Source organism: Phodopus roborovskii, unplaced genomic scaffold (genome assembly GCF_943737965.1).
Source record: "Phodopus roborovskii unplaced genomic scaffold, PHOROB, whole genome shotgun sequence".
Taxonomy (NCBI): domain Eukaryota; kingdom Metazoa; phylum Chordata; class Mammalia; order Rodentia; family Cricetidae; genus Phodopus; species Phodopus roborovskii.
Genome location: NW_026126416.1, coordinates 17,467,908 through 17,612,086, shown reverse-complemented (window position 1 = coordinate 17,612,086; position 144,179 = coordinate 17,467,908). Strand labels below are relative to the sequence as shown.

The window sequence follows — 144,179 nt, the reverse complement described above, 5'->3', positions numbered from 1 at the left end:
TCTGTTGGTCTGTGGCCTCATATAATTAAAATGCCTTTATGAAATATGTTTCTAATTAACCTAATTGTTTGGAAATATTTCTGCTGAATGATTTCTTGGCTGGCTAGTAAAATATTTTGAAGACATTTTGGTGTGATGTGGGAGCCAGAGTTGTGTCTGGTTGCCTTCATCACAGAGTAAAGGCTACACACCCACAACTATGCTCTAGATGACTTACCATTATGTTGACATGGCATTTGATCATTTGAGAAAACCAGATGCTGGGCTCTTGTGTTGCTTCTCCAATGTCTGTGAAGAACAGTGTCAGGAATAGTAATGAGTGCTTGGGGTCCATGCCAAAGAGTAGGAAGCATTATAGAGAAAGGCCTGGTGAGCTCTTAGGAACATGAGATGTCCATTAATTCCTCAGGAGCAATGGAGGTCTATGTGCCTCAGGAAGGACACATTTACAAATACTGCATTGTCATGAAAGCGAAAAACTACTCAAATGCAGAGCTAATGAGTTTGTGCTATAATCACTGTGTCCATGTTTTATAATATCTTTTAGTTTTTCAAATTATACTTACATCATTTTCCCCTTCCTTTTTCTCCCTCCAAACCCTCCCATATACCTCTCCTTGGTCTATTTCAAATTTGTGGCTTGTGTTCATTTAAAACTATTACATGTATGCATGCACAGAGCCCAGAGGCCCTTGAGTCAGAATTTAACTGAAAGCCTCCTCCCTGAGGACTAGCTTTCATAGTACCACAAGGTACCATGCAGGCTTCCAAAGGAGGGAAGCAACCAACAGTCCTACCCAACTATGATGCTTAGGAACCACAATGACCAGCATAGCACAATAACCCCAAAATGCAATAATGGTACACCTTCTTTTGGTAAAAACTGCTCTCTAACTGAACTTAAGACATTCAACAAGAAGGAAATCATGCCTGGTATTGGAAACCTAGCAACCTCCTAGGGTAAGTAAAGTCATGGATCTTGAAGGAAAAGCTACAATTTCACTTTACTACACCAGCATACTTCATGATTATATTATACCCACAGATAAGTGTAGTCTTCGGCCCTCAGCAAAGAAACTTCCCTTTTCAATATATGGAGACCACTACAGAAAACCAAAACCAATCAAAATTCTTTTTTCAGAAGGTGGAGTTAAGAGCAGACTGCTTCTTTAGCTTTTTCTTCTTTGGACTTGGGGAACTATCTTTCTTGTCTTTCCTGACCCTTCCTACCTGCGAACTTTTACTAATCATCTCTTAATCTTGCTATGGGAACACCTCCTCCCTCACTCTCAATTCATAGTCTGACTATACCACACAGGCTATCAGAGCACCTAATCTATCAAAGCACCTGCCACAGGCCTAGGGACCAAGCTCGTAACATCATATAAATCACTTGATTGGATCATACATGGTGCTACCCTTGAGGAACAGGCAATAGCCACGAGTCTGGGGACTTTACACAGGACCATTTGGGAATGGAAATGCTTTACAATGGTGTTAACAAAGCTGGGGATGTAAATTTCTAGTAGAAGAAGGTCATGTGAGAAACTGATTAAAACTGAGGCCAACATGAAGGAAAGTAGAGCAGAAGGAAAGTAGAAAGATAGTAACAGAAATACAGGACCCTTTAATGTCACATTGGTCCTAGATCTGGCCATACTTGAAGCTAGAGCTACCCCTTAACTGTGGTCCTTTCAGCCCCTGGATGTTAGTGAGTGTTAAACACGTTGGCTTGAGTTTCTGCCACTCATCATTTTAATGAACCTGACTAGTGTCTTGGGTGTTCTTTTTCCATTTAGCACAATGCTAAGTTCAAAGGTAATACACATCTGTTTCCCCTTTCCAACCTGGCAAAAATTCTTACAACTCTCAGTCATCATTTTCTCAGAAAACTTTCATAAAGAATTTGCCACATGCCAGGCATTGTCTACAATAATTTGGGGGAAATTTATAAGATACACACTTCAACAGATCAATGATTATTTTAATGTATCATGGATACAAAATGGAAAATACTCAACTACACAAAGTATGACAGACAATAAGATGAACCTGAAAGACATTATGTGGACTGAGATAAGACAGGCATAGAGAAATACGTGGCATCAGTAATACATAGTGAAATAAATGATGTAATACAAATAAATGGGAGAATAGTGGTAAGCAGAAGCTAGGGAGGAAAAAACAGGGGAAATGGAAAAAGTCTGGCTAGTTAGCTTCATGTTACAGTCCCGTGTTCCACAGCACAACAGCATGAGTACAGTTAATGGAGCATTTTGTACTTCAAATGCCTAGAAGAGAAAGTTTTGAATGTGCTCACCATATATTCATAAAATATGCCTACATGACTTAAATCATCACCTTTTAACCAATCAATATGTAAATTATAGGCTAATTGTGATAATTCAAATAATATTAGTAAGAAAATATAAACTTTACCATTAAAAGTTCAGAGTAAATATATATTCAAGTAAGTACATAAGTATCATAAGCCATTTTGTTTTCTCCAACATTTCAACTGAAAAGAAAATGAGATTCCAATTTCAAAATATATGTAACTATTACCCTTGTCACTTTGCAGCATATTGATACTTTAGCTTAGAATTAGAAATTGGCTTCTCAATCTCTTTTGTACCTTTAATATAATAATCTCCTCTCCACCTTAGAAAAACAACTTAAGCACTCTTATACCACCACCCCCCTTTTTTAATCTATAAAATAAGGGTAAGATCATGACATAGCACTGTCTTAACCTAAAATTTTTGCAAATTTACTCATCTATGATAATCTCCTTTCTTGTTTGAAAGCAATTTCTGATTCTGCCCTGTAGAAGCTTCCATAACACACATCTTCACTCCCTTACCCCAAGGAATCAAATGAGATTCTCAGAATTTAAGCACTGAGCATAGTGATGCCCACATTTTTATTCTAACAGATCTGAGTTTGAGGCCAGCCTGCTTTATGTAGCAAGATCCAGGCCAGCCATAGCTGCACAATAAGACCATGTCTTAATAAATAAATAAATAAATAAATAAATAAATAAATAGTGGCATGCCCTGATCCCATACATAATACCCATAATTCACCTTACACAATCAAACTGACCTTTCCAAAGACACTGTCCTCTAGTTCCCCCAGAACCTAGTAATATTCCAAAGATTGCCATACAGAGACTTGGTCTGACAACATCTTCCAGAACACTTTCCCTGAGATCTAATATTCTCCCTCATGTTACCAACGTCATCCAAAGACTTCTTTTGACACACAGCTTCCAAGCTGAAATTACATCCGGCTCTCACTCTTAACCCTGACTTAATTTGCGTCATCCCTAGCTCTTATCCAAAGTTCTTATATTGAAATTATAGTATATCGTGCTATGAGGACATTGTTATATAATTAACATTTAATTTAATATAATTTAATGTAAATTTCATTAGCATAGAGAGTAGCAGAGGCTCAGTTGGCTCTGTGGAATGAATGAGTAATTCTACTCCCCATAAGCCATCTGCTTGGCTTTGAGGTCCATAGAAGATATTCAAATTGGTTACAATTTCCCAGTTTAAGCATCATGTGCTCTAATGTATGGACAATTTTTCTATACAATTATAAGCAAGTTTAAGTTCTTAGAGAAAGATATGGCTCCTGTGAATTCTAACTAAATCTACCTAGTAGAATTATACCTTTCAGAAGGAATTGCATATGCTACATCCTTGTAGCTATATGAAAACTTGTATTCTTGCAAACTTCAACAGCAACATAGAGAAATAAATTTTGAAGAAAACCTTTGTGGGTTGATGGGAGATGCCATTATGTATATATGTTTCTCATACTGGTTAATGAATAAAGCACTGTTGGCCAATAGGAAAAGAAGATAGGAGGGACTAGGAGGCAAGGAAGAAAGAGGAAGTAGTAAAGAGGAGTCAAGATGGAGAGTTTGGAGAAGGCAGAACCGCCAGCCGCCTCTCGCTGGTAAGACCACGTAGAAATACATAGAAATGGGTTAATAATTAAGACAGAGCTAGCCGATAAGAAACTAGTACCTGGAATTCTATCAAATACAGAGTTTCTGTGCATTAATTGGGGCTGGCGCGGCGGCGGGACAAAACCAGGCGGCAGCAGGAAAAGCCTTACTCCTTACAGTGGGTAGCATGGCAAACACAATCCAGATGTCATGATACAGGCCCAGGTTTTAAACCCAAACTAGGTTCTTAATTGATTTTTCTGTTGTGTTGCCAAACTTATTTCGCTACTAGATTCTTGAGATATGGGTCAAGTGAAAATGGTCTATAGACAAGGTCATTCAGAAAATAGCCCGTGGAAACCATCTCAGATCTAATATACTGTCTAAATTAAGAACTCAAGGACAAAATCTGGGCCAAAGTCCTGGTAAACAACATAAATTAGGAGGCAAAACTAGTTATGTTTATTAAAAGATGATACAAATCTGTGAGAATGCTGATAATAGCACCAATTGTAATAGCAAAAAAAAAAAAAAAAAAAAAATTAATTCCCTCTACTAAAAAAACATGTTCCTGTATAGGTTGAGTGTACTTCTCATGTGTTCATTTGTTGAGACCTTCCTTAATTCCTCAGTGTATTCATATAAAAGGTGGGTAGAGGGTACTTAGGTTGTAGGACAGAACTCTCATGGCTGGATTAATGCCTTTCTCCCAAGAATAGGACATGGGGCCTCCTTCCTCACTTATGTTCTCTCTCCTTTGCCAAGCTACATCATGACATGAAGCAACACAGGAACTTCTTTAGATTGGCCAACTGATCTTGTACTTTCCAGCACACAGACCCTTGGTACCATAAGAAATAGACTGAAATAATTTCTATCAATAGTTGAATGTCTAAATTATATTTAATTCATGCTATAGGTTTTGATATAAAAACTGAGAATATGTGATCTATAAATGCCAGGTAACACAGACACATACAAAACTCCTGTTGAGAAAAACAAGTTAGGCAGCAGAATATAGAACACCTACTAAATAATTCTCTATGCAAGATTTTAAAACATGTAAAATCCATGGTGTATGGACTCAGGCATCTGAGGAGTTGATAATGGCCTATTTCTGCATTTAGGTCCCAGGTAGATAAATGTTAAATTCATGAAAGTTAATTCATGACTTACTTATAACATATTCATATTCCTATATAGGTTTTAGATCACAAATAGAAATTTACAAAAAGAATGCTTCTTATGTTTAAGGAATTTTAAGCCAAGAAAATTAAGAAAACTCTTTTATAACTCATAGGTTAATCTGCCAACTTTCAAATCCATGAGAAGAAAGTATTAAAAAGGAGTTGAATTTCCAAATGAATTCATAACAAATAACTTATTTTATTCTGACAGTATCACTCATTTTAAGTTCATCAAGAGAAAATGGCTAAAATGGCTTGTTTTTTAAAAATCTTAAGCTATTTTCTAAATCTCATATCTTCAATTTCTGGTCATTCACCAAAATCTGTATCCATATTTCCATACATGTCCTTATGTACAAATATGTATATGTACATTGTGGACATACACAAACACACACATATAAATGTATGAGATGGGGAAGCCCTATGATGAACAGACATCATTTTGTATCTTGCAGTTCAGTTGATACAGATATAAGAAAGGTCTATAACTTGAGTTTAGCTCAGTAACCTTAAAGCACAAAACAAATAATAAGACAGTAAATAATTACCAAGACAACATTCAGGGTAAGATAGAAAACTAGAGCTGAAACATTGTTGAGTGCCCCCTGGTCTGTGTAAAGGATGTAACAGAGAGGCTGAAGGGAAGCCCAGAGGACAAAGGTTGGAATCAGAGGCTCAATTTTAACACACAGCCTAGATTTGTCTGAGATTTATAGATGCATAAATCCCTAAAATGGATAAATTGCTAGTATGTGAGACACATGTCAGAAAAAAAGAAATTTATTACCTGAATTTCATCCTAACCTAAAACCACTTTCACAAAAGTTTTTGAAGCATAATACCTTTTATTAGAGGAAATCAGATCAAAATAAGAGAATGTAAAATGCTATTAAAATAATTACAAATACTTTAGATTAAAAAAATAAAATCATTGTCTCTACACCTAAAATACAAGCTATTAAATTTTTGTACAATAAAATAGAAATTAATGATTAAAATCAAAGAATTACAAAGAATTTTAAGGAATAAAATGAAATTTTAGAACTGAGAGACAACACAGTGGCAAAATGGGAGGAAGAGAGCATCTTCAACAAATGGTGCTGGCACAACTGGATGATGCTGTGTAGAAGATTGCATATAGACCCATGTCTATTGCCATACACAAAACTCAAGTCCAAATGGATCAAAGACCTCAACATAAATCCCACCACACTGAACTTCTTAAAAGAGAAAGTGGGAGGTTCCCTTGAACAAATTGGTACAGGAGACCACTTCATGAACATAACTCCAGGAGCACAGACACTGAGATCAACAATTAATAAATGATACCTCCTCAAACTGAGAAGCTTCTGTAAGGCAAAGGACACAGCTGACAAAACCAAATGGCAGTCCACAGATTGGGAAAAGATCTTCACCAATCCTACATCTGACAGAGGGCTGATCTCCAAAATATACAAAGAACTCAAGAAACTAGTCAACAAAACACCAAATAACCCTATTAAAAAAATAGAGGAAATCAAAAAGGCTGAAAGACACTTAAGAAAATGTTCAACATCCTTAGCTATCAGGGAAATGCAAATCAAAACAACTCTCAGATACCATATTACTCCTGCCAGAATGGCTAAAATTAGAAACATCAATGACAACTTTTGCTGGAGAGGATGTGAAGAAAAGGGAACACTCCTCCACTGCTGGTGGGAGTCAAACTGGTACAGCCATTTTGGAGATCAGAATGGCGGTTCCTCAGGAAAATGGGAATAAGTTTACCACAGGACCCGGCATATACCCAAATGATCCACATCCATGCAACAAAGACATCTGTTCAACTATGTTCGTGGCAGCACTATCTGTAATAGCAAAAACCTGGAAGCAACCTAGATGCCCCTCAACTGAAGAATGGAAAAAGAAGATGTGGCACATTTACACAATGGAATACTACTCTGTGGGGGGGAAAAAAAACAATGGAATCTTGAAATTCACAGACAAATGGATAGAATTTGAAGAAACCATCCTGAATGAGGTAACCCAGTAACAAAAAGAGAAACATGGTATGTACTCACTCATATATGGATTTTAGACCTAGAGCAAAGAAGGATCGCCAGTCTATAATTCACAACCTCAGAGAAACTAGGATACAAGGAGAATTCTAAGAGAATTATATAAGGTTCCTCACAGAAGGGGAAAGGGACAAAATCTCCAGAGCATATGGGGATGCAGTGAGTGGAGAGGGAGCTAGGAGAAAGAGAAGGGGAGAAGAGAAAAGCACATGGGACTATCAAGATTGAGTCAGAGGAGTAATAGATGAGAGAAAAGAGAGAGAGAGAGAGAACATAAAAGAGGGAACCATTATAGGTTTGAAGAGAAAATTGAACCTAGAGAAATGTCCAGAGACCTACAAGACTGACCCCACCTAACAACTTGAGCAACAGTGGAAAGGCTACCATAAATGCCCTTCCCTGATAATGAGATTGATGACTAACTTATCCACAATCATGGAGCCCTCATCTAGTAGCTGATGGAAACAGAAGCAAACACCCACAGCTAAACACTGAGCCAAACTGGAATTCAGATGCAGAGAGAAAGGACAAGATCAGGCTACAGAAACACATAGAGAAAGCTGGCCTGAACAAGTGGTAGCTAATGGGCCCCCAGACTGATAGCTGTGAATCCAGCATGGGACTGACTCAGACCCTCTGAACATGGGTCTCAGTTAGAAGGCCTGAGAAGTCTAAGGGACCTTGGACAGTGGAACCAGGATGTATCCCTGGTACACAAAAGGACTTTGGGAGCACACTTCCCATAGAGGGATACTCCCTTAACCTAGAGCTAGGAGACAAGGCCTAGTCCCTACTCCAAATGACTTGACAGATTTAGATGACCCCTTCCTGGAAGGCATCACCCTACATGTAGAGTGGGCAGGTGGGAGAAGAGGGTAGGGGGACATGGGAGAGTGGGAGAGAGCGAAAGAGGGAGGGAGGGAGAGGGGACTGGGATTAATATGTAAAATAAAATAAAGAAAAAACAAAACTGTATGTTAAAATCCCAACAACATATGAAACTAGCACACATTTTCAGGCTAGACTACCAGTGTTTTCCTGGAAAGTCACACAATAGTCCATTCATAAGACAATTTAACTCCTGGAAACATTGAGCTGCAGCCCAGACAATCTGACCTGAAAAACAAAGGTCCTAATCTCTGGTGTCTGCTAGTTTAGAGTTTATAACTCCCTGTTAGCTCAATTGGTCACCATCACATGACTTGTATAATACCACACATTATCCTGAGCCTTGGTGCTTTTACCTATGAAGCAGTCACTCATGATTATTCTGCTTCCAAAGATGATTTCAGTTTTAAAATGTCACCTCCTACCTACATTATTCTGTTTTCTTAACTTATGTAGTAGCTATGCATGTATGTGAAGTATTTGCTCTATAATTACTTTTAAAAATTCAACATAGATGCTTTATACAACCTCCTAAAGTAAGGTTTGACAGTAAGTTGGAAGAGAAAATCCTATCAAAGAAAGCCAGTCTAGTACCATTCTTGAATTCATAAATGTAGGTGTGAAAATTGAATGTTAGAGGCAAAAAGCCAAGAGCAGATTCAAGCTTGTAAAACTCTCGAACTATAAACCATTGCAGTGATAAGATAAAATCAAAGACTGTAGAGTGAATGGGAACTTGCAAAGTGAGTAGGGTTGTTAGAGACCTATAAAAATCCCCACAATGGTCCTTGGAGAAAATTGAGATCCAAAGGTGGTTATTTAACAGCTAAATTTCCTCTTAGCCAACTTTGTCCATGGACATGCATTATGTAACTTAGAAAGCATATTTTTAGGGGGTTATAATGTGGAACAACTTAATATTCTCCAAATAACTTGGATATAAAACTTTTTCTTTAGCATTACCTTAGGTCACAACAATATAAAGAAAACACTGCTTGTCTAATTCAAGGACTTTGCAGACTTAGCCATCTGTCATTTAGATTCAGTCCAAGTCTTTGCTTCTTCTGAAATCTCTGACTTCTTGAAGAATATTCTTCCTTCTCCATCCTCACTGGCCCTCTGATGGTCTCAGAAAGTTCCCATCTCATGGCCTCTGTATTGGCTAAACATGCTATCTGCCCATCTTTAGATGACAAGCTCTTTCTTATGATTCATATCTCAAATCAAACATCAGAAATGATTTTCTTGACCACCCTAATAAAAATAAAATTCTGCACTTTCTAGACAATATCTAACTCATTTTTCAAAAGCATACTTATCATTTATGGAAACACTTTGTGTTTGAAAGCATCTCTCAGTTTCTATTTGCCTTTAGTCTTCCTTCCCCCAATGGGAAGGAATTTCCATGGAAGGAGAGGCTTTAGTGACTCATCTGCTCTCACACATGGTGCCCAAATCAGAGCCTGGCACACAGCAGTTTATTAAGTGTGTTTAAATTTTATCATTTGTAAATCAAAAAATAATATGACAATTACCAAAAACATTTTCAAATAATTAATAAAGTTTTGTTTATAAGCTCTTGAGTATTATCAAAGACATAAAATCTTTGGGGACTTGGAAAGTGAAGAAAGAAGCCATGAATCCTCATTGTGTAAGTGCCTTTTGCATTACTTAGACTAAAGAAGGATTCCGAGAATGTTGTCAATAGTGGGATTGAGAAAGATGCATGGGGTTCTTCAAGGTGCACAATGACTGAAGGAACTCCAAAACTGTCTAATGATCAGTGAAAGGAAAAGCATGACATAAGATGCATAAAACATTACTAGAACACTGATGAACAGGAGGGGAATTTATGCAATGGCTAGGGGCAATGTAGACCTGACCCTGGAGGCAGCAGTATTAGAGACTAGAAATGCCAGTCTGATCACATGGTCATGAATGGACCTTTGTGGGTGGGGGCAATGAGCACTTGGAAGTTGTGAATGAAATTTATATGTGTGCAACAACTGGACATCATACTGCAGAGAAGAGAGAAAGAACTCATATCTTTTTTTAGTAAGGCTCTACATAAGAGAATTTAAAATTAAAATATAAACAGTGACAGAAAGCAAACGAAGTACCCGCAATGAACATAAATAACTACTAAAGAGGATGAAGCAGGAGAATTGCTGCAATTGGAAGCAAGGTTAACCTAGAAAAAGAAGTATTTGGGGTTTTTGTTGTTGTTTTTGAAGATGGTATCTTAATGAGTCACAATAAATTCCATGTTTATGCTTTGGGGAAATTTTTTTAGAGACAGGAGGGGGACAATATTCACCTGTAATTTGGGAAAAATTTGGACTAAATAATACAAAATAATGAGAGAAAGATAGAAAAGATAAAAATAGTAATATAAAAATATTAAAGAGGAAATGCAGGGAATTGTAAACTAGTATAAGAAAGAGAAAGAAAATTAGGGAATTGGTGTGCCCTGAGTGTTCCATGCCTTTGCGTCAAGAACTGTCCTTCTGTGGGATGTTCATCTAGGCTGAAAACATCTTCCCACAGCCCTATGAATGAAAGGTAATTCTTTGCTCACCATTGATACCCTGATGATATAATTTCCAAAATAGATTGAAGTTTAAAATATCAATCCATCCACCTTCATTTATAATAATGGTATAATAGTGAGGGTAGAAAGAGATCCAAATTGGAGGAGAATAAATTTTAGTGGAGAAACTGAAGAAAAAAAAAAAAGAAGGAGAATTAAGATGAAACATTAACAACAAGAAAACCAAGTGCAAGCAAGGCCCAGCCATGGTCATCTTCCATGAGACTCAATCAGGGGAATGCCTAGGTCAAGCAAGGACATTGGCCAGAGAAGACAGAAGGCAATAGAGTCAGATGGCCTGGTCCTTGAAGAAGCTTACTCACATCCACTTGAGGAGGAAGCTGGGTTTTGAGAATTGGCTTCCATTCAGCAGAAAGAAGTTGCAGGAGGCAGAAAGATGTCTGCCATCTGGAGAAAATGCAGGAAAGAGAATTGGAAGTCACAGATAAGGGCTGGGAAATGAGAAAAAACAAGAAAGGCTATTTGGCAAGGAGTCTTTTGGTGGGGTTAGATTCCCCCTTTTAATTTAGGATACAATTTGCCGAGTCTTCACAGCAAGGAATGCCAGCAAGGGGGAGAAAATTATTTCAGTTCCAACTCTTAGTAAATCTATCTACGGTTTTAAAATGACATTTAGGAAAGCTGCCTTTCAGTATGTAAATTTGCCTCATATTTAAAACAATAAAACTTCTAAAATCTTTTACAGTAGTTCTACAAAGTGCAATGGACTGATAATGTTCTTTAGAGGTAAAGAAAATGATGGTTGACCTCTTAAGATGTGGAATTTTGTATTGGAGAATGGAAATGAGCACTACTGAGCCAAGAAGGAAAAGCAAAAGTGAGTCAGGGCTTTGGGATAAGATCAGTAAGATTAGATCCTTCCTCCATCATTTATTAAGTTTATAGTTTGTGGGTGATTCCATATACTCTGCAAACATCAACTTCCTGTGATAGTAACTGGGAATTGTACCCATGTGAAAGCTATTATAGTGAATGAAAGTTAAAATAATTATGTTTACAAATGATCTAACTCAGTACTTGGCTACATTTTGAAAGCTGAGTACTATTATGTATTTATTGTATTACCATCATTCACGTTCTTAGTTTAGAGAAATTTCGTAATTATTCGTGGGCAGAATTGATTAGGATTGGCTTATCTCTTACCACCTTGCTGAGGGGATGGATACCACTTATTAATTTGGCTGCAAAGAGGGACAAAGTCTATAAGCACGTGGGATTTTGAGAATTTAGGTCATAGATACTGCTGTTATTGACACTGAGCTGGCAGATAGGAGCACATGGGTTCTTGTATCAAGTCTACAATACAGTCACTGTGAAGATGCATACACTACATTCCTTTTCTCAATCCCTTTCTTCATCAGTAAAGACAGGTGGATTGCAAAATCTCTGTGGTTTATATGAATTCTAACATGCCCCATTCTGCACCTACTGTTTCAAATGTGGCACTTGGCAGCTGTAAATGATGTAAACCCCCTTTGCCTGTGTTAGAATTCATTGTGAGTGCTGAATGTGCCCAGTGTGTGAGGATATGATCTTGCCCAGGCAGGAGACGGGTTGCCCTCCTCAGGCTGCTTGCTCAGAACAGCCATTTTGCTCTTCTCTTGGCTGGCTGCCTCTCCAGTAATTTTCTGCAGCAATTCTGTCTTTACCCAGCCAGCAAGAGGAAAATGAATTCACCCAGCAGTCCCAGCCATCCCTTAGGATGTTTCTGGAAGAGAGCACGCCAGGCATTTTGCTGTTAATTATCAGCAGCCTGGCTGCTATGGCCCCCTGCTGTGCCAGTTTGAGAGATGAAACTCTTTACAGTGCTTATTGAGCTCAGCTAAATAAATATTACCCAGCATTAGCATTGTCAAAGGTATAGTCTGAAATCCATTCCCTGGAGGGGCTGTGGGTACCTGAGTTTTTCAACATCAATTTTCCTGCCTATCCCCATCCCAGAACTTCTTATAACACCTGACAAGTAAATTCTTTCTCTGCCCCTTGAACATCAGGGCATTGAGGCAACAGAATACATTTGACTCCACTGCTTAAGGTTCTTATTATCATGCTACTGATTTTAAGGGCTCCAGATTAATGCATTTCCTAGACCTGTGGCATCAGAGTTCAGCTTTCTTGGCAATGTATTTTGAATTAGCAGCACCTCATCCCTCCTACCTAAACATTAGTTTCGAAAGACCTAAGTCATCTAGCTGTCGTAATTGGGTTAAAGGTGGAAACATGACCCTCTACAAGCCAATTATGGTCCAAAAGAATTAATCCCAATACTTCTTTAAGCTATTTGAAAAGCAATTATTTTCCTTTGTGACTGAATACTGAGCCATGAAGATGCAGCTCTAAAAGCAATAATTAGCTATTTTCAGCTATGAAGATAAAAACTAAATACTAAGAATGGAATCAAAACACATTAAGTGGGAAAAGAGATTTGAGAAAAGAAACTCAGATCTGGCAAAAGCATATGAAAGCCCAGCTTAAGCTGTTTTAAGAAGCCATGCCAATCTCTCAAATCAGTATACCTTTATTATCATTCCAGTTTGAATTTGGGATTCTCCTTCACTTACATTTAGGCAATTGTTGCATATGGTCCTCTTTCTATGCCAATTTTGTAAGTGCAGGTGAACTGTGCCTATGTGTTTTCCTATCTTAACACTGCACTATTCTCCAACCCAAATTCCAAGGCTCACTCTAGGAAATCTAGAGCAGCTGGGTGCTACCTAGCTTCGTGAGGCAACTCTTAACCAGAGAATGACAAGAGTTAGTAAACTAACACCTCAGATTCCTGTTCCTTTGGGATAAGTCTAATTTTTGTTGGCTGTTAGACGTTCCCAATAGGAAAGAGTCAAAGTGGTTTGATCTTAATTGTCTGCCTTCCTTTCTGTTTTAGTACATCACCATGTAACTAAGTTTAGTACATCATCATGTAACTAAGTTACTGCTGCAAATGGTCCTTGACTTAAAATGAGGTTATATCTTCATAAAAGCAACACCTGTAGTAGACACTATGGATGTTAAAGCTACCAAATTCCTAGCTTAGCCATACAACACTCCAGAGACTACTAGTTGTTCCTTTCATGATCTGATGGACATGAAGAGGGAGATGTAACTCACTGTTCATAATTACAAGACAGTAGCAGATTCCGTGTCACTAGACTGAGGGCAGGGGTGGGGAGTGTCTCACAGCATAATAATCTAAAAATATCTTATTTGTGTCCATAAGGACTTGATAAGAGAGATCTATTCATAATTTCTCACATGTCCCAACCCCATGCTTTGTTTACATACCATTCACTGTTCATACTCAAAGAAGTAATACATACATAGACCTGTTGTGTAGCTATCCCCTGGAAATTTAAACATTCCCATTCTGGAAGAAGGTTTGTTAAGACTCAGGGAGTTACAACTTGAAACATTTCATCCTAGACAGAGGCTCATTAAGTCATAGAAAATAAACAAGTCACTAGATTTAGGAAGTCCTTGAAACTTACTAGATTTATAAAGTCTCTCCTTCCCCATAGTTATTTAAGCAGTGAAGGCTGCTCAAAAGAGGAGACTCCAAACTGATGACCTGCCTACAAGTTATGCAAAAAGCAGCAGGGTTGTATTTTTCACAAGTCATCACCCATACTGAGGAACATTTTTCTTTAATGCAGCTAACTGCTTTTGAGTCATCCATGTTTCACTAAGTAACCCTTCACCCATACTCCTGTAAGCAATCAAATAAACTCACTGACTTGTCAAGTTTTGTAGAATTGTTCCTTTGGTCTACCATCCATGCTCTACCTAAGGTGATATGTTTTTCACATCTTTCCAGGAAAAGTCACACAACAAAGAGAAAAGCTACAGGTTGAAATCCCATTAAGATAATTCTCTCCTTTAATTACTAAGAGTTCAGAGGTGGGAAGGTTTTAGGAGAGGAAGAGAAGTAAAAGCATGAGCAAGCCTATGTGTAAAGCATGCTGGTTGATCAATCCTCAGATTTGCACAAGGACAATGTCCAGGTTGTTCCACTGAAAGAAATTTAGTGACACCAAGATTATAAATTTGGTGGTCCTGAAAGATGAGCTACATGACAGGTTTAACTTCTGGATTTGTTTTCTTCCTGTGATGCCTCCCTCCTAATCATCACATGTGCACACGTGTCTGTGTGCACATACTAGGTATGAAGCTCTGTTGGAAACACACACTTCAAATGTCAAGTGAAAAGCTCCTTTCTAAATAATGAATTCTCCCATTGAACTCTGTACTGGTATGTTATCTAAAGGTTATGTTAAAAGACTTGAAAACTGCAGGTGCCTTTATATTCTCTCTTTGTCTCTGTCTCTGTTTCTCTCTCTCTTTCCCTCTCCCTCTCTCTCTCTGTCTCTCTATCTCACTGCTGATGGTGGTAGATTTACATGTGTGGGTGTGAGCACACACATTTAGAGACCAGTAGTAGACTATATCATCCTCCAGTTTATTTCCTGGAGACAGTGACTATCCCTGAAACGTGGGCTAAGTTCATGGTCAGCAAGCCCCACTTATTCTCCTGTCTCTATCTCCCACACTGGTGAGGTGCTGAGAATACAAACACATGCAGCAGTATCCAGCCTTAAGATCCTGGGGACTCAAAATTAGGTCGGCATGCTTGCCCAGCAAGTGTACTTAACCATTAATCCATCTCCCCAGTTCTTATTGGGCATTTTAAGCAAACAACTTTAATATTAGAAGAGAAGGTCCATGTCTTTACTGCATTTTTTTTCTGCTTCACAGTCTAAAGTCTTTATCCAGAATATCCATGGCCAATAAGGCAAGTCGATCATACTCCTGTTAGATAGTGCAATCGTGGGATAGCATCTAGAAAGAGCATCTATCTCCTCATCTTAGCAGTAAGAGTAGAGAAGACACAAAAGTCTTAGAAGGTAAAATTGGATAGGACTTTAATAGTATCTGACACAATTCATCCTGTCACAGACCAAAGCATTGCATTTCTAATCCTAGTCAAAACTAAAGCTTAATTATCAACATTCCTCATTGCATAGCCACTTCATACTAGTCTTATCAACTTTGGTTTAATTTTATTTCATTTTGAGCTTACTTTTAAACCTATACATAATGTGATATAGATGTTTCTTCTTACAAAACCTAAGGTTATACCACTGGCCTTACCTAGATAGTTGAACTGGGAATAAATCCTTTCATATAATGAATTTTATCACATAAAAATATTTATGTTGTCTCTTCTCAAATTATACTGCAGTCCATTTGGTTTGATGCTTATCTATAATCCCAGGTTACTTCTGGGTTTTAGCCTGGGTTCTGGTGTAGCCAGGAAATTGCCAGGAGCCATATGGACTCCCCGGGTTATCTCCTGAATAAGGTTGGATGGGACACACTTAGGAATTGAATCTCTCCAAGAGATGGAACAGATGGTACTTCAGATATGAATATGCATGATGTAGCTCCTAAGGTTGTTAAATAAGTATGTATTTTTGGTGGATTCATGAAAATCAAGATTTTCATAAGTGAAATGAAAGCTAAGCCAAGGAAAACACAAGGATCTTCTTGAAGTTGTGCATTATTCTTTGTTTGTTGACATTGGACTCTACAGCATGCTCCAACCTCCAGAGAAACCACTAGTAAGTAACGGGAATAAATAAGGGAAATCTGCAACTACAGATGTGTTGTGGGGTCTTGGAGAGACCATAAGGCAGAATTATCATCCAGAAAAACAAGATTGGATATGGGATTGTTTGAACTCGCTCTCTTGTGCACCCAGCATTTCTTCACAGTGAATACTTCCTTGGATATTTCAGCTCTTTTCTGGCCCCTCACCAATAATCTAATCTGATTATTTTACCACCACTTCCAAATACTTTGTATTTCAATCTTGGCTGCCCCAAAAACAAGACTGACAAGTCCTAAGAGTAATTTAAGCCCTTGAATCAGAAGAATTAATTAAGCAGGTGGATTTCACAAGTCTCCAGTTCAAACAGTACCCATCACAGGCCCTGAGCTTCCTGCCCAGTAATTCTATCTTACGTGTTCAGTAATTTCCAGGTTACAGAAAACATTTGTACTCAAAATCATATTTGATTTTAAATTTTATTGCAACCCTGTGAGTTTGTAAACCCATTTATAGATGAGAAAGAAATGATTCAGAGAGGTTAAATGGTCAATCATGGACACAACAGGTGAATTGTATTATGGTGACTTTTACCCAAGGTCATTTGATTCTATATAGTAATAAATCTGACCTGGTTTTTACCAATGAGCCACCAGAAGTCTTCACTGAGAAAAACATATCAACTTCTTCTAGAACAGCTTAAGCCATATGGTCTCATTTCAGGAAGGCACCACACTAGCTGTTAGAACAAAGCAATAGCCCATATCCCGGAAAACATTCAAAAGCAAGGCAGTGGATTCTAACTTATGTCTTATCTGTGTCAGCTCTTAATCTTGTATTCATGATCTTTTGCAGCCCTTCTTATTTGAGGTAGAATATATCCCCTTTCATTCAGATAGCAGTGGAACTGATTCACTGAATGAATTATTAGCAAGTGTTATGTAAGCAAAGATGCAATGAAATTGCATGACTTTACCCTTTTGATGTTATTAGCTATTGCTTTGGGGATGTTTTGTTAAACAGCAATAGCTGACTGATACTGTCAGTACTTTTCTTTCATCTTTTCACCTTTAATTCAATGCAAATAGACACTGCCCCTTGTTGTGATTGCTGTTTCTTTCCAGGCCCTGAACTTCCTCCTTTTCCTAAGATACAGATCACTGGCGGGCTCAATAACAGAATCACTATCATCATAGAATTATAAAAATCTTATTAGGAAATGAGACATGAGAAAAAAATCAGGAAAAGGAAATAGCAAACAGAAAATAGAGCACTGTAAGATGTGAAATGGATATGAAAGGAGAAATTAAAAATATTTGACCATTCAAAAGCTATTTATGGTACTCAGAGAAAACAGTAACATCTCTTACATGCTTCTTTGCATGGTGACCTGATGTTAGATGTGCTACAAATGACAAAATGTCCACCCTCTAAGGGACTATTAATGAAAACAGACAATACAGAAGCTGGTACCTCATAGAAGATATTGAGTAGGTCTGGGATATATTGGTGATAAAAGGTTAAGGCTCTGTGTCTGGCATGATTACCACTTCAGATTTTCTGACTGTACCATGATTTCCAAAGCCACAGAAATCCAGTTCTGTTTCATCCCAACAAATGTGCAACAAACTTTAACCTATCAAGAATTGTATGACTCCTTGGGTATTTCAGTGGTTCAAATCCCTTGGTTCTTGAAACAACTCCCAAGCTACAAAGGGAGAATAATGTCCAGATACTTACCTACTCATAGAAAAGGCTTGTTGTCTGGAAAACTTCCTAGAGGAAATGGAAAAAGATGCCTAACATGTTTGGTGATCACTAAGTGAAGAAATAGGAAAGAAAGTGAATGACCAGCCTCTGCTCTTCCCACCCTTTCATCCTCCTACTCCATTTCATCTCAGTTTGATCAAAGCTATTGGCCTGCCTCTTCCTACCTGCCCTTGCTCCAGGCCTACGGATCAGACATCACAAATCCCCCAATGTGTTCTCTGATCTCATTTCCTCTTTAATCTCTGATACAGCAAATTTCAGACTTAACTCTAGATTCCTATGGATTTTCCATTTGGTCTCAATCCCTTTCATAATATCCCTCAATTGGAGAGTGCTTATACACAGCCCCTAGCCCCTAAGCAGAGCTCCAGAAAGGTGGGCTTTAGTTCTCAGTGTTTTGTGCTCTCTCTCTCTCTCTCTCTCTCTCTCTCTCTCTCTCTCTCTCTCTCTCTCCCCTTTCTCTCTCTCTCTCTCTCTCTCTCTCTCTCTCTCTCTCTCTCTCTCTCTCTCTCTCTCTCTCTCTCTGATAGCACCATGCTGGTCCCTGGCATACCCACTATTGACACTTACAAAACATTTTATTCCATGCTGATTCATCTGACCCTAACAGTAGTGGTCTTGGGAGGCAGAAGGGTAGCTGGACTCTAACTGTGCAAATGAAGACTCAGAGTAAAAACAAGTGGTCCCTGCTGGTGTATAAAGCAGCCAAGACTAAAACCCATTTTTGCTGTTATTTATTCACATCATGCTATTTTTAAAAGCACCAGTGTTGCTGTGATTTGTGGGCATTCTTTGTAAGATTCAACCATAGAATAAAAAATTACTAACAAAAGGAACTAGTTGGTGTGGCTAAAAACTGACCGGAAGGCTCTTCTTGCCCAGATGAGTGGCAGTCACATCGCAGCATTATCAGCACAGAGCTCATGATGAGTCTGTGATCAATAGACAGGATCTACTATTCCTCAGTAACTTAGTGAACTGAGTGAGGTACAGTAGGGCATCCATAAGCCTCATCAGTGTTAGCCTCCAGTCAAGCTTTCAAAAGTAGAGAAAGAAAAAAATATAAAGAGACAACACTGAATTGTGAGCTTGCCAATATCTATTTGAACTAACCACTTAAAAATATTTATGTTCTCTAAGCTGTGGTGGGGCATGCCTTTAATCCCAGCACTACGGAGACAGAGCCAGGGCTGTTACACAGAGAAACTCTGTCTACAAAAAAAAAAAAAAAAAAAATTACATTCCAAAGAGATGGGGCATTTGAGCTTAAAGAGAAATTGAGAAATCCTAAAATCTACATCTTGTTTAGATGTCCAGGTTGCCAGGTGGTCACAGTCTTACTCTGACTTCAGTTCAAGGTCCTTTCTAACCATTTAGTTTGCATGTAAGACAACAGAGATATTCTGGAAAAGCCATTAACTGTATGAAGTAAGCTCCATGGCCTGTCCTTGTCTTGTTCTTTCCTCACATGTATTCTGAGTACTTGTAATGTGCCAGCCATGGGCAGTAGAACAATTGACAAGATAAAGTCCTTGATTCCAAGGAACTCATTAGAAGAGATCTATTATCCACGGAACAATAATGTACAAAGGAGTGACACAAACCACAGCTGCTGTGGATGGAATCTATTTAGGATAGGGTAGTCTTTGAAGCACCTAGGGGCTCACTACACCTGTGTGTGGGAGGACCAGCATGACTGGAGACCCGAGACCCGGAGACAGAGGTGTTCAGTGGGTTTAAGAAATAGGAAGGAACACTTAGAGCAGAGGGAGGGCAGATAGAAGCCCAGAGGTTGAGAAATGGCAGGTGGAGGTCATGGATGGTCTTCTCAGCTTAGCAAGGTTTGGATAGGAAGAAATCCGAAGCAAAAGTATCATCTGTCTTAGCTTCCAGTGTGACCTTGACTGACATGAAAGAATTGGCAGCCTTCTTTCTCGGAAGCCAGCTGGTATGGCCTAGAGAAACAGACAGCTTCCCATCCCCTCTCAGTGAGGCAGGACCTGGAGGCTGGTGCTTTACTAAACATGTCACTGACCACCATGCTTGAAACACAAACACATCAAGGCCCCAGTAGGCTTCTTCAATCTGCTGCCATAGTGACTCAGGAGGCCCCTGTAGGGTCCCTCTAGCTCAGTCCTAGCAAGAGCATCTATGGTTCCTGGAAGAGGGAGACTGTGTTATTGAGACTTGCCCCTTCTGGTTGATTAACACTGAAAGGCCCCTCCCTAGCTGCTGCTGCCCTCCAAAGATGGATTGGTAATGCTGGTGGGGTTGAAAAAGCAAGCAGAATGGTTATTTTAAGGATACTCAAGGCTTTCAGACCCTATTTCCTTTTTCTGAGTAATACTGATATTTTTAGAGCTATAAATTATGAGTGCATTTCTACACTCTTGCACAATTCAAGCTGGGAGTCTGGGCAGGGGCCTATGTTTAAGGCCAGAAACTCAAAGGAGGCTTGCTTGCTTTCCCCCATCCTGGAATGAGGCCTCACTGCTGTAGTTTAGCTGATTCAAAAACCCTGAGTCATTCCAGTAGTCCTGTTTCTCCCTCTTCCTCCTGCAGCCCCCCCCCCCCCCCCCAGTGCAGAGCACTCCTGGAGCTGCCCCCCTCAAACCCCCCCGCAGCTGTCGTGGCGGACACAAGTGGGGGTGGCACAGCCTGGGCAAGCCTGCGGGGAGGGCGCCCGGGATGCGGTGCTAATCGTGGGCGGAGGGACTGTGTCCCCAGTGCCGCAGTGAGCCGGTGGCGGCGTTATGCGGGCGGCCTCCTGAGTCACTGCTGCTGCCTGGCTGCTGGGGCCTCAACTCCCGCCCCTGCAAGCTGAGGCGGAGGCGAGGCAAGGCATCCCCTGGGTCAGGGGTCCCACCGGCTTTCCAAACAGCCAGTGCGCATTTCCTCGGGAGCCCTCGGGACGCTTCGCTGTCACTGCCTTGTCACTCTTTGTTTATTTCTACATCTGCCCCCGGAGATTCCCTTAGACCAGAAACTTCTAAACCACCCCCGGATGGATTCGGGGGCCCGCGCATTTGGCAAGGCGCCCAGAGCGTCATCATAACTTGGGAGACCAGTAAACAGCAGTGGGAGGAAGGAGGGGAGGAGGACGAAGGGAAGGAGAAGGGGGAGCAGAGTGCGGGAGAAGATCCAAAACAAAACAACCGGAAGAGAACTGACATTCCTAATCTGCAGAAGTGCAGAAGCCCACCCTCGGGTCGTAGAGACACCACAGCCCTGGGTAGGATTGGGTGTCTTCCCAGGCCTTATACCACTGAAATCAGAGCCAAGGTTCTCAGGAGGAAAGAAAGGGACTAGATTTAAAGTCTATTGCTCATAATAAACGAGGGAGCTCAAAACGTTGTTGTCCCCCTTTCCCGCCCCCAAATACCACTTGCTTGTAAAGCAAACAGATTAGTGGGTCTTGCCTGCTCCTCCACTATAACCTCTACTCTATAATCTAGAGGCCGGAAGAGTCTCAGAAGGCATCTAGAACCTATTTCCAGGTTAGGAAACTGAGATTCAGGGAGGGATGTGGTCAAGAATCACAGGAATAGGATACAGCTTCCAACCCATTCCTTTCCTATTTGTCTTTCTTCAGGTTTTCACTTCATTTCTCCCAGATTAAAATTCTAATAGAACCCCAGCCCCACTCCAGGCTCAGAGTTCAGCTTCAGAAAACAAAACAACAAACAAGCAAAACAAAATCCTGAGTTTGGAACCCCAGGCAGCTGCAGCCCATACCACCACCACCACCCGCGGGCGCGCACCCCCGCCCTGCACCCCAGATTGTCACAGCTGCCAGCGCCAGCCTAACAAGTTTGTGGGGCACCTCTGCGCACTAAGAGGTGCATCTCCTGCGGCAAAGAGAACGGAATTTTGCCATCTCATCCTCACACTCGCATTCTCCAGTTGGCGTCTCGTGATTGGCCAGAACTTTCCCTCTTAGGGATGAGGAGAATCCAGTCCTCCAACCAGCTGAGGGAAAATAGCACTTACCACCTCGCAGCTGCAGACCCGGGACGCTCCACCCCCTCCATTGGCTCTGGCCATTTAAATCTCAGACGCGGCGGGAGGGGGGGTTGTGAGGGGTGGGGAGCTTCTGAAGTTAATCTGCCCTTTTCATTGAGGGTGTCATTGTGTGTCCTTCAGCTTTCAGGGAAAAAATAGTTCTTCAAAATTGAACTTGAAAAGTTGCTGTGAAGCCTGGCAGTTTGTGTTCACAGAAAGTGATGGCTAATACACTTCAGATTTTTGCATTCTTGCCGAGTCCACTCCTACACCATCTGGACCACACAAACCCATGGCTTCCTCCAGAGTGGGGAACTTTCTTTCAGACTAACATAGCTTTACTAGGCCTCACCTGAGTGAAGACAGGTTTAGCTGTCAATAGCCTTAATTTATCAGTAAGTCTTTGCCCAGGGTCTGTGTTACAACTGCTTTGTTTATGATAACACTGATGCTCAGGTCACCTCTAAAATAATGAAAATCTCTGTTATGCAAGTGTTTTCCTAACAGTTCCTCCAGATGACAGTAACTCACAGTAAGCCTGAAAGCATCATCCTACGGTAGGCACTGCTGTTGCCTGTCCCTATAGGTCTTTCTTCTAGTAACAGGGCCTGATGTTGCTCTGAAAACCATATTCAGAAGCACAATGGGAGCCAAGCAAACTGCCATCTTGTAGAAAGTACCCTTGTAAGTCAAGACAACAGAAGAGAGATCCAGTAGAGTGAATGATAACCACCTCCAAAGAATCAGATGAGTTCCCCTTCACTGAAGCCATTCTACCCTCTGTGGTACACGACATCCTATCAGAGCTCATATGTCACATGACTGCAAGCTTCTTTGGAAGGCAGAAAAGTGAGTTCTGGCATAACTGAAGACCAGAAAAGTGGTTTGGGTATTCAAGGGAGAAGATGAAGGAACAAGAAATGGTGCTTTTTCTACTTTCAGGTTTACAGCTATCAAAGAAGGAGAGAACTGAAACGCATGTGTCTTAAGCATTTTCTTCAGGCATGATAGGTTAGTACCAGTTACATGTAAAAACCATTAACATCAAATTAAATGTTAACAATAAATATTAACTCAAGACAAAAGCAAACAGGCTCCAGGGCTGAATTTTTAAAGATATCCTTAGTTCTGTTTCTCATTTTAGTGACCAGTGAATTGCCTGGGGGTGACAAGGCCAAGTGTCTCTTCCCCTTTAGCAGCCCATCCTGGTATTGTTCCCATGTAGCATCAAAGTTCCAAGAATGAAAACAAAATTGCGTGAAATCTCTTGAGGTCTAGATTCAGAACATTCTCAGTGTCATTCCACATCATTCTGTTTGTCAGAAGAAGTCACAACTCCACTTCCTGATGGACAGCCTTGTAAAGTCACATGGCAGAGAGCCAGAACCAACAAGAACTCAGATAAATTAAGTCCCATCCCCATCCTGGTTAGCAGAACAGTGAGCTCATCTATCCCCCTCTGATTATATAGGGATATTTTGACCACATTATGGTCTGTCTACTGTTCACACCCTCTGCCCCTTTAAAAAGTTATTTCCCATAAGAACACATCAAAGGGATTCCCATAAACACTGTGCCACAGTTACAGCAGGTATTTGTCTAAACTGCAAAGGAAGATAGTATTATTCTCAGGTACTCAACAAATTCAGAGAACAGGACAATGTAGGTTCTGTTTACACAGAGCAAAGGATTGAGGATTTTTGAGGGTGTGGCTTGGACATGTAACAATCAGGACCATCTAATTCCTCCTCTGGATTCAGTTTTCATCTCCATGTGCTGCGACCTGGTGATGCTGCTGAATATATTAGAGACACTTGTCTATTCCTGTGCTGAGTGTGACCCTTCTCATCTGATGGGGCTCTCAGCCTTCCCAGTTCCCACTCTCTTCTCCCTGCTGCTGACTGTTCTCTTTGATCCTTGAGTGTTGTGTCCTTTCCCTAGTCTTTGTTGGAGGAGAAACTGTTATGCAATTGTCTCGGTGGAATTTAAATAACAGGTGGAGAAAATGTAGAATTGGGAGGTAAGAAGTGAGAGAGCCACAAGGCAGTGACAGGAAATCCACATACATACAAGACTGCAGTAAAAGGTGAAGTACAAAAGGAAAGAACTTCAAGGATGAGAAAATCTACCAACTACAAAAGCTGGGAGAGGATGGATTTTCATAAAGGCTGTGATGACTCAGGAGACCGATTCTCATTTCTCTTCCAGATGCACAAGTGAAATCTTATCTACCATGTTTATTGCTTTTCATTACTTACTTAGCTGGGGTCTTTTGAACTTAAATTTTAACAGACCATACTTCAAGGGAGAAGACTTCCATCTTATGCAGTGAATAATTTTATTTACTGGATTTTTATTTGAATGGTAAAAGTGGAAATGATTTTTAAAAGGACTACCATGCTGAACACCCAAAGGTGTTAGGGACTTGCCACAACACGAACCTGGAAAACAGACATATTGAATGGTTGGAAATGAAAACGCAGGAGGCTGTGTGATGATAAAAGTAGTGAGTGGGAATTTAAAAAAAAAAAATTCTCTGTTCTTAGTAGTAAACATTAGACAGAGATGCCTACTGAGAATGTTGCAGATGTTTTCTGGACCACACAATGGGAATCCCTTGTTCTGTATCTTTGAAGGAAGTTGCAATCAAGATGTACATTTGTCTTCAGAGCATCCATAGCTACACTCTGAACTCTTCTGAGCCAGTCACTGGTCCACAGAAGAATCCCAGCATATTTGAGTTGCATCAGTGAACAATAAATTGGAGTGGAAAATCTGAAGAGCAGGCTGAGCACAGTATTTGTTTTTTAGCCTCGAACATCATTTTTAATTGTCTTATGATACTCCATTTTTACGGTAGCATCCCTTAGCTACAATGCCCAATTATTTATTTTGAACATTCAAATAATAGTATGGTTGATTTGTGACATGTTTCATTCTTTTAAAGTCTAGACCCTTGCAAATTTTTAACTCCATGGCTATTGCTTTATATGTGTATCAGATCCCCTTGTGAATCTCATTCTATTTTACTGTTTACTTATGTATAAGCATAATTATTGTTATGAATATCTATCAGAGAAAGGACTATTCTCCACTCAGTTCCTGTTAACTGGTCGACAATTTTGTAGTTGGCTATTTCTATCGGGTACATTTGTGTCAAATGCCAAAATGTCACTAAATTGTGCTTGGCATTTTAGCCTGCTTGTAAAGAGTATATGTAGGGTCTATATGTCATAAAATAAATACATTTCAAGATTTAAGAAAGGCGTAAGCATTTCCTGGCAAGAAAAGTGTGGCAATAAAGTACAGCACATAGTAAATAAGTCCCCATTTGGGAATTGCTAGGGTCTAGAGCATGGACTGCTGTTCTAACCAAGGAGACCATTTAAATTAATAGTCTGGAATTCTTCCAGAGAGATCCTTGGCTGGGAGACAGAAGCTGGACACAAAACAGGTGTCCCTTTCCAGTATTCTTAGGTATAAAATCTAATTTCTAGCACAAGTTGTGACAGTAGGAGATGCTGAAAATTAACCACCAAGATTCATTTTGTTCCAGAAATCCTCTGTGTACTGATAAGACAGGAAAACTTAGTTCACGAAGGGAAAATATATATTTTTTAAGGAGTCTTAATGATAATCTTGAGTCACGCAAATATTCTTAGGGATTCAGAACATTACTGGTAAATGATTACCAAGTGACATTGTGGTGATAAATGAATCCCCCACCCCGACTTTCTCCTGCTGACTTGTTAAAAGGATGTTATTTTCCGATGTTTCTTATCTGCATATGCTATTAATGGAGGGAAAAAACTATTTGGCATTTGCCATCTTCTTGAGCAACAGAAGATGGACCTCTTGTCTTCTCTGTTCCAACTACTTCCTAGGGCTATTGCTTTTTTGAAAATAGGAAGTGTGTCAAGATTAATGTTCATTGGAGGCCTTGTCTGAAAGCCTTTGGTAGTGTAGGTACAGGCCTCAGAGAAGCTCTCACTTGCAAATTCCTGGGCCCTGAGCATTCCAGCATTTGTGTTGAAGGAATGTTGGATAGATGTAGAGATGGCTAGGAGGCCGAGAGTACATACTGCAGAGGACTTGAGTTTTATTCCTAGTATCCTCATCATGTGCCCAACAACTACCTATAAAGGGTATCTGATGCCTCTGACCTCCAAGGGCCCGGGAACTCATGTGTTCAAACACGTATACATAATTAAAAATAATAAAATAAGTATTTTCAAAGATGGGGACATGATAAACTTCCCCTTGAAAACTGTTCCCCTAGCATTAGAAAAATAAAATAGAGGTGTCCATTGAAAAACATAAAATTCTTCATTTCATCTCAATGTCAGAAGTGTTGAGTGTGGTTGGATGTGAACCATGGGATGAAACCATCCTCAGTGGGGGAAAAGAAAGCCTATTGCAAAGGAAGAAGTAGTAATATTCTGAGCCAGGAGGTGGGTCCTGGAGCCAAATGTAGCATTGCCCTAAGTGATATGGATGGCAATGCTTAGTGAGACTAGTGACCTCCAGTCCTGGAAAAAAACACAGATTGCCAATGAATAAAAATGTCTATATTTGGTCCTTATCTGGGGTGGTGCTTGGGTGCAGTGTGGACTGAACATGGCACATTTATTTTGTCAGGTCTCCTAAACTATTTATGTATCTCCACTTTGTATTTATAGCTCCTGTGCCCCTAAGTGAAAAGAACAAGCAGATGACATCTAGACAAAATTATAATCTTGAAACTGGAAAGATGGCTTAGCTGTTAAGAGTACTTGCTGCCTCTGTAGAAGACAGGGCTTAGTTCAGAACATCATGTCTGATAGCTCACAACTATATTCATTCTAGTTCCAGGGGATTCAGTGTCCTTTCCCAGCCTCCAAAGGCACCTGCATACATGTGCATGTTGACACACACAAATACAAATATAATAAATTTATAATGTTAAACATGTGCTGTTAAGTTACAACCTGTCACTTTATTTCACACACACACACACACACAAAGCCAATGATTAAATTTTAAACTATAGTTTTCACTGGTTTACACAAAACAGGCTCCTTTGATTTAAAAAAATAATAATAATAAAGTAAAATGTGCATGTTGTAGGGAAAACCCCTCATATTACTTGAAATACCAGCAGCCACAAAGCATATTAGCTTTACATGTGTGTACAAAACATTTGTGTAAATTATATATGGAATATATAAAGTATATATGTGATTTTCTAACCTGTTTCATTCTTTCAACAAATTATGATGATTATTTTAACTGCTATGTCACATTAACCTCAAAGGTATGCATCAATGTTATCGTTTTCAAGCACTTAGAGAGACCCCATTTTTTATAGTAACTAAAACTCTAATATTCAACTGCAGGACTCAAAGCTCTATGAATTTCTTCTCTTCTTCTTTGTAAATAGATATGAAAATATAATTAAATTCTGTCACTGAAATAGACAATACCCCTTCTTGGTTTTAAGGAAATATATTTTGAAATTTCTCTCAAAGTAGAGAGAATTACATGCAATAAAGCTAGCACATATTAATTATAACTCTTGGAATTTTAATTAAACAAACCAACATATTGTACAACATGGCAGAGTCCATATACTGTTTTTCTCTCCCAACTAAACAACATTCAGTATAGATATTTACATTTTCACCAACTACATAAAAATATAGAGAGTTGTTTTCTTATGTAGCTGAATATTAGCAGACTGAATATGATATTTTGTCTTCTTCTACTCAGCATTTCTTTATATCTATTTGGATTTGTGGGGCTCTACCCATTCACACAGCATTCCTTCATACGAGTCTATTTATCTTTCCACTTTTTATGGATATTTAGGTTATTTTCTGATTTGCTGTACCATAATCAGTGCTCCATATGTGACTTCATTTATATTTTAAATAATCATGCCTAATGCCAGCTTTCTTTTGCTTCCTGTTGGTTTCATATAACGAAATTCTTTCTCATTGTCTTGTTTCTCCCCTTCCCTGATCTTTATACTTTAAATGCATCTCTGGAAGTAGCAAATGGATAGATTTGTTTGTTTGTTTTCTGTATGGGTTTGAGCCCAGGGCCTTGCCATGATAGGCACTTGCTCTATGCCTGAGCTATACCCCTAGTTACAAGTTTTAATTTATCTGATTGTCTTTACCATTTATGTAATGCAATTGTATTTCTTGTAATTACTTCTATATTTGTATTTATCTCTGCAACTTGTTATTTATATTTCTTCCTGAAGATGTTTCTTTGTTTTTCCCTTCTGCCCTTGAACCCTAGATTCATTTCCTTCTGACTTCCTTCATTGCTTTAAGTGTCACATTTTATTTCCACTATTTCTCCTTCTGTTTGATGTTTATTTATATTTGTTTGTATTTGTATGGGTATTTTGTCTATATGCATGTCTGTGAACCACATGCACGAAGAGGCTAGAAGAAGGTGTCAGATCCTTAGAAACTGAAGTTATAGGTGGTGGTGAGCAAACATGTGGGTGCTGAGAATCAATTCCAGGTCCTCTGCAAGAGCAGCAAGTGCTCTTAATCCCAGAGCCATCTCTCTGGCCCCTAGTTTTGTCATTTCTCTTAAATATTGAAATGTGTCATTCAGAAATCTCATGTATATCTGCATCTTCACCCTTCCAAATAGTGTATGACTTCAGAATATATTAACTCTGATCTTCTCTGTTCCTCATTAATAAAGTCATACATGTTCTGTGATTTCTATGCATGAGGCTGGGGAGATTGCCTGAGTCAATTCCATCTCTAGCATTAAATTCTAGAACTGAACTTACAAGGAAAGTTTTGGGTGGATATGCACCAAACTTCAGGAAGTAGACATCTGAGTTTAGTTTGATTAAAACTTATTTCTAAAACATCTTTTGTTTTACTTTTCTACATTTTTGTCTGGGGTTAACAAAGAACCATAGGAAGATATACAGAAATGTTTAAAAGAAAAATTAAAAGTAACTTTAATTACTGTTTTGTTTTCATCTTGTTCTGTAATTTTATTTATACTGATGACATCATTTTAAACTCATCAAATAAAAGTAGCTCAGTTGCTAACCATGTATCTGTTATCAATTAGCATAGCAATTCTACACAGCAAAGGGTTCACAAGGCTCATGTAAAATATATTAGTTTGAAGGTGCTTGTATGTATGTTTCAGTTGATTTGGGTATGGGTAGTTCGTGTATTGATAGCAAAGACAGAAAAATGGTCCCAAAGATATCAATGTCCTACTCCCTGGACTCTGTGACTATATTACCTTACATGGTGAGCTTTGCAGGTGTGATACATCTAAGGACTGCTCGAGATGAGGGTAATCTTTGATTATTGGGTGCCCTGACCCACAGGGCAGTCAACAACTAACCGGGAAACACCTAGAAAAAAATGGGGGACAAGAGATTCAAAGAATGGACAGCAAGACAATATTCTGATCAAGCTGACAAATTTTATTTTCTCAGGGGAGGCTTATATAGGACCTTGGGCAGAATGTGAATGGGGGGCTTGCACATAGCCAGGGCATGGGCACTGGCATGTAGGTAGAGTGAAAAGGTCAGTAGAAGTTGTTTAGCTAACCTGTAATTGGCTGTAAATTGCAGCAGGAGAGATAGCCCTGAGCTATTCTTTAGCTGGCTGTGAAACTGCAAGCCTGTACCATGGAATGTTCTGCTGAACAGTATTTCTTTAAGAGACTTGAGATTGTGAGGATGGTGATGGTCCCCAACAATTGGGATTGGCCTGTTAAAATCATAAACTTCTTTAAAAGGTTGATGAAGGATTATGTGAGAAATAAATAGGTTATGATGCTGATTTTAAAGACAGGAGAAGAAAGAAGTCAAGGACCAAATAATGCAAGGGGCTAATAAAATCTGGAAAAGATAAAGAAACAGATTTTTCTATTCAGCTCCCAGGAGGAATGTAGTTCTTCAGACCATTTAGACTTTTGATCTCTACATCTATAAATAATAATTTTGTATTGTTTTAAGCACTAAAATGTTGATGTTACAGCAAGAGTTAAAATCTAATGCACTAAAGATGTATAGCTGCCAGCTGATCTAAGATGATCAAGTGGGGATGACTGGTGATTCAGTTCTCTTCCACACTGTTAAGCCTCTTGTGATGATGGCTCACATGGACATGCAAGCCAATGCTATCACAGACTATTGTGAGAACTACCCATAGATTGAAGACTATCCTTTCAGCTTCATAATTTCATGGAAGCAAGTCATGGGGCCAACCCTAGATCCAAGAAATATGCAAGTAGATTCTGCCCTTAATTTTACCTCATCGGAAAGAGAAATTATAAGGCCACATGACAAATGGCACAGATGCAGGAATGAGCAAAAGTATGAGTGAAGAGTGCACTCTACTACAACCACCTTCTTGGAGTCGTTTTTAGTAAACTGAGCTTACTTAATCTCTTAATGACTAACTCGCTCTTATTTTTGTGAATGATGAATTGCTTCTGATTCAAATGTTGTCTCAAGATTGTATCTCTTGCTTCTCAAAGTCTCTTACACATGAAAGGTTTTGCCATTCTTCCCTATATGATCTTTCTGTTAGTGCCCAATAACTCTAAGTTCAGATAGCCCTCTTCTCATCCAGTAAAATTCCAGTCTTTCTACATTTACTGAATGTCTTGTGCAATGTGTAGTCTGCCTTTGATGTCATTATGTGTGGAACTTAGTGGTAAATTTCTCCATTGGGACACGGTAATGAGTCCTATTCAGCATTAGTCTGAGTTTCCTAACTTGAAGCCATCTACTACTGAATCACTACAGATTTCACATAGAGGAGTCACTTGATGGAGTCACAAGTTAGCTTTCTCAACTTGCTTATTTACCTTCTATTCAAGAGATCCTGGATTCTCTATAAAGCACAGAGTAATGGAAAGTATTGGGATTTCTTGCAGTTCAGCCATATTGTTCCATGTGTCCATTTACTTTCTGCTGAGGTCTCTCCTAATTGGCATAAGACTCTTCTGATATAGCCATTCTGGCAAAAGTGGTAATAATCTAAAGAAAGACACTGGTGTTTCCCCTTTTTAGCTATCAAACTGTTAAAACAAAGGAACCCAAAATATTAAAATTTCTCCTAGAATCACAAACTGAGAGAAGAACAGGGCCAAGGCCTCGTACTGTACACGGGAGGAATTTGTCTCACAGGAGAGATTTCACAAAGTTCTGACTGTTTTTCAGACCATCTTTTAGGGGAGACTGGATCCTACACAATGATGGACAGATGGCAGGAGGGGGTTACATCTTGACCTAGTTTGTTTAGTCATACATTCATTCTTCTTGCCCTCAATTTAACCATTGGTCTTCAGACCCTGGAGACAGATTTGGGGCTCACTGCACCTCTTTATTCTAATAAATGTGGCCACATTGAATGAATGTCCTTTCTCTGCTTTTCATTCTAGCTTATCTCTTTAAAATGCTATGTTAAGGCCAGGCGGCTGAGCCTCACTTGTTGAAAATACTAGATAGAACCCAAGTTTGACCCTCAAAATTCTGATAACACCAATAGCATTGAAACGTTTCTAGTATCTACTGGTGAGAGTAAGGAAGCTTATTTTCTTGTTTTGTCATTTCTCCAAAACTGTGTAATTTTTCCCTCTGTTGTAGTGTCTTAGATGCTCTGGGATGTAGGGACAGAAACCCCAGCTCAAGCACACTAAGCAAGAAAAGAGCAATGTTAAATCACAAAATACAGAGTCTGGCATTAGGCCTGGCTGATTCAAGGGCTCTGCAATGTCAGATAGAGCCATTCCTTTCGGTTGCTTCTCTCTGAAAACCACACTGCTGGCTTCCTTCCATAGCTGTTTTTCCTCCTGGTCAGAAGCAGGCTGCAAATAACACTGGGAGATAATTCATCTATCACCAAGAAAGCAGATAAATCTCTCCCCATGACCTTGTGTTCAAAGGCTTTCCCTTCATTTTAGTTGCATCAAATGAGAACCAATAAGATCCAGCAGAGGAATATTGTGTGCTGATTGGTACCAGAGAACTCCCCTCCTTATTCTCCACATCATCATTATATTTGCTTCCTTGTGAACACGTATGATAAAATAGGACCAGGTATTTAAAATAATGTCCATGCATTTGTTTCTAGTTTCAAACTGTTCTCTGCACTATAGTTTAAGATCTCAAATCTTTGATTTAAGATACTTCAAATATATTATTCATTATTTAACCCTAACCTCTAGCAAAGGATTGGGTGCAAATAGGCCTTACATAGTTATTAGTTGGATGAAAGAATTAATGGATGAATTTTCTCTGCTTAAACCCTTACATAGGTAGGTGAACAAGTTCAGATCCACTCTATAAGATGATTTGCAGAACAGTGCTAATTACTCTTACCAGATGACAATGATGATAATATTCCAGTACAGATATATGAAGTGACTTGCACAAAGATGCATAGCAAATGTTGAATATGCACTTCAAACTCAGGTCATCTGTTCCAAGTTCTCTGCTCTTTGCATTTTAACCAATGTTTTAAAGTTATCGATCAAGGTTACGAACCACTTCAATAAGCAGAGGTTTGAAAAAGCACTCTCTAGTGAAAAACAAGAGAGCAAGAAATGTTAGGGGGCAAGAAGCAACAGGCAGTACTTTGGAGATGACCCAGTGGCATATTGTGGAAGCACTTCCAGGTACCTAACCTTCCAAAATATGAGCTGTGATACCTTCTTCGGGCCAGACTTTCCTGATCTTGTCTGGATGCAGAAAGAACTACTATGGGCTCTAGCAACATCCAGACATTCTCTGCATAAGTGTGTCTGGCTGGAGGTCACAGTACTGAAATCACAAGGTAAGAGCAATTGTATTCAGCCTCTGCCTTCCTGGAATGTTCCCAGAGCCTGAGTTACTTGGGAGCAAGGCCAGAAACAGAGCTTGGGGCATCTCCTGCAGTAAAAGGAAAAATCCCAGGTCCTGCAGGCCTGCTCTGTTCTGAGCTCAGCGATTGGAGGGCAGGTGTAGAAGCCTGGCTATCTGACCAAAAGCTGGAGAGAGACTGACATGAAGAAAAGTGATGTTGGCATTTTCTTTCCTTGGAACTTCCAAGCCCTCTATCTCCAGGGCCCTGGGGCAGCTCTACAGTCAAAGGCTGCTTGAAAACATCTCTCCAGTATGAACTGGAACCAGCACGATCTCAGAACAACCATTTTTTTAGGGCTAAAAGCCACAAGCAGTCTCTGTTCTCACACATTTCTGACAAAAGTTTTACCAGGCAAGCTGGGCTCCGCATTTGTCTCCTAGGGCTTCCATAACAAGAAAATATAAACTAGGTGGCTTAAAGCCATGCCTATCTATTGTTTCAGTTCTGGAGGTTAGGAGTAGAGATGAAGGTATTGGCAGGATACAATTCCCTCTGTCTCTGAGTAGTATTTTTCCTTGTCAGTCCCTAGCTTCTGGTGATTGCTGTTGATGCTTGGCATTAATGAGATTGTGCCTAATTCATACTAACCTCTGACTCAGTCATTACAAATCCTTTTCCTCTAAGCCAATATTAGTATAAGGAATTTTCTGTTTTTATAAGTAAACAGATAGATTAGGTCTGTGTACTAATGACCTCATCTTGATCATATCAGCAAAGAGCCTATTTCTTTTTTTAATTAGTTTTGTATTTCAATTAAAAAAAATCTTGCTTTACACACAAAAGATCCTACTTCTAAATGAAGGCATATTTATAAGCAGTGGGGGGTTAGAACTTCCATGCATCTTTGGGGGTGCATAATTCAACATATAACAAGATAGTATTAGTATGTCTATTGTTTGAAGGAATAAAGTTATATTCAGAGAAACCAAAAGCGTACTGTAACATCAATATGCTGGATAATTGCCATGCTGACTTCCATTACTTCATGTCTATTCACAACTACCTTTTGGAAGTGCCTTCCACTTCCCTTCCAGACTTTTCACTGCATGTGCATGCTTTATTTGGTTCCATTGCACATTATTAATCAGAACTTGAATAATGGTACCACAGTCTTAGCTATCATTTTCTGACATTTCAGAAGGCCAGCTTTATGATCTTATTCATCCCTGTGCTATCCTTTCTTAATCAGAAGAATACTCCACTGATAATGAGTCCCATCTGCATCTGGATTTGAAGAATGAAATTGGAAAGTCTGAAGGAAAAATGCCAAACAACAACATAAAAGATAGGCAAGATTAAAACAAAGAGAAAAATCAAGAAACTCCATTAGTTATGGAATTAATAGATGAAAAAGAACTGGGAAGTGCTATGAAGACTGGTCTAAATCTAGTCCAAGGATGTAATGGAAGTATTTTACTTCCTGTATATGGGTGATGGACCTAGATACTAGATTCATTTACATAAAATACTATTATATTTTATCCTATAATAAGTACAGGTGAAATGGAGCAATTCTAAAATTAATTTGTTACTTTTAGCCTTATGATAGTATGGTAGGAGAATTTTAAATTACATAAATAGTTTGTGTTGCATTTCTATTGAACAGTATTAGAGGACAGCAAATCATTGATTAGATTGAGTTTTCTCCCCAGACTGATGAGTTTGGCCTTGTACAGACATTTCATTAACTAATGGCATATTCTAAGCTAGGGATATAGGAACATTGAATCACAGATGAGCACATGAGCAAATAGTGTAAATGAGGCAATTACATATAGTTCTCCTAATAAAAAGAAAGAAGTAATAAGTAACACTCTAATTGTCCAGAGACAAGGATGACTTTTTCAGGCAGAAAGGCAGGCAGAACAGGCCTCTAAAACAAGACAATGAACATTGAAGTTAAGACTAGAGGAGTAGACGTAAATTATAATAGAAAATATAGAGATGAGAGGAATGCTGCTAAATTATTACAGTTAAAAACACATTTCTGTGTTCTGATTCATGATAAGATTATGATGTACTTGGTCTGTCCCAGAACTGCTTTCTCTACATAAAATATTGTTGGCACTCACTGCCTTCCTCCTGACTAGTAAGAGGGTTTATCACAGTACATTACTGATGAGTATTCTTTCTAGTTAGATTGCTAAGGGCAGGAGTCCAGAGAAAGATCCATAAATGTCCCACATGGCATATTGGGCAGAAGATGGGAACCATTTTTTTCCAATCTTATTGCCTTCAATGCCTACAACAAAAACCAGTTTGGAAGCTAGAGAGATGGGTTTATTGATGCCTCATTGCTCTTAGAAGACCCAAGTTTGGTTCCCAGAATCCATGTCAGATGGTTCACAACCACTTTGAAATCCAGCTCCAGGAAGATCTGACCCCATTCACTTCTGTGGGCACCTGCACTCACATGCACATATCCACAGACAGACTCATACTTAAAAAGGAATTAAAAATTCTTGAAAAATAAAAAGTAACACTTTAAGAAATTATAGAGAGGGATCAGTGGAGTAATAAAACAGTGGGTATACTTCCAAAGAAAGAGTTTGATAGATACGTCTATCTAAAATGATGGCTTAGTAGGACCAGGCAAACAAGTTTGAGGAATAGAAAAAGCTTTGTTGGCAAAGAATGACAGTCATGAGAGAGGATGAGTGAAGAAGGACATCTTGAGATATACTTGAAAAGATTTGAGATGCACAAATTTGGAGGAAAACCAAGATAACATTCTCAAACAATCATTTATGCTTTTTAAAACTCAGGTTTCTGCTTGGTAAGAAACAGAAGTGTGCAGTTTCAATGTCTTGGTTTCTAGGTTGGTAGATCTCAGAGAATAGAACAATGTTGTGTCAGTGGATTGGCAGTCATCTTTCTCAACCTGCTACAAACATACATAAGTTACTGCCATTTTAAATCCCTTCCTTTGGAATCCCATTGCTTCTCATCATTGACCTTGGCCAATATGAAAACATAACTCTACCTCAATTCTGTCCTCCACAAAGTCAGTGTTTGCATGTGGCCATTGCCAGTCTAATCTATGTTTCTAGTTTTATAACTGTAGTTCTCTTTCACCCACGTTTTAGGCAGGTGGCCTTCCACAAGTTGTTGAGTCTCACTGAGACTCAGATCTCTCACCCAAGTTTATTATTATTATTATTATTATTATTATTATTATTATTATTATTATTATTTTTAATCTCATCACTGAGTGCCTTATAATCCAGCATCTCTCTGAAACATCAGCCATGTAGCATGCTCACCGACCACAGATGTATGATCAATGGGTGATCATTTTAATTGCTTTTGTTACTTGAGAGCTGCTTCCATCTCAACCTTTTATAGAACATAGCACAAGTCCCCTGAGGATTTGAGCTATCTTGTCATTCCTCTTCCCAATCCTCTTTAAATTATCCACACCATGCTGCAATTGTTTCATAAGCAGTTTCTATTCTGCTTTTTCTTTTCTTTCCTTTTTTTTTTTTTTGACCCAGCCAATTTGTTCTCATTTCAATTTCCCCAACAAGCCCCTATCAAATTTGGCCCTTGTTTTATTACTACAAGGTTTTATTTTCCTTCTGGTCCAATTTATTTCTTCAGTTGTCTCATTCTAGTGAGGCCTCTATAATTTTTATTTTCAGGAATTTATAATAAAAAGCAGTTCATCTTGTTTAAATTTTCTAAGTGTTGAAATTACAAATCATGTTGTGGTAGGTAATGACATCTCTTTTGCACATTGATGATTCATGTATATTGGAGCAGAAAGCAGAGGTCAAAGGTGACACATTCTTCAGAATCATTAAAAATCTTTCAATATTCAGCATGATTAATTTGCTTTAGAAAGGAGAAACTTAGCCAGGTGGTGGCACACACCCTTAATCCCAGCACTCAGGAAGCAGAGGCAGTCGAATCTCTGTGAGTTCCAGACCAGCCTGGTCTACAAGAGCTTGTTCCAGGACAGGCTCCAAAGCCACAGAGAAACCCTATCTCAAAAAAACAAAGAAATAAGAAAGAAGAAACTAATCCCCTTTATTCCCAATTATTTTTTTCCAAATTTGAGCATATATATGAACTTATATAGATGAATATAATAAAAGTGACTTGTTAAGACATAGCATCTTTTAGTAAAAATAAATCACTGTCAGTTATCAGTAACCCAGCAACTTAAAGCATATTTTTGTTATTTTTATTTCAACACAGCGTAAATACAAGGAGTCAAAAGACAGTAAGATTTGAATTTCAACAAACTTAAATTGTCCATGTGACCAGCTGAAGAGTTTGTATTTTGTCTTTTGGAAGATATTTATTTATTTATGTGCATATGTTTGTGTCTGCATGAGTTCATAGCACATGTGTGGGTGCGCACAGAGATAAGAAGGGGTCGAATTCCCTGGAGCTGGCAGTTGCAAAGCAGCTTGGTGCTGGGGACCAACTCCAGGCATCTGGAAGAGCAGGAAGTGCCCTTAACCATTGAGCCTTCTCTCCAGCCCCTGAGATTTTTATCTTATTGCTGTTTTCAAGATGGACTCTTGAGAAAATGCCTACATAGATATATTTATTGTTATTAACTTGATGTTGGCATGATATTTCTCTGAAACTAAATTTTATGTTCTACATTGTCTAACAATAGAACTATAGTTAACATGGTTTCCCACTATAGTCCTAAGTATCCTGAAATCATATTCATGTTGAATTTATTCAACAATAATATACACCAATCTCTGCTTTATATGCTTATTTAAAAAAAAAAACTTAAGACATCACTGACTTTTCCTTCTCAATATTCTTGTTGGCTTCATTAACAAGTGGCGTTTCTCAAAACATTTTTCCTCTCCCCCTAAGGATTTAAATAGTACCTGTAAATTAAAGACTTTAAAATTCAAACTTGTTCCATAATCAATTAATTGCATTAGTGACACAGTTAATAGCCTACTTTTACCATACTTTTTTTTTTATCAAGTTTGCAGTTTATTTTGCAAATATTCTATCAAAAAGTGGAATTTTTCCTCTACCCATTGAGTCTGGACTATTTTCGTAGTTGACTATGTCCATGAGAAGGTGGAAAATTCATGTTATATCAGCTTTTGACATAAACCTCTGTGTACTTTTGAAATTTTCCTTCTACAATATGAAACCCCACATGGATCATAATACTAGCTGACGTTCAACAAGTTCTCCTGCGCTTGAAGTGAGGTAATTCTGCAAAGGTACATGAGAATGAAATGACCTGGCTAGTCCTAGGTGTCTCCCATCCTCCTTGGATTGCTGCTATTGCCTTAGAGGGAGTCCTGAGGCTGGAGGGAAGGAACAGATGATAAAGACCTTTCCTCATACTTCCTCTTAGCAGAGAAGAAAAACTTCCCTGGAAACTACCAGCCCATTTCTAGTTAAATTTCATTGGCCCAAGTTTTGTTTCATAACATTACTACACACAAAAATATTTGGTGTGTGTGTGTGTGTGTGTGTGTGTGTGTGTGTGTGTGTGTGTGTGTGTGTTTTATGAAAGCATATGCCTGCCTCAATTTTATGCAGGTACTATCATGCTGACTGGGCCTCATTCTGAGTATCACTCTCTCTTCTTCATCCCTAAAATAAGTCACATTGATACTATGTTATATCATGAATCAGTTCTTTATATCTTTGTGCACAACTATTGCCAGGAAACTCCTGGAAGGGAGAAACTTGCACAGTTCATCACCATGGTGGCTTGCACAAACTATATTCAAAGAATACCAGAGATCACGACAAACAAGAAGCAAAGAGTAAGCCTTGGGTTGGTCTGTGGCTACTCTGAATATGTACATTGAAGAAAGTTAGTCCACGGGGATAGCATTTGGCTTTTGATCACCTGTTTAGGAAGATGATTCTTAAATCATGTCCAACCCACAAATTTTCTAGCCATATAGTGTAGAACTGCCAATCAAATTAGAACTCAATGGATCACAAGCTCCATTTCGCCTGATTCAGCAACCTATGTGTGGGATGAGTGGACTATTGGCCTGATGTGACATGGCTTCAGCAGAGCCCACTCAAGCAACTGAAGTTTCCCGTGCTTTGACAAAGCTCTTTAATCTATGAGCAAAGAGCAATGAGTTAGCAGCAGGAAGCGGAGTCATCTCTGCCTGCCTTATTAAATAGAAAGCTGCTTGTGAGCCAGATAGTTGACCTTCAAGAACCTGATGCCAGGAAATTTATTCAACCCAATGCCTCAGACTCCTGCAGTCCTAAAGTAGCAAGATGATTTTAGCAGGAAATCTGCCTCCCACTTCCCTAGTACTTGAGAAAGGTGACTGATAGCCAGTCAGAGCCTATCAAAGGCATATAGATGCTTCAACTTTCTACCAGTTATGGGTGGGGGCAACATTGAAGATGCAGAATTTATCAGGGCAGAGGACAATTTCACTATATACTTCACCCAAACTCAATCAGAGGGAAACATGGCCCTTGGCAACAGCACCTGCCTCACCTGGAGTTCTTTTCAGAGGTGTGGACTCTTGGACTCTGCCCCAACCAGTCTAAAACCTGAATCTGCAAAGCACTCCTTCATCAGAAATTACAAGCAAATCAGACCACTGGGAAAGCATCTATAGCCAGATTTACTGAACTGAATGAGTCAACATGACAAGAGGTAATTCATCTAAGCGAAGCAATCCAGCTTTGTTTGAAGTTGAGGCCGGAAGCCAGACTTTCTAATTATATTAGCTGATGTCTCCATTTTATGTGTAAGATATTGTGATCTTAATTTCTATTCCTTACTTGCAAAATAGTCCCTCTACCCACAGCATGGCACATAGTCCTTGGCTCAGCTGTCAGCCCTTCCTCTCTTCCCTGTCCCCTATCATTTTACTTAGTAGCATGGTCATAAATCTCATGGTCAAGAAATCCATAAGACAATGCCTTAGCGGCCACTGTCCAGGGCTTGGGGCAGACATAGTTTGCTATGAACACACTGGAGTGATGGAATCTATCTAGAAGCTCATTATTTAGATTGGACAAGCAGTATGAACTTGTTCTGAATCCAGAATCTCCTACCCCACCATGGCCCTAGTGAAACAGAGCCAGAATCTTATCAAGATCTCCAGATAACTCATGTGTGCACATTTGAAATGTCTATAAAATAGGTGCCATATGTGTGGAAAGCAGTTGCCTAGAATTAGAAGGTTAAGCACCAGGGTTCCTTTGCCTCAGCTCCCTTGCTTTAAAAAAAAAAAAAAAGAGCAGACTAGCCTATTTTGTAGTTTTGCTTGAGTTTTCTAAGACATCTATAATTTCAGGTCCCTAGCCTGAACAGACTATGACACAAGCATATACAGATTAAGAAGGAAAAATATAGAAGGGTGACTCAACCAGAAGGAAATCAGGTGGCCTCTGTGAATGGGATGGAAGATAATCTAACTAAAGATAATGCTTTGTCTCACAAACAAAAAATAAAGTGCTGTGTGTCTGTAACAAAGAGCTAGGGCTGCAGAAACAGGTGGTGAGCTCTAGGTACAGAAAGAAACTCAGTCTCCACAATATAAGGTAAAAAAGTGATTGATGAAAATCTATCTCAAGCCTCCACACACGTGAGAAATGTACCCATCCACAATATTTAAGGATTTGGTAAGTGTGTGAAGCTCAACCTTAACCCATGTTTTTGAAAAGTACTCTGATAACATAGGAGAAGTCACTAATTCTTTACTATAACTAATTTGAAAGTCTATTCCTAGTAAAAAGAACCACAGTAGTCTAGATCTCCAGGGCTTTAAAGGGAAACAAAGATTGTATGGATGGAAAGTCCCAGAAGGAAGGAAACAAAGTGACCCCTAGCTACTCATTTATCTGCTACTTACCAAGCATACCAGAATCATAAATATACCTGGAAATGAGTTTTTAATTATCGGGGTTCAAGACTCATTTCACCACAGTAAAATTGTGATTTCTAAAAATAGTTCCCAAACCACAATGTGTCATTTAATTGTGGCAACATAATTTCTAAAGCCATTGTTTAGGATACAAGTCGGGGCATTAATACCATTCACATTGTTATGTGCAGGTCAGCAATGATCTAATCCAGACATCTTTTCATCTTACAAAGCAAAAGCTCCATGCCATTAAAACATATCTCTTTTTCCCCTTTGCTATCCAGACTATTCCATTCAATTATTGTCCTCCAAATAGCTCGAGTAGGTGGGGCACACAGTATTTGTATTCATGTCGTTGGCTTGATACATCTAGCAGTATATCTTCAAACTGGCTCCTTGTTGTGCAAGTGTTAGAATATTCTTCTTTTTTTAGGCCTGAAAAATACTCACTATATTTATAGACTACATTTTGCATCTACATTTATCTATCAATGGACACTGAGTTGCTTCTGTCCATTGTGGATGTTGCCATGCACACAGACATAATTTCTTTATGGATTCAACTTTGATCTGTGTATATACTCAAAAGCAGAATCACAGGATCTCTTGGTAGTTTCTTTTATTCTGCTTTTTTTTAAATCCCTTTCTAAAAATCACTATTGCTTTCCATAGTGACTGTACTATTTTCCACTCTCTCCAAAAGTACACAGGGTTCTAGTGTTATTTTTCTCTTTTACTTTGTTTTGTTTCTATTAGTCATTCATACAGATGTTAGTTGATAACTCATGATTTAATATGATGTACCCTTTATCCCTTCTTGATAAAAGTATCCAATAAGAAGCTAAAAAAAAAATGACTCTGAAACTAATGAGGATAAACGAGTCCAAGAATATGACCTTAAATGTTTATATATAAAATGATGCTTAAACGCAAGGACATGAATTGGAATTTTGAAAACAATGTTCAATACTAAGATGAGACACTGAGTCTCTTTATGTACCATGGTCAGTCCAGAACTTTGGAGGATTTTTCAGTATGCTTTATTATCTGACACAAAGTTTACGATAGGAAGTTCTCTGTACCAGTTCCTGCTTCACTGCCAACCACCTGTGCAGTGCAGTATAAGATCTCTATGTAGTAAAAGTATGGATCACTATTAAATATGTCTCAGATAATTTTTATCAGAAGACAATGAAGACTGTGTGTGTGACAGTGCTTTGCAGCTTGAACAGAACTGTATAAACCGGAGCTTTGGAGGTTTTTTGTTTGGTTTGGTGTTTTGGGGTTTGTTTGCTTCTTTTTTTTTTTTTTTTTTTTTGTACTGTTTTGTTTTTCTTTATTTATATGTTTTACTTTTTGGTTTAGTCTACAAAGATTTTATGGGGGGGGGGACTTAAAACAGGTACAATGGACATATGGAGCTCCTGGGGGAGTTTGTATGGAACTCAGGGAAATGACCAGATTAAACTGCAGGGAACCACTATTTTGCCATTTCAACCCATCTGCTGTGGAAATGGAGAGGCCAACAAAAAAGGAAGAAAAGAGAGACGCCCAATAAAGAAACCTCTGAAAAATGGAGGGAGGAGAACAGCGTTAGATGAACCCAAACTCATGAAGTTGGAAAGTACACTGAGAATGGCCAAAAGGTTGCTGATGCAAGCAACTATGATTTGAGAATAGGAGTTGTTTATCTAAAGCCTGTTGGCAAACAGAGCTTAGCTGTAAGACCAGTGGTATGGTACTAGGTATGCTGATTTTATTCCCAGCTGTATTCTGAATCATTTATTTCAATCTGTCCCCACTAACTCCTAGCACTCAACATCAATACTTACTTAAGGACTATTCTGTCCCTCTCCAAACTACTAGTACTGTTGTTCTACTATGAGTTCTGGGTGACTTTATTAAGTATACTTGAAGTATTTGCTTTCATTCTTACTTAGGTAAATTGCTAAGAATCAATCTTGGAATTTCCTCCTCGATTATACTTTGTGTCAGTGGTGGCAGAGATGAAAGCAGCGATGAAAGTTCCACTTGCATTCAGCAGCCTGGAAAGTTCCTTTAGTTTTTGTTTTAGAGACCCCCCTGCTCAGATACAGATAAATCTTGGCTACCATACAGAAAGTCCTAGGATGAGCCAGTGTGAAGCAGAGCTGGTCTTTCTTAAAATAGAAAAATACCCAGGGAAAGAACAATATCCACTAGAAAACATGGCTGTGAGGTTCTCTCTGAAGAGTCACAATTTATTAAAAGATGTGGACTTTAAACATGTAGGTTAAGAGAAAGAAACATTTTAAAGAATAATACATGCAAAGGTGTTGGTATAGGCTTCTCAGAGAAACTTGTAAGTGTCTTGGCAGTAGACATATGTGTACTACTTGGGTGACTCTCAATTTATAGTTCAAAGGGGGACTAAGAAACTATTTTGTTCCTTTTATCACTCTTTGTTATAATGAGATTATAGGGCATCTCCAGAGGTGTCTGTGATAGGATTAAAATCTAGTAAAATAAAACCAGAAGCTATTAGGATTACACAGGCAGTTTAGGACATGTCTTGTACTATATATTGGGCTTTTGGGGAGGCCTAGAAAACTGTAGGTCTGTGTCTAGGAAAGGAGAAAATTCTGTTAACTGGGTTGGAGTTTTTTTTAGACTGACAAAAGGTTTCAATTCAACCAGACTCTGATAAGGGGACTCCTTTCCAATGTTCCCATAATTTCCCCCTATCCAGCCTGCCTCACTTTGGACTTTTCTCCTTTGAATATGTTCCTTTTTTTTTTAACTTGACATAAACAACTCTTCCCTTGTACGTACGTACCCCAACCAAATTTGTTATTCATCCTACCAAACCAGTGGGCCATACATGCATTCCCTCTGATGTCATTAGTGAAAAAAGGCATACACAAATATATTGATGTAGACAGATCAGATGGTATGGGAGGGGGAGAAATGTGTTTATTGGAACTGGAAGAGTATGCACCAATATACTGGGTCTTTGAGTTCAAATCCCAGCTGTGCACATATTAGCTATGTCCTTAAGTCAGATTATTTACTCTAACTCTCAACTGTCTCCTTTATTTTAACCCAGCTTCAATGTACTCTAATACCAAGAACTTTGGTAGGTATTAGATTTTAACTAATTGAATGGACTAATATAGATGAATAAGCCTGGGCCTAGAACAAATAAGTGATACATATCTAGATTTTTTCTAAGGAAGTGTCAACCTCCATGTTAAAGCAAATTTCATGTCATTTCTTGATAGATTTATACCATTTAACCAATAATTCACAAAATGAGACATGATTCCATATGCCTCAACATTCCTTTGAGACTAGTGCACCTATGAGATAACAGTATAGAGAGAGTACAGACATAGCATAACTCATGAAAGACTTCATGAAGGGTGATGATGATATGTTTTTCAATTAGTCTATTTGAATTGGCTACCATCTCTCCTTCCTTCCATTCTTCATTATCACAAAGCTCTTCTCTATCTGGCCACAAGCATGCTCAGGACTGGGGCTGCTTTGGAATGGATTCATATATTAACAAAAAGAGACTGTACTGTATGGAAATATAAAGACTGCAAGTTTTTTTTTCTCATTTATGGAACCTTAATTTAAAAGTGTGTATGTGTGTTTGGGGGATATATAAATGGGATCATGAGAAGAGAGAAAGAGATCTTAAGGGAGATGGGGGAATAGGTAATAAAAAAAAGTAATGGAACACATATAATATGAAAACAGAAAGAAAAAATAACTAGGGATAGAGAATGAAACAGCTGGGGTAAAGGGAGAGAGGATCGCAGGGAACATAGTGAAAAGGGAGAATGGAGGAAAACAAAATATAATTGCACAAATACATGAATTTGATATGGTGAAGCCATTACTTTTTATACTAACTTAAAAAAATGTAAGTCTATAATCTTGGTGAATTAAGGAACAGGAGTGTGGAAGCATCCAGCCTCTAGTTGGGAGCAATCTCTTCCATTACACAATTCTTAGAAAAGAACAATGTATCACTAAAAGTTATAAGTGTAGAATCTTATTTTTTCTTAACATAGTAAATCAGAAAGAACTAATACTTCTGGATCTCTCACACGATAAGACCCTGTTTCAGATGCTTTATGTAACAAATAATTCATAGAAACTTCATAAATAAAATTGTGGTTGTCAAGCCAGCTATGGATCTTTGGAGTTTTTGGTTTGTTTGTTTTCTGTATTATTTATTCATTTACATTTTGGAGTTTTGGAGCAAGGTCTCCCTATAAAACCCAAGCTAGCTTCAAACTTACTGTATAGCCCAGGCTGGCTTTGAATTCACAGTGAAACCCCTGCCTCAACCTCCCACTTGGCTATGAATCTTGAAGTTTACTTAATATTCCAAGCATAACCATTACGAATTAGAACACTCTAGGCCATATTATACCTGAGAGTTTTGAGACATTGCACTAGCACAGCACAATTATCTGTCTAACACAGCAGTGAGTTCCTCTGGATTAGTTACCATATATGCTGGTTCTTTGTAAAGAGGACTCAGAGATAGCTGAATCATTTCAGAGCGAAATGTTCTTCACCTTACTTCTCCTTATGGGTCAGATTTTTGTAAGCCCCAAGTCACTGTCAAGCATCACCATGAAAGCTTTTGTTTGTTTTACTTTATTTTAATAAAACAATGGAAACAGCCTTGGGAAAAATCTCATTGTGATATTCAAAGTATGTTAAGGACTATCTTGTTATACATAACAAATTTTTATTTATCCAGTGTCTCTCAGATTAGACCTTTGTGTTCCCCAAGCTTGAAGAAACACTCAAACAACATCCTTTCCTAAAGAAACATGCAGATCTGAGCAATGCTGTCACCTCATTCTGCAGTGCCTATGGTATTTTCTGTGATGCCCTGAGTCAGTCTGACTCCTTACTCTGTACTTTTTGAAGATGTCAGCCTGAGGAACCTTCACTTGAAAATTCAGAACACCAAGCAGTTCTCTCTGGGGACTGCCACATCACTTTGGCCTGCAGAATGAGGCTCCATCAGTTACATAGTTACTTTTCTTTTTCTTTTTTTTAATTTGGAAAATCCCCCGCCTCCATTCTTATACAAACTTTCTGCAGGACTGATTTCTAGTTGGAGGGCCATATACACATTTTCTTTCTCCTCATTGCAAGGTGGTTTGTTTTTCTCTGCCAACTCTGCATGCTGCCCTTTTTCAAGTCATACCCTAGCTGAAAAGGATTACATTCTTAAGCCTATTCCTGCTAGCTTTATAATGAAAGTAAGAGCCGAAATGGCAACGGAGTGAACACCACGCATATTTCTTCATCATACAGAAATCTCAAATGTTGAATGAATAATCAGGTAAGCAAATTGCACCAGCAACATTTCAGAAATCTGGATTTAATAAAAATCCAAACACCATCATCATCGCAAACATTAACATTTCAAAATATCCTTTGAATCAGGGTATCTTTAAGAAAAAGCAAATTATGCTCCTCTCTGTTGCAATCCCTTTACAAGTCGTCCCCTCCCTCCCCCACCCCCGACCAGTCAACCCGCAATCACCTATAATTAAAAGCTTTATTACTTGAAGCTTTAAAGCCAGAGAACTCTCTCTCTCTCTCTCTCTCTCTCTCTCTCTCTCTCTCTCTCTCTCTCTCTCTCTCTCTCTCTCTCTCTCTCTCTCTCTCTCTCTCTCTCTCCCTCCCTCCCTCTTTACCTCCCCCCCCCGTGTGTGTGTGTGTGTGTGTGTGTGTGTGTGTGCGCGCGCGCGCGCGCGCATGCGTGTGGGTGGGTGGGCATCAGTGGTGTTGTTGAGAGGGGGGCGTTAGTGTGTTGTTTTTCAAACCCAGTTTTGAACGCCCCCCCCCAGGCTATCTCATCTCCTCCAACTTCCCTCCACCTCCCCTCTCCCTCCTCTTTCCTCCAGCCAAGAGACAAGGATTTTCCATCGCCCAAGAGGCCATCAAATTTTAAGATTGCAAGGCACGACTTCTAATCTCATCCTCCGCGGAAAAGTACAAACAGTTCTTCAGACGAGGTCCCCCACCTCCCACGCGCTCCCCAGCTCTCCCTCCCTGCCTAGAACCCGACAGCCTCCCCAACACCTGTGAATCATCCAGAGGCTGAACCACCGAACTATTTGCATACCTCCTCCTGCCCTCCCCAGCTCTTGACGCACAGCAAGCAAAGACAGGATTATGTTGTATGGTTATTACTTCTAATCTCTTATCTGACCAGAAGTAGACATCCTTGCTCATACTTAGCCCTTAGCTTCGGAGGGTCAGCTATTGCGAGTGCCTGCCGAGGTTTGTGTATTGAGTGACCCTCCAGAATTCTGTCCAGTCCTAGCCACTTTCCCATTGGATGTCTGGACATTCATATACAGTCCCCTGGAGATGTTCTAAGAAACTCGAACATCACCCAAGCCCTGACTGCAAATTCAACCGGAAACTGCGTCATCTATTAGCCCTGGGCAAACAACTCTCAACTCAAAGCCCTGAGCCCTGCAAACCCGAGCCTGTAGGGTTAACTAGCTTCCCTCTCCCTTTTCCCAGCTCAAGTGCTATCTAGGTGATAGTTGCTCTGGCGTACTTTAAAAGAAAGTGCGTGCCTTTCCCCAACTGGCCATGATTAAATGAGAACTCCAAACCTGCTATGCTGCTTTGATACAACAATCAATCTCTCATAAAAATAGTAATCACTGTAACCTGGTCTCCTAAGAAGCTGGTAACAGAGAAGGGGAGATGCCTCTTCGGACCAACCCTCCTCTTTGGAGAAAATAAATCGCAACCGAAATCTATCCCAATCCTCTCTTCTACTCTGCCTTCCTCTCTGGTCTGTGACTCAACCAAGGCAAGTCAGCAGGGGAACGTTTTACATATAAATATTAATGTATTTACATTATAACTGTATATACATTACATACGCTCGTATATACACACATATATTCACATATGTATATCATAGGCAAAGGTATAGGCAATCAGGAAAACAGTCGAGACAGTTTTCCCAAGATCATGCTAAAATGGAGTCAAAAGAATCACCCCATTTAGATGTTTATAAAAGATTGAAATAAAAAGGTTTGCGGCAAAACTCTCGGAGAGCTGAGTCAAGCATTCCACACCTCCCGGCTCCTCCCCTAACGCCCCCAGCCGCCTTCCTCCCTCCGCCCTCCCCCAACACACTTCCTCCCCGCCCCTAGAGGAGCCGGCTATTAAAAGCTGCTGACGTCAAAGGAACGGCCATCTTTGATGAGGGCAGATCTCACGTTGCATTGAAGACGAAACCTCGGGGAGGTCAGGAGCTGTCTTTCCTTCCCTCCCTGCCCGGTGGCTCCTTCACTCTTGTGACCTGCAGGGATCGGCGGACAGCATCCTCTGGAGAAGCCAAGGTAAAGAGCCCCCTGCCCAGATCGTGGTCCTGGCCCTGGATGGCCGCATACACTGAAGGGACCGCAGCTGGCAGCCCAAGTGAGCCTGGACAAATACAAGTGTTGGTGCGCTTAGGGTGCGGTATTCCCTGTGTGCACGTCTGCCTAGACTCTTGCCTGGGGCTACATAAAAGTATTTTTGAGGTGAGCTGTTTGGAGAAGGAGTGAATGGGAACACTGCAGATGGCGCGGTGGGAAGAAACAGCGAGGTTGTGTGCAGAATAATAACTTACTCTTTTGAAACAGCCGTGGGACCCTCTTCCATCTTGAGATGCAGTTTTGGGATATGTTTAGGTTATTAGGGTTGTGGGTTTCTTTCCCTTTTTCCCCTTTAGAACAAAAAGCAAAAGCAAAACACGATCTTGTCGTTTGTTCTGTTGTGTTTAGGGCACTGCTACCCAAGGGAGATAAGAAAGCAGGGTGTGGGCGCTGGGGAGTCGAAAGGAGAAGGGGGGAGTTCCCGCCCCAGGCAAGATGAGCTGCGGCGACAGCAGCCTCCAAGCCCGGCAGACTTGATTTATGCCGCCTGCCCCATGTCAGCTACTAGCGGGAGGGTGGTGCTGGGTGGGAGAGCTCCTCGGAGGGTCGGAGCTGAGCGGTGGGGTCTCCTGGACGACTGAGGTGGCCGGAGCTCAGCACCCTGGACAGGAGTGCCCGCTTCGGCGCCCTGACCTTTCAGCACCGCGGACAGCGATCAGGCTGCAGCGCAGCATTGCCTGCTGCAGAGATGCCTGGCCAGGGCTGGAGGCCAAATTTTGTCTTTGAGATCTAGTTCTTACAGAAACTCTTCATAGAGCTGGCACAGTAGATTAAAAGGAAGATGGAAAAATAAATCCCGTCAACTGGGATTTATTTACAGACAATTGCCTGCTCTCCTCCTCACCTCCCACGTAGCTTCAAGAAATAATAGACTACTTGGAGAAACCTTCTGTATTTCTCCATGTGTCTTGCTCTAGATAGAAAATAAATACACTTTTAGAAATGGTCACTTATCCTCCATTATGACATGAAAAATGTTAACGTTTTTTTCTTAACACGGGAGAGATATGTCTGTTGATATTAGGTGGGCTGGAGCAGGCATATATGAAGATGCTAGTACAATCTGTTTATAGGACAGATTGTTCACTATATTTTATTTAAAAATATGAATTACCTAAATTAAATAGAACCAATTTTAGGAGTGAATCCCTCTTCTTTCTCCATTTATCCTTAAAACTGGGTATAAGCATGCATACATAGCTAAAACCAATGCCAATCTCTTTGGCCATGGTTTTGGAGTTAGTATATTTCCTATCAACACTAGTTATAGCAGATTGATTGCCTTAGATTTGACATTAAGAGTGATCATTCTTGGGAGAACCCAACCATGTCCTTCAGGGTTGTGCAGGTGAAAGAACCATGGTGCTAGGCTGAAATAGGAATCTGACCCCAAGATACACTGCAATTTCTATTATGGCACTGCGGGATTTTGCTGAGGTCATGATAACTATTTTCTTCTCTGAGGCTTGGAGACATTGAATGAGCCAGAAATCATTACAAGGATAAATATCTATTTGATTTAGATTTTCATAATTGTCATGAAAGTATCAGGACTGAAATTATAAGCATTCTACAGTTAGTAAACAAGAGTGATAGCTACGTATGTAATATATATATATATATATATGTATATATATACATATATATATCACTATGTAAGTGCTAGCATGAACCCTTTTTAAGACCCCCCTCCCAAATGTTTTGAATTGTGTTTATTTAGTCGTAACTCCAATCAAAATCTTCTGTGTTTTAGAGATAACTAAAATCCCTTGTATATGTAAAAGGTTTGTTTTATTCCCCAGTTATTTATGGGCTACTTTTGCTTTTCATGAAGAGCCATGTGTTTCCTGATATAATATTGTGTGTGCATGTAAATTGCTTCAGTGGAAATTTAATCAAGATTATGTAGCTACATGGGTGTTCATAACTTGGAAATCTTCAGATATAATAAACAACTATGTTTCACTGATGGAAGGTGGGGGAGGAATATGGACAGGAGTCTATTTAAATGCTCTAACATTATAGTGCACATAGAGATAGCTCTGCGTAGTTGCATCAAATGAAAAGCCTAATGCTGCCTGAATTATGTGCTTGAACACTACTAATTTCTGCTTGGTTTATTTGCCAGTGAAACACGAAGGAAAAAGATACAGGTCTGCCTTAAAGCTTTCAAAGGGTGCAGAGGTAATGTAGACAATTATATAGCTAAATATAGACCAGTTAGCTGAGAACATAAAGGAAATTGTAACTGGGACATGGATTTGATTTAATATTTATGTCACTGACCATCTTCATCAGGAAAATAATAAGATTTTTTTTCTTCACTTTAAGTTTGAATTTTGAAAATGCAGGACAATGTGATGAAAAAGGCAGAAGCAGAGGGGTGTGGGGACAAGCCAGGAAACAGTCGCTAGCCCCTGTGATTATACCTGCTTTTTTATTGTTTTCTACACTTTGGTATTCCCAACACAAAATAATTTACAATTTCTATAATCCTTCATGGTAAAACCTCCCAGGAATTTTACTTTCTAAAATATGCACAGCTTTAAGGCAAACTGTCCCTTTATTTATTAGAAGATGTTTCTAAACTCTGATTGTTAACCCCAGAGTAAAGGTTATCAGTTCACAATTGATTGCCCCTCCAATAACACCTAGCAACTGTGCAGCAGATGGCCTTCAGGAGAACATGTTGGCTTTGATCATTAGAAGAAATAAAAAAAAAATTCAGTCAAGAAATTGAAAGAGGAAACAAAAGAATATTGTGATTTTTAAATGATGCACTATCAAAAACAATGTTTCTTGTATTATGAGATTTTTTTTACAGCTCTAAAAAGGTAGGAAAAATCATGTTTTGGCCACAGCGCTGGATACATTTCTGCAATGTCATCCCTTGCCAGCAGGCAGCAACCTAATAGGACGATATTGATCAATCAGGAAGCACCAGGCACATAAATGAACCTCGTGTGAGGTATACAATTTCATGGTTATATGATTTTTAACCTCAGTAAGTTTAGCATCTAGCTATCTTAATGGAAATAGTAAGTAATAAAACCTATCACATAATACTAGAATGAAAAAGCAGAAAGACATCAGGAAAAATTAGTGTAAGCAATTCATTTCTAAGTAAATGTGATCAATAGTAAGGGATACAGTTTCATCAAAGGGCAGAATGAAAACAGTCATAGGACTTGAGCTGGCCTTGGAAGGTTAAAAAGAAATTAGAACGGTCTGCTAAGTAAACAACTTCAAGTTATGTAAGTGAAGCTATGTTCAGGGAACCCTGAAAATGTCTGTCCATTTGGACGTAGCTGAACGCTTGTGCGGAAACAAATTTCTAGAATAGGATTAGAGCGTCCTATGGAAGGCTTTGAACACCAAGCTTATATTTGATATCATACTCTAAAGTTGATTTCTGAGCAGAAAGTGATATAAATAGCAAAGCAACTAGGTTCTGGCTAACATCCAGCAATTGCTGTTGACAGAGTTTTAATTCACCGAAGTAGAGGGAAATGTTAGTTCATCATGGGAGATTCATCTTTAAAAAAAAAAAAATCCATCCTGCTTTTAAACATCATTTACCACCCCATTTTAGTGTATACGTATACCTACAGGGGCTTGTCATCCCTGCCCATAAACAAACTGTAGCTTCCCTTTCCCATTTTTAAATAGAAGAAATTATTTGAGATGAGCTCATGCAAAGGAAATTAAAAAGCAGGTCAGGAACCAGGTAATCTGAGGTCCTGGAAAGTGCATTTGAATGATAAACATAGTGGAGAACTCTCTTTCTCCCACCCTCAGAGTATTCCAAATTGGCAAATGCACTGAATGGAGGGCAGGGAGGGGTCAATTCTTGACGTGTTTCATGCTGCATGACAAATAGAACCAGGGGAGATGATGAGGAGAGGCGGGGATGAGCTGAGGTGGAGAACAGAACACATTTCTTTTCCAGCTACACTGACTGATTCTTGTTGGTCCCCTGTATTCAAGAACTAGGTTAACATCTGAACTACGTATATTTCCTTTTTAACTCTGTAGTTACCACTCTCATGATAGAGCCTCAAAATTCCAAATGCTGACAGAAACACTAAAGCAAAGGAGCCAACAGCATCATCACTGCAGAGAAAGAGACAGCAGTTACAAATATAGATTTTGTTACTTTCCTTCTGACTATGAAACTGAGATTTCCCTCTCTTGCTTTCTACCAAGACATTGGCAGGAGAAATGTGATGGGAAATGTTTTGACCTCCAGGCTCATTTCCCAGGGGAAATTGGGGAGGTTGTGCCATTTAAGCTGTAGGAGGAGACTGTCAAGCTGGGTCCAGAGGACATCTCTCAGGTAAGAGGAAAGGAAGAAATGAATCGCAGTGTCAAGGAAGGAGGACACGGTGAGTGGAGAAACTGGTTCAAAGAAATTAGTCTTACAAAAGGAAAGAGACTTCAAAATTGCTATTGTTGTTGTAACAATATCTGTGTTTTCTACATAATCATCTTCACTAAGATTGCTGCATTTCTCCCTGTGGAAAAATTCAAGTGGATTCTGATTTGAAATGAAGTATGCAAACTACAGTTAGATGTGTCAGATGTAAAATACTAAATAGCATTTAGTAAGTTATGAATTTGATTTAAAAGGATGGATGGAAGTACCTCAGGCAGTGACTAATCCAAAGTACTTTGGGGGATAAAGTGGCCTGAGCCACCCCTGCTGCTAATTCACCAAATGTTGGTAACGTTACTCATCATTTTGGTTTTTGTGAGTGAGGTAGCTGAAGTAGAGACAAGACAGGCTAAATGATATATCAGAGAGCAGTGTAAGCGAAATATACTGGGTTACTTCATGTCCATCAGTTTTCCTACTGATCAAATGAATCACAGTGAATATACATTGATTTATTGTAAAGCTAAATAGATGACAGATAGATAGATAGATAGACAGACAGACAGACAGATAGATCAAAAGATGATAAGGGATGATAGATAGGTTGATTGATATATTGATTGACTGATTGTGTGCTAGGGATTGAACCCAGAGAATTGAGCATGCTAGGCAAGCACCCAGTCCCCAAACTACACTATTGGCCTCTGCACATAATTTTTTTCATCTTCTCTTCCTCATTTGGGTAGCAAGGCATTCCTGCTAGGATGCTGGCTGGGAGCCAGGAGCCCCACTGCTATCCTGAAGCAAGTGTTTGTAATTTCCTGTTGGAATTAGTCTTTTAAAAACTCTCCCGAGCACTATAAAACTTGATCTCCTCATCCGCAGGCAGGGTTGGTCAGTATTGCTGCCATTCATTCGGATGCAGCTGAAATCCCCCAGCAGTGTATGGAGGTCTCAGGAGAAAGGCTTTCAGCTCCCATTGTCCCAGCAATGCTTTGGTTACCAACCTGCCTTCACAGATCATATGATTCATGCATCCCGGTATCATATCCCTTTCTTAGTCCCTTTTTTATCCCCCTCACCAAAACATCATTTGATATCATCTTTCTGGTCAGACAAGAAACCCTGGCTTTTGCGTCAAAGGTCTGTTCTACTTAGTCACTGTTTTGAGTGTCAGCCCTCCTTCTCAGTAAGATTTATAGTCATCTGTGCATACTACATCCTACAGCTTTCCCAAGCATTTTTAATTCCTCTTTAAAATACACTATTTTTAAAATTTTGTTTCAGGATTCTGTTTTGATGAACTCTTGTGTTTTACTTAAGGCAGTGTATTGACTATTATTTTCTAACATTTGCTTTTCATCTTCTCCTTAGAGGAGAGAGAAGATATCTGTGTAGAACCTCTGAACTGCTAAGTATTTAAAAAGTAATATTTCTGTATGACCCGAATCACATAATTCTGATAACCAGTACAAATGTTGATCACACAGGGATGAGGGTATAGTTCAGTGGTGATCACTTGCTTACTATTTGTGAGGACCTGAGTTCTAGCCCTATCACACAGAAACTCATATATCTCAGAAAAGACTGCTTTTCATCTTTATAATCAACTGCAGATTTCAGTGTTGTTCCATCCATGTAAAGTGTTACAGGCAAGAAGAGATCAAATGGATTGTTTGTTTGTTTGTTTGTTTATTGCTGACTCACAAACATTAACTGTATCAGCAATTAACCTGTTGTTATAAACAAATCTGTATCCCCTAAAGATGTGGGGGAGGAGGGATACTGCTTTATTATTAGTGTTTCCTTTTCAGTCTAGAGAAAGTGAAGTTTGATGCCTGCTTTGGGTTGATGCTAAATAACTGCTCTGCTCAACAGGAAAGATACGTCTAATCCTTCTGCTGTTGTTGTTTTGGCCTGATAATCACAAAATGGATGAATCTGTACCATCTGCTCACTCACTTCTTGCCTTCCAAGGTGGTTGGTCCATTTCTGTACTTCAAGGGTAAAGCGATTTTCTTCCAAAGTGTAAAGTTCTAAGGGCTGATCAGCCGGTCTCAGCTTCCCTTTCACATGTTTTGTTCATATGACACCAGTTCTAGATTTTTGAACTTGGAATATGAGGTCTCCTGCCGCAGGCTTGAATCAGTGGTTTCTGCCCCTACTGGGGAGCATGGGAAGAAATGAAAGCCTCTCCAGTGCCCCCCTGAGGCCAGAGCTCAGTCCTGCACTCCTGCCTGCCTCAATTCTGTTTTAGAGAATTCTCTCCGATGAGCCCCCAGAGCCTGGGCAAGGTGGACTGGATTCCCTTTCTATGGAGAGTTCTGGCTAAGCTGCTGATCATCTTCATTTGTATTTCTCTGTTGTGCAGCTTCAGAGAATACTGACTGGAAGATGTAAAAGAGTAAATTTCTTAAATTCCCCTGCAGTTAGTCGAGGTCGGTCTGATAATAAGTTACACAGTGAATAGAAAGTAGAGGAAGAGAAATGCCAGAAACCCTGCTGGGAAGATCACCAGTTAACAGTTTTCATATGAAGTGAGCCTGTCATATATTTTCTATTTTTAATAAGAAAGTCCATTATAATTTCTTCTTGAAAAGATTTTCACTAGAAATCAAAACCGTATTCCTTGTTTATGCTTGAGAAATTGCCGAACATTTAGGCATTTCTAACTTGACTGTCCATGAATTCCTCAAACATCATCAGTGGTTTGTATGAGACTTTCATTCACTCGTTCAGCAAATATTTTCTGAACAAGTTGCCATTTACCAAGAAAACTCTGTACTGGTTCCATAGATACAGCTGTAAATAAGTATGTTTCTGCTGAGCATACCCTATCCAGACAGTCGTATTTTAGGATCTTTTAAAACACAACTTAAAAAAGAACATGAGAGACTATAAAGATAGCTCAGTTAATAAACTGCTTGCCTTGCAAGCACAAGGACCTAAATTCAATTTCTAGAACCCACTTGAAAAACACTGAGGTGACACATGCTTGCAATCTCAGTGCTCTGAAGACAGAGACAGGAGGGCTGGGGCTCACTGGCCAGCTAGTATATCCTAGTTGACAAGCTCCAGGCCAGTGAGGGACCCTGTCTCAAAAGAGGCAGATGACATTCTTGAATTCCTGGCATCACTGAATGGTCCTCTGGCCTCCACACATATGAGCACCTAAATTCACAAGCACCCATGCATGCCCAGACACATGCACACACATGTGCAGGCACACACACTCCACATAAAAAAAAAATCAGCAGGTGCAATTGATTTGATCGAACATTTCTTGCACTGGTTAGTACCCGCCTACAGCAAGATTACTATATCATGAATGAATATATTAAGAAACATACTTGGCCACTAACAAATAAGTAAGATATGACTTTATGTAAATTTGTCTTCATTTACATGGCAATTACTAGATGATATGTATTCCTTAATATAGTTTTTTTTTATTTTTTTCAGCATCCATCTTCATAGGGATGTCTTAACATGAAAGAATAAAGTACCAAAAAAAAAAAGATAGAAAAAACAAACAAAAAAATGACATCTCCTAGGCTAGAAAATTTATTCTCCAATCTGAAATTGATGGAAAAACAAGGTGGCCAGGAGAGAAAATGTAGTATTTTTGTACCTTGGTCCCCTGGAAGCTCCCCATTATAAGCCATCCCTCAGAGAGTTAGAATAAAATACAATTAGGTTGTCTTCCCAGCCCCCACTTTTAGAATTTAACTTCTGTTTATCATTTAACAGTGTTCCCACTTCTCTTGAAGGTTTATGGCATGGCTTTAAAATTACCCACCTATATTTTCCTTAGCAGAAAATGGAAGCCAAGAGATTGGAGACAAAAAAGCTCATGATTCTTCAGTGCCCTACATATACCAGGAATGTAGGAATGAGTGAATGGGGATATTCCCACTTTATAGAGAAGTGAATGCCACTCATTTAAGTAGTTCTGCCTTTTACTGACCAAACATTTCAATTAAGAAAAGTGCAGTAATTGTTCTGTAGTCTTGCAAGTAGATTCACCCTACATGTTGGAATAAAATTGTATATGAAAGTGGTGTTTGGCTTGCCCCCAACTAACCACCAAACTATACCAAATAATTTAATATCCTACTATGCTGTTTTATCATCTATGAGCTGAGGGTTAAAATGCTAATGAGGAACAGAGAATTCTCAAGAAAAGTAATGCTAAAAGAAGAATGATATTCAGAGATTAGAAGCCATTACCTAAGAGTGATTTAAGTCCTTTTCCTATAATGAAACTAAGCTGTTTAGCATACAAAATGCATACATTTAAAGGTTTCTATCTTTCATTAGCATCAAATGATATTTTAATCATTGCCCATACATACACTGAGGTATTGATTTGTGCCTTCAGCCAACCCTTGTCTTCAGAACCACACACTGCTTTATTAGAATAGGTATCGTATGTACATCCTTTCTATGTTCATTTGGCTTACTGTGAAATGTCCTATAACTTACAACAGCCAGCATCTTCTTTCTTAAAAGAGAAAATATAGATTTTTAGCATGGTGTGGCATATCAGCCTCATTTATTTATCTTAGGGAACCCACAATATATAACCAGCTGAACAATGAATTTTGTACAACTTTTCCTCCACACTTTCTCATGAAGTAAATTTTAAAAACAAGTAGACAGTAACTCTACATTCTATTTTCTTCAGAATATATAGACAATGTCACTGAATGACCACAAAGTGATAAAAAAAAAAATAATTGGCTGAATGCATGCTAGATTGCACAGTCAACCCTTGGCTTAGGTTGTTTCTTATCTTTCTGAATGTAAAGTCCACATTTTACATTTTTCCTCTCTAAGCATGAGTTTTCTACATTTGCAGATAATCCATTGGGACCCTCTAACATAGTGGTTCTCAACCTTCCTAACTCTGTGTGACTCTTTAATACAGTTCTTGGTGCTGTGTTGACCTCAAACCATAAAATTATTTTCATTGATACTTAATGACTAATTTTGCTACTGTCATGACTCATATTATAAATAACTGGTATAGAAGATGTGTGATATGTGACCTCCATGAAAGTGTTGTTTGACTCCCCAAAGGGGTTGCAACTGATAGGTTGAGAACCACTGCCCTAACAGAAAGCATGCTGCCCTTGAGTCTGAAAAACTGAAATAGCACAATTTTCTGGGTTGAGTCAGGTGCATATGATGGTGTGAGTGACCAGAAAAAAAAAAAAAAAGTTTCAATGAGTTCACTGAGCACTGGACAGATCATCAGAGGCTACAGCCCAGCCCAACCATGAGCTGTATGACCTTGAACAACTCACCTGAACTGAACTTGGCCTTGGTGTTTACACATGTTAAAATAAAGTGAGAGTTTCTGTGAATGCAAAGTGACCCTAAGGAGCTCCTGCTGTGAGTACAGTTATCTCTAGCACCCTGAAGGGGTAAAACAGATCCCTGTGTTCCATTAGCCAATGTTTGCCATGGCCTATTTCTAGTGTTCTTAATTGCAGGTCATTTGAAGAGGCTGTGCCTCTTTTCTTCTTTATTGTGTTGTCTTTTTAGAGAACCAACAGGTCATGGTGTCACATTAATTTTAGCTTTAATAGCATGCCTGATAAATTGGGAAGATGTATCAGGAGTATTTGATTTTTCTCTTTAGGGTAGGGTTTTTAAATGCCTTTGAAATCATCTCTGCTTTGGGAATGGCCTCATGATTCTTAGAATGACATATAGATACCCAAAAGGCTCAGTTTTCATTTAACTAAACACTAATCCCCCTCTTGCCTTATGCATTGGATTTTTAAGAACTCTTAAAGAGGAAAAAAAGAAAATACAAAAAAAAATTGTTTTGCTATTTAAAAGAAATGTGCTGCAAGCTCTTCAGTGAACAGTTATCAAAGCCACATCTGTTGGTACTGTTTTGTACTCAGCTCTCTGCAGAGGAGTGTGGGGTGGGGTTTGATTTCTTATCAGATATCGTGTGTGTGTGTGTGTGTGTGTGTGTGTGTGTGTGTGTGTGTGTGTGTTTGTATGTGCACGTAACATACAAGTAAAGACTTGTAAATAGAGGGTATTTACATATATTCAAAACATTAGCTTCATTGATAAGCCAATGAACATAAGATGCAAATCTTATGAACAGCAAAATATCCCAAGGTTGCCTGCACAGCAAGCTTTCCTGTCAAATATGGAGAAGATTTCCCAAGATACTGTATGTGACAACGACCTCCAATCTGCTATGAGGAGAAGCCTGACAAATCAAAGCCTATAAGGGAAAAGTAGGGATCCTGTAGGGAAAAGTTTTGAAGCCCCCTATCAGGTTCAATTCATTTCTTCTGTGTGATAGTTATATTTGTAACTATTGTAGTTAGTTTTAAATTTAATCTTGCAAGCAATGTACTGAGTGGTAGATTATATTTTCCACTCCTATGTAGGATAGTGTTTGGTCACAATATTTTGAGGATCTTAAGGTGCAAATTGCCACTCTCCACTGCATGAAGGAGCTTATCCCTAGATAAGGGTACTTTATTCCAGATAGATTTTGAAGGGAGATAGTGGTTATAGCCAGAGTTGGGTTACCAGACTTTGTCCTCCTTCCCAGGATTGGAACCCATGAGAACAGAGGGCTACAGAAGTATATGTAGTCAGACAGAGCAGTTAGGAAATCTTAGGTCTTACCCTTCTGAGGAAGGTTACACATGTTAAAATAAAGTGAGAGTTTCTATGAATGCCAAGTGGCCCTAAGGAGCTCCTGCTGTGAGTACAGTTATCTCTAGCACCTCCCTACCTATTCTTAGTCAAGAGGTAGTCTCAGATAGTGAACAACTTCAAAACTGACAGGAAATCTGCTATGGTTTGAACTATCAAACAAAGCTTCATGAATAGTTGTTTTTTAGTTAAACATCTATTTGAGTGTTGCATATAGTTTTCTTCGACTGGGTTTTGTGGGGTTGCAATAGGCACCAGCTGATCAGCCCCATCTCATGTGTTATTTTAGGGGGCTCTGAGGTGGCTGCAGATCGGGGAGGGGGCACCACTACAAAACGTGGTTTAGAAAACAAATGTAATATGGCAGATAAAAGAAAGATGTATTGGTTCAAAATTGTTTAAATAAATGTTGGACAGGCAAACCATAGGAAGAAGAGAAGACAAGTCAAACAACAAAATGAGCATTCAAACACTTCCCCAAATAAATGATCTCTCCTCCTCCTCCCTGGTTTTTCTCTAATTCTCCCCTACTTGTCTCTACTAGTTTCTGAACATTGAATACACTTTCTTTTGTTGGAATCACTTCCTGCCTCAACATAGTGCAAGCATGGCATGAGAAGTACCCCCTGTGGACCTATTATGGACAGGGAATTGCCTTTGTTGCTTCGACTCTGTGTTCCAAATTCTCTTGGAATTCCTGTGATTGGCCCAGCTTGGACCAGGTATCTAATCAAATGGAAAGGTATGATGTGTCATGGAAATATATTACAAGCTAAAGACACACAGTTTAATTGAGAAATGGAGCCAGTTTCAAGGGTAAAGACAGCCAGACTCTATGGAGCTGGTGGGTGTGGTTTCTCAAACCTGTAACCCCAGTACACAGACGATTTCTGACTTCAGTGATAAATAATAAAATAATAAAATCCTGTAATTTTTTTATAAAGAGCAGATGCATAAATGCCACCCTCCCCCCTCAAAAAACGGGGTTGGATATAACATCCTCTGCTTTGGAGGAAAGAAATTGTGTTAGGAAACTTAGCAAAATCAGAGAAAAACAGCTTTTACATCTTCTTGAATTCATACTTTCATGGCTCTACAGGATAATCCTTTCTTCCTGCCTTCCTTCTAACATTCATTGAATACTTGTTGCTCCTCCACTACATTCCAGGCACTTTTACAAGCAACTGGAATAAACAGAGAACACAGTATCATGATAAAACCTACTTTCCAGTAGAGAACAATTGACAATACTATGAACAAAAGAATACAGGACAGGGGATAGTCTAGGAGCACCACAAGGTAGAATGATGGTTTAGAAAGGGTAAAGACAGGATTCTCAGAGAAGTAATACTTGACACTTAAGCAAAGACCACATCATCTCAGTGCTCAGTGATGAAGCAGTCCCTTCTGTACCTGATTCCATCACTGACCACCAACAAAGCCAAACTAGACTGTGATCTGAACAATATAGATTCATTTCCTATTGTCATCTCTTTTTTTTCTCTCCCAGATTCCAATACCATTGATACCTATTATAAAGCCTCTATGGTGCACAGTGACAGGGGAAAAAGATAATCTGACCTCTGGTTCCAGTTTTTCTTCCTCAGGCTCATTTTGTTTCTTTTTGTGACCAGATTATAGGTACAGATATACTTACAGATGAGTTGGGACAAGTATGGCCTCTACAAGCTGAAGGACTCTGATTAATACCAAACCTAAAAGTTTTGCACTGAATATTAACTTAGATGTTAAAATTTTTGTTAAGCCTAAATTTCACACTTACAGTTCTTTCTGTAGCCATTAATATATTGGGCATCAGGAAGGCACACATAGCCTAGTGGGAAAAGATGCTAACATGTGCCCCAACCAGCCATAATATTTAGCTATGTCAAAATTTCCTTAGACACAAAAGGGCAGAGGTAAAGAGATAATTCCTGCCTCTGCATCCACTAATTAGAGTTCCTATCTCAGTTGCCAAAGGGGACAAAGGTAAAGTTGAGTCATCTCTGACACAGTGGGAAGGTAAATATTAGGAATTAGCATCTAATTGGGTGATGGAATGCATTAATGTACACAGGCCATAAAAGAGAAAAAACTGGGTCTAAATGTGCTCTTAGGCAACCACATGATACCACTGTACCCACAAGCTGAACTTTAAGCTCATTTCACTTGCTCTAGCCTCTTTTTGCTCTGATGTTCTAGGACTCTAGTGTGTATTTCATCCTTCTCGTTTTTGATTTTTTTTAAGACAGGGTTTCTCTGTGTGGCTTTGGAGTCTGTCCCAGAACTAGCTCTTGTAGACCAGGCTGGTCTGGAACTCACGGAAATCCACCTGCGTCTAACTCCTGAGTGCTGGATTAAAGGTGTGTGCCACCATCACCAGGCCCTTCCTTCTCTTTTTTAACTTAACATTAGTGTCATTCTTTTTAAATTAACATTAGTCTCAACTTTTGTTTTCCTAATGATTTGTTTATGTATTACTAAAACGGAAGTTAGCTATCCTCCTCAAGGCTTAAGATTCACATGAATAGACCTTCCACAAGCTATATCCTCCCAATCTACTGAAAACTCTGACCCAGTAAATCAGAGCTCGCTTCTTAGTGGATAAGACCCCCCCGCTTTTTTTTTAGTCACTGCTGTCATACTTCTTTTGGATTTGACAAGCTGATGATCTACATCCTCTACAAGCAGATTTGCAATTTATCATTTCACTTACCAAACCATTGTACTGGTTCAGTATGCATCCATTTTAATGACAGTTGCTTCTTTTAACTAGCATGTTTTCCCACTGTGATCTATTGTGTGTGTGCGTGTGTGTGTGCGTGTGTGTGTAAGTTAAAAAAATTAGATGATAGAGACTCATAACTACTTTGCAAGTCTAAAAAATAGTATCTAAGACAATTTACTTAACTGAGAAAGATGACCTATGTAATCAATATCAGGGCCTATTTAATGGATGCAGGTTAACCAGATGTCCAATTCCTCTATTTTATTCCTATTCAATAAGTTGAAAGAATTGTTTCATCAGCTTGATAAATATACCCTTATTTTATTTGGCCAATAATAGATTTGCAAATTCTTTAACCTGAGTATCTGAAAGTAGTATGTTTCCCTTCTAATTAACACTATTCATCTTCTATTCTTAGCCAGTATACACACACAGTCATAATATCCTCTCAGTCCTGTAGAATTGAACTTGTTTCCATTGTTTACCAAAATTATGAAATTCTGTGTGCCTCCATAAACTTCCCAAATCAGGAATGACTAGGATTTTTGGATTTCTTTTTTCTTGTGAATGTTTTCATAAGTTATAGTACTATTTTGAGGCACAATGTTGAGCAAGTAACCTACACTAAATATACCACCATGATTTTATCTGAAAAGAATTACAAAAGACTTAGCTTTTTGTTCTTTTCCACTGGCAGTATAGTGAGGTCTACGGGTCCCTTTTCAGAGTTACATGTTTTAATATATAAAGCAAAACACATAAGGTTTCTGTCTTGTGGTTTTTTATTACTGAAGAGAAACACCATGATCACAGCAACTCATAAATGAAAATGTTTAATTGGGGTGACCCATAGTTTCCATTATCATCATAGCGGGGAGCATGGCAGCATCCAGGCAGACATGGTGCTGAAGAAGGAGCTGGAGTCCTACATCTTGTAGGAAACAGGAAGTTGAATGAAACACTGGGAAGTTTCTTGATAGAAAACCTCAAGGCCCTCCCCCACAGTGACATACTTCCTCCAACAAGGCCATACCCATTCCAACAAAGCCACACCTCCCAGTAGTGCTACTCCCTATTAGATTATGGGGATCAATTACATTCAAAGTATCACAGTTACATAAAAAAATCAATTATATTGAAATATAATTACCAAAATACTCTTCAAGACAAATTTGTGACAGTGATATGTGATCTCTTTAAAATTACAGCACCAAATAGTAATAAGTCTAATAACTATAATATGTTTAAAGTATTGATAAGAATATAATACAGTTAAATATTATGCACCAACTAAAAAATGATATAAAGCCATCTGAGGTGACTGGTAACAAATCATACTAAGTCTTCTGTGTGGCAGGGTATGAGAAAGCCAGCTGTGCAGAAGATGACCTACATATTATCCAGGCATTAGTGATGATTTGGAGACCTGGAACTAATGTTTTATTGTGGGACAAAACATCCTAACTCAAAAAAACCTTGAAACCTCAACCATCTCTTACTGAGTATGCTCTTTAAGTACACAGTTTTTAGGCAGCTGCTTTAGTGGCTGAACATGTGTTCACTTCCATGTGATTGTTGCTGGCTCTTAGCTAGGGCATCATTGGTGCCAGAACCATTTGTCTCCCTTGCAAAAGGCTAGCCCAAATGTTGCATATGGACATAGTGGGCATTGCAGAGTTCTTCAAAACAATGAAAGAGGGTGGGCAGGATTAAGGAGGCTCCACCAATGTTAAAACACACACACACACACACAGTCTGTTTAGAATAAAAGAGTCATTCTATTGAATCAAAGAAGTCACATAGCTAAGCACAGAGCCCATATGAAAGGAGGAATTATGGATACTGGAACAAGAATGATCATAGTCAATTCTCACACAATATGTATGTATGTATGTATGCATATAAAGATGTGTACCAATCTTGAAAGCATGAATCAGAGCAATTTTTATATTGGCCACAGGCTAGACATGGAGCTTTGCCTGTCCATCTGAGACTACACTTCTTCTGCTTAAGTTACATAAACCAAGAATTTAGCCAAGGATCATTCTTACGTTACCATCACAGGCTTTCCAATGTCTTTCCAGTCAAAACTGGAGCCCTAAGTGAAAGAATTGGATTGACCCAAAGGGCATCTAGAACATGAAAACCTTGTCTTTCCAAGGAAGCAAAGTCATCACAGACCCAAATACCATGTAAATTCAGGAGGCAAAAATAAAAAAAGAGTAAGATCTTTTTTCCTCAGAACATTGAACATTAAGGATGAGTATGCCTTTCTGGTTCTGAGCTAGAAAAATAAATGCAAACACTTTACTGTTTTGTGGTATTTCTCTATCTGGTGAAATTTTATTCAAACCTGTCTTGGTAAAGGCAATTGTAGTTGCCTCTTTTTCTCTGTCTCTCCTGACGTGCCTCATACGCAAGCAAGAAAACTCTGGTTTCTTCTCTAATCATAAGAACCATGTTACTGCTAGAAACAACTCTCAGCTAGCTAACCTTCTTCCTGAGGAGCACCAGCAAATGGAACCCAAGGGAGGAGGCACCAGAAAAAAAAAAAAAAAAAAAAAAAAAAAAAAAAAAACCTTGAAGCTTGGCAACTATGCCACTACATCATGGAAAACAAGCTAGGCAACTGATTGGAAGCCCTCAGAGCCCTCATCTTTATCAGTCCATAGAGTAACTAGGAGCAGCTAGCTCACAGGGCCACCTGGCCAGGCATATTCCAAGAGTGCTCTAATTTAGGGCTGCATGCATTTTTTGCTCAGTTCTGACATCAGATGGTAGACCTCTGAAGATCAACCCCTGAGTAGATGCCCAGATTACTCTTTCATGTCCTGTACCAGTCCAAAGTCAAAACATAAAGTCTTCTCAATGATTTAGTTAGAATGTTGTGTTACTCTGGGTCCATCCAGAAGAAGAACCTGCTTGAGGATTGTGAATATCTGCAATTAATCTGGGCAGTGGTTTTAGGAAGTGCTTGCTGGTAAGGAAAGAATTTAGATGAGACTTTGAAGGCAGCAATGAGGGGGTCATTAATGAACAGGGTGACTAGTACTGAGATCCATGCTAGCTGGAGCCACCTCTGGGGGAGAGTACACAATATGTGCCTGAAGGGCAGCAAAGTGCGAATCCTGTCTGTCAACCTTGGCTAAGGGATGCTCCCTGGGGTGTGCCCTGCATCCTCCTGCCTTGTGGTAAGGCAGACTACTCCTAAAACTAAGAAAACCCTAAGGCTATTAATTTGTGCCTTTTGCAAGAGGCAAATAGCAGCAGAGGCTCTCCAAATGTACAGGAACTGTGGTGAGTGATGAGGGACATAGGTGACTATTAACAAGCTGCTACAATTTGGCAAATGGTCATGGCCAGATAACCCAACTGTCCCAGAAGCAAGCTATCTTCAGCTTTGGCTATCAGCACCTCAGCCATTTACTTATTTACCATACAGTCATTTGGGCTCCCTCTGTGTGTCACTTACTCAACATCTATGCACTTAAATGTAGTAAGGCTAAATAAGTTACCATATATCCCTTACCTTTAAAACGACAGAGCTGAGATTCCTTTTAAGAAGTTGATGTCAAACCCCTGGTCCAGCCACTGTAAGCCCCATCCCAGTTAGGTGGGGAGTCTTATCTCATGCTGATTTAAGCCACAGCTCAATCTTGCTTACCCCTGTCACCACCACTAAAGGCGTAGATATATGGGTTCACCAGACCAGTAAATTAAAGACGAGTTTATTAGTAAATAACTTACACGGAAAGCAATAAGTAACTGCCATAGCATTCCTGCTCCGAGGAGACAGACCTTGCTCCCCAAGTCCCGCAACCCAAAGGGGCTTTATTAGATCCTGAGCCCTTCTTTTCACCAGTCACATCCACACCTGTGACCACGCCCAAAAGGCGTGGTCAGTGCTGTAGGTGTGGACTCAAATCTATCCCTACATACCACCATGTCTCCAGGCTCTTTCCCCTTTCCCTTCTTTATCTCTGAGTTAGTGCCAAGGAATTAACTCCTGTCCTTGGGTATGCCAAGCTCTCTCCAGCACTGGTTGGTCTTCCTCCTCCTCCAGACTCTCTTACCCTGGGCATTGTGTCTGCTAGCTCCAAGCTGAGACCATCATTGAATTTCTGAGTTCTTAAACACTCTCAAACACCTCTCTTCTCCCCTCCCCTCACCTGTGTTTCCCTCCCCTCATCTGTGTTTCAGACACTGAGACAGGAACTGCTTCATCTGACATTTTAATGAAAAAGAGTCAGAAAACCATTTCTCCGTGGCAACTTTCAGTTAGAAGGCTGACTTTACATGTGACTCCAAAGCAAATCAAGTCAAGTGATGATGATGGAAATTTCTGCCCAGCCAGCTCCTGGCACCATTCAGTCCCAAATAAACACACTGTGACTTACAGTAATTATAAATAGTTTAGCCATTGGCTAGTTCTCTCTTACTTATTAATATCTATTAATCTTTGTATCTTCACATGGTCTTGGTTTACTGGAGAATGCCCAAACATCCTATCTTCCCCATAGCTACATGGCATCTCCTCTGGCTGGCGGCTCTTTCTCTGCCTTTCCTCTTCCCAGAATTCTCTTAGTCTGGTAGCTCTGCCTACACTTCCTACCTGGCTACTGGCCAATCAGCATTTATTCATAAAAGAAACACAGAAGGACATCCCCCATCTCTCTCTCTCTCTCTCTCTCTCTCTCTCTCTCTCTCTCTCTCTCTCTTTGTATCAGGCCAATGTGTAAGTCCAAGATTACCGTTGTTTATATTGTAAGATGGTAAGATGGTTTGGGGGCACAGAGAGGGAATAATTAATTCTAACCTGCCAACAAAAGAGAAAAAAAAGAGAGAGAGGCACTATCCTCTGGGTCTTCAAGAGGACATGTCAGCTACCAGGCCAGACCATTCTGCCTAGTTGCCAAAACCCATATAGGGGATGGGCAAGCATGCAGGATGCTGGAAGGCTCTGTTGTACATCCCCTGTAGCCAGCGCCAGCAAGCATCAGGTTGTGGCTGAGGTACTCTACTCCTCACCGGCCCCAAAATGAAAATAAAGTTAGCACTCAAAGAACTAGGATGTTGCTCAGTGGTAGAGCACTCTCACAGCATACACAGACCATGGTTTGATTCCCTGGCACAACAAAATTAAGAAAAGGAAAACCTAAACAAGAGGGACAGAAGTCGTTGACTCCTATACCTTAGTATATAGGTCAAGGAGTCACAAATCTACTCTATGAATCCTGGTAAACCATTTAAATGACCAAAAAAAAAAAAAAAATCCAGAGTATTTTAATAGAAAGCAAATGTTAGGGATCCCTTCAGACCTGCTTTAAAATCTCACCTTACATCCCTCCCCAGGGAACTTTTGAACCTCTCAGAATGCCATGACTCTTCTGTGGCCTTAGGGAACAATTGAACATATGACTTAGTGATGGGAACAGGATTTCACATAAGTATTTTGGCTTTGGAGCATAACTGAATTCTCTTTCTAGGCCCAGATATACACATACCGTTTAATTTTTTTCTCAGCTTATTTATTTATTTTTGTTTGTTTTTGTTGTTAGTTTTTTTGGAGATCAAGTCTTTCTGTATTGCCCAGGCAGTTCTCAAACCAGCGGGCTCAGGCAGTCTATCTGAGCCTCCCTGTTGCCTGGAAATTCAAGCAAATGCCCCCATGCCTGGCATTGTCCATTCTTTGAAATTACAAACTGGACTTAATTTGGTGGCTGCAGACACTGGTACAAGCATTAGAGAATTACTTTGAAAGGAAATGGCAATTTTCAAATGTTGCCAGAACCTAAGCCAAGTGCACTAAGTATACAGTCATTCCCCCACTCACCCGCCAAGTGCACGGGCCAAGTACACCCCCACTGCACCGGCCAAGTGCAGTGGAGCCTCGAGGTGAGTTTTCATTTAGAGTCGGGAAAACTGAGGTTCCAAGGAGCACAAGGTATTTATCAGAGATCTGATTTCTGTCCCTCGGTGGTCCTCTAGAGAGAGTTCCTAGTGGGGGCATGCTGCTACCTTAGGGCAGCCTCAGTGCACATGGCACAGTGAGAGCCCCACCCTCCCCAAAGCCTTCTCAGCTGCCAGCCTCGTCAACTGTATGATTCTGATGTTTGCAGGCCAGCTTCACCTGACCGCCAGAGTTGGGGCCTGCAGCTATTTTTCTGACTTTGATTGCTCAATCTGCAATCATGATCCAAGGGCCAGTAAGGCCTACTGAGCCCTAGAAGAGCAGGCAGGGGGGCTCTGGAGCGGTCCTCTTTCTGTGTTTGCTATTAGCAACCCGGGGAGTGATGCGAGTGGCTTCAGTGCTCAGTGGAGCCAGCAATCGCAGCGGGGTGATCTGGGGGCCCTGGCAGTGAGCTAGAGAAACATCTCAGTGAAACTGTTGCTGGAAAGTGGGAATGCCCAGCCACCGTGCTGCGCCTTCAGGAGGGCCAAGCTTGGAGACTAGGGATGTGGCCCTGCTCAAGAGAGACACAACACCAACTACCAGATTTCTCAGTGTGGGCTTTCTGGCCAAGGCTGCTGTTGCTCTTTTTCTCCTAGAGGCAACCCAGCTTTGGGCTAGGATGGTAACAGACTTCAATGGGGGTAGGCTACCGAGGAAAGTGCAGTTGGGGGCTTCAACAGCATCTTAATTTTGTGACCCATGGGTAGTTTGGCAGTGTCCTCTGAGCCACTTTGGGTTTAATACTAGATGTCCTTCCTCACAGAGAGCTTTAAAGCCCACAGCTCTGGAATCCCCTACCGCCACTCATTGACCACACATTTATCCAGCCGCCATTGCATGCCAAGTGTTTCACCAGGCAATGAACAAACAAATGCACACAACGGGCAAGAGCTCCTTGTGCAGTAACATTTTAAGTACAAGAGACAGACATCAAACAGACAGAGGAAGAAAAGTACCAGATAGAGACAGGGACTATGTTGGAAATTAAAGCACGGTGAGGAGATAGGGTTGGGGAAGATCTTTCTGCAGAGAAGTTTAAGCTGATGCCAGATGCTGGAAGGGATTGGAAACATGAGAAGATTAGGAGAGTGTTTCCGCTGGTGTGTAGCCACGGGCTGGGCCAAGCCTGGTGTGTTGGAAGAATGTCAGTGGCCCAATGCTGTTGGAGGGGAGTGAAAAGAACCATTAGGAAAGAAGCAGACAGGCCAGGTGTGTGAGCCTGGTGAGGAATGACACCAGAAGGTCTAAGGATTTTAAGAATCCTTAGATTCTAATGTAGCTTTTTACAAGATCACTTGGAGTGGAGTGGAGGGGGGAATGCAAAGAACCCTAGTAGGAGGCAACTGCAGTTCCAGCTGTGCCTATGGGTGAGGAAACGTGGGCACAGAGAAGAGGGCACCAAGACTTACTGAGAGCTTCCTGCTGGACAGAAGTGGCCAGCAGAGCAGGTACCATCAGTCCAGGCCACTAGAGGACCTTACCTACCCTTCCTCTGTCACATCCAGTAAAGAATGGAGGCCAAGTCTGCCTTCTAGAACGGGCAGCATGAGTTCAAGTGAAACTCACAAGAATGTGAGGGTCACAGGATGGATCTGGGAAAAGTCAAGCATGGATATAGTGGCAGCTAGAGACTACTGTGCACCTGATCACCAGGAAGTTCTGGAAAAAGAATTGCACCTAGTCCTGCTTTAAAGCAGGGGTGTGGCTTTTGTAGGCTCATATTAATCAGTCATTGAAGACTATACAAACTCCCAGGCATCTTCAGGGCAGGGTGTACATGTCACCCATAGGCAGGGCTTGGGAGAGTCACAGGTGTGAACTCCATGCTACAACAAGTGCAGCATCTGGGAAACAGATGCATCTGCTGGTAAAGATTAACAGGAACATGGTTACCACACCTGCCCCATGATGATTAAAACTTTACTGGGAGAGGACAGAGGGGCTGTCCGGGCTAAGAAAATGCAAGGAAGCATAAGGCCCGAATCTCTAAATAAGTAAGTCAGCACAGACAGCCTGTGACAGGAAAAACCTCTCACTGCCCACAGATTTTCTTCTAACTGCCCGTAAATAGTCGACCCCGACTATGTGCTCTGGTAATAGGTGTACCATTCACCCAACACTCGTCCCCAAAGGTTTTATCTGACTACCCATTTATACAATATAATAAATGATGAGGATTTGTATCTGTTTCTGCAAACAGATAAATATGAGAATAAATGTAGCTCACTAGCAAGGCTGGGGACACAGCTCAGTATTAGAGAGTACCTGCCTGGCCTTCACAGGGCCTGATTGAGATTGGCTATGTTCCACAACTGTGTGGCTCATTCCAGTGTAGATCCACAGCTTTTGAAATAATAATAGCAGCATTAAGGCATTTCTGAATCTGACCTTGTTTATTAGTTACCTAGCCCTACAAATTTGGTGGTGGTGGGGGAGATAGTGTAAATATCTGTATTTTCCAATGGTCTCAGGTAATACCTGTTAAATGGTTGTTCAACCCTCATATGGGTTGTAATCCACAGGTTGAGAATGACTACCCTAAACCAATCAAATTATAATTTCTGGAATGATTTCAAACTACTTTGTTATAGAATAATTTTAGGTTTACCCAAAAGTCATAAAAATACTATGATCTAGTCAGGACAGCAGAACCTAATCAAAGAAAACATCTGAATCTTATGTAACTATACACAGTGCAAGAGAATGAAGCCATTGCTGGAGGAGAGGGTAGGAACACCAGGAAAGGTTGTTAAGAAAAAAATAATAACTCAAGGTCTAGACAGAATCCTCCTGAGAGCCAGATGATACTGATCTTTCACTGAGGAGTCTCTTGCTATTTCAATTCATAACAGCATCCAAGAATTCAGTAGATTTCTGATTTTAGGGAGCCCATGGAGGTGGGGTAAAACTTCCCACTCAAGAACAAAAGTAGGTGGTCTGATCTACATAGTATCAATTGCAGAAGAGCCAGATCTATATAGAGAGATCCTGCCTTAACAAAACAAAAATGGAAGTGGACTCTTACATGAAAAAGTATAGGCTGCCCAAAACATATTCTCAGCAGGTAAAGGCGCTTACTGACAAGCCTGATGACTGGAGTTCGATCCCTGGGACCCACATGGTGGAAGAAGAAAACCAGTTCCTATAAGTTGTTCTCTGACCTCCACATGTGCCCCATATCACAAGCCATAAAGGACCCTGGGCTCAAGCTCTGCCACCACAAAAAAGTTAATAATAATAATAATTAAATAAACACCCCATCTGCATGTTTATGCTTTGTCATGTACCTTTAGCAAGACCAATCTGTCCTTTGTCACTTTTAGTTCAGACTCTGGCAATGCAGAAAAGGTTTCTGATTCTGAGAATTTAGAGCTGTGGATTGTGTCCTAGTAAATAAATGTTCACTTGAGTCTCAGGATTTCCAAAGGGACTGTTTGCAGGTTTCACCATGGTGTGTTTCTGTCCTCACCCTGGCCATGTCTCCAGATCCAGAATATTGCATTGAATTCATCAGGTGTTGTGACATCAAAACCATCTGTCAGCATTCACACACTGACGTTCTCATAGAACTTCTTGCTGCTCGATGCATGTTAAAAATTAATTAGTAACTAAATAGACTTATTGCAAGGTGTTCTATGACTTGGTTATTTACCACTGTACCCATGTTTGGTACCCAGAGAGAGCACATAAATCATGTTTGTTTTTTTTTCCATTCTTCTGCCTTGTTCCCATATAAACTCATCTCTCTACTGGGTATGTGGCACATGCCTAGAATCTCAGCCTCAAGAGCTAAGACAGGAAAATCAGCCATCTCAGATCAACTTAGGCTGCATAATAAGACTGGTTTCAGAAGAAGAAATCATCTTCTTTCTTATAGTATTGGAATGAAATTTAAAAATACATTAACTTGCTTTCTAATTAAAATTGTAAGGATACCTTTACCAAACCTGACAATTCAAAGCTCTGTGTCCTTCAGCCCAGGTACACAAGTGTCTGATAGTACTGGCAATACCCAGAAAAGTTCATTGGAATTTGTTCTCTGCCCTAATAAGAGAACTCCACTCAGTTTGGAGCCCTATGGCTAAGCTTGGAATTATAATGATTGCACTATAGACAGATAACTCTAAACCATTTCTGAGATGCCACATTTTAAAGGCAGTATTTCACATTGGGTTTTCCTGGTCTTACAGCAGTACAGAATACTGAGTATGTGTGTTCTGTGCATATCTGTGGTGGTTTGAATAAGAATGGCTCCCATGGGCTCATGTGCTTGAATCTTGGTCCCAAGTTGATGGAACTGTTTGGGAAAGACTAGGAAGTGTGGCCTTGTTAGAGAAGATATGTTGCTGTGGAAGGTCTTGAGGTTTCAAAAGAATTATACCATGCCCAGCATTCTGCTGTTCCCGCTTATGAATCAAGATGTGATTCCTGTTGTCATGCCTTTGCTCTACCTTCCTAGACTCTAACCTTTGGGACCATAAGTACAATTAAATGCCTTCTTTTAGAGTGTCCTTGGTCATGGTATTTTGTCACAATTACAGAGGAGTAACTGAGACAATGTCTGTCCATGTATGTGGGGGGAATAGAGTGTAAGATAAGAATCAAGGGATAAAAGAAATGGAGAGAAAGCACCTTGCCCTTGAGTATAGGCTGAGTACCTGAGTCCAGGAAATTTTGACAGAGAAGAGAAGTGAGTACTCTGACAGTGGCAGGTGAGGGAGTCCTTTTTGATATTCCATGCATGAGGTCTTCATCTGTGCCCCTACCTTCATGTATGATGCACTCACAACCTGAGTAACTCAGGATGCTTGGTGAAGAATCTCGCCTTCCAGCTGAGTCTCCTGCACTTCCTGCCTATTTGCCACGTTTTCATTTCGTGGACACTATAAATCCCAAAAGACTGAATGAGCTGATCATAGGCTTTTAAATGGGGAGAAGAGGATGAAATGAAAATAAATCAAGCCTTCACTAATATTGATTCTATAGGCATAGTTAGCAACCCCTGGGAACCACAATCTGGATGGGGCTCATGATATTCAGTCAGTTCTAACTATCCCCAGCCCTATCCTGGCATCTGGCCCCATGCTAACATAAGGGTTGAGGGCATGTCTTCCGGGCCATGATCTAGGGGGAAGGTACTCAACCTTCTGCTTGTCATCTTCTTTGCATGTATAAGGAACTTCTTAGTTGCTTGGCTTGAAGCAAATGCTCTGCTGCTTCTGGGCTCAGAAGATAGCCTCAACCCTCCAATTAAGTCCCAGATGACCCCAACTTTAGAAGTAATTGCTCATGAAGAGGCAAGAATCCTACTTCCCCTCAGGTGTTAGGGGAGCTGCAGGAATGCCATTTTTGCCCAGCACCCAAGATCTCTCACTAAGAGATGGCCATAGGCAGAGTGGTAAAGAGAAGCCACCGACAATCCCCAGGTCCCATTGGTGGTAATGTCTGGTCTACCTCAACAACATTTGTATGTCTGGGGTGGGGGAGGTAGAGGTGATCTGAAATGAAATGTGATGAAGAAAATTTAATTTCACCCATTCCATTCTTCCTGCTCTAGCCCCAACTTCAGTTTTCCCTCAAACACCATGATAGGTATTAACTGGAAATAATGTCACCTTCAGTAGAAGGACAGGCTAAGAATAGAATCACTGGTTGTTTCTCAGATGCCAGATGAAAAAATGTAGATAAAGTCAAGCTTCCTTTGTTCCCCTTGTCCTATTTTCTTTTATTAAAGATCCAAAGGCAGCACCATCCATTTCTGATGTGCCTTTCCAAGCGTGCTTTGTTTCTGCTCCACTTAATGCCTGCAGCTTACTCATAGTGATAGTCACACTATCTGTAAAAATTCCTAAAGTAAGAGAATGAAAAGAAATTAGACCACTCAGTCTGAAGGACAGAATAAGGAGAGAAGACAATGACACCACAGCACATTGAGCTATTCTCAGTATGTGTAACAAATGACCCCACAACTTTGTAAGGTCAAAAGAGAGCCACATATTTAGATCATGGTCTTACAAGTCCACAGTTTTGACTGAGCTCATCTCAACTCATTACAAAGTTAGTTGGGCAACTAGTTGGCCTAGAGTGCCCTTCACAATGATTTTCCTCTGTTCTATAGAGTCTACCTCATGATCCATCGACTAACTGAGGTCATTGACCTTCTGACTACATGGATACATAGAGGGATGGAGAGGCCCTTATTCCAATTGAGTCATTTATACAGGTTGTTTTCCTAATTGTCCTAGTCTGCTTTCTATTGCTGTAATAAATATCATGGCCCGATACAACTTGAGGAGGAAACCGTTCATTTCATCTTGCAGTTTACATTCCATCTGAGGGAAGTCAGGGCAGAACTCAAGGCAGGAACCTGGAGGCAGAAACTGAAGCAGAAGCCAGAACCTGATTTCTTATATAGCCCAGAGCCACCTGCCCTAGGATGACACTACCTCCAGTAGGCTGGACCCTCCAACATCAATCATTTATCCAAAAATAAGCAAAAGATTTTCCTCACAGGATTGCCTACGGGTCAGTAGGATAGAAGCATTTTCCCAAATGAGTTTCACTATTTCCAAGTATTAATTTGGGAAGGAAACAAAAACAACAACAAAAAAGCCTAACCAGGGCATGGCAAAATTCTCTGTATGTCTCTTTAATGTCCAGTGTGCTGAGGTCCAGCCACAAGCATTATGCTTGGCTGGGCGGACTGAGTCCTCAGAATTTGCATTTCCAGCCTACTCCCAGGAAATGCTGACCCTGCAGGCAGGCCTTGCATCTCACAGTGAGGTGCTGTGCTCACAGCAGCATCCAGGAACACATTAGTTATTCAGCTTCACAGAGGAGAAGATGAAGCTCCAGTTCGATAACGAGGTCATGGACACACAGCTGGTAGACTCTGTGTTACATACCCTTTCTAGTGCAATTTAGTGGAGAACCATTAACACCGGCAATTTTCTCCTCACACCAGACTCCATGTCTGGCTTATGGTGAGGCTACAGTGCTCAGAGACATGGTTCAGCACTTCAGTATAGCCTCCCCAGAGCTGGACATGTCTATAGTGCAAATGTAGAGATTGCAGACATTCTTTTCCCTATTCATTTATTTCCTTGATGATGGGCCCCAGCTATGAAGCCCTATGGACAAAAGTACTGGAAGAGTTCTGCCAGCAGTCTCCACAGACTGATGTTCAAGTTGTGTTTCTCACTAGAGGAGTAACAGTTCTCATCAAGTGAAATCTAAGCACAAAGAAAGGCACGAATATGTCACATTTTGTGGCTATAGAAAAGAAACTTTTCCAAGGGTCTCGGTGCTCTTTTTAAACAAAGAGCCTCATATTGCTCTTGCTGAGTTTCTTAGGAGGAATAGAATAACTGTCCTCTAAAATCAATGCATTCCTGGCTTTCACGAAATGAAATATAGCTTTCCTGGCCATAGAGTCTATCCTTGAGCTTTTCCAGTGTCTGCACTTACTCGGAGTGTGGTCTCTCATTGTGAAAAACTTAATGAGAATGCTAATCACAGGCACTACCATAAACCAACTGGCCTGGACCACTGTGGATAGAGTGTAGGAATCTCTGTGCTAAAAGTCCCAGCCTGCAACGATGGCTCATGCCTTTAATCCCAGGACTTGGGAGACAGAGACAGGAGGTTCTCTGATTTAGAAGTCAGTCTGGTCTATGGACCAAGTCCCAGGACAGCCAGGGCTACACAGTGAAACCTTGTCTTGAAAAACTAAAAAGAGGGGAGGAGGACATAGCAAAGTATATAGACAAAAGTGCAACCAGGCTATCCTAAATCCTTCATGGGCATTTATCTGAGGTTCTACAGCTGGGTGACACCTTGTTCTCTAAATAGGATGAGTGTGATGAAAAGGATATAATGGACTTAGAAGGGGAAATTGGCTGTCCAGGCAGCAAAGGGCTAAATACTGAACAGAGAATGGGAAGCAGGTTTTAGCATTACTCCCTTTAAAACAGAGCTGGCCTCATCATGCCAGTTAATGCTGGCTTATTTGAGGACATTAGTTATCTCTTCTCTTCCACCTTTTTTTTTCAAAGTCAGATAAACAACTTCATTTTCATTAGGGTTATGGAATTTTAGCAACAATGACTTGGTTTCAGTTTGTGACCCATGGACCTAAGGCAAGGTTCACCTCAAACCGATGGCCTCTTGCATCTTTTGTTACAGAAATGTGAGATCTCATCTCTTCCTCACAGTTGTGCCAAGCACCTGGACTAAGATGCTTTCCTCTCAGGATGAGTCACAGCGTGCATGAGGACCCAAAGAACCCAAAGGCAAATGTAGCAAAAGCACCCACTATAAATCCCTGAGAACTACAGAAGATCCCAGGAAAGATCTGGGCCCAGACCAGCAGCCTCCTCCAGGAGATGCTGTTTTCAGGGCAGGAAAAAGAGTAAAGTAATGGCATTTATACGGACATTTGAAGGATTTCAAGTAAAGGCAAGCAGGCAGCCATTCACAAAGGGTTTGTTCCTAAAGGAAAAAGGATTAATAAGTATGAGTTCTGATCCCTTGAAAATGTCAAACAAACCTGATGCTGCTTCCAAAACAGAAGACAAATCCTCATGAAGGGAGTTATGTTGCCCTTGTGATTAAAGCAGCTAACCTTTCTTGCATGAGTTTTGTCTTTCTGTTGTGTTATTCATGAACTCTTTCATTTTCACTGCATCCCCTGAGGTTCTACCAGAAAAGCCTGTTTTCCCCAAATATGTTCCTCTTCACTAGTGAACTCATGGAAATTTTAGATATTTGTACAGCTAAAAAAGAGGACATTTCAAATCTAGAGAACTAAAAAGCCCAAGAACCTTGGGAGGCTTGAGGTACACATTCTGTGTACTCTGGGGCTTGTTGAATGCACCTACCAGCACATGACGAAGAAGTATTAATGAGATTCTTAAGTTTGCTTTCTTACAGGTATCCTTCTACAATCATCTAGAATGCCACCATCCTTTAGTGGAGATTGAAAAACATATTGTTTGTTCTGCAGAAGAATTTGAGGATATTTTCTATGTTTAGGCACACCTAAGACATGCACACAATTTGATAGTGGCAAAGAATGATTTTCTTGTTTTTAATTGTATAAAATATTTATACAATTCCCATATCCTACCCTGCCTCCCTGCCTTCCAGACTGTTATTTCTCTCCCTTTCAAAAAACACATGAAAAGGGGGGCAGGAGCAAGAAACCACACAGACCAAAAAACAAATGAACAAACAAAAACCAAAAAAAAAAAAAAAAAGGGAAAGAAAAGAAAAGAAAAGAAAGAAAGAAAGAAAGAAAGAAAGAAAGAAAAAGAGAGAAAAGAAAAAAATGAAAAGTCCACAAAGATGAAAATGATGGGATCCCATCTGGTTAGAACTTGTGCATGTCTCCTGTGTGCTGCCACGGTCTCTGCCACAGTGGGTTCATATGTGCATCACACTTCTTGTGTCTGGAACACACTGTTTCCTTGGCATCATCTTTCATCTCTGGCTCTCAAAATCATTTTGACTCCTGTTCCACAAAAATTCCTGAGGCTTGAGGGGAGAGGTTTGATGAAAACACTCCACTTAGTATTGAATGCTCCAAGGTCTCTCCCTCTTTACACACTATCCAGTGATGGGTCTCTGGTTAATTCCCATATACAACAAGAAGAAGCTTCCCTGATGTGGGTTAAGTGATCCATTGATCAATGGGTACAGCAACATATCATTTTACTGCTATGTTCCTCTAGAAGAATAATAGTATTAGATTTTCCCCTGGGCCATGACTCATCTAGTCTCAGGTTCTTTGACACTTTAGCAATATGTGGATTTTCAAATGGTCTTTAGTGTTAGTTGTCCCTCTCCATGTTTCCTCCCTTACCCTTTACTCCATTCCCTCCCTGTTTTATCCTCCTATTCCAGCTTCCCCTTTCTCTCTGTGTATATTCTATTTCCTCTTCCTTGAAAGATGTTCTCCCAACTCCCAATCTGTAACTAGGCACTTAACCTCTGGAGTTATTTAAATTGTGCCACACATATTGAAATATTAAAATCCAACACCCGCATGTAAAAGAAAACATACAGTATTTGTCTTTTGGGGGTGTGGGTTACCTCCCTCCAGATAACTTTTTTTTTAGCTCCAGACATTTGCCTGCAAACTTCATAATTTCATTTTTATTAACAACTGAATAATGACCCATTGTGTAAAAGGTCCATGTTTCCATTTTCCATTCATCTGTTGATAGACATCCAGACTATTTCTAGTTTTCCTATAGTAAGATATAGAACCCTTTGAGTATATGCCCAAAATTTACACAATTGGAATTTGTAGTAGATCAATTTTCAGCTTCCTGAGAAAACTCTATGCTGATTTTCATAGTGACTGTACCAGTTTGCACTCCCAACAGCAATGATTAAGTGTTCTCCTTTCTCCACAACCTCACCAGCATGAGCAATCATCTGTTTTATTGATCTTGGCCATTCTTACATGTATACAATGACATTTCAAAGTACTTTCGATTCACATTTTGCTAGGGATGAGCATTTCTTTGTTTCTTCTCAGTCTGTTGAGTTTCATTTTTTTGAAGACTCTCTGCTTAGTTCTGTACCCCATTTTTAACTGGGATACTTGTTTGCAAGGAATGATTTTATAAGGAATTAGCACATGGCTCTTATCTGTGTATGTAGAGAGTGTATGCCAAAGATTTTTTTACATTCCCAGAGTATTTGAGGAACAATGATTTATAGTCAGTCGGGAGATAAGTTTGTTAAGAGGACTGTCAAACAGAATAATGCATTGTGATCTTTGTGAATATCTTTTTTTTTTAAACAGAAAGAAATCATCTGCATCTATAATGGGTCAAAATCATTTGTTCAATCCACTGTAAACGAATAGCTACCTTTACAATCCAGTCTTTAAGAGTAAGGAAGAGTTAAAACTTTTGGGGAGTGATAGATACATTCATTTTCTTGTGTCAAGGGTTTCATGGAAATTTATAATATTTTACATTAGGTATGTACATTTATTGTATGCAATTTTACTATAATAAATCTGTTAAAAGAAAGAAAATAAGTCTAGGGATGAAGAGACAGATCTGTAATCCCGGCACCGGGAAAGCTGAGACAGGGAAGAGATCTTGAGTTCCAGGGAAGCCTGGGCTGCATAGTAACCCTTGATTCACAATTAAATAGTGAAACAAAGAAAAGCAGAAACCCTTAGAAAATAGGTAATCGGCATGCATCTAAAGATATAAATGCTCTAGTACTCTTCTGTTTTGTATATTTAAAATTTAGATAACGTTTTTGACATTAATCTAAGTAAACAAACAGGCTCTTCAGAGTCAGATCCCAACTCTGCCCGCTTACTATGTTCCAGAATATGTATTTAAACCCTCTTAGTCTTGATTCCCACATATAAAATGAGGATAATAAAGGCATTCAGCTAATTCTCATTTAAACTAAAAAGACTAAAGAGAAATAATGGCCTGATACTCTCCAGATTTCTACTTAGGGTCTTTAAGTGACATAGAAGGATCCATCTTCCCAAAGTTTAGGAAAATCCAGAGATTAGTATTTCTTAGGAAAAGAGAAAGACCTGGAAGTTTGCTCGCTGGCATTTGCTGAATTAGAAGTCTAAGGGGGCCTTTTGACCAATATGATGACCCTGACCACAAGCCTTCCAGCTTTTCAAAAGCCTGACGGTTTTCATATGCACACAGGAGGAAAGCCCCTCAAAGTTCTGATGGCTAAAGGGCCTGTAACCTGCTCACACCCTCAGTTTATGCCATGCTTCACATATTTATTCTGCACAAAAGCAAACCCTGTGACCAAAACAAAGACTGGATGGGCAAAGTAAGTGTATCAGAGTAAGGCCTTCCTGGATTTTAAATCACAGTGTAGGCACATATTCACATCTTTTCCTTGGCCTTCCACCTGCTCAGAGCTATAGTATATGACTGCTCTGAGGCCACATGGCATTGTTGGGAACATAACTATGTGTCATCACATACAAGGATCCAGTGTTTTCTACGCCCTCAGTGCTTATTTCTCTTCTTAACAGGGCCTTTGAACGTTGACTGTGCAATATTATGTGATGGAGACACCCCTGGGTGTCAGCAGCCATTCCAGAAGTGTGTCAGGGGGCACTAACGCAAGTTATCGAACAGCTCTATATGCAATATAATGATGTAAAAACAGTCTTCTCTACATATTTTGTGTACTCTGGGCCTGGAGAAAAGGTCTTGGGACCTGCAGAGAGATTGCTCAGGCAGTTTTCAGGGTGACCTGGCCAGGCCTTCCATCCTGCTGCCTGGCAGGTATCCCTATACAGGATGTGCCATCATGTTCCCACAGAGCCCACAGATGGCTTGAACCTGTTTTTAAGATGGTTTCTCCCTACAGCCTGAGCTGTAAGAGTCCCCGCAGAGTTCCTATTCCAAGCACTATAGGTCCCTTGTGAGAAACCACCTGGATCCTGTCAGCGTCCTCCATATAGCTTCTGTATGTTTTGCTGCTGGAGGTAACCTGAGACTTTCTCTACCCAGGGAGCTGCTTCATCCAGAGGCCAGAGCCTGAGTGTTTGTGTCCCCCTCAAAACGGCTTTAACTAACAACTGACATGGAAATAGAGAGGCTCAATCCACTGGTCCACGGAAGACATGCTCAAAGTTGTGTGTAAGACCTCACAGCTCCCTGCCAGTTAGGATAGGTGCAAGGAATCCACCTTGCTGGACCTGTCCTTTCTCAGAACTTATTTCCTCACTTGCTCTCCTGGTCTGCCCTGAGACAACCCTTTCAGTAAGTCATTTGAACACAGACTCTTGCCTAAAGGTTGGCTGCTGGGAGAGGCCTACCATCTCTCAAACTCCTAGAAGAGAAGTGCCTCTCTGCAAACAACCTGCTGAGTCCTGAACAAGGGGTCATACTTTAACGTTCTAGACAGATGGGTCTTGCTATAATCAATTTGTCCATTCCAAGTCATTTGTTCATGAATGCGTTGTCGACTAAGAGACGAAACAGTATTGTGCTATACCGTTCATTAAAAAGGCAGTTATTCATAATTCTCCAAGAAAGCATCAATGCCAGAGTCAGACCTACCTCATCTCAGGTCTAAGAGGGCAGGACTTCCCTGAAGCCAACCATTTGTAAGGCTTGATTCCTGGCCATAGGAGAAGCATAGGAAAGGGGTCTCAGACTCAAAGCAAAACTAAGAGTGATAATGCTAAGGAAGAATAACTTATTTTATCGTAGTATTATTACTGGTTTTTCATGACAGCATTTCTCTGTAGCCCTGGCTGACCTGGAACTTGGTCTGTAATCCAGGCTCTAGGATCCACCTCTTCTCTCTCTGCCTCCCAGCTCCTGCATTTAAAGGCATGTGCCACCACACCCATATTACTTATTTTAAGCAATGATTTAATAACTCTACCTTTCCTGAATTGTATCACATGATTTCTGTGGATTAGAAGGGAAAGGCTTGAGTCCTACACTCATTAAATTTCTTTTTTCTGTTTTCTTGAATGAAAAGGCTCACCTCCTTTTCCATGTACTTTGGCCTTGACAATTTTGCATTTGTGTGTGTGTGTGTGTGTGTGTGTGTGTGTGTGTGTGTGTGTGTGTGTGTTCAAAGCTCAGACTAGGACAGGTGACTAAAGATTCTTGTTGCCAAGTCTGTTGACCTGTGTTCAGCCCTGGGACCCACATGGTAAAAGAAGAAAACTGACTCCTGCAAGTTGTCCTTTGACCTACATACATGTTTCTACACACAGATGCAGACACACCAAACACATTTTTTTAAAAAAATTCAAGCACAGAATAATGAGATTATATGTTTTCTTATTTTATAAAAATTAAGTAGATATCTAACAACAATACATAAAAATAGGTAGGTCCAACTAAATCCAGAATTGGAGATAATTGTTTTGGAGTTTCCTTTCTAGGCAGTGAATGCTGGGACATAAACAATACTTCAGAGGCCACAGGTAAAGTGGAGCAGATGGATTGAGGCAGGCTGTGAAGCTGCTTGTGGGCAGATTAAAGGCCTCTCAGGGAGGATGAGCTTTGTGTTGTTTTCAGCACCCAAGTGCTCTTTAAATGAGTCTCAGTTCAAATGGGAAGGGGGCCTTTCTGAGGAGCACCTCAGGAGGACCTATTAGCATCTAGATGGGAACATAACCTGGTATTTTTTATTTCAGCTTTGCTGATCAAAGTGTGAAGCCCTATTCTTCAACTACTGTGCTTTGTTTTAAACTTCTAGCTGTTGGCACTCATGAGAAGAAAAGGCCTTATTGACAAGGAACAGTTGAGAAAAATTGCAGTCATTCTTTGGACTTTTTCCGTTTATACAGAAAGCTATATTTGTGAGGGTTAGAAAAGCTGAACTTAAAAATACCCCTGGAAGTTTTCAATTATTCCTGTGATGTAAAATATTTTAAAAATCAAATTAAAGAAAATGCAAGTTTAAAAGAGTGCACTGGTAAGACTCCGTGAAAAGCAATAGTTTCAGATGTTTTTAAACACTCATTTTCCTTGGCCCGTGAGTCTACTCTAATGGGTAAGGGAATAAGAGAAGATGTACTAAAGTTTCTCTGTACATATACTTGTAGCAATCTAGTTTATTATTACAAGAAAGAAAACTGGAAAGGGAGACAGATGACAGACAGACAGATAGATAGGTGGACAAAACACTAAATACCCTGTAATAGTAGGCTAATCAAATAAATCATAAAATTATATGATGGGACACAGTTGAGACTTTTAAAGTGGCATTTGATCAATATTGAATGCCAAATTTCATAATAGGATTGGTAGTCAAAGAAAAACGTGATAATTTCAAAAAAAGCTTATGCCTCACCTACCACACACAAACACACACACATAGAGAGAGAGAAAGAGAGAGAGAGAGAGAGAGAGAGAGAGAGAGAGAGAGAGAGAGAGAGAGAGCGCTGTTTTTTGGCTTCCTGGTGAATTTTCATATAAACTGCTTCCTGGGATCCGGGATCCTTTCTCAAAGGTTTTTGAACTGGCCTGGAATGGTTGTGACCTGGCAGTGGACTCTTATTGAGGCTCCCCAGGAGATTTTTATTTCCCTTCTCGAGTTTGATAATCTTTAATATAACATTTTAAAAATACACTTCTCACTTAGTACCTTCAGAGACACCAAGGATACCCATTAAGTTTTTCAAAAAAATCAAGTTACTTGGCAGCCAATGTCAGATTTAACCCATTGTTCACAGGGTGAAACTAGCTTGCTTGCATCTTTAAGAAAAATTATGATGTAAAACCTTAGAAGTAAAGCCATATAACGGAAGCATGTGTTCTATTTGTCACACTGATGCAATATTGAATGGATTCACTTACTGATTATCTAACTCCCCTTATTTAACTTACTATACAGTTGAAAAAAATAAATTTTAATCATTGCCACTCTCCATGAAATTCATGTTTGCTGATGTGGAATTAGTGTGTGACAAAAGTGTTTGCGGTTTCTCTCTACTGTACCACAGAACTACAGAGCTGTCACCTCGATGCCCTACAAGATACTGGCCTAGTCTATGACTGTGTGGGGAATCTTTTCCCAACATCATATATAGGTCATCTTCAAACTGTCTCTCCCATCTGGTTGGGTTTCCTCACTAGAGAGTTACATTAATCTTTGACATGATCCTTCTGTACTCTCTTGGGAGCTGTGTGTTAAATCTGAACCGAATGCCTTTGAAACTACCCAAGGTTAAACGTGGATTTGGAGATAGAAAATAAACAGCTCCTCCTGACTGCAGACCCTGGCAAAATCATCTCACACAGAAAGCTTCCTGTCTGTCTTTAAAGGAAATACTCTCCGTGTGACTTACAGAAATGTTCCAGCCTTAGCCTACAAGGCCTAATCTGAAGTGCCTTTTAAACTCTCTCCATGTTAAGGACATGGAATGACAAGCTGTGTAACTGGAGAAGGGAAATTTGCACACTGACGCAGTCGCAATCATGCCAGTGACTTATCTTAAGTGAATGGAGATTGGGGTAAATCTAATTTGATAAATTGGTCTTCTGTCCCCCATTGACTCACACAAATCACTTCAGGGGCACTTTATCATCATTTGGAGCCCTTCTGCCATTAGCAGAGACTCCAGACTCTTTGGCTGGGACTCCTTTTATGTACCCCACTCTTTGTGTCAAACACTTAATGGCCTGGGGAAAAAAAAAAAAAAAAAGCTAGAATGTGAACTAGGACGCTTCCTTTTAAAGCAACTTCCAAATCCAATAACTTTCCAGTGAGTCTCTTCCCTTAACTGTAAAGGCAGGGTGGAATGCGGGAGCTCTGTATGGAAGGAGGTTGTGGCAAGTCTTAACTTCAAGGAGGGACATTAGCAATGGCATTACTGCAAAGCCAAAAAACCAAAACCAAAACAAAACAAAAAAAAAAAAAATGTGGGGGACCTTTTCACCAAAGGTGAAAGTTATAAATGTCTACTATTGACTGAAATGATTTGTTTGAAAAATATCAACTAGGGTGTCACTTTCGTTCCTGTCACCAGCCCAGGATTTGCCAGCCCTGAAAAAAGAACAAGTATGTAGAAAGAATTCAGTCCCTCATGATCTAATCTCCATGTAGTTTTGTGGAAGAACTTGATACCAAAGAAGCAAACGGAAGCATTTGTTCAAGCTAATAGGTGGCTACAATGAGCCTTGTGCTTATGAAGGGATGTGCGATTATGGCATTAACATCATGTGTGATGCTTTGGCTTTCTTCACAGAGCCAAAATTTCCAAGTTAGAAGGGAAGGTAGATACAGTATTACATACCATCCCATAAATAAATGTATCCACTAATTTTATTTCTTCCAAGTTCTCCAACACACAGCTACAGCTCTCTTAGGATGTTCTTCATCTGGCCAAATGCTATATCACTTCTTTCCAGTGCTGGTAATTTTCTCCTTGGACTCTATTTCAATTTTTTTCTGCCACTTAGGTAATATTCGGTAATTATTATAGTAGAAGTAGCTAAGTTAGGCAAAGGTATGGTCTCCTACTTCATCACTTTGAAACTAGATATGAATTTTATCAAGGAAAGGAACCTCTGTGTGAACTCTCTTTTTTACTCAAATGTTTATTGGATAGAAGATGCAATCCTAGTATAAAACTCAAAGAAATCACACCATGTTAGATTCTGTTACTGTAACAAATACTGGACAATCAATTTATTAAAAAAAAAAAAAAAAAGGTTGACTTTGGCTTACTGTTTTGAAAGTTCCATTGCAAGATGCCTCAGCCCCTTTGGTCCTGGGCCAATAACAGACAGCACATCATGTCAAAATCAGTGTAGCAGCAGGAAAGGCACCAAACCCATCAGCTTCAGTCACTGTTTTCTGTCACATTCTGAAGATAACATCCATGAGAGCAGACAGGTTCCTTCCTTCTGAGTTTCCTTCTATTTTTTTATCAGCAATGCCTTGAAGTTAATCCATAGACTGAGCATTGTAAGAGTCATGCTTTGGATGGCCAAATTATTGTACCTCTCTGAACTTCCTTTCTTCCTATGAGGAAGACCTTTGCGTGCTGACCATTCTGTGATAGTCTGTGTGTGGAGTCTTCAAATCCAAGTAATTAAGGCCAGCCCTGATTTACCATATTTTTTAGCATGGCTAGAATGAAAATTTTCTCCTTCCCCATTTTTTCCTGATACGATGATTTATTGATATTTTAAATGTGTGGAATACATAATAAAATATGACTCACAAGTAAATGGAAGTTGCCCTTAGATTGAGTTCAACGGAAGCATTCTCCTAGACAAAGATTGATGAGCAAGTGGTATATTAAGGAAGAATTCTGGGAATGCAGTGGGAAGGAACAGGTGATGGACAGAAGCCAAACAAGAATTGACGCAGCCCGGGCTCCAGCCTTGGTGTAGGCTTCGGGAATCTCTGCAATGCATGTTGTACCTTGCAGTTTTAAGGCTAGGCTTTTGTGTTATGTGCCCACCCCCAGTTGCAGGCCTGGAAGATTAAAAGTCTCAGGCACTTGCAGTTCTCAGTGAATTAGATGAAACACCCCTGGGTAGTCTTTATAAGAAAGGGTCATAGGTGTAGGCAGTGTGGTGAGTAGGGAGGCAGGCACAAAGACCCAGTAGGGTAGCTGAACAGTGCACCAGACAACTCTATAGCTGAAGCCAAATGCTGTTAGTGAGCTGGAATATGTGGAACTTCTTGCTAACTGTTGACTCATATGGCAACAGAAATGACTTCATTTGAAAGACCATGCGGGTCCTTTATGTTCAATCTTGGCTTGAACAGAGTTCATTCATGACTCTTGAATGGAATTCATTTGAGAATTAGCAAGACTTGTGTTTTAATTTTTAATTAATGAATTAATGTTGTACCAACATTCTAGCCCTTGTCTCATGAACCAATATAACATTTAGAAACGGAGCATTTTCATTGGCCCTTCACAGGTAAGGCAGAGGACAGACACTTAGACCAAAATACTTCAGGCAGAGCCCTGAAAGTCATTGCTAAGAGGTAGTGATTTGTCTCCAGCTACTTGCTGGATGTGGCTGTCCTCGTTTCAAACTCAATGAGAAGACAGTAGCTCAGTGAATGAACTGTGGTTTGCTTAAACTATGATCAGGATAATTGAGACAGGGTTCAGTTCTGTCTGCCCCTTTTCCTAGTGAAATTAGTCTGCCATGCTTTGGCTCCTAAGTAAACAATCAGGAACCACTGCAGAATACAAACTATAGCACTAAATACTCACTTAGCCACATTTGCAAAACAGACAAAGAAACATTGGCATTTTTGAAATGGGGACATTTAGTCATAATCAGTACTAGTTGTGGCTGACTGCCCCATTGCAATTAAGGAATTCCAATGCTGGTTGCATTTAAATATAAGGCCACCCATTATCCAACACCCTTATAGAGAAAATCCAAACCAAAGCTCTCTATCAGCTATATATAACCAAGACAGGGCTCATGCGAGAGGCAGACTTCCCTTCTTAGAAGAAAGGAGGTCAAAGCTGTGTGTAGATCAGGTATTCCGATGGAATCCAAATCAGGACTGGCATATAGTAGGATGATCTGGGAAATAACCAATCCAGACTTGAATAGGAAGTACATTTCTGAAGATGCTCAGTGCCTGAGAGATTCTGGGTTTCGGGGAAGGCATTTTGTGAGCTCTTTAAGCATCTGTCATTTGAGATGGTTCTTCAGGCAGGTTCTTCTTTATTTGTGTGTTCATGATGCCAAAGCATGAACAAACATCATCATATTGAAAAAAAAAAGTTGAAAAATAAGGAGGCCACCCATCACTCCAGATAACAACAAGCTGGAGGACCACATGCTTCTGAGATAATTTTATCTTGGAACTACCAGAATGTCCCATTGAGTGCTTGTAGTGACATTCAGCTACATGAAGATACTGCCACTAGCAGGTGATGGTGATGGGGGAGGTGAATAAGAAGAACTTGTTGCTGTTGAGAATGCAGATTCTAGCACTACTTTAACAGATCCGTTTCACTAGTTGATGTAACTTAATAAAAAGGTTTGGAGACCAGGCACCCTCAGACCATGCTATGAAAGGTCCTGTCCTGAACATCTGTAACCTATCCTTTAACCAGATCATGCATATGCAATAGATGTGTAAGGAATAATAATTTATCCATGTGCCATGTATCCATCATATCTGAGATACAGTCCTTTGACTTAATTAAGAAATGGATTGATACCAGCAGGATCCACTAGGAAAAAGAAAGTTGAGTTTATCCACAAGCATATTTAAAAATCTATTCTCAGAGACACAAATCTAGCCACACACCAAAAAATTTAAATCTCAGCTACAGCAGATTTAAGAAATGCCTATTTTATTTTATACTTAATTATTCATTTTTCTTTTTGAGATAAGGTCTCACTATGTAGCCTGGGATGGCCTGTAACTCATTGTGCAGACCAGGCTGGCCTGGAACTCATAAAGATCCACCTGCCTCTGCCTCCTGAGTTTTGGGGTTAAAGCTGTGTACCACCAGACCCAAGAGAAATGGCCATTAAATAGGCAATTGGCTTGGCTTTGTTCTGTAAGGGTGCTGGGTGAGGATGACTTTACTTTTAAATGTAACCAGCACTGACAAGTAAACAGAGAACTGCCATATGCTATTTGTCAAAAGTACTCTTTGGTCTTATTTTTGCTTTAGAATTGGAGCATAAATCTCACTTAATCATTTTCATATGAGTAAAAAGACAGTCACCAGACCAGCCCTACTCTGTGCTTTTGCCCTCTGTCTTTTGCAGAGATGGACAGTGCCAGGTGTGTTTCTTATTAACCATCTTGCTTTAGCTTTCCTCAGAAAGGTTTTTCTTGTGGAAGTTAGCCAGTTTGGCCCCTCTCAGAGGGCAGTATACAACTGGGACCCCTAAGAATACTTTTGCGTAGACTTTCAATCAATTTGAAGCAAATGTAGCTGGAGGTTATGAAAATTGGGCAGCTCAAAAAAAGGATGGCCTGATTTAGTCATTGCACAATCTCTAATATGGTAGTAAAACTAAAAATAAAATAGTATTCAGGCTTTAATTAAAAGGAAAAATATTCATACAACTTGCTCGGAGAATAAATATGCCTTGAGAGTATTTGGTATTGAAAATGATCCATACTCTTGACTTACATCTCAGCAGAGAGCCAGTCTTTTCTTCTAAGCACAGTGTGTTGGTCATGCTTGCATCATCATAAAGCTTAGATAGAGTACAAGTGACAAAGTAAGCTTCTGTGAATGTTATTCAGCACAATTAGAAAGTTCCTTTGTTCTTCCTTTGGCTTTCCATTCATAGACTAACTGGTTTTAAAAAACATACCATCCTTACAAACAAGAGATCCTTTATTCAAGTGGCTAGCAGTGGGAGACATCAAATATATGTTTTAGCTCTCTGAGACATTGGAATAGTAAGCATTGATTTATATAAATTTGTTGATTTGTTTTATTAATTAAAAGAAGAGACATAGAAAGAAACCACTTGCTAGCTCCTTACCCTGTCTAAAACATGCTCTTGCGCCATGGCACAATGCTCATAGCATGATAGCCATAACTCTGTTCACCTTAAAAAATCAAGCCACACACTCCAATATTCACACTCACCTCTTCCTCCCTGACCCAGGGATCTCTGAGAATAGACTAAGAGGTTTTATGCTACTGCACTTAACTAAGTCCTTTAACAGTGGGGAAGCTCTCCATGGTTATGTTACCACACTGCCACTATGATAAACTTCCTAAAACAATCAACGTAGAGAGAACATTTGGTTTGATCTTCAGTTTTCTAGATTTCTGCTGACAATTAATTGGCCCTGTTGATTGGGGATATGGTGAAGCAATACCTTATGTTGGGAGCACACAGCAGAGGCAGCTATGAATCAAATCTTGAAAGCTAGGAATCAAAAGGGAGAAGGGAAGGGGAAGGAGAGAGGGAAAGAGGGAAGAGGGAAGGAAGGAGGGAGGAAGGGAGGGAGGGAGGGAGGGAGGGAGGGAGGGAGGGAGGGAGCAAGGGAGGGAAGAACAAGGGTCCCAGAATTCCAATTGGATGCACATTCCCAATGACCTAACTTCCTTACCTACTAAATGTTCCACCACATCGCATTTGTGCCAAGCTGAAGGACAAACCTCCAACACACAGGTCTTTGAGGAGCATTCCAGATGGGAACTTAGCACCATCCCTCCCTTCTAATGAATTCCAGGCATGCTTATCTGTGGTAACAAATGGAAAACTTTACAAATTACCCCTGACACCAAATAATAACTACAGCAGCTTGCTAGCTTTTCCCCATGTACCAAAACTGTGGTAGGCCTTCAGATGAGTCTGTTTCTGATATAAAGAGTTCAGTGCTGCTGCTGAGGCTCGAGCCTTTGTCTACAGCTAACCATGAAAATTAAAATCTCCATGAGGTTGTGAGGACACCCCATCACCTCACAATTAATTGCAAGAGTTAAATCTGATCTGCAATCCTAAAATTCTGTTGGCATAGTCAATCAAAGGCAAACTCATTTTTATATTTTGTAGTTTTGCTCCACACATCATTCTTATTTTAGAATATGTTCCAAGAAATACCATGGGAAGTTTCATTGAATGGACATTGCATGCAGAATTGAACAGAAACAAAAAATGCCCTACATAGTATTCATCTGTAGTAAATATACAATTCTCTGGAGATATTAGAGGCTGATAATGAATATTTAAGGATTCCTGGTTTTGTTTGTTTCTATGTTTATTTGCTTGAATCCACAAATTTATTGTTTTGCAGAGCCAGCTAGCAAATATGTTCAGCTTTGTGGGCCCCTGTGGCATAGAAGAAGCCACTGACAGTGAATATAGGAGTAGACAAACATATGCTCAAATAAAACTTTTATTTATAGACCCTAGAATTTGAGTATCATAATTTGCATCTCACAATCTTTTAATCTCAAAACCTTCCAACCATTTAAAAATGGGGGGGGGGCAGGGCTTAGCCTAAGTCACACACAAAAACAAACAGCAAGACGGTTTTGGTGCAGAGGACTGGGAAGGTGAGAATCTCTGGAATGAAGCTGTCTACACAGCCGATTAACTGACTAAACTGTAAGGACTATAGAGAGGTTGGGATGTTGCAGGACCAGAGCCTAATTAAATTTCTCTCAACTTTTTTTATCTCCCTAAAGAGCTACTTATTGTTCACCTTTCAGTCAGACATGACATCCTGATAAATAGATAAGAGCCTTTGTAATACATTAACTTAAGGAAACCCTATTCTCTACTAATCAGAGTTAAGGATGTTATCAAACAACATCTGAGGCCTATTAGATTCCTCCACCTCAATGTAGCTGCATCTCTGATGTTTCTACCAACAGATATTAGAAATGCCTTGATATATAGTTTTATTTGTTCCATGACCATTAAAAACTTTCTGAAACTACTTCCACATTGGAACAACGGATATCACAGTAACCTAAGCCTATGTCCTGGGTCACAATAACCCAAATTCAGGTTCAGAGTCTCTTTCTCTCTTACTGTCTCTTACTTGTAACACAAATTGATAAATGACCCTGAGGCTGATATTGGGGTTCAAATTTCAAGCTGAATATCAGAAAAGCAAAGCAGCTGGCTATTAGCTTCTTACCTCTACCTCAGACTGAATGGGCTGATCCTGTCTCCATGAGCTCTCACCAAGCCTCAGACTGCTGCCTCTCCTCAGCATGGCTGGTGAATGAATATTTTCCTAACTTCAATGTGGCTGGAGAATAATTGCCTCTCTGAGACCTTGCTTCTGTCTTATATACTTCCATAATGATGGGATTAAAAGTGTGAGGTATAACTCTGTTTTAGACTGACTCATTTTTGTGTAGATTTGTGTAGATAAACAGAGATATGTTTATTTCTTAATCCTGAGTCCTAGAATTAAAGGTGTGTACCACCACCTCCTAGCTTCTGGCTGCTAGTATTAAAGGTGTGTGCTTGGCTTCTATGGCCTGTGGCTGACTGCTTTCTGAATCCTCAGGCAAGCTTGAATAAATTATAAACAATATCTCACCACACTTACTCTCTTTGAGGTGAGAGCTGTGTTGCTACATAACCCTTGACTGATTTATTCATGCTAATGCCCCATTTGTGTAACTGCAAAGCCATTTTTGACCCTATCTAGTGACACTGATGCTCTAGCTGTAAGAAGGCCAGATGTGGTCTGCAGAGCAGCAGCATTCACGCCTCCTGCGTGTTTGTAGAGACATAAAATCTAGGACTGCAACTCAAACCCAGCAAATTGGAACCTCTGGAGTTTTAATGACTAAGCCATCCCTAAAGAGCTTTCTGGTGATGCTGACTCCTGCAGGAGTTACAGTATCATTGTCTTAAACTTTAAGCTGAAAATGCTGATTTTGGAGCCTTAAAAGGACTGCTGTGATAATACATCCATCCATTCCAAAGTCAACTAACAGGAAGTAAACACCTAGTAAGGGCCAGACTCTGCATTGGTGGTTTGAAATCATCAGCAAGGGCTTGTCTTACATCAGAGCTTCAGAGGCCTTTTGAGAGGCTAATTCCCTGTATCCTCCCTTACAATGTGAGATTTGTTCCTTTGGGCCATACCACCAGCTTAGGCAATGAAGGTTCCATGCTACCTGAGTGATTTTATGTCCCTATTAACAACCTCTCAGCCACTGAAATGACTGCTAGTTACCATGATGCCTGTCTCCTAGAATGCAATCATGCATGGGCTTGGGATTTGTAGGAACAATTTATCTAATAGTAGTGACAAACATCCCAGCAAGTGGCCTCTTGTCTGGCTGTTCTCATCAGGAGGGCTGTCATTGCTTTCTCTGCTTTAAAATGTTGTGTATCTGAGATCTGTCACTCACCATCCATCCATCCAAGACACTGACAAGCATGCATGTGAGAATGAGACAAAGGTATGGGAACTCCTGGTGGGGGGTGGGAGTGGGGAAATTGTGAAAGCGAGGAATACAAGAACATCTACCACATGGCTTCCCTGCCAGCCTGCCACCTGCCCATCAACCAGCCCCCTGGCAGGTGGCTGGCAGCCTGGGAGCCAGGAGCATACAGCTGTTTTTCTCCTGCTGAGAATAGCAACTTTAAAAGATCACCAAGGAAACACTGTAGACAGGAAGTGTGTGTGTGTGTGTGTGAGAGAGAGAGAGAGAGAGAGAGAGAGAGAGAGAGAGAGAGAGAGAGAGAGAGAGAGAGAGAGAACTAAATCTCACCCACAACTGAGCCCAGTAGAGTGGGAAATGGCAGTTTACTGTAGGGTTGAAAGCACATGAACCCTGCTTTCTAATACACTCCCTACCCAACAAAGAGCAAAAGCAAGTAGTAGTTCACTGAAGGAGATGACTCAAGAAAGAAGAAATAGCACATCACAAAGAGAGCCAAGGTTAGATGTGTTCGTGCTTGTTCTCTGGTGGCAATCCCGGGAGATCTGCTGCTTGGAGACCAGCACCTCCACACTCTGCCAGTTTCCCTGGTTTCTGCTTCCACCAGTGCCCAGCTGGCTCCTCAGCCATTACTAAAGGGAAGAGAAGGAACAGCGCCTAGATTGGCTCTACTCTTAACAAAGGGTATGAGAATATTTTACACAAGCAGGCTGTCTAAATATTAAGGACCAGCATCCTTAGCAAACAAAGATGATCAGAATTTTCTATAGTTGACACACCTATGATGTAAAAGCTCAGAAATGAGCTTTAAGCAATAGAGGTCAGGGAGAGTGATGATCTTGCACACAGCCAACCAGTTCCTAGTTCACATTAGCATTCTTCCTGTTTAAGTCTTCCTCAATTAGAAGACTTTCTTTATAGGGCTGGTTAATGCAGGGTGCTATAATATGTACCACTTCTGTATCCCAGAGGAATTCCATCTTAGTAAGAAAGTAGTATGACAGTGTCGTACACATCCAGTTGCGTAGCTCTTGAGATGTGTGTTGTTAATTATGGAATCACAAGTGTCTCTAGTCAGCAGCTAGCTTTCTTCTCTTCAAGGATTCAGAGGACCCAAGTTCCTGCTATCCTGTGGCTCAGTCATCCTTTGTCGCCCTGCTTTTGCTAACAGGAAAACAATGCAAGTTCAATATCAACTTCTGATGGCCATCTCTTGCTACATAGCTATCTCCTCAAAAATACTAGAAATGTAATTCTTAACTATGCACCCATTCTTCAGAGACCATGTTCTCTGCAAGAAAAAAGACAAATTCTACTGCATGCTTGACCATCTCACATGCCCAGGCCTTCATCGGGTGTTCTGCCCAAAGATGTTGGCATAGCATCAAAGACTTATCTCAGACTCTTCCTCTGGTCTCTTTTGGGGACATTAGCCCTTAGAGGGGCTCACTATGTCATCATAGGCATGATGCCTGACTTATGCGGTAAGAATCTCTTCATTTTCTTTTTCCCAATTAGAATGCCGTTCTGTGGAGGTGGTGAATTCATCTTTCTTGTTCATCATTATCTCCCTGACACTATGATATCAGGTGTGCTCAGTGAGTACTTAAGAAAGAAGTAAAATGGGAAGTAAAGACAGAAGTGTGCTCTGGAAGAATCAGGATCCTCCTGTGTATTTGTTTCACATAAGTAGTCACAAAGTGGGCTGGTCATATTTCAAGGCTCTGAACTCATTCCACTTTGAATAATATTTGTTTATCTGCACACAATCTTGACAACCTCCAATAACAATGCTGAATGCATCTAAATACAATGGAATGCTATGCACAAACAAATAGGAATGGTCTAGCACTTGTGCTATCATGTGGGTAAATTTCAAGTGGAAAAACCAAATATTTCATTTATACATAATCCTAAGACATATCAACTATAGTGACAAAAATGAGGTCAACAACTTCCTAGACACAGAAGGGTGTGAAGAATATATTACAGGTGGAATAACAGAGTATACAGAAAATTTGGGAGACTAATGGACTGGCTCATTTTCTTTTTCAGAGCAGTGGGTTATTGAGTGTTTCACAATCATACGATTTATATATGTGGGCTGTATTTAAATATGTATGTATTTAAATATGTCAATTGTGTCTCAATAAGACTGTCAAAATATAACTAAATAAATGTAACATTAAAAAAAGTACAACAACAATGGCCTGCATTGTCCACCACATAATTCCCAAGCTTTGTATGGTTTGCATCTTTAAAAATACTCTAGATGATGCCATATATGTTCTTGTGAACCTGTTTGGGGGTGATATATTATTTATGATTTATTAAATCTTGCCTGTGGATTCAGAAAGCAAAGTCAGCCACAAGCCATAGAACCCAGTCACATACTCTTTAATCCCAGCAGCCAGAAGCTAGGAAGTAGTGGTACGCATCTTTAATCCTAAGACTAAGATTAAAACATAGACAGATCTCTGTGAGTCCAAGGCTACCCAGATCTACAAAAGATTGATCCAGTCCTAAAGAGGAACAGTTCACACAGTGATGATGTCAGTACATGGGATCACACATCTTTAATTCCAACATTAGGGAGGTATGTAAGACAAGAGCATGGTCTCAGTGTCAGACATTCATTCTCTAGATGCATCGAGAATAGGAACACCCCAGCGTTGTTAGAGTTAAGAGCTCTCTGGGACCTTGACTGCTTTGCTTTCCTGATCATCAAGTTGCACCCCGATATCTGCTCTGTATCCTTTTATTTTTGTGTTACAACCTGTAATTTGAACACTTGAAAGCTAAAGCAGAAAGACGGTGAGACCAAGGCCAAACTGGACTACAATGCAAAACTATCACAAAACATGCCAATATGTGTCTGTTTTAGTGATGGGTTTGATACAATAGTCATTCCTGGTACTTTTTGGAGAACTGACACAATTGTGTTAATTCTTGTCTGAGTTTGGCTTCCTGTTCAGAAGTTATTTAAACCCTGGTGACAGTGTGACACTTAGACTTTCTAGTATGGACTCATATATATTAGCTCTCATGTTCTCCAATCTGCTTCTACTCAGGTTCTGTAGCCAAACGCATTGCTGACTTGCTGGTGGTCCAGGTGCCCAGCAACCCCCTACCACTACCATGGCTGAAGATGCAGATATGCGCAATGAGCTGGAGGAGATGCAGAGGAGGGCTGACCAGCTGGCTGATGAGGTAAGGGATAGAGGCAGGAGGTAAGCCAAAAACTGGTTTGAATTCAGATTCTGAGAAAAGACTTCTTCAATGTCTCAATTTTTGTAAAGGTGAAGAAAGAACTTCCTTTTTCTCTAAGATGTCTACAGGCTAAACAAGGTTGATTATAAGGCCCAAATACAAATTAATGTCTTAGCCCTAAGACATGAATCCTAGACATTTGAGAGGGCAGGGTCCTCTAGGAAAAACTATCTTTGGATGTCTTACAGCATGCCATAGTTACCTCAGTGATGAATGTTAACACTTTAAGGGACTTTCCAGGACGGTTGCTAAGTATGGCTATTATTAAAACAGAAGTACATAATTTGAAAATTAGGTGTAGTGTGTGTGTGTATGTGTGTGTGTGTGTGTGTATGTGTGTGTGTATGTACATTTGAAGACATGGTACTATGAGGTCAAAACTCATTGCTTGTAGTTAGTTTAGCACATTTTTCTGCTATCTATGCCCTTGAGTCATTTACATTCACTGTATGTAAGAAGTGAAAATCCCATAGAACAGTGTTGATGCAGCTTTCACCTGCAGGGTCAGTTTAGCACACTGCACTCAGAAACTAAACAGTAAACAATTGTTTAGAACCAATCATTGGCAAACAATATCAATCACGCTTGCTTTATTGTTTTGTTGATTACCTATAGTTAAGACAGAAGGGAAAATGTTAATAATCTAGATAAAACTCTTAAAGTATGCATGTCTGTAGTTATTACTATACAAAACTGGGGGGTGGGGAGGTAGGATTGGATCAAGGAAGAGCTGGGGGTAAGAGTGGAGGAGGTGAATACAATCAAAATACATTGTAAGGCATTCTCAAATAATACAAATATTTTTACAAATATAAAAAAATTGAGGAAGTCCTCCATTATTTGGAAACTTGTTTTGCAACAAGACACCTTCTTTACTAATGAGTCTATTTCTATAAGTCTTCGATGCTTCGGTTTCTTCTTATTCATGAACATAAGTGAAGTTATCTAGTTCCAGTGACCATGATGGAATTATGCTAGTTCATCATATAATGAGCCATAGAGAGACTACACAAAAAACTGACAGGAGGTTTCTGTGAGAATCAACCTGCTACACAGAATTGGTAACCAAGCATGCTGTGTCAACTCTGTGTTCTTCGTGTTTCATATCAGTACAGTAAATGCGAATATATATAAAGGTATTCATTCTTTTCCAGAGAGTCAGTTGTTAAGCATTTGCCAACACATAACTGCTAATTGCCATTTTATTACTAAAAGGGAGTCCACTTTAAGTTGTTTGCAGCAAAAATTCACATCCTTCAAGCTCCTGCAGAAACACAGCCAACATAAGTTTGCTACTTGAAAGCATGGTTTTGAGAAATCACACTGGTTGTTGCATTGGAACTATGTTAAAGGACCTGAGAACAAAGTGGTGATGCTGTGCCTGAGGGACCAGCTGCCAAGCTCAGACCTTTCTTCACGCTTTTTCTTATCTAAGAATAAACGTAATTACAGCTGTCTCCTACAGGCTGGTTATTTCAAACCTTCTTGATTTTTTTTTTTCACCCTAAGGCGACAGCTTAATTTGTATTGATAACAACTTCCAGTTGTGTTTCTAGGAGTTTTAAAGGAAACTTGTTAAATTTATCTCTCCTCATGAAACTTATGTTTGTGTTTAAAATTCAATATCCCTAATCTAGGGAGGCCAAAGTAGACCTTGAAGTATATGAGATAGTTTTCCAGGCATCCGGAGCATACAAAATTATTTGTCCAGATTACTTGCCTTTGATATCATGATCAGCCTCATATGGTTTTGGTTTTATGACGATAAGCTTTCATATGATTGCTTTTGGAAATCTGATCATGTAGCAAACCCAATAGGAAAGAGAGTAAGACTGGAAAGACGTTTGGTGTTTCCGTTGCAAAGTTGAAGTCATGTGTGATAGGGACCTTTGTGTTTCTCACATGAAGAAAGTGTTTCTGACTTTCCTAGTGCTCTGTTACTGCCCTTAACAGTGTTTATGTTTTTCCATCTTAGTCCCTGGAAAGCACCCGTCGCATGCTGCAGCTGGTTGAAGAGGTAAGGAGTGGATTCTATTAACAGAAACTAGGTCCCCATGTTGACACGTTCATTCCTAGCTCCAATTTTATTTATTTATTTATTTATTTATTTATTTATTTATTTATTTATTGCCTAAGCCATGACTCTCTGGCTTCCAATATGGACACATTCATGTAGCCTAACAGAAAACGAGAAAATACTGGAGATGTTGGAATGAGTTGTTAGCTAGTTATCAAGGTGACCTCACCACCCTCCAGCCCAGACTACCTCTGCAGTGCATAGTACAGAGAAACATACCATTTCTAAGCTCCTATTCCCAACAGTCACAAAAGTGGGCCCCAGTAAGCAGACAGAGTGGTGCTTAACCTATGAAGGAATTACCTACATAAAATCTTCATTTGTAACGAGTTTGTTGTAACATATTACAGCTAATATAAAAATCTTGTCTGACTCCAACTATATTTATAACTTAGATGCAGGCTTATCATCTTTTGAAATTGTTGTATTTGGTATGCAACACTAAAATTTAAGAAAAAATGGGAAAAATCTTCAATAAAGAGAAAAATCTAGTTCAATTAAGTAAGAATAAAAGTTCTTTTGTGTGACTGACTCTGGATTGCACATCCATTTCTAAAGCATTTGTAATTCACGGTTTAATGAGTCCCAAACTATTTTTAAATGAGCAAAATAGGGCAGATAGCAATAATGGAATCAAAAGAGCATTTGCAATAAAATCTTCTCATTCCAATTTGGTAGAACAGCAGTCAACAAGGAAGAATAAATGGATTAATTGAACTTTCCCATTGGGAGAGATGGAGTAGAAAAAGAAAGAGCTGGACTGTATTTATCTTAACCTAATAAAACAAGCCTAATGGTTTTTATTCAGCAAGATGCTGCTTTGGCCATGGTTTGAATGTGATTGCTTATCAATGTATAAATTCATGTGTGATTATCTTTTCTAGAGATCTTGGGCTTTCTCTGGCAGAATGATTAAATGAGCCTATTCAACTCACCCTATGCTACTATAAATTGCTTATGCAATGACATGAAAGGGAAGGGGGAAAAAAGAGATGAATTTTACAAAGGCTTAGAGAAAAGGCAGCTGTCTCTTATAGCACTGGAGCAAATGCTGTCTTCCTTTATTCCTGAAGCTGTAGCTCCTCACCTAAGAGTGAAGTGTGGCTAAAAGTGAATGACCACATGAAGAGTGGGGAGAAATAATGATGCATTCCCTGGGAGGGGGCAGTCTGTTATTTCAACAATGACAAACAGACCTTGGGATGCAGCACAAACGGGCCCCCTCAGAGAGGCAGCCCTACAGTGCCTCAGCAGCATAGGAGAGCAGCCTTCTACTTTAAATGAAGGGAAATATCTGCTTTTCTCTGTTCTAGGGACACTATTCATGCAGAAATGCTTAAATGCCAAGAAGGAGGCAGATAGCCTCAATCCAAGAGTGCTGGCCATTTGGCATTAATGTGTTATTTTCCAATTTGTTGCAAGCAAAACACAAAAAGATAAAGAGCTTGGAACATTTTTACATAAGCTGATATTAACATGAAGGGAATTCACTAGTTAGCTGCTATAATTACTTTATTGTGTGCTACATTATTATTATCGCAATACACTTCACAACCAAAAACCAGAGAACTCACTTTTTACTTGCTTATGCAGATACATGTATATATGATGTGCATCTTTCTAGCTGTCTCTGGTTTGCTCAGTTGTGCAATGTTGAAACATTGCCCAGACTGTGGAAAGCAGTAGGATAAATGCATTGGAATGCACCCCTTTAAACTGGCCCTTTGTCCTTCAGAGTCTTGCAAACATGAACCCTTCTCTCTTGCATGTCTTCTCAAAATGAAAGTAGTGTCAGCCTGTCTTAAAAAAATCTGTTTGCTCTAATTTATTCTAAGAATAAAAGCTCCATTGATTGAAGTAGGATTCTCAAATTATATGTTTTTTTCTCCTAAATTGTTTCTCGATCAAGCATGAAGTTGGATCTTAGATCAAGGAATGAAAGAGATGGGTGAAATCTCTTCCATCTAATAAGTAAGAGAAGGCCATTAGACATCCCATCCTTAGGAAATTGTGAGCAGGGCATTATTAGAGTAGACTGGCTTGCTCTACTTCCTCCTGGGTCATTGTAAATTTATAGTGAAACATTCCTCATGTCTAGGGCATTGGTTATTCAGATGATGTTCTGATTTTCAATCAAAAAGGAAATTCTCTTTGAAGAGGATCAGTATTAAATATTCATCAAGGGCAGAAATTATTTGGAAAATATAAGCTTTGAAATACCAGGATCTTACTCACAACCCAAAAATGCATCAGCGGTACATAATTTGAATTGAACTAAACTTTTATTGAATTCAGTTTCAAAGACAGGAAAGGTTGCTGGAATTGGGAAGTCTCCCTAAGGCAAATAGACTGCTTCCCATGAAAGTACAGCTTTACACTATCCCTAATAAACTCCATAGTAAAACAGCAGAGGAGTTTGGGGAGCTGGATTTTAATAGAAGTCACCATCAGCATTTCAAGGATGATCTAAAGTTACTCAGAGGTCAGTGAGGGAAGTTTCAGAAAAGCTAAATATCAACAACAAGTACAAAGGTTAGAGACTTGGTAGCACTCGGTTCACAGCCTGGAGTTGGGAACTTACTTTGGGTGTATATATTTTAGTGGATATTTATGTAATACCTAACATTGGAGACAGGAGAGAAAATACAAATTGTTTACTGCAAGACCATACATGCCTTGGGAGAATAAAAGAGAGAAAAATAAATCTAGGAGGATAATCATTAAGATGTTCTCCAGAATAAAATATTTGAGAAGAAAAATGTTAAGTGTACTGATGCTAAATGTAAAAATGTCTTGTGCTATGAGGCTTGAGCCAGTATAGGTCAGACTGCTTTAAGCAGGCAAATTTGAAAGTACCACGGAGCCTGCTTGAAATAGTTCCTGAAACACTAATATTTCATGAATGTCCTAGCATCATATCTCTTTATATACCAGCTTATCTTTCAAAATGCTTTGGCAATAAAAAGGAAAGAATCATGCAAAAGCCACAGATGGAGATATGAGACTTTTGGTTCAAAATTTTATCAAATCAAGTTGGCAGTTCTTTTTAATAAGCAGATGTGACATCCTTCAGAGTCCAAGAAAGTGCCTGGATGTTCAGGTTTTAGGGAAGATGCCTTGAAGTTTGGAGAAAGTACCCCAAAAGGACAGAAACAAAATATTCTACAAATATTGACTTGGTCAATTGGCTAAATAAATTTATCAACACATTTTAAAAATAAAAATAATTCACAAAAGAAAGAAATAAAAAGAAGCATTTCCAACTCCTTTTAGATGGGCTACTTCCCCAGCAAAGTCAAACCCAAATGAAAAAATGAGCTCAGGTAAAACTAGAGCCACTTCCTCTCACTCTCAATCTAGGCTTTAAAGTACACAAGTCTTCCAGGTATTGGAGAGAGTAATATTCTGCTTCCTTTGAAGTATTTTCCCCATCTCTATCACTCTGTCTTCTAGATCTCATAAGAACAACACAGTTATTTTGATAAAGCCATCTGCAAAATAATGGAACCAAATTTAAGTTCAAACCTTTATTGAGAACCTACCATGTGCCAGCAATTGAGCTTAGAGCTATCATTATCACCATTATAATCAAATACATGTTAGCTAATTTAACACATAGCCACATTTTACTACTGTCTTTATTTTCCTCTTTAATTCATAGGGCTTTTAGATATTCAGCTGTTATGTGGCTTTCTTGAGACACAGCAGGGAATTGTAGACATGATCTTCATGATCCCTATTTCAGAGTATGGGTTCCTACATATAGCACTTGAGTTTCATCCTGCCAAAACTTTCTTTTCCTTTGAGAATTCCACATCAAGCAAGTTGATCTGAGGATAGAAGCCCATCTAAACATGCTGAGATTCCCTTTTAATCAAATCCAGCGTTGGAATGTATTCCCTATTGAATCCAACTCAGTCATCCATAAACTGAATTAGCTTTGAGATGGCTATACTGTATAGAGGCCGTTTCATCCGTATTATTACAGTAGGATGTAAGAGAGCTCTTACTGTCCCAATATGACCACATGGTGAGCTGAGACATAGGACAGTAGAGATTGGAGCAGCAAGACTTCAAAGAGAGATCTGGAATTTAGAATCATTTATTGAATCCAATCCCATTGATCAAGTTCTTTCTAAAACAGAGAAATACCATTGAGAGACAAGCTATACATTTTTCTATCCCTTATTCTTAATGTCTGGGACAGAGTAGCTATCTAGTACACATTTATTGAATAAATGAATGAAAAAACACATAAATGAAATAATAGTGAATGGAAGGAAAGGGGATAAAAAGAGATAAATACACCAAACACAAGCTCTTACTTTGTGTCTCTGGCCCTACTTTTAGTATAGGAAATGGTGAGACTGTGAAAGAGTCACCCAACCTTCCAACACAACCCAACTTTTCTGACTCCCAGGCCAACCCTTTCTGCTTATGTTCTCCCCAACTAGGACAGTGTCAAACACTCTTGCTCCTTCCATTTAGTTCAGTTCTAGTTTTGAAACATGCAACATCTAATTAGAAAAATGTAAACTTACACTTGTAGGTCATCATACAAATAAGTGATATTCGTTATACATCATCAAATTATGTGATATATAAATAGATGAGAATTGGAGTGATAAAAAGTCACTAGCTTTTCTCCATCTTCTGTACCCAGAAGAATGGAACAGGATCTTTGAGCAGAAAATGTTCTCTGACATGGTTCCACACTGTCAGATCCATATGCCTGAATAAGCTACCTGCTTTTCATTATACTGTCTCTTAAGCAATGGCTAACTAGTGCAAAAGAAAGGATCATTAAAATGTGGACTTAGGGTAGATGGATGTCCACTCACAATAAACTTAAAGACTTCAAGATGCCTTTTGTGCTCTATAATCTCTCTGGTCAGTGTGAGTCCCCCTGTAGCATGCAGTAGAGCAGGTTAGGTTCCTAGACATGGAAACACCCAACTCAAATAAGACAGTATCTTCAACTCTTCTTCCCCCACTTACTCCCATTCCCCTCCTCCCAGTAAGCTAGGTAGGCTTGGTCTGTATTGATAAAAAGCAATGAGAGGAGGTGTGTTTCTAGAGATTGCTGCAAAAAAGTAACTGCAATGCCCCCAGAGAGGAGTGGTTTTCTCATACTGAATCATTATACAGAACTGTGGATTTCAGAGCGAAATATTTTCTGATATCAATCAGTCCCCCAGATCTTGAAGAATTTCTCTCCACAGATCAAAATCAGAAAGTCAGTTTCCTTTTGAGATGTGATTCTCAGCTTCTGGAAAGTCACACTCTTTTGTAATAAATCTAAGCACCAGGACTCTAAGATCCTTATGTATCTCCCTTATGTATCTCCCCTGGCCATTAATGGGCACTTTTGATTAAACTTGCCAGAGAAGAAAATCAACCTAGAAGACTGATAAAATGTTGCTTTAACTCTACAGTTATAAAATGATCATATGGTATTAAGTACACACATTCTAATTCACACTTACTGAATTGAAGGACACAGGCCCACCTTATGGAGGGTTTTCTGCATGTCTGTCCTCGTGGTTCTGAGAGTCACTGATAAAGTTCACCCTTTACCCAATTCCTCTGGTCCCTTGCTAGCCCCTTAATTCTCTTGTCATGTATCTTCCCATTGTGTCCCTTTGGTCCTTCTTCATTTTCCATATTTAGGGATAATTGTCTCCTTACTGATTTCTCTTTCTCTTTTCTCTTTCTAACTCCTTTTCAACTTTGCTACCATTATTGGAATGTAGAGTAAAGATGCTGGTATCAGGACTTTGGTTATGTTGGATGAACAAGGAGGTAAGTTCAGATTTCTTCAGTAAGAACAATTCTTCAACTGAATAAAATTGGAGTGTTTAATATGTTGTGCACCTTCAGGTGGCCATTCTGCATGTGTTACAAGTGTAAGGGTCCTAGAAAGTTTATCTTCCTAATTTTCTTTCTCTGTTGAGATTATTGAATGTGGGGATTCCAAGGCCTTCTTTGTGACTTAATTAATGATACTGATGTCTCTATGTACATTGATATACCAAATTTTAAAAGCAAAATCTATGTGTGTTTCTTAAAAGACAATATATTAGACAGTGTTGACAATTTTTCTATTCTTCTTACTATCAACTTTTCCCAATAAATTTAGTTTCCTTCCAATAATATTCAAGTTAAGGGGTATAATATATGAGATTATACATTTCTCCTGACTATCCAAATTTAGTGTCTTGGAGTTTTGGTTTTTTAAGTCACTACAGAGGTTCCCTGAAATAACTAAAAATTATTTTTTAAGCAATCATAATATTTGAGCTATTTTAAGGGCATTTTTTGAAAGTCTAGGAGCAACAAAACTCACATTCAGGATGTTAGTATATCATCTCTACAAAATAAAGTAGAAACTATAAGGGCAATCTCATATTTTCCTTTGACTCAAAACACCTAGCAATATAGTGATAATGTACATAATTCTAGCCACAAGTTCTTTATCTGTTTCCATTTTGAATTTTTGTAATAATTAGATACTTGAACATTTTCATACTTTGTAAAGGCATTAGAAAAAATTATGATTGTGATTGTTGTTCTAGTGGCAAATATAAAAATGTAAAACCCATTCCAGCAAGGCTATGGTAAACATCAAGCTCAAATTTCAAACTGAGAGGAAAATTGCCATGCTGATAGTCTGATATAAAATATTTTTCCCAAAATATAGAAAGTCTCTGCATATTATCAAAAGGAAACAACATTTTTAAAAAATGGGACTAAGATATAAAGCTTCAGTTTGCAAGTAGACATGAAAAATATTCTCTCAACCAACAGTGATAATGGCATGCCAGTTTTTAGCAAGTTGATTCAAATTTTAAAAACTGATAACAAACAATGACATAATATGTTGGGAAAATAGGAACTCTTAATTTACACATGATTGCTGTGGGTTGATACATGTGTTATAAGCAACAATTTGATAATTATATCTTCAGTTTTGAAGTCACCTATGTTTGACCAAAACATTGCATTCCTAGGGCTTTGTACTGCAATTAATCATTTAAAATTATGTGAAGAAAAATGAATATGCTTTACTTGTAGTCATATAAGACTAGGAATAATTTAAATGTTTGTCAGTGGAGAGATCAACTAAGTCAGCTATGTTATGGCCATGAAGAGATGTACTTCCATCAACACAGTGCTTAAGTGTTTAATGACTTCTAGAGAGTTAAAGTTAGAGTAAGAAAAGAGAAAGCATTTGAAGTGTTTTGAGGAGCAAATAGAATCATTTGAAATTTATTGGGAAATACCTGATGGATGGATATAGATAGTAAAAGCCCACGGCAGCTGAATGTGATAGTAAGAGCCTTCAGACTTTCATATGGGTCTAACACCTGGAAAAGGAGCTAGAAAGAAAAGGAGACTAGTGTGAGAGAAGCCCCAAAACAAAGAACTGTTCTGAGAAGGTCTCAGCTAGGTTATTGGGGTGCCCCAGAACTAAGATTGCCACTCCCAAGTAAAGAAGAGAAGACCAGGTTGAGCAGGAAAGCCACAAACCTGGCAGCCCCCCCCCATACCTGGATATTAACTTGTAGCATCTTGAAAAAGCATGACCTTAGTATGAATGCTGTGCATCTCATAGATACAAAGCTACACCCCACTTCTCTGATAGGTTGCTCCCAATACTATCACAAAGGGGCTTTTGTTTCTATAAAATTAATTCATGCTAAACTTTTTAAAGAATATACATCAAATAATTATAAAAATAGGGGCAAAAAGAATCAAACACCAAGATCCTCACTTTTCTTTCACTGCTATTTGAACTAATTTGTAGTTTGTTAAAAACTCTAAAGTCTAGTTGACTTCTGTTCTAAAGGGTCAGTCTTGAGATTTGTTATAATTCTTGCTGGTTTGATCTGAGTAGCAATGTCTCAACTCTGAAATGTGGGGTGCAGCAAGTCATTGCTTGAAAAGTTGTGACACATAAGGTGCCAACATGGAAGAGTGACAAACCAGCTCTTTCTGTTAATAGGCAGCAGTGTTGGGAAAGGAACTTTACATCAGCAGGGAATCTTGGGATAATGTCTTCTTCCTTCCTGATCAAGTACTGACATAAAGACATGATATGGAAAGCAATAGATGGAGACATGGAGTCTGAGAGCCAAAGGCTGAGGATATAGCTAAGTTGCAAAGTTACAATGAGGTTCTTACTTCAGACCCCAGTATAGTAGATGAAAAGAGAGGGAGAGGGGTAGAAAGAGAATAGCTTGCTCACCTGAATTGCAAAAGATCCTTGTACTTTGATGAAGAAAATCTAAAGGTACAATGTGCCAAAATCCCCATACATATACAAAAGTTCACAATTCTTAAGCATAATTCCCAAAGCATCTAGATATTATTATCTAAAAAACAAAGAACAGATTTGCTCCCCACAGGATAGTAAATGTTTTCAGCTGGAACATTTGGGTAAGCATATTTCCCATGAGAGCTTGTGTTGTGTGAGATGTGTAATAAAAATCTCATGCCTAAAATAAATAAATAAAGATTACAATTGTAAATCTCCAAAAGTGAATGGTCTGGGGCTTGTCTTAAGGGGTACACATTTCATATTTACTAGGAATTTAGGTGCTTAGCAAGTGACAGATGAGTGTGCCCACCACTATCTTCCTTGCCTCTTAATCAGCATATTTAATTCTGCTTGTGCAATGTTTACTTGTTGAGATCGGTAACTGCTTTTCATTTCTCTTCAGTTTATGCTGTCCTACTTTTGTCTATGCCTAACATCCAGAGTATTAACTATTTCTACCTCGCAGCTGCTCAAGGAACCACAAGCAACAACCATCTTCCTAGAGAATCATTGCACCTGCTATGGAGGCAGGCCAGACCGCTGCAGCTTGTCCAACTGAACAGTTGCACTGAGACGTTCCTTATAGGATTCTTGTTTTAGACCCAGGTATTAGGGGACACCAAGGAGCACCATGCATGGCAGACAACTCTAGACACATACAGAGCCTGGGACTTTTGTTCCCCTTAAAATGATGTCTCCCAGAAAAATGCCCTGACAGCTCTGTATTAACAGGGATAATCTAACTTTTCACTTCCATGTCTTTTATTTCTTTTGTTAGCCTTTTCTGGGTTGTTTGTTTTGATGACTCAGGCCAAGCTCTTTGGGAATCTACTGTAATGAGCTCTAAATTAAATAGTAAAGTCTCTGACAAGAAAAAAGACCAATCTAAGGGTCCATACAACCATCTTAAAGTTAATGGCACTACAAAGAAGCTTTTGACAAAATACTGTACCCCCTTGCTAATCCACTCACCAACCCTAGTTCAGAATAGCTCAGGCTTTCCAATGTGGTAGTCACGATGGATATATGGTTATCTCGCTATATTTAAATTAATGTCACAGTGTTCAACAATGTTAAGGAAAGGGGAATTCATATAGGCAGTTTCTTCTAAGTGGATATCAGTATGAAGGTTTGCATACTAGTTAAAGCACTGTGTTTTACTTTAGGACCAGGCCCAATATTCTAAGGGTCTTATATTCCTCTACTTAAATGGCAATATTAGAAAAGATGTCTAAGCAAATCCCTAAAACTCTATCTTCTACTGGTGAATCTATCAGAGACAACTGATCACTCAAACATCATGGCAAAAAAAAAAAATTGTTTCAGTCTATGCTAACAACATGCAGTGTTGCCCACTAGAAGACCAGAAGACTCTCGTGACAAAAAAAAAAAAAAAAAAAAAAAACAAAAAAACAAAAAAAAACCGTTCTCTTCTCAGCCTCCAAGAACAAACACAAAAGCAGAAGACATAGTCAACCCTGTGCAGTATGAATGAGACCCTCACAGAGGAAGCCCTGCATGAGGATGAATGAAATGAAGACATGAATGTTCTCAAGAACTTCCTGTTCATGCTTCACAGAAATTATTCTAAGGCTACCAAGTCTTAATGTGTCAAACATGCCCACAAATAAATACAACTTAGCACAGTAAAGTTAATTTTGTAGCCAGAACACCTGCATAAAATAGTTCTAGGCTTTGTTAAAATCAGATTCATCCATCAGATTTTTCCCTTGCAGTCAAACCTTTGCCAACAAAGCTGGAAGTCCATAGCAGAATGCAGCTTTCATGGATGTATTCATGTTTATCTTTCAATTACCTAACTCATAGGTCTGACACTTCAAGGTCAGTTCACAGATATGTATTACCCCCTGTTCTCAGAACCACCAGGGTTTTGAAATCTTGTCAGAGAGTCGTGATTTTTTTTCAAAACCAAAATATGTATTCATTGTTTTCTAACTTAAGAAAAATGCAACAGGAAGTACAATCATCTGAAGGAAGATGCATCCCTTCAGAAAGTGCATCGCCACCAATGTTTGTGCCCTGCAGTGAATTTGCCCTTTGAGCCCAGGTACCTCCTTAAATCCATCCTAACACAGCATTCTTCAAGCTATCAGCAATTCTTTGATTTGAACCAACATCTTTATTTCTATCTGTATGCATGATGATTCATCATTTAATGACATATTGATAAAAGCATGAACCGTGTCAACCAAGACATATAGGAGGCCAAGAAAAATTTAAAGGTTTCAAGAAAACCCTGTGACTTTTACATTACACCCTAGCCCTTTCACTCAAATATTGTACTTGATTCACAAACTGATTTATTATGTTCTCAAAAGGAAACTGGAGTTAAGTCATTAGTTTGAAAAAAATCAAGTTTGGCATGTACTTAGGATGCTGGACTCCAGAGGAAGATCCTGTGTCAAAAGGCAAACAAACCAGAAAGAAGACAGGTGAAAAGAAAGTTCCCTCAAATGTGAGGGAAAGGGGAGAAAAATCTTCTTTCATATAAAGATTTCCAGGACATTCCTGTCTCTGTGCAGTAGACAGAAGAATGGCACTATTGTCCCTCCATGCTGAATAAATACTGCCATGTTTCCATCTGCTTCTGAAAAACATAGCACAGACAGCAGAGACCTAATCAGTAACAATTTCTTCTTTATCCCTGCCAAAGAGAACAAAAATAATCTTTTATTATCCAGATTCATGCTTTCCCTACCTGAGTCACTGGTGAGCCTCGTTTAGATCTTACAGTGACAGTTTCCACATCATACACTTATGTCAAATGGTTTTCAGGTGATTGTGTAGGCCTTTAGGCTAGAAATGTGCTCATGAGTTGTACCCTAGGTATGACTTTACTTCTAGAGGTGCAATCACCAATGTATGCATGAAAATACAGACAAAAGGAGGACTGGCATGTAACTGGACATCATAATTAGACAGCCAAAACATCATATTGCACTTCTCATTTAATGGTCTTAAAAGCTACTTGACAAACCCCCTTCATTAAACTTGCAGTTACCCTAATTTGGTGACACATTTGAGAAATTAATCAATTTGGTTTATGTAACCCTGGCAACCTAGAACTGATTCATTTTTATGAGTATCAAGCTGTGTAGACTCATATTTCTTTGTAGCAATGGCACAGTGCCATTCTGTGTGCCAATTCACTGCCCCTCCTACAAAGAGACACACATTCTCCTTGTTTGATCACCAGGTCAGTAGTTAGCAGGTCCACATCGTAGACACTAGGTAACCAGGGCAGAAGAATAAAATGTCTTTCCCAGCTTTTGTAGCAAGTCACTCACAGGGTAAGAAATGAATTCAAATGTTTTGGGACTTACAGTATTGCTGTGCTGATGTTGCCTTCTTTTCCAGCTTCTATGAATTAAATAAGGAAAACCAAGAACAGACCTTTGGCTACCTCTAGCTGTACAGCCACTGCTAAGGAAAGAGCAGAAACTCACAGCCATGTCTATTCCTGCTTACTCTTCTATTGTTTACCTCCAAAAAGAAAACACATTCCATTTCCTCCTTTTTTGGGGGAGGGGACACTTAAAAGCCAAAAGATACAGATATTTTAAAATTGGAGCAGATAATCTTTCTCGAAGCATGGAATGCGAGCCCCTTAAATATAAATTAACACCCTGTTTTTCTTTCTCTTGGGTTTCACTTGTGTCTTAGTCAATACACTGCTATTTCCCTGGATACACAAAATCAAATAGACCTTCTGATCTCATCCCATCATGTCTGAACTGCAAACTATTTTGAGCATCGTTCTTGTTCATTTCCTTCCATCCATGTCTATTTAGGGCAGCAGCAGTCGTCTACAGCAATGCATCCTCTTGGACAATGCATTGTAATCTCAATCTCTCTCTCTCTCTCTCTCTCTGTCTGTCTCTCTCTCTTTCTCTCTAATTCTGTTTCACATAGTCATTTCTCATGTTCTGTTGGAAACCCCCAAAAAATTCATTCCACACTATCATCCCTTTGTCCTAACCAGAACAACTCGATCGTGTCGAAGAAGGCATGAACCATATCAACCAAGACATGAAGGAGGCCGAGAAAAATTTAAAAGATTTAGGGAAATGCTGTGGCCTTTTCATATGTCCTTGTAACAAGTAGGTACTGGGTACCAGCTCTAATCTGTGGCGTCCAGTTTTCTTTCTTTCTTTTCTTTTTTGTTTTTTTTTTTTTTTTTTAACGTCAAAGTGAATGTCTGAAGTTTTGTCTTTTTTTTCTTTGTCCTTTTCCATCTGCTTCATTCTGTGGGGATAAAATACTTGTGTTTAATCAGAACAACTGGAACGCATTGAGGAAGGGATGGACCAAATCAATAAGGACATGAAAGAAGCAGAAAAGAATTTGACGGACCTAGGAAAATTCTGCGGGCTTTGTGTGTGTCCCTGTAACAAGTAGGTGCTGCCTGCCTGCCTGAAGCTTTGGTTTTCCCAAGGCTCATCTCCAAGCCTTGACTAGCTCATTCCTGCAGGCTCATAGGCAGGATGAGCATGTGGCATGCAGAACAGATCAATACCGTCTCCAATGCATTCATCTCATAGCATAGATAATACTAGTGGGAATTACTGTTGATGCATTAAAAATCAGGCATACTACAGTGGAAGCCTCACTGTCAGCAAGTTTTATTGATGAACGTTTCAACATTTTTCAGAAAGTGTACTTTGAGACAGAGGCATTTGGGGCACATTGTTTTCCTCAATCACAAGAATGAAAATTGTAGATTTAGAAAAGACTTTGAGTAAGTGTAGAGGATTAGAAATGCATGTATCAAGGTTTGATTTTTTTTTCTTTCTTGGAAGTAAAAAAGACAGGCTAATTTGGCCCAGGTAAACATCTCCAAGTCAAAACATATGGCAGATTCCCTCTTGACTGCTCACCAGCTCCTGCATTTGGTCATGAGGTACTATAGACTCACCCAATGCAAAGGCATCCTCTTCATTAAGAAGCAATAGTGCCCATACTTAATTGAACCCAATTCCTCCAACACTTCCTCTTGGAAGATCTGCCCGTACACTGGCTGAAATGTTGAAATGTGTAGATTTTGCATGCACGACATCACAAAACATTTAACTGTTCTCAAGGTTCTGCAACGCTTTTTTTGGAATGTAGCAGAAATGTGACATGTGGTTATAGAGGTTTGCAACAGAAAGAACCCAAAATCTTAAGGGTTTTGGAAGATAGTCTCATTTGGCTAGCTGTAGGGGGGAAATGCATGAGTGGATTGCCCAACATGCATTTGGAAAATTAAACTCATTACCTGATCTCCCTCACCCTTCCTCCTTTCCCTTTTAAACGAAGCCTTTTACCCAAAAGCTCTCTTGATCCTAGCTTTTAGAATAGAAATTGATGTCATTTTGAGTAGATTATATGACCATTCACATCCTTTAAACTTTGAGGCTGATTTGAAATATCCCACTTCCTGCTTAGGAGGGGGAGGGGCTCATTTTACCAATAAATAAAAACCAAGGATTTTTGTATTGTTAAAAAAAATTAAAAAAAAAAAAAAAAGAAGAATGCTCTACAGTAAAGCCTGGCTAACTGGAATCCAGCTAACTAGACTCCTTAGCTGCAAAACCTTTTTCCCTCTTTCTGTTTTTAGCCAACAAAAGTAGAGGGGGGCAGTCAGATCAGGTTTGAAATGTCTTATTTTACAGGACACCCAGCTCATTTGTAGTGTCTCAAGTCATCTCTATTCTACAATCTCTACCTATGGAGAAGTAAATAAGTGGTAAATTAGAACTGGTTTGAAAAGGTCATCAAACATAGCCATACCTGTAGGAAGACTGGGTTGTGCCCATACCCAAAGCCTCTGAACAGAAAAATAGGTCAAGAATTTGAGAAAGAGATTTACTAGTTACCCTTGAAACAGAATTTTCCTCCAGAGTCAACTGTTTACTAGTAAAACCATAGAATTCTCCAAATTCTCACTCACGGGCAAGCATTCCAGTTAGTCAAGATTTGACTCATGGGCAAGCATTCCAGTTAGTCAAGATTTGACTGTGAGCCCTTTTCAGAGCCAACCTACCCCACATTTGGAGTGAATGCCAACAGATATATGCCCACCCCCTCCATCAATTGCGTGTGAAAAATGGGCGGAGGCAGGGCTCCTTGAGGTGGATCCACAGGTTCTGAAGAAATGTGGCCCCTACTAAATCCATGTATAAGTGGACCCCAATTCCTTAATTCTAAAGAGACCCTAATTGAGCTTCAAAGCTTGAGTGAAGTGTTCCCTGATGTGTGTAAATAATGCTTTAAAAACCATGTGTCACAACGCAGTGGCTGGTGGTGCCCTGGAATCTCCGGGGGCTTTGCCCTGTCTCGGCATGTTTCGAAGGACTATGGTAGATGTACGGCTGTGATGTGAGTGTGTGCAGCGTTGTGGGTGCAGTGGTTTGCCTTCTCTTTGGAAACGCATATTTCCCTTTCCTTTGACTTTGCCAAAGATGGTATACCAAACATTTTACATAGCAGAAAACATCAAAAAGTCCAAACAGCTTCTTGTAACTAAAAAGAGAGAGAGAATGGGGAGGTGGGGTGGAGAGACAAACTCTTAACTGGGAAAATTTGCTTTCTGGCCTTGTATCATTCATGGAGTGGGCCCGTGCTCTGTGGTGCAGTAAGTTGTGGCAGTAAATTGTGGGAGCTGCTGAAATCTCATTGGTGCATTTCCCAGTTTGTCACCATGGTTTCCTGGTCTCAGTCTATAAGGATTAAAACCAGTTTAAGAGATGGCTTTGGCCCTCTAGTGAGAGAAGGAAGCAGGGAAATGGGTTAAATCTTGGTGTCTTAGAATAAAAACTGTGAAATGGGACCAAAGGATGTATGTTGTTCTTGGACTCAATAGCATGTGGTTTCTACTATGCAAAGAACTTAGAAACATCTTTGATTGCCTTAAATTACAACACAATCACAAAAATATGCTCTATATGTTTCTATTGGGCACAACAGGTATGCCTGGATTTTAAGTTTTGTTCCAAGGCAGGTCAGTGAAATGTAGCCCATGGAGACCACATTAGTTCCACACCACTCTCCCATGTCATAACCCAGGATAGTTTAAAGTAGGAATCTGTATGCACACCACCCTGCCTGCCCTTTGGCCCAACCAAGAAGCTAATGAACTGCGTTTCAAATCATCACGAAGGCTATTACTGTCCTGCTAGTGCCTATTTCGAGAATGGTCAACTTCTGGAGTAGTTTGGCTTAAATGAGAATGCTTCACTTTCTACTCATGCCTGTAGCTGGTGCATGAAGAAGACACAGGGTGGCGGGGGTCCTCTTTGGCGCTAGATGGCTTGTTCTCTCTTCTATTTTCCTGCATTCATTTCACTATGCTTCTTTTACTTTTTGTCTCTGTGGACAAAGGTTTGTACATCAACCCTAGATGTATGGTGACTGTTTGGAAGTACCGATATATTATCAATTTCAAACCACTGTAGAGGCAACCCAAAGACCATCACCCTTGGCCAACCACCGATCCTCTGTGTCTTACATGAAGTATTGGAAATGCAGTTCACACAGTCATTGGGGGAAACATATTAAGCAGAGATCGTTGCATGACAATGTGTTAAAAAACTTGGTCATGTGTGTTTTTTGTAACGATTCTGTGTTACTGTGGTGTGATGTACACCCTCTACTTGGCAGTCTTGTTTTGTGTCTGTCTGCCAGTATGTTTTTCTGTGTTTTGTGTCTCAAAATATAACCATGTCACTGAAATAGAACTGAATGTTCTGCAGCTATCTTAAGCCTTATCTTAAATCCAATTAAACCACAAAACAAACCAAAGATTAGTCTTGACCATTGCAATTGGCTCAATTGAAAATAAAATGCTGAATAGCTGAGGTGTGGTGGTGGCCAACTGTTTGGGTCCAGATTATGATATATCGGTATTCTCTGATGCCTCAATTTAAAACTCATTCGCTTGGTTCGGTTCTTCGCTTAAAGAATTGGTAATTTCTGTGAGATTGCTGCTCCACCCTGTGCTTTGTCACTCACCCAATTTTTTGCATAGGCTTAAATCCAGTGATGCTTACAAAAAGGCCTGGGGCAATAACCAGGATGGAGTAGTGGCCAGCCAGCCTGCTCGTGTGGTGGATGAACGGGAGCAGATGGCCATCAGTGGTGGCTTCATCCGCAGGTGAGTTTCTTGGAGTTCTCTGTTGATGGATAACCAGCACTCGACTATTTTATCTTCTTCCGCAAAGAATATTTTTGGACTCACTCATGAAGCTAGATCTGGATTCATGATAGCCTCACTGACTTATCTGGTTTTTGTCTGGGCTGTCATTATAAGCACTTCCATCCATCTCCATGAGGTCTTCTATCTATCTTCATGAGGTCTTCTAACAAAGAGCTTAGATTTCTTCGTGGTGATGACAGTGTGCCAAAGAGATGAGGCACAATGTCCTTCCAAACTGTGCTTTGGGTGCTATTTGCCAGAGTGTCTCTAGTTAAAACAAATCTTGGGATCCACTTAGAATCAGAGTGGGTATGGAAAGGCATTACATGACATGGGTTTATTTAAGCCAAGCTTATTAAACAGACTGTTATAGAGGCATGTTAAGTAGCATTAGTGATGTAGCATTTATAGTCTAGTAGTAGCAGGAAGCTGTTACCACTCAGTCCTCAGGAGATAGGAGCAAGAACTATTACCAGAACCCAACAATTATAACTACAAAAGGGTATTATGGTAGTGAAATCCAGTCATAGCCACAGTTGACTAGAATGTGAAAGGGTATGAAATGCCCCAAGTCCTGCTTCTCTTGTCCTCTAATCTCCCTTGGGCCATGATCCAAAGCCCATTGGAAGTCAGAGCAATCAAAAAGCCAATTATACAATAATAACAGTCAGCTTCTCAGGGCACAGAACAGGGAAGGTCAAAGAACTGATCTGGGTGACAAAAAGAAAGAAAAAAAAAATTAAGATGTACAATGTACACTAACCACTTCTTTTGAGATCTAGAAGCAAAAACCAATTTAAATACCTATTTTAATTCCTCAAGATATATAAATCAGCCAATACCTTGGCTCTGAGGAAAAACAGCCAAATATTTCCAATGAAAAGGGAAAGATTATAGTCCTTATATTTTTGGATCCCCATCCCTAGTTCATTCCACATTAGCATCCCTTTGTCTTAACCCCAACAACTTAATTTTGTCAAAAAAAGCACAAACTATATCAATTAAGACATATTTAGACTACTACTTATATATAGATCAGTGGCTCTTATCATGTGGATAGCAACTCCTTTGGCAAACCTCTATCTCCCAAAATATTTACATTATGATTTTCCTAACAGTAGCAAAATTACAGTTGTAAAGTAAGAGTGAAAATGATTTTATGGCTGTGGGTCACCACAACATGAAGAACTGTATTAAAGAGTTGCAGCATTAGGAAGATTGAGAACCACTGATGTAGACTGTTATACGGAGACTTAGCATAGGTAAGAGTTTATGTCCTCATGACTGTCTACTCCAAAATCATTGTAGTTGTTGGCCAACCAATACTACTGTGCTTCATATGGTATAGGGTCTAGATATGCATCTGTAGCTTTACAGGTAACAATCTAATCCTGGATCTAAATGATTTTCAAAACAGTGCCTGTATGAGTATCAACTAGGAAGATGCAGAAGAAAGGGAGAAAGGAGGAGGGAATATGGAGGGACTACTTGCCTATACTCAGTATAAGCAATTGAATCCAAACCTCTTGACACTGATGCAAGCATCTACGATTTGTAAAGCTTGATCCCACCATGTATTAGAACTGGAAAGGATTATACTACAGGAACTCGTTCATTCTTGATGACCATTCAAATGAAATAGAAACGACGATAGGAGGTCTCTTCTAAGTTTTAAATTTTCTCTGGTTTAGGCTAATATGTATTTTAGTGGAGCCAGGCATAGTGGCATAGGACTGTAATCCTAGCATTCAGAAGTCTCAAGGTCAGCTTGGGCTATACATGGAGACAAGGTTTCAAGCAAAACAAAATGAACAAAAGAACAAAGTCGTAATAGGCCAATGTGCTTTGGGAATTGTCATGGGAGAAGGAGTTTAACCCTCTAGTTTTTAGCTCATCACTGTGATAAGGATTCTATAATTAATGCCTTCTTAACCTTCAAGTTGGCCCTTGGAAATGTGGTAAAGTGTTTTGTGAGCCTCCTCCTGCATTCCTTTTCCTATTCATTCAACAGAAACCACCAGGTACACATTTCTCTGCTCCAAAAGTAACCATTCCAATGCCCCTACCAAACCTGTGACATCAACATATGTATGTATTAAGAATCACCCTGAAAAAGCAGTTCCCTTTGAATCTCTTCAAAGGTCTCAGGATCAAGAGGCAAATAGGTTATCGCTGATGTTCACACTGATACACATTCCAAGAAGCAAAGTAATAAGTACTGAGATTCTCTATATCATTTTCTTCTTTTATCTTGGAGATATATGTTTCAGAAAAAAGAAAAAGAAAAAAAATGGTCCTTATATAATTAATTCTGCCTCTATTTCCTGACATAAAGCCCCTCAAAATAAATGATTTCATCTTGATAAAAATAAAATTAGGGTATTAGGTGGCTCAGACATGGCTCAGTGGATTAAACACTTGCCACTCCAGTAAGTTCAGATGCCCAGAAGCCACATGAAAACCAGATGTGGCAGTGCACATGTATCATTCTATTGTACCTGTGCTGATAGGGGAAATAGGCAGAAGAAGTCCTAAAAGTTCATACATGACACACATGGCATACATAGTGATGATCAAGATGCTCTAAGAGACATGTTAGAAAGTCAGGACTTATACCCAAGGCTGTACTCGGATGTTTACATGGGTACCATGGCACATACCAGGTACCAAACACCAAACACACATTACACACCAAATAAAAATAAGTGTCTTTAATCCCAGTACTCTGGAGGCAGAGTCAGGCAGATCTCTGAGTTTGAAGCCAACCTGGTCTACAGAGCAAGTTCTAGGACAGGCAGGGATACACATAGAAACCCTATCTCAAAAAATTAATTAATTAATTAATTAATTAATTACTAACTAAAATAAACATGGAAGAATGAGGAAAGGATGTAGTTTTAGAAATCAGAAAAGTAAATAATGTGTTTAATTTAATTGATATGCTCTCTTCAGAACTGTAAAGTCAAAGCAGCTGTAGAGATGCATACCTGCAAGACCAATACTGGGCAGGACAAGGAAGGTGAATCAAGATTTCTACCAGCCTTGGCTTCATAGCCAAACCTTATCAGAGAAAGATACAGAGAAAGAATTCAAGGCTCCCAATTACAGGTTATGCACAGAAGTATGCATGTGTATTGCGGTAAATAAGGATCAGGATAAACAAATAGGCCGAATAGATGTTTATTCAGGGAGAAATAACTTACAACCTAGACAGATGAACACCAGGAAATTCAACCCGATCCTCTCCTGTCCGAGTCACGCCAGAAAGAGAGCGCCTTCCTGGCCCCCTCCGGCCTCCTTCCTCAGGTCACCTCCGCCCATCGCTCCACCCCCCAATGGGCGTGGTCAGTGCTACAGAAGGACTACCTCACTACACATGTACTCTACTATTAAGCCACACCTTGAGCTAAAAAAATTTTTTTAAAATTATATTTGAAATAGATGTTAAGGTGTGTTTGTATATTGAATAAGAATAAGGTAGATAGCTAGGTGTCTGCAGATTTCCCACAAGCTCTACTCCTTAATACCAACTTTCTTATCACTCTGACTTCCAAAATTGCTCTTTTGCTTCTAGGGTAACAAACGATGCCCGGGAAAATGAAATGGATGAGAACCTGGAGCAGGTGAGCGGCATCATCGGCAACCTTCGTCATATGGCCCTAGACATGGGCAATGAGATCGATACCCAGAATCGCCAGATCGACAGGATCATGGAGAAGGTAAGCCCATATCTATAAGGTTGGGCGGTGACTACTGGTTGCCACTAGGAAAGGGACACTACATCCAGACACACTAGTTCCTGGATATTTTGCCCTTAATATTTCAAGGCAAAAGCATGGTAGTCAGCAACCGAACTGGCATGGAGATTAGACTGTAGTTCAGATTTTGATTTATTGCAATGCTAGGGATTGAGCATAGGCCCTGTGTATAATAGAAAACTGCTCCACAGATGAGCTATACCTTTAGTCCCAGAGCAAACAATTAAATGTAATCAATATTTTTCTAAATTTCTTCATGTGCCAGGCACTTAAAACACATGAAAATGAGACACTGCCCACTGCCAAGAAAGTCATATTAGGACACTAAAACCATGAAACCCTCACCATACAAAGCAGACATCAATTCTCTCTCTTTCCCTACAGTTTCCCCATCCCAAGTAGTAGCAAGTTGAATATTGATTATAATATTTTAAATTGCCCAAATACCAATAGGGATAATGGGTGCTTTAGGTGTTTTAATAAAGATTTTACGTGTCTAATTTCTGTCTAGCTACTCTTACGCTGTGTTTATTCTCTGTGAGACATGGAAGTTCTTAATCTGAGATCTTGAAATCTTTATATCTTTTTCATTGCCAGGAACAAAATGGGTTCATTTTTAGATCTTTTAAGTCACAAAGCTTCATAGTGGTTTCTTGGTACCTAAGCATCCTTCAATGCCTTGAAGGGATGACTAGACAATATTAAACAAGAAATAGTAATAAACAATATCTGATCACTTAATATTTTGCCTTACCAGAATTGAGCTACACAAAATATCAGAGCTGGCTGGTAAAATGCTTGTGCTCTGCTTTCATCTGTAAGTTACAATGTGCTTGTCATGACTAAGCAGCTTTTGCTATGAAAAAGCTTTTAATGCTGTGAGAGCCAATGGGTTGAAAGGTTCAAAAGGTCCTAAAACCAATGTAGCCAGACATAAGCCATTATACCCCAAAAGAAAAATGGACAAAAAAATAATTGCTGAGCTGTTTTGTGGAAGGAAAACAATCTGAGAAAATAGGAAGTGCTTGTTTTCAATCAGTGAACCAAATTGACTCAAAAGCAAGCAGATAACTCAACAAAGCCATTCTGGGTTCAACATAATGGGGTCAACCTTTGAATACTGGAACTTTAAATATTTATAGCTCCTGAAAAGGCAGCAAAGTCAGCAAAGTTCATGATTCTGTTACCTCTGCAGGTATAGTTATCTAGTATGGTGAGTACCTTTGGTATTAAGCTGTGCGCTACAGATAAAGGTGTACACAGGGACAAAGGTTTAAGGAAAAGCCAGGCAACCTGATGGGAAATAGCTGCTCTGGCTTCCGTCAACCCTAGATTGCTGAGTCACTGAGATAGAGGGAAGAGGTATAATTGCCTTTTAATAAACAGTTTTGCCTGGTCCACATTTGAAATAGAAATTCCTCCTCCTCCCCCCCCCAAAATCACAATATGGACACAGTTTAAACAGAGCTGCAATATTATTAGCAGAATCTCCCCTCCTCACGGAAGTGTTGGTCTCTGATAACTATATTCAAAAGCCTCTGAGTGTATAGGATTAAGTTAAAACCACACAGCAGGCAAAGCAAAGAGAATTCTCTTCTCTCCTAACCCCATCCATGATCTTAACCCCACTTCTACTGCCATGATTTCTTCTCATCAGGATTTGGGTTGATAGTAGAGTCTGAGGAGTTTGAAACATTGTTTTCATACATTCTTGTGGATTTTTAAGACATTGCTTATAGGTGTTTATATGTACAGTCTTCCAAAGTTATGAGCACCCCATTCTTCCAGAGAATTGGAAATTAGAAGTAAGCTTCCATTCCAGGCTTTATGCAAACTGATGCTAAGGAAGTAACAGAGATGCTCAAACTTCAAGGTAAAGCCTGTGGAAGTAGATGTGTGGTTGCAGGCTGAGCAGTCTTTGAGGTCTTCTGTCAATGGGAGACATATAGCCCAAGAACTAAGGCAATTACTTCTAAACTAAATTTGTTGTTCAGGTACTCTGTAACCTGAAAGATGGGAGAATATTTTAACCCTGGAATCTGAGGAGGCTGGTGTATGGCAGTAAGCACAGTTGTAGATGTCTGATCTGGGCTACTACACCACCTGCCATGAAGTTAAGGGCTCTGAAACATGGGCTCGGTAGCTTCTAACAATGCCTGGGCCATTTCACAAAGGGAAAGCACGTAGCACATATTGGATATATTACTGAGCTTAGGATCCTCTAAAGTCAAACATGAAAACTAGGGTGGGATAGCCTCCATTAAAAAACAAACAAACATCATCATCAACAAAAAAAAAAAAAAAAAAAAAAAAAAAAAAAAAAAAAACTAAGCACATAAATAGGATGAACACAGAGGCATCAGAGGCATTTTCCCAGGAAGAGGAGATTCTGTTGGTTTTGTTGTTGTTGATTTCATTGTGGTTGTTGGTTTGGTTTGGTTTGGTTTCCTAAAGGGTGCTATTTCTTTTATGTAACATAAAAAGCATGTGGTGCTTTTGTGTCATGTATAATGGGTCTGGAATTTGAATGTGCTTCAGAGAGAACTTGAAAGGAAGTCACAGGCACCCATTGAACGAAGGTGTCCCAGGTCCACCCTGTCCTTTGAGACTATTCCCACGAAGAGACTCTGCTCAACTTAAATATCTCTGTAGCTGTCTTGGGAAGGTCAGGCTGTACATTCATGAACAAAACAGCCTCCATTTGCCTTCAGAAATAACATTTATTTTAAAGTGGATTATTTTCTCACTTCAGCTTTTCCATGCTCAGTCTAGAAACAGCACAATTCTTTCTATAGGAACATTTCAAATTGGTCTGAGCTAGTAATTTTCCTTTGCACCAAACTATGGTTATTCCTGGTATAGTTTGTAGGTACAGAAGGATTTGGATACTAAATAAAATTGGAGGGATTATCCATTTTCCAAATGCGGATCTTGGGAGCCTAATATATGTGTCTATAGTTCAGAATAATCAGGACAAATCAGTGTTGTCTCTTGTGATGTAAATACTCATTTTTGCCAACTCCTGATTAGTCAAACAGATGGAAGAAAACCATGGCCAGATGATTTAGTTGTGAATAATCTAGAAATATGTTCAACTTTCCAAATCTGCTTGAATATGAATGATTCCAGTGTCCTAGGAATTCACGAATTCAAACTGAATATAGAAGACCCTATGCAGTAGAGATGGGAAAGTGGAGAAGTGTGTGCAGAGCCTTCCATCAGTGAGTAATATGGCTCATCAAAAACTGACTTTCTCTGCGAGGCTATGGAGTTACAAACAACATTACCACTTGTGACAGGAAAGAGCAACAGCCTCTGCTTACTGCCTTCCCTTTCTCCACAGTCAAGGCCATGGGAACAGTTAATTTCCTGCTGTTTAAGTGTCTAACATTGTAGCATTCCCAGGTTTCATGCTGTATAGACAGCAAGACCTAACCCAAAGAGTGAATAAGTCAACCCTAAGGCTGAAGGGAACAAGGTACAAAATTATGACAAATGTGCTTTTGTAAAAGGTTTGCTGGTTATCAAACTCATGGAAGTGATCTTTAAAAAGGGCACTTAAATGTTGCTGCTGCCTTTATTGACAGCACCCTCCTATGTGGGGCTGTCCCAACAAGAACAGTAAAAAAATATTGAATCAATTTGATTGAACTATTTTTTAAAAAAGAAAAGAAAAAATAGGTCTTAAATGTTGGTAAATAACCTGAAGCATGCCAAAATTCAACTCAGTAACAATAAGCACTTAATCTTAGGACAGACATTTTTAAGGTCCATTATATATGTATGTTCAATTAATACATCACAAGAAATGTCTACAGAGGAGTAATAGTATAGTTTCTGAATCCAGGCTGCTTGCATTTTGACTTTCCCTCAATTTCTGAGACTCTAGACAGTTGTCTGTGTTTCTATATGCTGTGTTTCTTTACTTGGAAAAAGTAGCAAATAATCATTTGTGCCTAATGGTTAATGCCATCCAGGTTGAATGAGGAGAATACCATCATTGTCACAATCACTAGTATTATTCCTCACCAGGCCCTTCTCTTAAACAAGAATGTTGAGGCCTAAGATGCAATTGGCACAAACAGATGCTGCTATAAGCGAGCTAAGAAGGATCTAGAAAAAAAGTGGTGACAGTTCAGTTCAGTCAAACAGAAAGGACTGTTTCCACAGAAATCATTGAGTATTGAGTACCTTCCCAGCATAGAAAGATAAATAATATAACCCTGTCCTTAAAATCCAGATGCTACCCAGTGAGAGAAGTATTTGAAAATCCAAGTCAAGTTTCCCTGACCTTGTCCACTTAAGGCCATGCCAATAAACCTGGGGGAAAAACAGAAAGAAAAAAATGATAATTCTGAATGGGGACGTTTCAAGGTTGTTTCACAAAAGAAGAATTTGAGTGGACCCAGACAGTATATGGGACTTTAAGGAGTAAGCTAAGACCTCTCTTCTCTTCTCTTTTCTAGGCTGATTCCAACAAAACCAGAATTGATGAAGCCAACCAACGTGCAACAAAGATGCTCGGGAGTGGTTAAATTAGCACTCCTGCTCTTCTCTCCTCCAAATATTGTTGGACAAGAGAGCCCCTTCATGCTTTTCTCATGGTATTACCTAGTAGGTCTTACACACACACACACACACACACACACACACACACACACACACACATGCACACGCACATGCACACACACACACACACACACACACACACACACACACACACACCATCCCCATTGTAAGTGTCCTGTGTGGTCTGTCAGCTTCCCAATGATACTTTGTGTCTTTTGTTCTCTCTGGCTCTCTTTCTTTCCAAAGGTTGTACATAGTAGTCATCAGTGGCTCTAATTCCCTACCTAAGATGTCTTGGGTCTCATTTTTTGTTTTCTCAGTGGCGTTTGCTGAATGACAACAATTTAGGAATGCTCAATGTGTTGTTGATCCTCTCAATACACAGTATTGTTCTCGTAAAACTGTGACATTCCACAGAGCTACTGCCATGGTCCTTCCTTTGGGTGTCAGGCTCTGAATCTCTCAAAATGTGCTGTCTTTGGTTCTTCATGGCTATTATCTGTCTTTATGATTTCATGATTAGACAATGTGAAATTACATAACAAGCATTGCACTAAAAAGTGATGTGATTTATGCATTTATGCATGAGAACTAAATAGATTTTTAGACTCCTACTTAAACAAAAACTTTCCATGACAGTAGCATACTGACAAGAAAACACACACAACAGCAACAATAACAAAGCAACAACGCATGCTCAGTATTGGGACACTGTCACGATTAAGTCATACCAGCAAAACCTGAAGCTATGTCACTTTTTTGCTGTCAACATACAGACGTACTGGTCGTAATCATCCCTTTTTCTTTTTTTAACAACAACAACAAAGGATTTGACACACCATTTAATCATTTCTAGCAAAATATGTTTGGCTGAAACTATGTGAAATGGATGCAATATAGGGTTTGTTCTCTGCTTTTGAAAGATGTGTTTTGGAGACAACATTCTTGCTGTGGACAGTGTGAAGATGTATATCTTCGAAGTCTGACTCTTGTTGATCACTATTACCCTGTGGTTTGTCATCAGTACAATTCTTTGTTGCTTAATCTAGAGCTATGCACACCAAATTGCTGAGATGTTTAGTAGCTGATAAAGAAACCTTTAAAAAATTATATAAATGAATGAAATATAGATAAACTGTGAGATAAATATCATTACAGCATGTATATTAAATCCCTCCTGTCTCCTCTGTTGGTTTGTGAAGTGATTGACATTTTGTAGCTAGTTTAAAATTATTAAAAATTATAGACCCCAGCTATCGGCTCCTGTCTGATGTTACACTCACACTGGAAGACAACATCTATATACTTTATTCAGTTGGTCCTAAGAAGCTGGTTGTATTTAACTAGGACCCTGGGTGTAAAACCAAAGATATTTCATTTCAACACAACCCCTATGACAGCAAACAACTTGTCTTCATTCATATAACCTGTTCTAGAAATATGTGTGTATACTGCATTTATTTACATGTTCTTCAGTTAGTGAACACCTATGTTATAGCTCCTTTGGCCAATCATGCTTTGAACATTTGTAGACAAGTTCTTATGAGAGAAGCTGTCCTTAATTCTCTTATAACCATTCATTTGCCACTACTGTGTTTCTGACGCCACCATGTCCACTGAACCACCATCCAACCTAACACTACTGCTTTTCCTACTGCCTGTATCACTTCATTATCTTAACTGACATGTCTGTTCTCTCTACCTTCACCATCACCTTTATCACACACACACACACACACACAAAGAGCTCCATTGCCACTGCCCCTGTTACCACAATAGCCACCACCATGTGCATCACTGCACTATCTCTCCAGCATCTCCTATCACTTCCTCCACCATCACTACTCCTCTCCATAACCTATAGTAGTAATACAAGTGCATTTATCTAGGTTGGTGGTGGTGGGTGGATAATTTTACCCAGGAGTCTCTCCAGGGGGTTGATGAGGGCAGTGAAGAATTAGAAACAGCAATGATAAGTCCTTGTCAGGATGTATTTGCAGGATTTACCCTCTTCAAAAGGAGCAACAGCAAGAGCACATCTATTTCTTGAAAGGATGGTAGTAGGGAGGGTGCTAAAAAAAGAAGAGGTGATTATGTACTGCATATGTCAGAACTGACAGGGGGGTCAATATTCAGGCTGTGCAGAATGTGCCAAGCTCCATCTGTTCTCAGCCGGAGTGAGTGGGTTTTCACAGGAAAGATGAGTGCAGGCAGTTTGCTTTCAGATGCTCTGGGCAGCATATTTGCTTTGACAATTGCATTCATCTAGGCTTGGCTTTCACAGAGTCAGCTACTTCTGACTAATGGAGGATGGATGTCCCAGGGAAGACTCTTATACAGATAATATAGCCACTCAAGAAATGTGTTAGTAATATAACAACAGAACTCTCTGGAAAGGCTAAATCTCCTTCCCGTATTCAGGCACTGGCAAAAGACCCTCCTACAGGAAATCAGAAGTTGCCCCGTGTCCTCTTCACAGGGGGCTTTCTTCTTGCTCTCCTGACAATTTTTATCTTTCATTTCTCTTTTAAAATTATTTATTTTATGTATACGTGTGCTTTGTATGCACAAATGTCTATGCATCATGTGTATGACTGTTGCCCACAAAACAGGATGTTGGATCCCCTAAGACTAGAGTTATAGAAGGTTGTGAGTTACAATGTAGGAGTGAGGGACTGAACCCAAATTTCTGGAAGCAAAGCCAGTGCTCTTAACCACTGAGCCATCTCTCCAACCCTCTGTTCTCGCTATTTTACATCCTCTAAAATACAGTCTGTGAGTATCAACCTTTTGCCTCCCAAAGTGCTCCAGCAGGATCCAACTCCAGTTGCTCATGTGGCAACTCACGGATGGCAATCATTTGCTTTAGTGGCTGCCCTCATTTCTCTTCTCCTGCCCATTTTCATTTCTGCTCTCTCTTTTATCCCTAAAATCTGTTTTAACTAGCTTTTCCCAATTTTGTGTCACTGTCTCATTAGCAAGTTGATGCTAGGGCTGACAGCAGAGAAAGAAAAGATAATGCATATTCTGTGACCATCAGGCACAGCACAAGCTCTGTGTTTTGTGCTTTGTCTATTCTATGTTAACTCATTAAACTCTCTTAAAACTGCAGACTTAGTATTGCTAGTCCCCTTTTGCTAACTTTACTTGAACAAGATGTATCAGCTAGTAAATGATAAGGTGGATTCAAACAAGATATGCATGACTCTGTAAGTGTTTAGAAAACATCCCAAGGTTGGGCCTTTTGTCACTTCAGCAAGCCAGGAAATTTCAAGAGATGTTAAGTTCCTTGAGCAGCAAGAAAAAATGATGGCCTCTCAGATCTTTCAGAACCCACCTTTCATTCACTTGCTGTAAAAAAAAAATCACTAAGCTTTATTATGACCCATATGCCACAAATATTGTGAATATAACAGGGGAAACACAAATTTAGGAAAAATTACTTAGTAGTTTCATGCCTTCAGATAGAGACTGCAAGAAAGGATGGGTGGGGATGGATGAATAGACAGCTTCCCTTCTCTGTGGTGGGTTCTACGTTGCCTCTGAGAATTCCTCAGCTGGATCAATCTCTAGTTGTTCATGTGGTAGTTTACATGACATTGATCCCTTTCTTTATTGGCTGCCATTTTTTTTTTGTCTGATTCCCACACCCTGCTCAAATAAACTGGCTGCCTTAAACCTGTCTGGGCATCCCAGTCTAGAGGTGTTTCATCTAAGACAAACCCCTTCCTGAAATGTGTACCATCTCCCAAGCTTGTCTCCTAAACCCTGCCTTGGAGAAAAGGGCTGCCTTCCACCTACTTCTCTTTCTTTGAGTCCATCCTTCTGTAAAATGTGCCCTTAGCACTTAAACCCTGGCTTTCTTCAGTAGAGAGCAAGACACCATGTGTCAAGTTGTAAGATTGCTGTGCATTTAGTCCTTGAGGGAACTCCAGTCTTACCTACCTCCACTGGCATGCATTACTATATATTCCCACAAACAAAAAAAAAATTTTTTTTTTTGCAGAAGGCATTATGTTTCCTACTACCTAGTAGTACATTGTGAATGCAATACTATGCAACATAAGACTTCAGCGCACAATCAGCAACATTAGAAGTAGAAACAGATCTTTCTGGTCATTTCTAATCAGAGAACTTACTCATCATTTATATGGGCATATGATGCTTGCACAAGATTTCATTTAGCTGTAGATAAGTTGGTTTTATATCTATGTTCCACATCCCTATGAAATCTACTAGAACAGCACATGGATTTCCACTGCCCTAACTGGTAGTCAGTGTGCTATATTTTCACCAGTAAAGTTTAGTTAGTCCCTGACTGTCCCGCAAATGTCATTAAAGTCAAGTGTAAGGACTAAGGTTTTTCCTCCTGCCGCTGGTCTTGTCCCGCCGCCGTGCCAGCCCCAATTAACACACAGAGACTCTATTTGATATGATGCTGTTGGTCCATTACTAGTTTCTTATCGGCTAGCTCTGTCTTAATTATTAACCCATTTCTATGTATTTCCACGTGGTCTTACCAAGAGCAGAGGAACGGTGGTTCTGTTCTCTTCAGTCAAGTACTGCTTTTTTCATCCCAGGAGCCATTATGCTACTGTGTGAAACAAATAGTGCTATACCATATAGTTGTTTCCAAACACAGCCTAGAACCCTTATTTTTTCCAATACAATGATACAAGAAACCTGATCTGAGGCAACATGAGAAATATAGTGGAGGCTAAGAATTCTTAGAGATTGCTGTATAACAAAATGTACCTTAAAATATGAAATAATTTATTTAGCTCTCAGTTCTTTGGTGTGGCATTTGAGCTAAGCCTGGCAGAGAGTTCTAATCTTGCCTGGTCTGAGACTGTGTTAACTGTAGACCCACTGGGCAGCAATTGGCCATCTATTACTAAGGCTCCCTCTGATCCCATATGACTTTTCCTTCCACAGAAAGCCATTTAGAGTTTGTTGACATCCTCTTGAGACACAGACTTCTCACTTCCACCACAAATCATATTGACAAACATAATTCTCATACCAGTCCATAGCCAAGAGATGAGGAAATAGATTCAGCCTCTTGGGGAAGCTTCCAGGTCCTTTAACAATGGTTGTACATGCTGTGTGCTGAATGGGACCACTATCTTCCCAATCACTGGTATAGACTTCTTTCTCTCCTCTGTGTCCTTAGAGTCTCATAAAAAGAAAGGTTATGGGTGAGTATGTTCATCTTAGAGAAGATCCCTGAAGATACTCTCCACAGTAGCCCAAGGAGGATTTGAAGATCAGAAGTAGGGTGCTTGAAGAGCTGGGGGTGGTGTTGACAGATTGTGGCAGTCTGTTGATGAAACTGACCTTAATCCTGAAATGTCAAAACTAATCCCACTTCTCCAAAGCAAGAGGATTGCAGTCACTACCCTTAACCCCTAAATACCCGGAGCTTGGAAGAAAGCATTTAAAACTACACAACGGGCTTGGATCCTCAGGCAGCACTTGTTAAATACCTTTTGTCTAAAACTTCTGTGCCTTCCTTCCCCATCTTTTATTTGTTGCTATTTGTACAGATTTACACTAGATTTTATTTTTTTGTGGGAGTCTTTATTTTGCTTTTCTTGCCAATCTTTTATGTTCAAAAATATACTGTTCTCTTTGCTAATGGGGCAAACAAGACTGATTAGTCAAGAATGAAAAAGAAATTATGTGTGTCAGCGACAGCTTAAGTATACACAAGATGTTTCCTGGGTGTCTGGAGGCGTGGGGTGTAGGAGGTGACTGCTGTCTTCCATGGCATCCATTGGCTTGCTTCTTAAAGGAACCATTACAATTGCCAGTTTAGAAAGGATGAAGCAAGTGCCCATGGTGTGTATTTTTAAACTTCCAGAAGCTGTAGAGATAGAAAATCCTGGAGACTTAAATCTGTGCATTCATTTGTATTAAAGGTAAAACTCCAAACTAGGTTAAATCCATTCTCCAAGAAGTTTCAGATTAGAATTTATGCCTCCACCAAAAATCTGTTTTTTTTTTTTGTTTGTTTGTTTTGTTTTGTTTTGTTTTGTTTTTTCATAACCATAGCCTACTTGAATTTCTACTCACAGAACTTTTATTTAAGCACCTCAAGTGCAACTAGTCTGCTCGGCCCTTAGACTAATTAGCAGTTCTTAGGTGGATATATCCCAGTCAGCTGTCTTAGCCTCATTTTATTCCAGAGCAATGGTTGCAAACCAAGAAGAAACTTTGGTGTGCCTTACAAATGTTTTTCCTATGTTGGAGGATAGCATGGGTTCATTCTTCAGAAAATAAAGCCTCGATATAGAAGTGCAATTGGAGTGTGAGTCCAGAAGGCAGGAAAGAGGGATGAGAGAGTGAAATGTTGCCTTGGAAAATGATGCCGAAAATGTATTATGTGGTTGAACCAGTATTATTAGGTACCTGGGTATTTGAGCCTAAGGGAAAGCAGAGAAGCAGGTGGAATGCAGATCAAGGTTATTTTCCTAGGGAAAGACATGGAGGTGCACTTCTTTTGGCCATGGATTGTCATGGGTAGCATGGGCAACTTCAGCCTGGATTATACACTTGAAAGCCCAAAGGACCAACATGCCGGGTGAAGTTAAGTTACAAAGGGTCAACTCATCCTTCTGCAAGGCAATTGAGGGATATTGGAAACTGATTGCCAGCCCCATGGCTGGTATGGAAATCAGTGTTATAATGTGCAACTTGAGGTAGGACCTTGTAGAATCCCATGGTGGCCAAGGGACAACCACACCATTGGGCAGAACTTATGTGGGAAGTTTATTGAGGGAAGAGAAGGGAAGGAAGAGGGGGGCGAGAGAGACAGAAAGACACAGAGACACACAGACAGAAAGCTGCCTGCCTCTTCAGAGTAATGGCAGAAAGAGAAATAAAGTAGATGGGGCTTGTCTCTTAAAGAGAACTTTTGTGCCTACGTACAGAGACAGGGGGTGACTTTGCCAGGTCCCAAGGGGCAAGAACAGGTTTGCCTGTGTGTTAACAATCAAAGCAAGAGAGTTTGAAGGTGAAAATAAGGAGTATTGGCTGTGAGAGAAACAAGAATGAGCAATCAATCCAACAAGGTCCTCCATCCCAGCATAACATTCAGCTATTAAGGATGCTTATGGCTCAACCCTAGAGAGACCATTCACATGCTAAGAATTGTTCAACAATTACCTATTGCACTTACAGGGTTTTGTTATGGTACAAGTTCCACCCCATATCCCTCCCCTATCTCTCTCCAAACCCTGCCAAATGATGACCCCATCCCCAGAGATGCTCAAGACTGCCTCCCAAAAACTAGACTCAGTGGTTTTCCAGTCTGTCTTTCCCATCTCCTCTAGGGGGACAGGGGGTAACTGGAGGGCCATCGAGGAGCATTGTGTCCATTAAATATGGGCTTTTTCTAATTTTGTCTGATTTGGATTGCTGCATCTTCTGAGAGGCTTATCAGGTGTAGAAATTTTTCATCTGGAGGTTCCATCAAGGGCTGTTTTTTCTGGCCCAGGCCCAGGGCCACATAGTGGGAAAATACCCTTCTCCCCTATACCTGTTCTCTGCTAGGTTGAGATCAGCTTTCAGCTGTATAGTTGTCCTTTTCAAGTCATTATCTTAGAGGGCCAGGGCCTCCTGAGATTTTGAAGATGTCCTGCCAAAGACTAAGCTGTGCCAGGTCCCTGACCTGTTACTGAGACAAGAACCTGCCTTGTCCAGTGGGAACCCTTCTTCAGAAGATGTTCTGTTCAAGGGAGTGTCCCATAGCCCCTCTGTTTTTTGACCCAAGGCCTACCACAGTGGATGCATTGCATTAGGTTTTGGGTTCTGGCATAGACTTGTGAAATGGGCACCTGCAATTCAGTGCCAGATTTCCAAACGCCCTTGGGCTGCCTTTTACAAAATCTTTTTTTAATTGGGACTATCTGACACCCTATGTCCTGAATGCCTGATTTCTCTGTGCACTAAGGTCTGGCCTCAATAAGACAATGGGACATAATGGCCACCAGAGGGAACTTTTGAATTTTCCACCCTCCATAATCCTAAAATATTTTTGCCTGTGTGGGGACCAATGAACAGAACCCCTGTATGTCCTTGCTTTCTGGATACTGCGCTCCTGTCCTTCTTTCAGTAGCCAGTGTCTCAGAGCACCTCCAGATTATGGCGCCTCCAGATTCCCGCCTATCTGGAAACTGGGACCCTGAAAATTCCACCCTGGCCTTGTTTCCCAAGACACCTGACCCTCCCCCATCCCCCCAACCCTGCCTACCTAACCCCCTCTTACAGGACCACATGTTCCATTCAGTGGCCCACATTCCTCTCATTCCTCCCCCATCCACCTCTTTCCCCTTCCCTATCCCTCCATGACACCTCCTTGTCCTCCTCTACACACCAACCTATACTTGACCTAGCCTCCCCAGTGGGAGCCATGGTCCTGACCACCCATTTCATTTCTCAGTCAGCACCAGATATTAGAAAGCAACTTAAAAAGACTGAGGAGGGTTCCTCAAACTCTCACTCGGGAATTGGTGAAAATGACTTTTAAAGTGTTCAGGGCCTGAAGAGACAGCCTAGTCAGTACTCCTGGCAGACAACGCTGCAACACAAGACCAGGCTCCTAGCCTAAGCCTTAGCAGCTGCCCTGAGGCCACAAGGGGTACAAGGGAAGTCCACCACCACGAGGAGCCCAACCCAAGTCAACTCCGCCAGGAGCCTGCTACAACTGCAGGCAGGATGGTCATTTGGCAAGATATTGCCTGGAAACTCAGTGGCCGACAAGGCCATGCCCTGTCCACTGACAGCCTGAGCACTGGAAATCAGAATGTGGGCTCATCCTTTATGCCACGCCATGGAGGTCCAGCCTCATGAATACCAGCAGCTGAGACTGTGCCAGCCTTCAAACCACTCAGGCTGCGGGAGGACTGACGTGGTCCAGACTCACATTGCCCTCCCTGAGCCTAGGGTTAACACTGCAGGTAGCAGGTAAGTCCATTTGGACACAGGATCTATCTATTCTGTTTTAACCTCTCACTTGGGTCCCACAGTTCCCTATCCAATTTCTGTCACAGAGATGGATGGAACCCCATCCTTCCCATTTCAGTAAAACCTGGGACTGCTTTAGCTTAAAAAGCTGTCTCACTTTTGCTCATCTACTTATCCCTCAGATCTGATGGTGTTTGATGACTAGGGTACTGATAGCTTATTAGTTCATTAAGTTAAGTTTCCTGCTAAAAGTACAGACAGGTGTGCCTCTTTTACAGGCTTCATAGTCAGGGATTAGCAGGTTTCAGATGCAACTTCAGAGGCTCAGAGTTTTAAATATCCTCTGGTTGTTTTCTAAAAAATGTTCATGCCTTTTAATCTAAAGCCATAGCCCTTTGCTATGACACCAAGATGTAAATCTGTTCCAGCTGTCTTACAGATACCTGCCAGAAGTTCTGCTTCTGTTTTAAGAAATCTTGACTATTAGTGAAAACATTCTCCAAAGCCTATTTTGACTCTACCAATGTTTGAGCAGGGCCAACCCACAGAGGGTCCTCTAGATATTGCCAACACCTACATCGGCTCCTGGGACATCCATGCTAGTACCACCTCTCCAAGCTAAAGTGGGCACCAATTCAGAATACTTGATCTATCAAACAGCTGGGACCCTCCACCCTCCAGTTTTCCAAGACGTCCCAATGAAGGACACATTTGCTCTCCTGCCTCACTCATTCACCCTTGCCTCTCTGTACTATCAGGATACTTCTCCATTCCCTTCTTTCTGGCAGTTATCACTCTTCCCATGGCTAGCCCCAATACTAGGCCAATGATAGCAATCTATGTTTTCTCCTAGCAACCTGCCTTCTCTGCCTCCTCAAGGAACAGGTTCCTGAGGTCTACAGGATGGCAATTAACCAAATACTCTTCTACTCATACCACCTGCTGAGTGTGATTCAGCTGACTCCAGACTCCCCTCTCTCCCCTCCCCCATGTCATCCCTTGCCAGCAGGAAGAAGCCAGACATGAACCGGTGTCCATATACCCAAAGAGTCTGTTATGGTGGAAGTTCTACCTAAGCCCTCCCCCATCTCCCTCCAAATACTGCTGCATCTCAGAAAGCCCGCCAAATAATGACCCCTCCCCATAGGGTATTTAAACTAACTCCCAGAAACTAGACTCATGGTTTTCTAGTTCTCTTTCCTGTCTCTTGGGGAGGGGGGGCAGTGCTGGAGGGCCATCTGGGAGTGCTGTATCCATTAAACATGGGCTTTTTCTAATTGGGTTTGATTTGGTCTGATTTGGATCGCTGCACTGTAGAAGAGGCTTATCAGGATGCAGAAAACTTTTCAGACATCTGAGATTTTATTTGAAAGCGCATCTGCTGATAAAAGAAAAAATGCATAAAGAAGAGAAGAGGAAGGAAAGAACTTTTGTTGTTATTTTGGAAGTATTTGTCTGTTTTGAGAAAGGATCTTTATCTGTTTCCCAGGCTACACAGGAACTCACTGTATGATCCAGGCCAGCCTCATAACAATAATCCTGCCTCCTGCCAATGCTGGGATTATAGCCTTTACTGTAGGGCAATCTGGAAGACAGATGTTGTTAGTAGATTAAGATATAGATGACCACATAAGAGCAGAAAGAGAGAGGCATTTGATTGTATTTTGCTTGAATTCTGAAAGCACAAGAGGCTAGAGAATATACATAAGGTTGAAGATAAAGAAGAGATAGACAGAGACCAAGGTAAAACAATCATGGTAGAAGATAGCACAGGCAGACTGGACACAGTGAGTGCCCATGGAGGAAAATGCAAAGCCAAAGTAAGCATGGTCAAGAAATAAAAGATTGGTGACACAGGTAGGAAGGACAGGCAGTTGCTTATAAAGCAGACATGTGGGGCTTTTATTTACTTCACAGGCAAGCCCATTCTGAACATTACTAAGAAATACTTTCCTGAGCATGCTGACTTTATGTTCATAATTCATAATAAAAAATGGCAGGCACAATTGTGAGCCCGCTTACATCAAAGCCATGGAGCACATGTCTGAAAGGTTAGAATAGGTGATGTGCTTGGCTTGAGTCATAAACTTTGGGCTGAAAAAGAAGAAGAACAGGGAAAGGATACCTAGACGGTGTTGTATAGCATACAACTTAGGTAAAACTGACCTAACTAGTTGAAAAAGTGCAATGAAGAAGACTGGAGGTGGAACTCGGTGGTAGAGAGCTTGCCAAAGCATGCACAGGGTCCTAGATTTATCCTTAACACTATCAGAATGTTTTTAAAGAAGGGGTAGAGTTAGACCAGAGAGATATAAAAGGGGGCTTTTATGTAACGATAGAGAAGGATTGGAAGACAAGGGCTGCTTTTCAGCTCAGCTTCTTGTTATGACTACTGGGCTATTTCTAGTTTGTCTTCCCAAAATAAACTTTCCCTTTGTCCATTCGCTTCCTCCCCCTCCCCCACCACTAAGGTAACCTTGACTATAATTCTGTACCATGCTGCTCTCATCTTGAGTCTATGTTATAACACTTCCTCAAAATATATAGTTCTCAAATTACATATGCATCATCCTCTAACCAAAATATATTACTCTTTCACATTCTTACAATTCAATTCTTGCCTTTACATACATACATACATACATACATACATACATACATACATATATAAAATAATCATAGTACCTCCTATTACATTTGTTCTCAAATAAGTCCAATTGCCCAACCTCCCAAGAACCCCAGTGCAAGACACTAGCCCCTCTTATAAGTCATCTTCAATTTCTGTCCTTATTTCTGGAGTGAAAACCCTGATGTGTAGATCAATAGTTCTGGGTCTTGTTCCTTTTGTGCCAAGGTTCTACAGAATACCGGGACTATAATGAACTATTGATATTCAAAGTATATGAACTGAAGCTGGGCATTGGTGTCATATGCCTTTAATCCCCTTTAATCCCATCATTAGGAAGGCAGAGGCAGGTGGGTCTCTGAATTTGAGACCAGCCTGGTCTACAAAGCAATTTCCAGAGCAGCCAGGGCTATTACAAAGAGGAACCCTGTCTTGGAAAAAAACAACACACACATACACATGCATGCACACGCACATACTGCTTGAATGTGGTAGTACACAGCTGTTATCTTAGTACTCCAGAGAATGGGAAGGAAAAATTCAAGAGTGCCGTGGGTTATACCTTTCTCAAAAGAATGAAGCATATTGAAACTCTGATATCCAGCAGAAGCAGTATAAATTGGCATAATCACTTTAGTAAACTAGCAAGATCTACACTTTGACTCAGCAATGTCATTTGTAGGTATCTACCTACTAGGAACCTATACTTTTATTCACAAAGAGATATGTATTAGAATAGTCATAGGAAAAATGATTATAGCAGAGCCTGGGATTCAGTGAGTAAAATCATTTGCTGAGCAAACACAAGGATCTGAGTGTAAATTCCCAGCACCCATATAAAAGCCAGACAAAGCCTCTTATAACTTTAACCCCAGTGCTGAGGGTTGGATACAAGCAGATCCTGGGACCTTTCTGGTTAGCCACCTATCTAAAATGTAGTTTCAGGTTCAGTAAGTGACCCTGTCTCAAGTAAGTGGTAGTGTAATAGAGAAGGACCCCTGACCTTCTCTGGCCTCACCCAAACACACATATGCCCATGCAATACGTATCATACTCACAAATAAATAAAGTGCTCATTATAATAGCCAAAGTACAGCTCTAGTGCTCACCAGCAATAGAATGAGAAACAATGACAATGAACAAACTGTAACAGCATGAGGAAACAACATTGCATAATTATTATTAGCATGGTATAGAATGGAAGAAGACAAACACAAGAGAACATATTGTTTGATCCATGTACATGAATTTCAAAAGCATAATAAACAAACCATGGTGTGAGAAGTCAAAACAGTGGTTTCTATTTGGGAATAGTCAGTGACGAAAGCAGGTTAGAGGGAAGTTCCTAAGATGCTGCTAATATACTGCCAGTTAAATGAAGATATTCAGTGAGTAACATCTTGCTGAGTCCTCCAATATGGAATATTCTTACCTTTCTTTCTGTATATTTTATTTCGATCATAAACTTATTAAACAGTTTAAAAATGATAACAAAATATAATTCCAAATATCATCAGGCTTTGGCATTCCAAATACAAGGGACCCATCCTCTGCCACCTTTTACTTTCCTGTTTGTTTAGGAGTGGCTCATCCACAGGAACAAAGGTCCTGAAGTATTCTGTTCCATTTAAAAGTGAAAAATGTGTCATGTGGTTACAGTCTTTATAATCATCACAGTCTGCAATCGTCCAGTACAAAGTACTTCTATTCCCTATTCCTCTGGTTTCAAAACCTCTCTCCCAACTATCCTCTTGACATGACTGAGTAATATGAAGAGCATTTAACAGCAGGGACTATTTTGGAAGTTCCCTGGGGTAGCCATCAGGGGAGGAGCAAGGGAAAGTCCATGAACTGGAATCTTGGAAAGGTAGTCATATTTATGGAGACCACCTGCACCAGACTTGAGTAGAAAAACTGCAGCAAAAACAGGGTAGAGAGGAAGGAGTTAATGCTTTAATACCTCTACCTCCAACTCATGGCCTCTGACCTTTCAGCCGGCCCACACTTACAGAACTCACCAGAAGTGGGGGAAAGAAAGTCTGTGATAATGTTTACCAAAGCTGGAACTACCAACCTAGAACAAGGGTAAAATGTAAGTCTGAAGGAATGAAAAATAGCACCTAACATGCTCCCTCCCCATTAGGCATCTTTCTGTGACCACACTAACTACTGGGGCTCCCATGGCTATAGGAAAGAATACAAGAGAGTCCTCAGGCAAAGATGAATAGGAATTAGAGGTTTATAGCAGTAAAAGGCTCAGCAGCTGTTGCCTCTTTGGGATATTTGATATCACTATCCTCTAACTTCAAAGTGTTTCCCATCTTGTGAGAAATGTCTTCTCTTTGACTGCTCCTTCTCAGTCTTTAGGTTCTCTTTGTTTACTGATTATTTAGTTGTCGGTGTGTTCCTAAATGACTAAATTCAGGCAGCTTCTCAAATATAGTACATGTAATCCAGGTCTGGGGTATTTTGGCTACTGCTTTTATGCAGAACCCAAAAAGTAGGCATGTAATGGCAAATTTATCTTCTGAAGGCAAACTACATCTCCACCTGTCCACTACATATTCTTCCAGATCACCCAGGCACTTGAAAGTCATCAAGACCCACGGTGAACTGTTCATCACCGCCCCCTTGTAAACTTCTCAGCCTTGGGACTGAAGCCAACTACCACCTCCTCATTCCATCAGGCTCAAAGCCTTGTCATCACCATCTCTGAATATCTCTCCTCTGCTTCCTCCTGTATCCCTGGCCGTATCTGGGAGAGCACAGACTCAGGACAAGCTTCCTCAGTTCCTCCCTGATCCAGCCCAACTCTCCTCACCACTCCCAGGATAAGCTTCAAACATGAACCTGCTCAAGAAATGTTTCCTCAGTCCTTTAAAGGTTTTTCTTCAAGATAAACTATGACTTCCAGTTGATGCAGTTGCCATCCATGATATAATGATTGGTGACTCAGAGTTGCATTAATATGGGTTTTGTGGAGTTTTTTTGTTTGTTTGGTTGGTTTTTTTTTTCATAATACTCTGACAAAAGCAACAGAAGAAAGGAAGGAAATAAGAAAGTAAAGAAGGGGGAGTAAGGAAGGGAGGAAAAGAGGGAGGGAGGGTGGGTTTGCTTGCATGCACAGTTTGAGGATCCAGTCCCTCATGGCAGGGAGGACATGGTGGTGAAGGAGTCTCTAGCCATGGCTGCAAGTCTCTGAGGCAGCTGGTCACATTATATGTAAAGTCATGAGACTAGGGAGGTAAGTCCTGGTGGTCTGCTGGTCCACTGCTTTCTCCTTTAAATTTTTTAAAGCTTAACTCTTTGAGAATTTTATACCACATATTTTGATCATATCTATCCCCAACTCCTCCCAGATCAACCCCTGCCCCTCTAGTTAGGATGTGGGATGATGCCACCCAAATTCAGTCTGGGTCTTCAATTAAACCTCTCTGCTGACACCTGAACAGATACATCTAGAGGTGTGTCCCTAAGTGATTCTAAATCCTACCAAGTTCATCATCAAAAGTAGCCATCATAGACCTGCCTCCATCAACTTAACACCCAAACATACTACTTCTAAATCATAACATTCCTATAACTGGATGTTTCTCTCCCACCTACCAGTTCCCAAATAACCACTCAGAGGCTTAATTACAAACTGTTTGGTGGATTAGCTCAGGCTTATTATTAACTAGCTCTTACAAATAAATTAACCCATTTCTATTAGTCTGTGTATCACTATTGAGGCCTGTGGCTTAATGGTGATGCTTAGACATTTTTCTCCTTTGACACCTGAATGGTGTCTCTTTGACTCTACCTTTTTTCTTCCTGTATCTCTGATTGGATTTCCTACCTAGGTATAATTTACCCTGCCATAGGCCAAAGCAGCTTTATTAATCAACCAATAAAAGCAACACATTGACAGTGTACAGAAGGACATTCTACATCACATGCCACCTCTGTTCCCCAGTGTTTCATGCTTACTTCATGACACAAAATGTATTTATCCCATCTGTAAAGATGCTGAAGTTGTAACAGCCCAACACTACTTATAAGTCCAAAGTCTTTTGTGAAACTCGGGATAACCTATTAATAGTAAACTCCTATGAAATCAAACTTTCAGGTTCCATACTTCCAAGACATAACAGCACAAAGTAAACACCCCCCCCATTCCAGAATGGAGGAACAGGGACATAACGAAATGCTCAAGCTAAAGAAAGACAAATTCAGGAGGGTAAATGTCAAATTCTACAGCTCCATGTCCAGTATCTGGAGCTGGTAAGGGGATCAACCAAACTTAATAGTCTTGGGTAGCACTACCCCTCCAACTTTACCACCTATAGCACCCTTGACCTCCCTTGGCCTACCTCCAACCCATGACTGCAGCTTTTCTTGGTGATGTTCTATAGCCCTGGCTATAGAATCTCCAATATCTTCAAGTCCCACTACAAGGTTTTGCCTTTTTTTACTCATACAATGGTCTCTCAGAGCTACCTTACAAGGACCCTAGCACTGCCACATATTTCCTGATCTCAGTGTTTTTCTAGACTCTTAATGAAAGTCTACATGACTCCAGGCCCCTTCCATTTCATTGCCCTACAAGCCTGCACTGTGTGGACACAACTGCCAATTCCTGCTTCTAGCTTGAGATGTGACCTGGTCTCCTTAGGTGACAGTTGTAGCAATAACTGGGGTGTCTTCAAGGCTGACCCTAGAGAAACATTTCTCTAGGCAGCCATTTTGTAGTTGGAAACCACTGTGGTAGCATTCTGGATTTAGGCTTTCTCCTTTGAAACAAATATGCATTTTACAGTTAAAACAAAAATACTCAGCCAATGATTGGGAAGTAAAAGACAGAAGAGAAGAAACTAGGGTCCCATATTCCCTACAAGGGCATGCCACAAGTTTCTCAAGTTTCTACTACCTCTCAATAGGGTCATCCTGGGTCCTTTAAACACACGGGCTTCAGGAGGACATTAAAAATCCAAACTATAGCAATAATAGATTCCATCATTTTGTAAATAAAATTGCTTAAATTTCCCCTAAAACTCCAATATCATAATTACAATATTATAGTTGCTACACAAAGAATACAAGATATATTTTTGCCACATCGTGGTATTCTTCTACTTGGGGATTAAAAGAGGAAGAGGGAAACAATTATCTACCTCCTTTAAGGCTAAAAAGAAACTGTAAGGTCTTAGGGAAGAATCTAAAATTTGACTGTATACTTGGTCCAGGAATCATTCATTGAGATGCTTATTTGTAGGGAAGAGCTGGCAGAGGGTACTTTAAATCATCCTTTTTATTGGAAACCTAACCCCTCATGGTCAAATTCTATGCTCAGCTGCCTGCTTCTCAGGAAGAATAGATGACTACAACACTAGCATGACCCCAATATATTGAAATGTCACTTGGTTTGCACTCTAAAGTTTGGCCTTGAGAAAATAACAGCCTATAGCCCAACCATGGACTAGGCCAGAGGCAATAATGAGAAAAATCATGTGACACCTAAAAATAATGAGAAAAGAGAGCAGTGCTTGAGGGTGTGAGTCACTGTTGTTTGGGAGGCAGGAAAAGGAGAGCTGAGAAAGAAGGAGAATATAAAAAGAGCCAGGGTGGAAATAAACACAGTTCTGTGGATAAGAAGTGACAGGGGTCACCACAGGCCTCAGGCCTCTGGAAGCTCCAGATCTGAGGTGAAGCAGTGATAGGCAGTGGGAAATCCTGCATTACTCGCAGGGACCTGGGACAATGATATAAAGTCTTGTGATGTCCATTGGCCACCTCACCACAGCATCAACCTCCTTCTCAGGGCAGGAAACCTTCACTCAGCAGCCTTTGTTACCTGGCAATGTGACAAACTCAGGAGATATGAAAATGAAGGAGGCCCCTGGGAACTTAAATTTTTTAAAGGAGACAGATCTAGAAGCAGTATATATATATATATATATATATATATATATATATATATATATTGCGGTCACATATAAAAGAATGCATAAGCATGTCTATGACAAAAACAGAGCACTTTGTTCAAGAACTTAAGAGAAACAAAGGTCAAACTGGAACCTAGAGGTGGTAGGAGGAGGACTCTAAGAAGCTCCCAGTTAGAGGTGACATGTAAACTGCAGACATAAGAGTCATCTTGATAGTCCTGAGGATGGGGCAAGTGAGCCAGGCAGTACAACTGTGTGCTTCCTTCTACTGTGTGACACATTACTAACTAGGTGCCTTACGACAATGTTCTAGAGCCTGGAAATATGAAGTTCAGGTATGAACAAAAACTACATTCTTGAAGAAAGCTCTCTGAGCTTCTTTCAGCCTTTGACAGCTGTGAGAACCCTTCAGTTTATGGCCTCATTCCTCTAAGTCTACCTGCCTCTTCACATTGTCTTCTCTGCATGTCAGATTCCCCCATCAAAGATTACAAAGACATTTCCGACTACATAATTGGATCATATTTAGAGCCTACATAAATTATCCCAGGCAATCTTCCATTTCAAGACAGTCAGTAATTACATCTTCAAAGACCCTCTTTTCCTATAATACTAAGAGTTTCCAGTGATTAGATCTGGTGTCTTCAGGTAGACCTTCCCCACCGACCAGAAGTACCTGAGACCTGGGCATGCAAATGCCCTAGGGAATGGGCGTTTCAGTGATCCCCAAGCTTAAGCAGAGGAGAGAAGTAAGGTGAGCAGATATCAGAGCATGAAAGACGTTACACACCAGGACACGAAATTTGGACTTGCCCAGGAAAGCATCCTTGAAGGTTTTAAGTGAGAGTGAGGTGGCCAGATTTTCTCCCTTAGGAGTTATCCAAAGTTTAAATAAAGTATGGTAAGAGATATCCAAACTAAGGCAAAGCACTACATCTTACAGCAATTATCCTTATATTGTCAAAAAGATGGAGTACAGGTCAGTAAGCTGAGGTTTCAACACAGGATCCATGAATTCTAAGAGAATGTTAATTCTGTACATACCAATGGGGGAAGGATTATAGCAACAAAACTGATATCCAGTGAAGACTAAGCTCAGCATTTACTTTCCATACCCCCACATGGTGCTACTTTTTCTATCCAAAATGTGTTTTACTACAGCTAGCATTCAGTAGAATCTCAACACAGGCTGACAGCTCACATGCTTCTGAGTTTATGTGGGCTGTAGAGTTTGCAAAGCACTGTACATACTCCAAGCATGGTCCACAGACTGGCAACATCTTGTCATCTGAGAATTTGACTAGAAATGCTGAATTCCATGTGGGCTTAAGATCTTTTGAATGTGACTATCTGGTGTGGCATTGGCAACCTCTATTTTAACAAAATCTTAGGGTTATTCTATGAACATGAGTATTTGAAAAACACCAGTACATATAATCTCCTTATTGAGAAGTGGATTGGTTGAAGAGACAATAGCCAACAGAAAATTACAGGCAAAGATTTTGCAAAAGCCATGGAAACCAAACAATCATCACTCATGTACTTATGGGCACGCGCGCGCGCGCGCACACACACACACACACACACACACACACACACACACACACACACATATGTGCATGCTTGCCCTGAAAACATGTCTCTGGCTGGTTTACATGCTATAGGAGTACAAGGTTAAGCCTCAGCTGAAACTCTGATACCTAGTCCAACACTAGCTAACTTGAACAAACTATTTATCTCCTTCAGCCTCTGTTTCTTCATCAATAAAATGGCAACAACACAAGTACTAGTTCACACTAATTTTATAAATGATAAATCCACTCACTAGAAGGCTATACAGTCTCATATATCTGCAAATTGAAACAACTTTTAATTTAAACATTCTGTTCCTTACTGCCATTTGTCTAGAAGTGGAACTTGCTCATATCGACAGCAGACATATACACCACAGGGGTAATGAACAAGCTCTCTTTTTTGTCTCCAGTTGAACTGTATCTAACCACACAGGAAGGAAGGAAGGAAGGAAGGAAGGAAGGAAGGAAGGAAGGAAAGAAGGAAGGAAGGAAGGACAAAAAGACAGGTTTCCCCAAAGGTTGCTTGCTTGTCAGTAACACCAAGGACAGAATGAGAATACAACAAAAGATCACATAGTTAAGAATGTTGAAAATAAGTGCCTATCATTGTCAGCTAAGGAAGGCACACGTTGAAATGATGAATAAATGCTAGACAGTGTAATGGTTTAGGGCCTAGAGGTATGCAAGATGAAAGATCCTCCCCTCTCTGGCCAGTTTTGTTTTAACATGATGAAATTAGCCTTGGGACAGCATGAGGCATGCAATAAATGGTTTTATTGTCTGTTAGTTCCTCTCAAATGCAATTATAGGTACTTCCAGGTAACTAGTTACATGGTTGCTGGGTATGCTGCCTTCAGAAGAATAGAGGATTTCTTAGAGAAGCAAACTGCCAATATCCGATATAAACCATCCAGACACTGCAGCCCCCAACATTTCCCCTCTAGGGCTTCAGATTTCCTGTTCTTTTCTTTTGTATCATAATATAAATTTGGATCCTTGGTAATATCAATATAAATTTTAATCTCATTTAGGATATAGGCTAAGCATCTTCATAATTTCTGAAAAGATAAGTAGCAAGGAGTGGGATGCTTAAGCAAGTGGAGCCATTAGTGGAAGATCCACAGATGTTGCCTAGTTCTTTCCATCCCTGGAGTCTGGGGCCTATCTCTGGGGTGATGCAGGAAATCCTGAGACTGCTTACTCAGTAACTGCAGATAAAAGTCATGGACAGGCAATCCCATTTGCTTCCTTCAAGAGAGAAACCTTACGAAGTAGTAATGTCCGAGCATTGAGACATGTAATTTCCTAAGGGTGTCTATCTTAACACAGCAAGCAGTATGTCCTCCTCCAAGTAATCTTGGAGCTGTTATGGGGGTGGTGCAGACAGCTGGACGCCCTGCCTGTGCTGGCAAATCATGGAAATGGAGAGGTACCATCTGTGCCACTACTGCTGCTGATAGAAAGTGGCAATGCAGAGCTGTGAGTTTCCAAATGTTCCATCTGGGTAGAGCTGAATTCTTCTTAAAATAAAAAAAGAAAAAAACATGTTTGACATATACCTTTTGGTGTGATCATCTCTACAACCTTCTCTTAATTTTTACAATACTCTATAATAAGTACGGCTTGAACTACCTAAGGTTAGGAGCAAAGGTAGGGGAGAGTTAATGTTTTTGCTGGTCTAGCTGACTTATTTTTATTTTTCTAATGAATTGAAGAAATGGTTTGTATATACAAAATGCTGTCTCAGGCATCTGAGAAAAATATTCTGAATAGATCACTGAATAGACAGGTAGAAAGGAAACATCTTACATTCATGCCCTCAGAATTCATGAATTTGCAAGAATAGTCTGGTGCCCATATTTTCAAGCTAGAAAGATGTGGAATTAGTCTTCTTTCCAACACACTATTTTGGTCCTGAAGAACACTCTAAGTATAATAATAAGGGTGATTAGAAGCACGACTTGAATTCAGGGTGACTTGTTTCTAAAGCATTAAAAGAATAAGAGGGAATAAGAATACTCATGGAGGGTCTAACATGCCTCTCTCAGAGTACAATTATAGATTTGAGATCTCTTTCTATCTTACCATGGCAACCTTATTACTTAATTTCTCAAGTGTTTGAAACGTTGTCATTCTGTTCCTTTAGGGGAGCCTTTCAACTGCTTGCCCTGGATTAGGCTCATATCATTTCTTTCAGTTTATTCCTCAAAGCACATGCCATGAGCTCTCATCCCCAGACCAAGAATTACAGCAAAAGCTTGGAAGAATTGGTACACCCTCAGCAAGTCATTTACACATATTCTTTCTAGTTAGTGGAAACTAAGAATCCAAAGGGTCAGTGCCAAATTCAAAAGCAACACTTCAGTCCCCTGCACTATTCAATTTTAATAATAGTTTCGAAGTCTATGTGTATGTACAACGCTGGGAACTTCAAGGCATACAAAGACTAAAGAAAACAGCTTTTATTTTAGTGTTGAAAGTTCACAATGGAGAAGGAA

At 39.9% G+C, this 144,179-nt stretch overlaps 1 protein-coding gene across 2 annotated transcripts; it reads left to right on the top strand.

Moving 5' to 3' along the window:
* The first annotated feature begins 48,033 nt into the window (after window positions 1-48,033).
* On the top strand, window positions 48,034-123,842 carry Snap25 (synaptosome associated protein 25). 2 transcript variants are annotated; one of them, XM_051183292.1, is made up of 8 exons: window positions 48,034-48,202; window positions 95,471-95,609; window positions 97,645-97,686; window positions 103,500-103,548; window positions 110,364-110,481; window positions 114,096-114,221; window positions 117,838-117,982; window positions 122,488-123,842. In XM_051183292.1, the coding sequence occupies exons 2-8, from the start codon at window positions 95,538-95,540 to the stop codon at window positions 122,554-122,556; spliced, it is 621 nt and encodes a 206-aa protein (XP_051039249.1). In that variant the 5' UTR covers window positions 48,034-48,202; window positions 95,471-95,537; the 3' UTR covers window positions 122,557-123,842. The 2 variants fall into 2 exon arrangements, with proteins under 2 accessions (XP_051039249.1, XP_051039250.1); XM_051183293.1 differs by lacking the exon at window positions 110,364-110,481 and adding an exon at window positions 110,070-110,187.
* Window positions 123,843-144,179: the final 20,337 nt, after the last annotated feature.

Bases quoted from the DNA above. Each gene is read 5' to 3' on its own strand.
- Snap25 (XM_051183292.1), top strand. From the start codon at position 95,538: ATGGCTGAAGATGCAGATATGCGCAATGAGCTGGAGGAGATGCAGAGG. The intron at 97,687-103,499 runs GTAAGGAGTGGA...ATTGGAATGTAG, and splicing joins TGCTGCAGCTGGTTGAAGAG to AGTAAAGATGCTGGTATCAG. The intron at 103,549-110,363 runs GTAAGTTCAGAT...GTGTTTAATCAG, and splicing joins TATGTTGGATGAACAAGGAG to AACAACTGGAACGCATTGAG.